Source organism: Carettochelys insculpta, chromosome 18 (genome assembly GCF_033958435.1).
Source record: "Carettochelys insculpta isolate YL-2023 chromosome 18, ASM3395843v1, whole genome shotgun sequence".
In the NCBI taxonomy this organism is placed as follows: Eukaryota; Metazoa; Chordata; order Testudines; family Carettochelyidae; genus Carettochelys; species Carettochelys insculpta.
Window position 1 is genome coordinate 19347922 of NC_134154.1, and position 144179 is coordinate 19492100.

Genomic DNA, 144179 nt, shown 5'->3' on the forward strand with positions numbered 1-144179 from the left:
CCACATTTGGAATATTCTGTCCACTTTTGGACCCCTGGTATAAAAAGAATGTGGATGTGCTGGAGCAGGTTCAGTGGAGGGCAACAAAAATGATTAAGGGGCTGGAGCACATGACCTATGAGGAGAGGCTGAGGGAGCTGGGCTTATGTAGTTTACAGAAGAGAAGACTGAGGGCCGAAGGGGTGCTTTAAAGATGGAGAGAAACTGTTCTCAGTGGTGACAGATGGCAGAACAAGGAGCAATGGTCTGAAGTTACAGAAGGAGAGGAGCAGGTTGGATATTAGGCAAAACTACTTCACCAGGCACGTGGTGAAGCACTGGAATGCACTGCCTGGAGAAGTGGTGGATTTTCCACCTCTAGAAGTTTTTAAGTCCTGGCTTGACAAGGTTCTGGCTGGGATGACTCAGTTGAGGTTGATCCTGCTAGAAGCAGAGGGCTGGACTAGATGACCTCCTGAGGTCCCTTCCAGCCCTAGGATTCTATGATTGTGGTTCAACCACTTCTTGTCCATGCTGCCCTTACCTGCTGATGTCACCCTATGGGCTGGAAAGCTCATATTTGCATGGCCACCTCCCTCGCGGGTGGTCGTGGCTCGTCCCCTTCAGAGCCGTGATTGAGTGAGCAGCGCGGAGCATGCGCAGAGCGCGTTCGGGCTGGGGTGGTTGCCTTGGCATCAGGCGAAGGGGGAGGCGGAGGGGGAGGGGGGGTTAGGGCTGCGGACGGTGTGAGGGGAGGTGCAGCGGCTCGTCAGCTGAGCCCCGCCGAGGAGGGAGGCGGCGGCGGCGGCGGCGGCGGCGAGCGAGTAACGGGGGAGAAAGTTAGCGTGGCGCCGAGCTGCTGCAGGGATGAGGGACCGGCTGGCGGAGTTGACAGCGGTGAGGGGCTGTATGGGGGAGGGGAGCGGGACGCGGGGGCAGGCCGGCCGCTCAGGAGGTGACAGGGTACGGGGCAGGCCGGAAGGGAGGGGCCCAAAGCCGCCAGTCGGGGTTGCGGGGCTGAGCGGGGAGGGCTGGCCGCTGCTTATTTATCTCGTCAGCTAACGGTCAGGGATTGGGACCGACAGGGCTCTTCCTGCCGGGATCTGATCAGGCAACGCCTCAGGCAAGTCCCTGAAGGCAGCGAGCGAGATCTCCGAGCCTTTCCAGGGCCGATCTCGGGGAGGAGGGGCGGAATAAGCGCTCCGGGGAGACAGGAGAGCCGTTTCCATAGCTCGTAGGAACTCCCAACGCCTGATTTTTGTGCTGAATCAAGATCCCATCCTCACCCCAACTATTACTGTTTGAATGAGAGGAAATGGTCTCAGAGGGTAGTACCCCTGTTCGTCGGCACCTCGCAAAAACAAGCAGTTCTGTAGCACCTTAGCGAGTAATAATTGTACTTATTAGGTCATGAGTTTTCGTGGGTCAGAACGAATTTGGATTAGCATAAATAATAAGAATAGGTAAAAAGAGGAAATGTGTGATAGATTTTTGTGTGTTTAACTTAGCTCAGTGAAATAGTTCATGCAAGAGTGAAATGAAAGGTGTTGTCTTTTTTAAACTTATCTTCACTGATTTAGTTATAATACAGTGTTCCTTAATATTTTTGAGACCACGAAACACCAAACAATCATTTTTTTTGCAGAACACCTATGCAAATTTTCTTCAAAAATTGTTGTTGAACAAAACCAAAAAAAAGAAAAAACAAACAGCAAGGACAAAAGTAATCCGGTGTCATAGCAATGAAGAATATACAGTGTATTACATTTTAATAAAAGAAAATATATACCATCAATGTAAGGTATCACAACACTGGCTGACACTTGCAACACATCTGCCAGTTGTTCTTCCTCGAAGCGGGTCTTTGCCCATGAAAGCTTATGCTCCAAAATATCTGTTAGTCGATAAGGTGCCATAGGACTTCTTGTTGTTTTTGCTATAACATGTAAATCAATTCTATGTTTTGTGTATGTAAAAAGTGGTGGTTAAATATGTTTGTGTTCTTTTCCTTCCTCTTATTCCGGAGAAAGGGTGGAGTTTGGGGAGAATGCCATTTGTTTGACTTCAGCAGGATAAGGTTTGAACAAAATAAAGGAATGTTTTTATTATATTCCAATGGGGAAAAAATGGGGAGTGCACATTGGATGGCATCTCTGTAATCAGTTAGGACTCCAGGTGTGTACAGGAGTCTAATCTTTGCAAGCAGCTTCGCAAAAGTGGTGACCAGTTGTCTTAAAAATAATATATTGTGGAATGGAAAACAATGAAGTATGGAAGTTGTGCTCGTATGTAGACTGAGCAAGCTCTTTGCTTTAAATGGTGCCAGGCCATTTAGAATGATTACAATGTCCTTAACCAGAAAAGACCTATGTCACGATTATTAGGACCGTTTTCTTCCTCTTCCAGCCTCTCTCTCTTAAGTCTAAGTCTCTGACCTCCCTTTATATGGGTGACTGTCAAATTTAATGTAGTGCACAGGTTTTAAAAGCTTGTGTACTTTGACTTAAGAGTAAATACATACTATATGTAGTACTTGTTTTAGTATTAATAAAGTACAGTCTCTAAATTAAATTTAAAATCCCAAGTTGATTTTTATGGATTGACTGCTTAACATTTTTCAGTGGTCCACCATGTATTTCAATCAGAAGAGCACATATCATTGAAACTCCAACTTTATCACTTAAAAATACATAGCTTTACTTTCTGGGACACATGTAAAACAGAACATGTGCTGGATGAGATTGTGTAGACTAAATTAACTTCCAGAGACAACAGCCAAATCATCACCCTCACTTCTCTAACTACACTTTATTAATATTAGCAAAGCTTTCCATCACTATAGCAGCATTTTTGCCAGAGTGAATTTCCGTTTTTGGTATTCTTTTGTTTTTCAAGCACAGAAATGATGGTTGCTTGGTTTGTATTAAATCTCCCTCTTTAGAAGTCATGTGGGCTATGTGAATTTTGTTACCTGTGTTTTAAAGCCTGTCTTTGTTTTAAGCTCTGTTGCATTTTGATGTAATATCTTAATTCAGTTACGTTGTTTAGTTTGTAAACAGTAACCTGCCAAGCTCTTGGGAACCTTTAAGAGATACTTAGCATTCCTACATCAGGGCAAGGAGTTAGACTATTTTACACTACATTATAAATAAGCAAATTATCAAATTTGTCCACTCCCACTCCTCCTCAAAGCATTTGATATGCTTCATACACAATTTAAGATGTCACAATGTTCTGTCCAATGTACATTAATACATTTAGTGAAGTGCTTCAGCATCCTTGGAAAAACTTCTTGTCTAGATTCCCTCCAGGTGCTTTTAGGACTTACAATTTTGTGTTGCTTTCTAAATATTTAATGAGAGCAAATATTCTATTTTGTCAACTATAATAAGTTATTTTTGCAGGTTATGTTTTTTAAATTGATAGTACTTGTCAACTTTATCAAATTAAAATTTTTACTTATTTGTAAGTCTGATCTCTTGAGAAATAAAATTATACAATTTTTGGATAGGTTGTGATGACTCTCACTATAAAAGTCCCTAAACAGTAGGAAATCTGAAAAGAAGAATGGCAACATTTAGATAAGAATGTACATAGTTTTCCCTCACGGTATTAAGGAATATCTGTTAGTCACACATGTCCTTTCAGAAGAAAACTGTCTTGGGTGTGTTTGTTGTGTTTTGCGGGGTTTAGGTTTATTCTCTTATACAGATATTTCCAAATCATTCTTGGCAGTTTTAACCTTCCACAGAGCAGCATTATAAAACTGCAAATGATCAATCTTGCATCAAAGTGGACTGGAGCCCAAGTTCAAAGCTTGGTGTTAAATATCTTTAACCCTGGTCCAACTCAGGATTGGATTTTTCCTTCCTGCCCCATCAAAGAAAAAGTAATGTGTTGTGCTTTGTAATAGTCTGCATTCAAATAATAAGTTTAGCATACACATGTAATATAAAGGTTTAAAATCCAGCAAGGGTTTAATAATTGTTCGATAAAATGTTCAAACCTTTTTTTTTCCAACTTAAAGTCACTCTAAAAAGTCTAGATGTAGACCTCTTTGTTAAGGAAGCTAAACATTTAGTGCACTTTTTCTCCATTTGGTGTAAAGCTTATCATCCTACCATCTGTCATATTTGCTTCAAGCTTTGATTGCATCATGTTGAATGCACCCTGCTATTTCCATAAACATATCCTGTGTCTTTTTTCTTTAGCAATGTAACTGATGCCTTTGGGAAATAAATATATCTATTGTGCTTTATTTTCAAAATATAAAGGAATTGGAGCTTGGTGAACAGAATGGAAGATATTGATAGTTTCTTACTCTGGTGCTGTTTAACATTAATTACTTCTTGTGTATTTATCTAATGACTGGAAAAATCTGTGTGGGAGTGTCTGGGGGAGATGAGTTTTAAAAACAGTAACTGTTAGATAAAATCAAAACATAAAGCTCAGCAGTTCTCAACCTGTGGGTCAGTTAGGACCCCAAAGTGGTTTGTGACCCTGTTTTAATGGGGTTGCCATGGGCTGATGGTAGACTTGCTGGGGCCTGGGATAACAGCTGAAGCCTAGGCCCCGCTGCCAGGGGTCAAAGCCATAGGGGTTCAGCCTTGGAGGCAAGACTCAGGTTTCATTGACAGCCCAGGGCTGCAGACCTTGTTTTATTGGCTTCCTACCTGGTACTGAAGCCTCTGGGTTCCATTTATGCTGTCACTCCCCCAGGTTGTGAAGTAATTTTTGTTGTCACAGGAGAGTCATGGTGAAAAGAAATCTTACAAATAAGTCTTTTATTCAAGAGAGTCATTTTAAATAGGTGTATACTTTAGCATCATGTATTTTGCAGTTTGTGCATGTTGATTGAGTTTTGATCAGTGCCCTTTGGAGAATCTGATTCACAAAGTGCTTCATGTGGACTGATTGGAGAAAAGCTTAAATTATCATTTACAGTTTTATGCAGAAATGAATACAAATAAAAATGTATGAGAAATAAAAAATAAATATTAAATGCATATTTTACTGTCTTGCATTAAGCTGCCCCACTGCATATAATATATGCGTAATTACGGATACAGATTTTTACATGTTGATAGGAAGTTTATTTATATGGCAAAGTCAGGTACTTGCAAGATCGGAAATGCCAGATTTATAGTTGCCTGTGTCACCTCTCTTCCATCTTCTCGTGTGCTCATCCTACTTACTGACCTAGATGAGGATGTTATGATAAAAATAGAGTGCGTTCATGTAATGACTCCTGCATCATTATGGGCAACCACAAATGTAGCACTTTCTTTCAAATACTTGGTTTTTGCAACCTAAATGTCATTCTTTTTGATGTAGGTTTTTATGCCACTTTCGTTCCCTCTTTAAAGGGATATTTTTTTTAAATTGGCATACATAATAGAAATTATATTGTAGCTCCTAGCCCCTATGGTTAAGGAAAATGGGACATTACCTTATGCCTGACAGTGAGGAAACCTAATTTCTCTCACTTCTCTTTCTTCTCCCTTCCCCAGCTCATAGTTGTTCCATAAGCTCCAAATTAATTCTGTGCTGTTGCAGTGTTTCTTTGTCAGTTGTGTAGGCCTAGTTCTCTGGACTGATCATATTCCGTTATTATCTTGGCGTAGTGCCAAAATTTTCCCGAAGACTACAAGTAAAAGGAAGGAAATTTAATAGTATTTTTAAAAACAGCTTAGTTTGGCCAATCTTGAATGGAATTCCATGGGAAAAGTGAAAGACATGTTTATAGTCCAAAGGCTTTGTCCTTGCCAAATTTCAAAACTGTGCTGCAATGATGGAGATATAACAGCTTTTAAATAAAGAACTTTCAGAAAACTTCTATAAGCAATGGTTATTTATCCTTGATATAGGGGTTTGTTACTAGTTCCTGCAATTATAGTTGCATGGGGTTTTTTTTGTTTGTTTGTTTTTTTTCAGTCTTAATGAAATCTGTCAAATAAGTTAAGTTTTAAGGAAAATGTCAAGTCTTATTTAAGTTATAAATGCTTCATAAAGTTGAAAGTCCCAATATGATTCTAGCTTTTACCTGCCACAGGCAACCCAGAAATTGTATTGTCTCAGTGGTCTAAACTAGATCAACTAGAACAAATTTTAAAACAAAATATTGAAAGTTTTAGCTTGCTGATGTTAAACATTTATTATTGCTTGTGGCTGGCTTTAGAAATTACCTTTGGACTTGGGGCCTTTAAAGCGGCTTTGTTCCCATGACACATAAAGCAGTGGGACATTAAGTGTCATTGGAACCAAACTGGAATATGGTGACCAGTCACTGAAAGTGAGGACAGTATGAATGGCAAGTAAGATTTCAGTTTAAGAAGGAACTTCTAATATTTTAGCTTATTTTTAGTGTGATAAAACAGGACCTTCTTGGCATTTTTTTTCAAGTGCTCTATAGCAAGCTTTTTACCAGGTATTTCTTGATACAGCTCTGCCAGAGAGAATCAGATTTTGAAAGTAAGAGTCTAATGAACTCTCACATTATTTTTACCCATTCACACTACATATTGAGGAAAATTTGCAAGCTAGCAAAGCAGCTGTTCCCTAGCTGCCTAGTTATGAAAGCACAGGCACCACAGAATTTGGAGTAGCAATACCTTAGCCCCTTTACAGTGGCCTTGCAACCTGCACAACCCCCGTTTGGGTTGGGGACCCCACGGTCCCAACACCTTGAAATTTCATGTTTAAGTACAAGTTGAACTCTTTCACGTGGCACGCTGGGGACCTGACCATTGCCAGGTGAGAGAATTTGCCGAATGACAGGAGATCAGTATTTTCTAGCACGTTACTAACACTTCCACATCCGCAGGTCTGACCACTCGCAGCACCTGTTGGCCACGGATTATATTATATTCAGTAAATTTGAGATTATATTGCATTTTTTTTCATATATTACTGATTAAGCCCTTGTACCCAGGGAAAAGTGGAACTCAGCCTTAACTATAGAGTTAGCAGCAGTGTCTTCATAATATGATCTCTCTGTTGACAGAGTCAGACAGGCCTCTTTTGTGGAGGGAGGATAAGAAAAACTCTAAGTTTCTACTCATTTTAATTTAGAATTTATAGCTCCATTTGAACATGGAAATAGGATTGCTTATGATAGTAGCATAGGCACTGGGCTCAGGTGGCTTCTCAGAATTTGTGGGGAGAAAGAACCATAGTTCAAATATTAATTTGCATTTGTAATATGTTACACTTGATATTTTAGACCTTCATATATTAAATAAGATAGTTATCATCTGTCATAACATGGATGATAGCAATGTTGGAAAGTAGATTTTGTCATCGGTGGGGTTTAGGCCTCATTGAACACTGTTGTAATTTGAAATTGTTTTTATAGAAAATGTTATACAGGTTGAACCTCTCTAGTTTGGCACTCTCTTATCTGGCAACATCCATAATCCAGCATGATTTTATTTTCGGCCACCAGCCTCTCAGTGTTCTGTACTGTTGTTTAGCTGTAATTTACCCCCAAATATCTTCTAAGAGCCCTGTAAGCAGTGGAAGTGTTGATAATGCTGCCAGACAATACTGACCTCCTGGAGTCCAGCAAATTCTCTCGTTCAGCACTGTTTAGGTCCCAAGAGTGCCACACTAGAGAGGTTCAACCAGTAATACGCTAATAGCCTTGGGTGGGCATAACAAACACATCTGAATCAATGTAAAATGTCAGTTCTTAATGAAGTAGCCAAGAACTAAAGGTAATAAGCAGAGTTTGACATTATTTTCTTCGTTTGGCTAAGATGTTCTTGGTTTGGGCAGAGGTTTAGTCGATCAGTTATGGAGGGGGCACTTCCATCATTTTTGGTGCATGCTTTTGTGAGAACGGCGCACACTTTAAATCTGGAACTTAGTGAAGTAGGATGATAACCCTATGGCCTTTTTAGGTGAAAATATTTTCAATCCTTATAAAGTCATAGAACACTAAAACTGGAAGGGACCTTGAGAGGTTATCGAATCCAGTTTCCTGCCCTCTCGGCAGGACCAAGCACCGTCTAGACCATCCCTGATAGGTGTCTATCTAACCCGCTCTTAAATATCTCCAGTGATGGAGATTCCACAGCCTCCCTAGGTAATTTATTCCAGTGTTTAACCACCCTGATTTATGTTTAAGTCAGTTAATGTCTTTGGAAACTATGGGTTATGGTACAGAAACTAACTCTTGGGGTGTGGCTTTAGTTGTTGTTTTGGGATTGTAAGATCTTTAAAATCACATCAGGAATAGTTTTTCTTTTTTGGTTAGAGATACTTTATGTAAAGAAGAAAACATGCTCTAGCCTATGAAATTCTGTCGTGATCAGATGTGGTTTTTCCCAACTTCTCCACTTGTTTATCTTGTAGATTAGGAGCCCCTTTGTACCAGAAATTATCCTTGTAAGTGTTTGAAAAGCACTTAGCACATAGTGGATGATACTCCAATACAAATAAATAAGAACATGGAGGAAGTCCATTAGATTCCCAAATTTATTGTCCCATAAGACATACTGGAAGCTTAGGATATATTTTCTAGTGCTTTGTCTATATATAAATATCTCAAGCAATTGGTATTTTGCTAATTCCTGTGGGAAGCTCATCCGTGGTTTTATAATTATCATTAGGATTTTTTCTTGCTAAGCTTTTTCTTGATTCCATCCTACTACTCTTAAGTTGTACAACAGATTAAAACTATCTCAGGAGTTGTAATTTTCCCCCATATAATTGAGCCAGCTAATGTCATAAATATTTAAGGTGTAATATCGTAAGTCAAATGGCACAAATCCTGCATGCATATGCTAAATTACTTCTGTGAATAGTCTCACTGAAAGCAGCAGACATAAGTATGTATGTAAATATTAGTAGGATTGGGACTATTGTAACATTTCCCTGTTGCCATCTAACTTTTTTACAGCGTTTTCTGTTGGGAAAAGGAGAAGAAAGAATATATTACCAGAAAAAAAAATTAATTATTATATTATGATATTAATCTGTATGCTAAAAATTGTTTAATTGTGAAGATATATTTAACTGTACTTCTTGTGACTATATGGCCGCGTCTACACGTGCACACTACTTCGAAGTAGCAGCGCCAACTTCGAAATAGCGCCCGTCACGGCTACACATGTTGGCCGCTATTTCGAAGTTGAAATCGACGTTAGGCGGCAAGACGTCGAAGTCGCTAACCCCATGAGGGGATGGGAATAGCACCCTACTTCGAAGTTGAATGTCGAAGTAGGGCACGTGTAGACAATCCACGTCCCACAACATCGAAATAGCGGGGTCGGCCATGGCGGCCATCAGCTGAGGGGTTGAGAGATGCTCTCTCTCCAGCCCCTGCGGGGCTCTATGGTCACCGTGGGCAGCAGCCCGTAGCCCAGGGCTTCTGGCTGCTGCTGCTGCTGCAGCTGGGGATCCATGCTGCAGGCACAGGGTCTGCAACCAGTTGTCGGCTCTGTGAATCTTGTGTTGTTTAGTGCAAGTGTGTCTGGGAGGGGCCCTTTAAGGGAGCGGCTTGCTGTTGAGTCCGCCCTGTGACCCTGTCTGCAGCTGTTCCTGGCACCCTTATTTTGATGTGTGCTACTTTGGCGTGTAGATGTTCCCTCGCAGCACCTATTTCGATGTGGTACTGCCCAATGTCGAAGTTGAACGTCAACATTGCCAGCCCTGGAGGACGTGTAGACGTTATTCATCAAAATAGACTATTTCGATGTCGCTACATCGAAATAAGCTATTTCGATGTAGCGTGCACGTGTAGACGTAGCCTATGAGAGAGCTTTTGATGTGTAACATTTCCCCAATGTGTCTGTAACAGTGCAGCAAAAGCTGTTGTATTACTCCTTTCCCATGAATAATGAATATGGCAAGAAATTATTGGCTTCTATTGCTGAATTTGTGGCTGGGGTGGAAAAACTATTTTGTAAGCATTCATAGATGTTAACTATTATGGTGAAGATTTAAAATGGAAAGAGGGTAAAGCAGGAGTATTTAATCATAGCTTTTGTCACTGTGCTTATTGAAATAGAAGTAATCAGTTGGTTAATACTGTTTCAAATGGCATACCTGTGCTTCATTTTGTAGGCGTGCTCAAATTTAAATAATTTTTTTATGATTTTACAGTGTAAAAAAAATGAAGATGGAGAGACAGCTGTTGTTGTTGAGAGAGATCATTTTATGGATGACTTCTTCCAGCAGGTAAAATGCACCAAGGAAAAGACAATTTCCTAAAATACTTATCAGTTTAAAATATGTAACAGTATTGTTTTTCTCACATAACTCTTGATTTCTGTGTTCTTTCACTTTTTAAAGAATTTTTTAATACCATATTCTGTAAATTATTTCTGTTTCTGGATGATCCTAAGTAAACTAAGTCTTACTTTGTTATATAAAGCAGCTTTTGCCAGTGCAAGTATGTCTGGAAAAATATATTGAAACACAAACAGAAGTAATGGGGTTAGGTAATAGGTTGAAATTGCCGACTTATTTAACATTTTTGCCATTGATGACACATAATAGAAACCTAGTGGTTTCTACAGAGGCAACTCCACGGGCCACATGACACACCCTCTCCCCTCAGCCAGGGGAAGGACTGGGACAACCACACCCCGGTCTGCCCTCTCCACTGCCTCCTCCACCCAGGCCTTGCTCTGCCCTCTCCCATCCTTTATTCTGCTCTGCTCCTCCTCTTCCCCCAGCTAAGGTAGCCAAGGGAACTATCAGGGCTGGCACCAGAAGAAGGGGTTCATTGCCCTCCCCCTCCCCACCCTCACTGGCAGCAGCAGGGCAAGTAGAACAAGGCAGCTCCACTTTTATTGTTGTTTGTTTGAGTTGGTGCATGTCCCTCCTCTTAAGATGTCTTAGTAGGTTGTATGTCATACTTTTAATTTTTTAAGTATGTTTATATTGTTTTTACATTTTTTGCATGCTGCCTCAAATATTTTAAATAGAGAAGCAGGATAAAGATATTTTCCATAAACAAATGTCTCTCCTCTGGGTAAATTTAAATAGTTTTGGTCCTCCTGTTAGAATTGGCCAGTCCAAGAAGTGGTAGGAAAGAGACGGCCAGAGGCCTTTGTTCTCCCTTTACATACGTATGTTGACCCTTTTTGCTGGAAACATCCTTGCTGTTTCATGGGGTCAAACAGTACCATGGCATATGTAGTTTTCCATCATTTCTTGATGTCCTTCCTGACTTCCTCGGGTCAGAAGAGGAACAAAATATCACCAACTTGCTCCTTGCCTGTACTGTCCACAGACAGGACGAGTGAGGCCCAGGCCCAGGGCACGCTTGCTGCTAAAGGAGCCGAGAGACCCGGAGAGCAAAAGACAGTGCCGGGATCTCAGTCTGTCAAGGATGCGGCACTGAAGTCCCTGCAGGCACCTAAGCATCCGGTGCCAGAGACAACGGCACTGAGGTCCCGGCATCAAGAGCAACAGAACTGGGACCATCGGAATGGAAACTCCCGGTGCTGACTACCCACACGGCACGGGCACTGAGTGCGGAACAACCGGCTCCGATATCAGCACCGAAACCAGCGGCACCAGAAATAACACAAGCCACATCAGCACCGATCCACCCATTCCAAGAACAGAGAAAAGCATGCTCCAAGACTCGGCACCGAAGCCCATCACTGGACCTGCTCGTCTCACCACTCTCTCCCAGCTCTCCTTCTGAAACACATTCTGAAGCGGCCAGCAACACCGCCATCACCTTTTCTGAGAATACCATCTCTGCTCCCGTGGCCCCCCTCCCCTTGGCTCAGGCATTCTTCACCTGAACCCTGACACTCGTATGAGCTACATGCATACCTTTACAGAGCATCTCCGCTTATGTCCACGTTGTCTAGGAGATCTCACTCCTCCTCTCATCATGGATACAGGCGACGCTCATGCTCCAGGTCCTCATCACCGGGGCAGTGCCCTTGCCACTATGCACCCTCATACCACCGTGAAGACTACCATCAACATTGGCACTACTCAAGGTCCAAGAACAGATCTCCACATCAATGTCCCTCATACAGACACTCCTCATCTCCCCCAGCCAGGAAGGATCATTTCTCCCCCATGAGAGAAGGCACGGAGCTGGTTATAGACCCTCCTGTAGAACGCCCAGGGGAACAGGAACAAGGGGTATCAGAGGAACAAACAGAGGCATATCAAACAGATGCTTCTCCGTACTCCCCATATGAGGCGGTTGTCCCAGGAGATATCACCCCCAGACAACTTCAGACAGTTCCAAGATCTGTTCAGAAGAGCAGCCCAGTCTCAGGACATACAAGTGGCAGAGGTGCAACAGAAGCAATATAGGCTTCTTAAAAATCTGAGACCTCCCACATTGTTAAAGATTGCCATCCCACTGGATGAGGCTATCACAGAGGCTGCCCCCAACACCTGGCAAACCCCAGCCTCTATTCTGCCAACCAATAAAAGGGCAGACAAAAAGTATTTCGTTCCATCAAAGGGAATGGAATTTCTCTTCAGTTACCCCCAACCAAATTGCCTTGTCATAGAGTCCTCTCAACAAAGGTCAGAGACACCAGAGTACTAATCCACAGTGTTTGACAAGGATGCAAAGAGACTGGACTTATTTGGACGGAAGCTATATTCATCATTCACTCTCCTACTATGCATGGCCAACTACGCCACACACCTTTCCAACCATAACTTTGACAATTATACTAGACTTATATCACTCATGGACTATCTCGCAGGTGACAAGAAGCCGATCCTGAAAGCAATAGTTCAGGAAGGATACGTGGCTTCACGCACAGGAGTCCAAATCGCGTTAGACATGGCAGACACAGCAGCATGCTCCACAGCCACTGCAGTGGTGATGTGGCGAGTGTCCTGGCTGCAAACATCCGGCATTCCCAAGGAACTGCAAACAAAAGTCAAAGACCTTCCCTTCGGTAGGGCAACACTGTTCGCGGAAACCACAGACTCGGTCCTCCATTCCAGCAAGGACTCAAGAACAACGCTCCAAACGCTGGGCATGTACACTCCCCCTTAGAGAAGGAAAAGATATTACCCGTATCAATGATGCTACACTATCAACCTCAGTGCCCGCAGTACCAACGAGGCTATGACCAAGGGCATCAGCAACATCAAAGGCAGCCTGTACAGCATCCCTAGCAAGGCCGCAATCCTGCACTGCAGACAGCCAGGCAGCAAATTTGACTGCTGTGTCAAGGACTGCAAAAAACACATCCATCATTCAGTGCCAGCAACCACCTCAGCCTCTGTTTCACCATTGGCTCAGGCCATTCTACTACCAGGGGAGGAGTATCACTATGGACAAATGTGCATTAAAATCATTGCTACAGGATATACCATCCCATTCTGCTCCCTGCCACCACCAAAACCCCCTATCCAGTCCCTCTTCAGGGACCCCTCTCACAGGATTCTACTGATACAAGAGGTTGATCATCTCATTTCTATAGGAGCAGTAGAGAGAGTCCTAAATGAGTTCCAGGGGAAAGGGTTTTATTCCCGATACTTCCCCACAGAAAAGAAATCAGGAGGCTGGAGACTGATCCTAGACCTAAGGGCCCTCAACCGACATCTCCGCAAGCAACGCTTCAAAATGACCGCTATTTCCTCCATAGTTACAGCACTGGACGATGGAGACTGGTTTGCAGCCCTCGACTTACAGGATGCATACTTCCACATACCATTCACCCAATTCACAGATGCTTCCTGTGCTTTACCGTGACTACACAACACTTTCAGTACAAAGTTATGCCTTTTGGCTTCTCTTCAGTGCCCAGGGTCTTCACGAAGATACTCGCAGTAGCATCAGCCTACATACACCATCAAGATGTTTTCATCTTCCCATACCTGTACGACTGCCTTCTGAAAGGCACTTTGCAGGCAGATGTGTTGCACATGATAGACATTACTACAAAAACGTTCCACTCTCTGGGCCTTATCATCAATTTGCAAAAATCAACGACGGAACCCATGCAGGACGTAGAGTTCATAGGAGCACGTCTCGATTCCATCACAGTAAGACTGTATCTGCCTACCATATGCTTTCATGCTATCCAGTCCCTGATACAGGTGTTGCTATGCAGCCCCACGGTACAAGTATTAACTTGCCTGCAACTCTTGGGACACATGGCTGCCACCACATCTATGGTGCAGAACACCAGACTACGCTTCTGCAGCCTCCAGCACTGGCTGGCAACCGTGTACATACCAACGATACGTGCCACTCACAAAAGAGTATCACCTCCAGCAGAGGTGTACAGGTCCCTAAAATGGTGGACGAACACCAAGAATTTGTTGTCGGGGATTCCCTTTCACCAGCCACAAACTATGTTTTTTCTCACAACAGATGCCTCCCACGTAGGCTGGGGGGCACACTTAGGGAACAAGTCAATGCAAGGGCGATGATCCCCTATAGAGATGGCGATGCACATAAACATACTGGAACTGCAGGCAGGGTTCAATGCATGCAAGCACTTCCTCCAATACACATGACACAAAGTAGTTGGGGTCAACACAGACATCATTTCCATGATGTACTATATCAACCAACAGGGCAGGGCCAGATCCCGCGCACTATGTATAGAGGCTGTACATTTGTGGAATTGGTGCATTGCAAACAACATAACCTTGAGAGCCTCATACTTACTGGGCGCCAGCAGTGTAAAGGCAGACCAGCTGAGCACATGCTTCGCTCCCAACCACGAATGGGAGATCCGACCCGATTTGCTTCACCACATATTCAATACATGGGGGTTCCCGCAGAGGGACTTGTTTGCGACCTACAACAACAAGAAATGCACTCAGTAGTGCTCCAGAGTGGGCATCAGCTGGGGCTCATTAGGGTATGCCTTCCTTCTATCATGGAAGGACCCCTTACTGTACACATTGCCCCTTACAGTGCTTATTCACAAGGTCCTGGAAAAGGCAAGGAGGGATGGGGCACGCCTAATACTCCTAGCCCCTGAATGGGAATGTCAACACTGGTTTTCTCTGCTACAACACATCATGTTGCCAACCACTCCCTCTCCTGATAGTACCGGATCTCCTCACACAGAGCCGGGGACTCTTGAGGCACCCTCAGCCTTGGATGCTATGCCTCAAGGCATGGCTAATCCCTGGCTCAACACTCTAGAGGACGTATGCTCACAGAGGGTTAAAGAGGTCTTAGAAAGTAACTGGGGGGCCTCTACCCACGAGACTTACATATACAATTGGAAATGTTTTACGTCTGGTGTTTATCCAAACAGTTGAACCCTCGGGAGGTAACACTTCCCATGGTCTTAGACTACTTACTGGACCTAAAGCAAGGGGGCTCTCCTTACCATCTTTAAAGGTCCACCTAGCAGCTGTATCAGCCTTCCACCACACTGTGGAGGGGTCAACTGTCTTCGCCCATCCCATCACAATGCGGTTCCTGAAAGGCCTCATGAACTTGTACCCTCCCTGGACACCGATAGCACCACCGTGGAGTTTAGATCTGGTCTTGGACACATTGTCTAGGCCTCTCTTCGAACCGTTAGCCACCGTCTCTCTTCGCCTGCTGACCTTAAAAATGACTTTCCTTCTCGCGATCACATCTGCCCGCAGAGTGAGCGAGCTGGCTGTGGTAATGGCGATTCCACCCCACACAGTTTTCTCCAAAGAGGCAGTAATACTACGCCTACACTCCACTTTTCTCCCAAAAATCTCTTCAGCGTTCCACATCAATGAACCAATAACTCTACCATCTTCTACCCCAAACTGCACAACTTGAATAAGGAGGTGCGGCTTCATGCACTTGATGTAAGAAGGGCAATGGCTTTCTGTATAGACAGAACCAAACCCTTCCGAAAGACGAATAGACTGCTGGTGTCCCTTGCCCCCAGATCAAAAGGGGAAGGACTATCCTCGCAAAGAATTTCAAATAACATCACATCCTGTATAAAGATGTGCTACGCCCTACATGAGACCCCTCTGCTAACCCAGCCCAAGGTTCACTCTACCAGAGCAATGGCAGCCTCCACAGCCTTCCTCAGAGGAATTTCCCTGAGGGACATTTGCAGAGCAGCAACATGGTCGTCCTACAACACGTTCGCCAAACACTATGCAATTCATCAGTTCCTGGAGGAGGATGCACATCTACCAGCAGCAGTTCTCTCGGGGCAAGCTACACATAATCCATTACCCACCTCTGTGTTTTGGGGCCACTGCTGGGTAGTCACCTAAGGTGGAGCACCCACAGGGACCACTCGAAGAAGAAAGAGAAGTTACTCACTTGTGCAGTAATAATGGTTCTTTGAGATGTGTCCCTGTGGGTGCTCCACTACCCACCCATTTCTCCCCGCTTTGGAATTCTGCTTTATATCTTCACAGGGGTCCGAGGCGGTTGTCGAGGAACTGGCATGGACCGGATTGCAAAAATGATCGAAAACGCACGAAGGGCCAGCATGCATCTGAGCATGCGCAATCGAAGGAGACACGTCTTGGAAATCTCTGATCTGTGGTGCCAGGGCAAGCCCGAAACCTGAGGTGGAGCACCTATGGGGACACATCTCAAAACACCATCGTTATTACACAAGTGGGTAACTTCTCTTTTTTATTGCACACGATAGGTAATCACAGTATTGCATCTTATCGCTGTATGTTCAGTTCAGTCTTGATCCATACTTTCAAGATTGTGCACCACTGGGATCCTCCCTGTATTTCCCACCTTGTTTCCTTATGCATTTTCATCTGTCTTTTCTGCCACTGATGCTGTCTTTGACCCACCTTTACCTGCAAGTATTTTTATTCTGCCTCTGGTGGATCCCACTCAGATCTCAAATCACCATTCACCTTATTCAGATTCTTCAGAACTTCTATTGCCAGGCCTATAAGAAGTGGACCAATTTAAAGAAGAACAAACCATCAGACCGCATACTATGACCCAACTGACTGCTTGATCTTATTCGTATAACCTCGTCCAACAATGCCCAGATGCTTTATATATTGGACAGACTTCTAACTCCCTTAGACAAAGGGTCAATGGGCACAAAACAGACATCAAAACACTCCAGATCCACAAACCGGTTAGTCAACATTTTAATGGAATGGGGCATTCTGTCAATGACCTAAAGGTATGTGTGTTACTGAAAAGGAATTATCGCACCGTTTTGGAAAGAGAAACAGCCGAGCTGGCTTTTATATTCAAATTTGGCACATTAACACATGGTTTAAATTGTGATGGGAACTTTCTGAGTCACTAGGGCTACATCTACACGTGAAGCCAACATCGAAATAGCTTATTTCGATGTAGCAACATCGAATAACATCTACACGTCCTCCAGGGCTGGCAACGTCGATGTTCAACTTCGACGTTGCGTGGCGCCACATCGAAATAGGCGCTGCGAGGGTACGTCTACACGCCAAAGTAGCACACATCGAAATAAGGGTGCCAGGAACAGCTGCAGACAGGGTCACAGGGCGGACTCAACAGCAAGCCGCTCCCTTAAAGGGCCCCTCCCAGACACACTTGCACTAAACAACACAAGATCCACAGAGCCGACAACTGGTTGCAGACCCTGTGCCTGCAGCATGGATCCCCAGCTGCCGCAGCAGCAGCCAGAAGCCCTGGGCTAAGGGCTGCTGCCCACGGTGACCATAGAGCCCCACAGGGGCTGGAGAGAGAGCATCTCTCAACCCCCCCAGCTGATGGCCGCCATGGAGGACCCAGCAATTTCGACGTTGCGGGACGCGGATCGTCTACACGGTCCCTACTTCGACGTTGAACGTCGAAGTAGGGCGCTATTCCGATCCCCTCATGATGTTAGCGACTTCGACGTCTCGCCGCCTAACGTCGAAGTTAACTTCGAAATAGCGCCCGACACGTGTAGCCGCGACGGGCGCTATTTCAGAGTTAGTGCCGCTACTTCGAAGTAGCGTGCACGTGTAGACACAGCTTATAGGGGCTTGTCTGCATACTTGGCTCAGTCTAATTCTTGACCTTCCCCCCGACCCCTGCACTCTCTGATTTGCTCACCTTGATTATCTTTTTCTGATTTGTCCTCCTTGCTTACTGTTTTTGGTTCTCTGTGCCTTATATATTGAGTCTGTTCTGGTCTGGCTATGGTCTGAAGAAGTGGGTCTGTCCCACAAAAGCTCACCTAATAAACCATTTTGCTAGTCTTTTAAAGTGCTACTTGACTGCTTTTTGTTTTGATAGTGTATAGACTAGCATGGCTTCCTCTTTGTTACTTTTAACCTTGTTTTTCTCTCCCCCCCATCAAAAAAAAAAAGGCAGTAGCTCTCTTTTTTTCTCTCTCTTTTCACAATGCTGGGCTTTCCGGCAACAAAGAACTGCAATTCATGTTGCGGTTCTATGCCCATATCTGATGGGCACACCTCCTTCTTTGAATGCCTTGGGAAGCCCATAATGCCAAAAAAGTACTCCCATTGCCTGGGTATGCCGGTAAGGGCACAGAAAGAATGGGAAGCACGACTAAAGGCACTACTCTGGGAAGAGTCTCTGTCGTTCAGGGACAAGTCAGACGACAGCTGGTGCAGCAAAAGCCCTCAGATAGGACAGCTATTTCACCCTGCAAAGGCCCCCAAGCTATAAGAGCTTCACTGGCATGCTCTCTGTTGGCGTTGCCCGGAGCCTTGCATTCCCCAGTGCTGCATGTATCAGGTGCCATGTAGAAACGCAAGTCCTCCTCAGCTAGAAGATGTGAGGTGGAGACCAGGCGAGCTGTGTCAGTTGGATCTGCTGTGGCATCAGCTCCCCTGAGGTAACACCTACCGCCTCTGCCTCTGTGCTAGAACAACCTGCACAACGACATAGGAAACTGCTGCAAAACATGTGGCATCTCCAGAGACAAACCAGAGGAGATGTGGGCAGCTGATGGGGCAGCTCTATCACCCTGTAAAGGCTCTTAAGCCACAAGAGTTTCATCGGCACACTCTCCATCAGCCCTGCCCAGAGCCTCACATTCCCTGATGCCATCAGTATCTGGCACCGCAAGGAAATGCAGATCCACCTCAGCCAGAAGAATTGAGGTGGAGACCAAGCAAGCCATGTCAGTTGGCGCTATTGAGGCATCAGCTTTGGAAAAGCTACATATGCCTACACTGACAGCTCCTACCAGCTCTGCCTCTGTGCCGTAACAACTGGCACACAACACAATAAAGTGCTGTGTAAATCACGGCATCTACAGAAATCCCCCGTTCCTTTTAGCCCCCCCCCCTTTTTTTTGTCTCCTTTTTACTACAGGGGAATGTTTCACACCGGACCCCTCAACCTCTTCCCCTCCCCCGCTCTTTCTGTTTTATCTCAGACTTATAGCAGCTCTTGCTGCTCATATTTTACAGCTCTTGCCTGACTGTTTTACCAAGGTAGGGCCTTTTTATTCACCTGAAGGAAGGGTCACTGAGCCCAAGGGCTAATTTTAAGTAAGCCCTATTTTGTCTCAGCATTTTTCACAGTGCAGCAGTTTTTTCCCTCATTTTCTTCAAGACTGCCAACTGCGCTTTAGACAAGCCTTCTCTCTGTGCTTCTATTGCCTGCCAAGCGCAGTGAAGTTTACTGACACTTGCAACTGACAGTTGGGCTAGGAGAGCCTGGGTTTTTTCCATCAAACTGTTTGCCCTCAAGTGCTCCCTCAGATCAGCATCGGATCCTGGTCTCACACATCCCAGTCACCAATGTTGCTATCACCAGTGGCAGTGTAGGGCAGGGCACTGCCCACTGTGTCAGCTGCATGCTCTGTCTTTTTCAAATAGAGGAGAGCACATTCAGCAGCTAACAGGGAATCCCCTTTGAATAGATAAAGGGCCATTCCTGAAGTGTAAGCCAGCTCCAATTCCCTGCTGGGGCTCTGGACAAACCCTTACCAGAGCAGTACAGTCATACGCCGAGATACGCCCATTCAAGTTATGAGAATTCAACTTTACAAGGAGTTTCATTTAATACCGCTGTTTCAGCTTATGAGGCGTTTCTTTGCATTTACGAGGACTGATTTGAAGGCTGGCGGCTCTGGTAGGCAAGCACCGAGGGGATGGAGTCGGCTGTGTTGGTCTTGGCAAAGAGGCCGCGCAGTGGGGCGGTGGCGCCCTGCGAGAGGGCGGCAGTCTGGTGCAGGGAGGTAGACTCGTCCAAGTCCCAGCAGTAGATCACACCGCTCTGCGAGACGTGGATGCTGGAGGCGCAGCCCATCCCAGCCCTGCTGCTGCCGCTCACCCCCCGGGTGGCTAGGGGGCTGCCGCCACCTGCCCTGCGCAGCTGTGCCTCGGGCACCGCTCACCATCTGTGGCACTCCCTCCCATTTAGCGCCTGCTGCTGCTGCCTCAGCTGCCGCCGGCAGGGCCTCTCTGCCGCACAGCCCCACATGAGAGAGTCATCACCCCTTGCCAGCCAGGGGCCCCCTGTGCCTGCCTAGCTCCCCACTTGGCCAGCCCCTTGCAGTGCCCACTCCCCACTTAACCTACGCTGTGCTCACGCCAGGCTGCCTCCCCACGCCCTGCTCTGCCCTGTCCCACTTCCCCCTTGCACCAGACTTAATGGGATTTGGTGTTGTTTTAGCATAAATGGGTATACGTTTTGGGGCTCAGGAACGCATAAAATTTTTTCCCATTGAAATTAATGGTAATTACATTTTCGACTTACAAAACTTCGCCCTAAGAGGGGTTTTTCAGGAATGAATTACCCTCGTAAGGCGGGGGAAGACTGTATTTGCCTCCTCCCTGAGGGTCTAAGGACTTGGCCAAGATGCTTAAGCATTCTGAAAAGCCCAAGCCTACAACAGCTGACCACAGGGCTGTTACACCACTCTGCTATTACAACACTGAGCAGTGCTGTACACAAGTTTTTCATTTATTTTTTCAGTTTCTTTCTTTTACCTGAAGAAACCACCTCAGACTGATCCCCTCAATCCCCACTCCCCTGTTTACTTCAGGTGTATTGCAGCTGATGCTGCATATACTTTACTGCTCTTGCCTGCCTATCTTTACCAAGCTAGAGTCTTTTATTTGCCTAGAGTGGGTTGTGGGGGAGGGATCACTGAGCATATAGGGTGCTCTTGAGTACAGTAAGAACACCAGCTCTTTGGCATTCAGAAGACTTCCTGCAAGCTGTTTCCTGTTAAGTTGTGTCCAATTTATAAATATTTAATGTACATATTCTAGGCTATAAGGATTTTAGACTATATGAAATACTGGATTGCTGTCATGAATACTTCCTAGAAAATGTACAACTGAGTTCATTTTTCTGGCTGTGGGATTGTCTACCCCCAGATCTCATAATACTAATATAATGAACATCTGAAAACTTTCCAGGAATAGGAATTTTTGATACTGAAGCAGATGAAGTAGCAAATTCTTTTAGATGAAGAAAAGGAATTAGCATCACTTTTACTATCACTGAGATCACTATCTTTGTCAGAAGACTCTGTGCTTCACAATGCTGCTGAAGATGAAATAGAATGCTCACAAGAAAAGAAATTTGATGCAGACCAGTTTTCCATTTCTTTTCGACTGCAGTAATCACTGCAGTAATCTGTCTTTGTCAGTACTTGAACACATCATAAGAATTGATTTTAAAAATAGTGTTTCTAGAGGTCTAACATGCTAATAAGAATGGAATATGAACTTAGCTTAACAGTTTTTCCATGTTCGTGGACAATAAAAGAATTACATACAGATGATTATTTTGACTTTTCCTGAACAGGGCAGTTTTAGCTGGGGCCTATAGGTAGTAGCCAATGATGCCCTGTTGCTTTCTTTGTTGTGTTTGTCCTGTAGTAAGTGACTTCTACGTACCTGCCTGTCTCTGTCAGCGTGAGTATTGTAGTTTTAACACGTGATAGAGCTCCTGTAGGTGTGTATCTCTGTCTGAGGGATTGGAACAAATTAGGTTGTATCTTTGGGCTTGGTTGTAGACAGTGGATTGTGTGATGTGTTCTTGATGAAAGCTGGAGGCATGTAGGTAAGTGTAGCAGTTAGTAGGTTTCTGGTATAGGGTGGTGTTTGTGACCATCACTTGTTTTCACTGTAGTTTGCAGGAAGTGAATTTCTGGGTGTAGGCTGAGTTTTGTGGTTGGTGGAAATTATGGGAAAACTTGGTGGAATCTTCAAAGGCCTCCTTCCTGTGGGTCTAGATGATACCATCAATGAAGCACAAATAAAGGAGTGGCACCTGAGGGGTGAGAGCTGAAGAGGCAGGGTTCTAAGTTAGTCATAAAAATGTTGGCATAATGCGGGGCAATGCAGTTACCCATGGCAGTGCTGCTGACTTGAAATGGTTGTGGGTGGGGACCAAGGGGCAAAGTCACAAAGCTCAGCAGCCAGCTGTGCCATGAAATCATTGGGGATACAGTTTCTGACTACTTGTAGTCCACCTCTATGTGGATTGGTAGCATAGAGAGGTTCTACAGCCATAGTTGCCTGGATGGTATTTTCGAGATGACGACTCCTCAGGAAGTCAGTGGTGTCTCTAAGATAGTTAGGCATACTGGTAGCGTAGAGCCTGAGGAGAGAGTCTATATAGCCAGACAATTCTGCTGTAAGAGTGCTAATGCCAGAGCTGATGAGGCATACGTGATTTCTAGGTTTATAGATTTTGAGTAGCAGATAGAATACCCCTGGCTGGGACCCTAGCTGTGTGTGTTTGTAGCTTTGTTCCTGTGCTTCTTCAGGGAGTTTCTTGATTAGAGGGTATAGTGTTCTTTGTAGTTTCTCTTTTTACAATACTGGTATTTTTCTTTTTGAACTTTTCATGGTTTAGGGTATTATGTTTCACAGAGCTAGAAAGGACCTCATGAGGTCATTTCCTTACTTTTCATAATCAACTTTTTTAGCCTCTTCCTTGCTACATTTTTCTTTCCCTATAGGTTGAAGAACTCAGAAACAGCATAGCTAAAATAGCACAAAATGTGGAGGAAGTGAAGAAGAAACACAGCATTATCTTGTCTGCACCAAACCCTGAAGGCAGTAAGTTTTTTACTTTTTTAGATATTTAATATGTATGGGTAGTTATCCTGAATGAATACTCTTAATGGGCATATAGTTATATTTGTTGAGAATAGAACTTTATAGGTAGCAGGCGAATTATATGTTTATGGAACATGGTATATTTTTACCGTCATGTATAAAATGCACTGAAATCATCCATTTCAGCATTAAGATTCCATTTAAAGGAGGGAATGTCTTCAAAGCATTATTTCCGTAATACACTAGGAAGTCAGTCTGAAATTTAACCTAATCAGTTTCTAAAAGCAGTAACTCAAAGACATCTCTGTTCCGTCTAAAGGTGCCTCACATCTCAAGTTGAGACTATATAGGGGGAACTGCGACTGATACTCCTTCCTCCTTTTTCCAACAATTGGAACCTAGTATCCCACCCTCCACCCCCATGCTGCTTTACTGGCTTGCAGTAATGGAGTATTCCAGATCATCAACTTGGGAAATAGTAGTTGTCATGTTAGAGACACAGGCTGCGTCTACACTATGAGATAAATTTGAATTTAATTCACTTATCTCAATTTTACCATGTGACTGTCTTCATAAACTCAGTTTTGGATGGACTAATCTTGAGATTACAAAATTGCAGTTACCTGACGGGTATAGCACCAAGCTCCAATTCAGAAGTTCAATTAAAGGTGAGCGTGGAAACACCGCGTCTTCAAAGTAAATTTATTAGCTTCCAGAGGTGTCCCCTATATAACCCATAATGCCCCTTTCAGTGCTCCACTCTGGCCAGTGCTCTCCAGTAACAGAAAGCCTGTGAATTTCCAGGCGGATGATCCAACCCTTTACTTGTGGACTCATTGTTAGTACGAGAGCCTGATAAATGTCTTTCTTTCTTCCTATGCTATTAGCACCGTGAGTGCATCTACCCATTCAAATAGCCCCTTACAGGGAGTTTGCAGCTCTGTCTGTACACTTGCTATTTTTTTCTGCACTGCCTGGTGCCAGTACCGTGTGTCAATGAGGCTGTGCTGGGGTTTGTGCTTGCATAACACGCTGAGAAACTTCTTCTCAGCCATTTACATTTGTGTGCGAACCCCCTTCCCTCCCCCAGAGGTGCCAGACAGTCTGGGTGCATCTACACTAGCAAGTACATTCGAAATTAGGATCGGAAGACCGAGTTCTTTCGAAAGAAGCCATGGAGCATCTACACTGACACGGCACTCTTTTGAAATTAACTTTGAAAGAACTCCCCCATTTTTTCGAAGTTGGTCCTCCGCTCCCGGGATGGGAAAAGCGCCCTCTTTCAAAAGACAGTTTTGAAAGACAGCAAGTGTAGATGCTCCGTGGCCTGCTGTTTCGAAAGAGCAGGACCTCCATCGCCATGATCAGCTGGCAGGAGGCGGTGTCGCTCACAACACAAGCGGAGCTCTATGTCTCCAGCCTCCAGCTGCCTTTCAGCACACAGGCTCCCAGAAGCCCTCAGGCAGGAAGCTGAGAACGTGCAGGCATCAGGGAGCCCACACTGCTGCCCAGCAATCCAACAAGGGCAACGCTCCAGCCCATCTCTTGCCGTGCTCGGCAGCATGGCCAGCGCCCGGACTCCCACCCACCCCAGGGGCCATCCAGGGACCAGGGGAAGTCCTCCCAGCAGGGGAGCCAGCCCTCCCAAACATCAGGCCCCCTCCTGGACAGAGGCCGAGCTGCAGGACCTCCTCACCCTGTGGGAAGACAAGGAGGTCCTGCAGCAGATGGGGGTCCAGCGCCGGAATGCTGTGGCATTCGAGTGCCTGGCCAAGGGCCTCACTGGCTGGGGTCACCCCACATGGACCCTGGACCAGGTGAGGTCCAAGGTCAAGGAGATCCAGCAGGTGTACTGCCGGGCTCAGGACATGGCCGGGTGGTCAGGGGCAGCGCTCAACTGCTGCCCCTACTTGCAAGAACTTGACCACCTCCTTGGGCCCAAGGAGGCAGGACTCCTGGTCATGTACCTGGACACCCCCCACCCCCATCTGAGCTGGAGGAAACAGGGATCGGGACTGAGGGGGAGGACCAGCCTAGACCACCGGCCACCCAGAGGCACCCCGAACAGATCCTGGACAGCAGTGATAACAAGGGCTCGAGCGAGAGGGCCCTCGTCATGGATGTCCCCTCAGACCCATCCAGCCTGGAGCCCTCCGACTGCACCTCGCACAAGTTCCTGGAGGGACCCACAGGTATGTACCATGCACACGGGAGGCCGCGGGTCCAGAAGAGGGAGTCCGCAGTCCCGCCCAGGGTGGCCGCAGCCCACCCGCAGGGACATCAGCTCCAGGGCATGGGCGGGCCAGACGGCCCCACAACCCCGGCCTCACAGGGCTGACTTGTGGCACCCAGTACTATGTGAGCCAGACAGTACCATGGGCTGTCAGGCTGCGGAGGGACCGAGGGAGGCAGAGGAGAGTCAGCGCTCCCACAACCCAGATGGGGAACCCTGCATGTGGTTCCTGCAGGACCGTTGGGATGGGATGGGGGAGGGTTCAGGGGGTCCCTCACCAGAACTAATGGCCCGTTCCTCTCTCCTTTTGTCTCCACAGCTCCAGCAGCGAGACCAGCCCCGCGATGGGCCTGGAGAGCCCCACCACTGAGGATGAGGGGGAGCGGCCCAGGCCTCAGACAGGGACAGTGCAGGGCCACCGCTGGTGCCACCAGGCTGGGGAGGAGGAGGCAGGGGACACAGCCCAGACAGCTGCCCTGAGGGAGCTGATAGGTGTTGTGCGGCAGTGGCTTGTCATGGAGCGGCAGGCATGGGAACAGCTGGGGTCCAACTTGGACGTCCTCACCCAGGCCATGGTCGGCCACCTAGTCCATGCCACCACTCCATCGTGGGTCACTCCCACACCCACTGTCATCCTACCCGCCCCCCTTGCCTATTCACCCCCCGCCCCCTCCCAGCAGTTCCCCCTGGCCCCAATCCCACAGCCTCCTGCCCCCCCACAACCCCCCGCAAGGAGTCCAACCTCAAGGCCCTGCTCCCTCCCCACCTCCCCCCAGGGTCAGCCTCATCCACCTGGCCTACACCCTGCTGGCCAGGTGGAGGCCGAGCCCCTGCACCCCTACCTCCCTGTGCTACTGGCCCTGGCTCAGCCCCAGTGGGGCCCCTGGACATGTGGAGGAAGGGGTGGGTGTGGGCAATGGGGCTCCTGGCCATTGAGCCCCCCCACCCCAGCCCCTGTCCACGCTCCCCATTCCCATGTAAATAATTCTTCCTTTTCACCCTCCCCTCTCAAGTAAATAGTTCTTCCCACTTATCCTCCCCCGACATGTATGTAGTTCCCCCTAGAAAATGAGGGGCACAGTTCTTGAAGTAAATAGTTTATTTTTATGGTTTAACCTGTGTCCCCCTTGCATGGGTGCTGGTGTGTGTGTGTGTGTGTGTGTGCAGGGTGTGGGTGGGGGGGTTACCATGGCCCCCGCTCAAAGGCCTGGCGCAGGGCTTCCCTTACATGCACCCCATCCTACTGGACCTGTGGCACGGGGCTGTTCGTACCTGCACCCTGCCTCGGCAGTCCACCTCTGCATATAGGGCTCGTGTTTCACCTCCACCAGGTTATGGAGGGTGCAGCAGGCCCCAACCACCACCAGGACATTGGGGGGCCCCACCTCCAGCCTGGTGTAGTGGCATCTAAAATGCCCCTTGAGGCGGCCAAACGCCTGCTCAATGGTGTTCCGGGCACAGTTCAGCCACTCGTTAAAAAGGTCCTGGCTCGGCTGGGTGTGCCTGGTATATGGCTGCATGAGCCAGGCCTGCAGTGGGTAGGCTGCGTCCACCACGATGCAGCGTGGCATTGTTGTGTCCCTGATGGGGAGCTCCCGCCAGGGGACGATGGTCCCCTCAGCTATACGACGTCTTAGCCCTGAGTTCCTGAAGACCCTTGCGTCGCGGGCGTGGCCCAACCAGCCCATGTAGATGTCCTGGAACCAGCTGCTGGCATCAACCAGGGCCTGCAGGACCACCGAGTGGTAGCCTTTGTGATTCACGTAGGCACCACGGCTGTGCTTCGGGACCCAGTGGGCAATGTGGGTGCCATGCAGGGCCCCAAAGCAGTTGGGGAAGCCCAGCTTCTGGAAGCCCCAGATGGTGTCGTCCAGGTCCCCGACATGAACCAGTTGCCTCAGGAGCACCTTGTTGATCGCCTGGACGACCTGCAGGACATAGAGGGGCATGCTCGTGAGCCTGGGGTGGGGGGCAGCTTGCCTGCCCGTGCCCATCCCCATCATTGCCCCTGGCTCCAGGGTGCCCGCTCTTCTGCTGACGGTGCCTGTCACCAGGCTGCCTACCACATGCAGTCTAGGTGTGAGCTAGGCACGGCTTACCTTGATGAGGATGGCCCCAACAGTGGTTTTGCCCACCCTGAACTGGTGGCCAATGGATCGGTAACTGTCGGGGTGGCCAGGTTCCATAGGACGATGGCCACCCTTTTGTGCAGGGGAACTGCCAGCCTCAGGTGTGTGTCCTGGTGCTGGAGGACTGGGGCGAGCCAATGGCACAGCTCCAGGAATGTTCACTTGGTTATCCTGAAGTTCTGTAGCCACCGGTCGTCGCCCCAGTCCTCCAGCACCAGCCAGTCCTGCCAGTCACTGCTTGTGGGAAAGCTCCACAGATGGCAGATGACCCAGGGGACCAGCTGGGGATGTTGCACCCTGAGGATGGTGTCCAGGAGCGTGGCTGTTGTGGTGGCCACCCGGAGCTGCTGCAGCACAGCAGCCAGGACTGCGACCAGGGCGCTGGCCATGCCTGCGATGGAGAGGGGGGTGCTGCTCGGGCTCCATGGGGGCCCAGGATGCCACCTCCACAGTCTCTCTCACTCTCACGCTGCCTGGGGACAGGGTTGCTAGCCCTCAGAATGTGCAGACTGATGTATGGGGGGCAGGGCCCTTTAAGGGGATGGCGGGCAGCGGCTCGTGCCCCATGCGACCCTGCCCGTGGTGCTTGCTATCCCTGCTCTTTCAAAAGAGCGCCCTGGCGTGTGTGGACACTCTCTTTCGAAATTGTGCTGGGGGCCTTTCAAAAGAACGGACCGAACCTTCGGTCCCCACTGGTGTATGTGGGCGCTCCATTTCAGAAGAGCATCTTTCGATGTTCTCTTTCGAAACAGAACTGTAGTGTCGATGCAGCCTATGAGTCTTTCCTGCATTCAGCCACATCACATGGATAGCCCCCAACCCAACCCAATAAAAGAATGTGCCTGTGCTTTGGTGCTAATAATGCTGACAGTTACGCATTAAAGGCTCCAAGGGTGGGAAAGATATTATGGGCTTTACTGCTACCATGGGAAAGTCTCCCCTGGCGGTAAAGATACGGGGGGCTTTGCTGTCTCTGTGGGGAAGGACCACCTCAACTGTCCCCTCCACTTAACCGCCCACTAGTCCCATACCGGGGCTTGCTGCCACCGGGGATTAGGTCTCCCTGGTGGCCAAAGGGCTTGCTGCCGCCAGGGAAGGACCACCTCAGCTGGCCCCCCGCTGAACTTCCCCCCTTGGCCCATACTGGAGTTTGCAGCTGCTGGGGAAAAGGTCTCCCCCAGCAGCTAAAGGTCTTTCTGCCACCGGGGAAAAGTCTCCCCCAGTGGCTAAGAAATTTGGAGTTTGGCTGCTGCAGTGGACCATTTCAACTGACCTCCCGCTGCACTCCCCGCACTTCGTCCATACCAGGGCTTGCTGCCTCCGGGGGAAACCGAAAATTCTTTTTTCCTGCACTTTTCTGTTTCTCTTTTTTCTCATGTTAAAAACTAGTCTGGGACCCTGCATTATTTTTTAGGGATCACATGGATGCAATGATAGGAGGTGGAACACTCAGTAGGTGGCCAGTTGAGAACACAGTCATTGCACGGAAGCCTTATAGTGCACTGGAATGCCAAATACCCTTTCCCATACCAGTATAATGAATGGGGAAACCAAAAATTCTTTCTCCGTACACTCTTATATCCTCTTTCTTCTCACTTTCAAATACGGTCCTGGCCCCTGTATTACTTTGAGGGATCACATGCAAGCAGTGATAGGAGGTGGGACACTCAGTGGATGGCCAGTTGAAAACAGTCATTGCATGGAAGCCTTATAATGCACAGGAAAGCCAGTCACTCTCCTGAACACCAATATAATGAATGGGGAAACCAAAAATTCTTCTTTCCTACACTTTCCTATCTTTCTTGTCACTTTAAAAAACAGTCTGGGCCCCTGCATTCATTTGAGAGATCACATGCATGCAATGATGGGAAGTGGCACAAGTGGATGGCCAGTTGAGAATACAGTTGCTGCATCTGTGTTGACAATGTAGTGTGGGGGGAAACTAAACATTCTTTTTTTCCTAGATTTTTCTATCCTCTTTATTCTAACTTTGAGGGTCTCTGCATTATTTCCAGGGATCAGCATATTTTCAGGGATGAGGAGGAGAATGAGGAAAATGCAATGGGGGAAGATGACATCAAGACCAGTGAGCAGACCCAGAATGCTATGGGAATGAGGGAACTGTGGGATAGCTTCCCACAATACACTATGGGAACAGTCGATGTTAGCCAATTTGTGTGTGGGAGCATAAGAACATAAGAACATAAGAACATAAGAATGGCCATACTGGGTCAGACCAAAGGTCCATCAAGCCCAGCATCCCATCTGCCGACGGTGGCCAATGCCAGGCGCCCCAGAGAAGGAGAACAGAAGACAAGTGATTTATCTCCTGCCATCCATCTCCTGCCCTTGTTATGAAGGCTAGGGCACCATACTTTATCCCTGGCTAATAGCCATTTATGGACCTGACCTGCAAAAATTTATCAAGCTCTTTTTTAAACCCTAATAGAGTCCTGGCCTTCACAGCCGCCTCGGGCAAGGAGTTCCACAGGTTGACTGTGCGCTGTGTGAAGAAAAATTTCCTTTTATTAGTTTTGAACCCACTACCCATCAATTTCATTTGGTGTCCCCTAGTTCTTGTATTATGGGAAAAGGTAAATAATTTTTCTATATTCACTTTCTCCACACCATTCATGATTTTATATACCTCTATCATATCGCCCCTCAATCGCCTCTTTTCCAAACTGAAAAGTCCCAGTCTCTCTAGCCTCTCCCCATATGGGACCCTTTCCAAGCCCCTAATCATCTTAGTCGCCCTTTTCTGAACCTTTTCTAATGCCAATATATCTTTTTTGAGGTGAGGAGACCACATCTGCACGCAGTACTCGAGATGTGGGCGTACCATAGTTTTATATAGGGGAAGTATGATATCTTTTGTCTTATTATCGATCCCTTTTTTAATAATTCCTAACATCCTATTTGCCTTACTAACTGCCGCTGCACACTGCGTGGATGTCTTCAGAGAACTATCCACTATAACTCCAAGATCCCTTTCCTGATCTGTCGTAGCTAAATTTGACCCCATCATGTAGTACGTGTAATTTGGGTTATTTTTTCCAACATGCATTACCTTACACTTACCCACATTAAATTTCATTTGCCATTTTGCTGCCCAATCACTCAGTTTGCTGAGATCTTTTTGTAGTTCTTCACAATCCCTTTTGGTTTTGACTGTCCTGAACAACTTGGTGTCATCTGCAAACTTTGCCACCTCACTGCTTACCTCATTTTCCAGATCATTGATGAACAAGTTGAACAGGATCGGTCCCAGGACTGAGCCCTGGGGAACACCACTAGTTACCCCCCTCCATTGTGAAAATTTACCATTTATTCCCACCCTTTGTTTTCTGTCTTTTAACCAATTCCCGATCCATGAAAGGACCTTTCCTCCTATCCCATGACCACCTAATTTACATAAAAGCCTTTGGTGTGGGACCGTGTCAAAGGCTTTCTGGAAATCTAGGTATATTATGTCCACTGGGTGCCCCTTGTCTGCATGTTTATTAACCCCTTCAAAGAATTCTAATAGATTAGACAGACACGACTTCCCTCTGCAGAAACCATGCTGACTTTTGCCCAACAATTCGTGCTCTTCTATGTGCCTTGCAATTTTACTCTTTACTAGTGTTTCTACTAATTTGCCTGGTACTGATGTTAAACTTATCGGTCTATAATTGCCAGGATCTCCTCTAGAGCCTTTTTTAAATATTGGTGTTATATTGGCCGTCTTCCAGTCATTTGGTACCAAAGTGGATTTAAAGGATAGGTTACAAACCACTGTTAATAACTCCGCAATTTCAGCAATGAGCATGGTGAAAGTGGGGAGGTTCAAAATCAAACTTAAAAATTCCAGAATTAGAAAATTGGTATAAATAAATAAATTCAAATTTATCTCATAGTGTAGACGCAGCCAAAGGTGCACTTTCTGGATAAAGAACTTTGCAGTGAAAGTTGTCTACCATCTTGACCTCATCTGTCAAAGGAACACACTTATCGTATGTATTGAAAAGGGGCCCTAGGGAAAGAGATCAAAATAAACCACAGAATAAAATGTAAACAATATTGTAAATGTTAGTTTTCATTATATAGTAAATAGGAAGATTACTAAAAAGAAATACTTTTGGATGTGACTAGAAGATATTTTTAAGCTGATTTTTCCATTTGCTACTAGGCTTTTTCTGTATTCTGTTCTAAGTTTTCTTGTGCTCATAGTTCTGTTTTCCTACTGTATTTGTTTTAAATGAATGAATTCATAATAGGGATAGGCAAGAAGGGTTTTATTTAAACATTACATGATTTTATTTATATTTTGAAAATTTAAACCCAGTGGGGAAAGGTATGATTCATAGCATGTAATGAATTTTCAGAACCGGTTCTATTAAATAGCTGTTTAAACCTCAGAGGGGTAGCTAAGTTAGTCTGTATATTCATGAATCTGATGAATCAGGTCTTTGCCCATGAAAGCTTATGCTCCAAAATAATCGGGTAGCCTATAAGGTGCCACAGGGCTCTTCTTGTGTTTGAACGGCATCATATTTGTTTTCTAAGAAGCCACTAGTCCAAGTGATGGTTACTGGTTTGTTCTGTAGTGCAGAACGAGTGCAAATACATAGCTTAGAGGCAGTCTGTACTTCAAAGAGTATGACTCTAATTTAAGACAAGAGTCATCAAATGGTTTTGAAGAGACTGTTAGAGTGTTTGCAGGCAGGAGGATGAGGGTAACAGCGGTAGGTGCACATAGTTACATACACTGGCCAATTATTTATTTGGTAGGCTTCAAGAGAAAAGAGACTTTTTAGAAGATACATAAACAAGATGAGCACACTGAGTTGTTCTTGACATAAAAATCTAGGTTGGGGTGGGCGCAGATCTACTATTAAGAGTTATCAGGGGGCCTAAATTAATTCAAAATCCATGGAAGATGCTGACATAGAGAAAGCATTGAGAAACTACTTAAAAGTATAATTCTCTGCTTTTTAAAAAAATAAGTAGTTAATTAGAACGCAGTTGTCTAAAACCTCATTTGTAACCATTCTAGATTTCAAAATGCTTTCACTTTTCACATCTTTTGCAAGTTCACCATTATTGAGCAGAATTTCCTAAGTGCCTAAGTGACTTAGCATAAGTCCTGCTAACTTTCTTCAGGATTTGTGCTGTCAGGTAATTTAAGCTCCTTTAAAATCTCACCTTTTAAGGTTTCTAATAGTGTTATTCATAATCTAGTGTCTAGAGTCACTATAGAGGCTTCGTTAAATTTCTCTTTATTAGGCTGTATACAGTATTCTCCCAAGAAAAATGGGCAATGCCTGGTACAGCAGTGTGATCAGGGGGAAAACAATGAATCAGTAATTGATAGAAGCAAAGAATGCACTATTTACGAGGAAAAAAACCTATTTGAAATTTTTCCTTCGCTACAAATGCAGTGTACATTATTATCACTTTTATTTTGTTTTTGTTTGAAAGACAGTTTAAATTTCAAATGTGAGATGGATTGAGGAGGAGGAAAGGAAGAATAAAAAATCAATTTTGTGTGGACTTAGTACAGGGTGATCTCCAACTTAAAGAGCTCTAAATAGCTGTGTTTTTTCTTAAAATCAAAGTTTTCCTGATCAATTTTGATAGTGCTGCATGTGTATCATTGTTAACATATGATAACAAGGTTGTGGTTTTATGTTACTTGACATTTCCAGCAATTTCTTCCAAGGGCTACTTGGGACCTAAAACATCATTAACTCTAGTTCTGTAGAAGAGAAATATGTTTATGGACAACTTTATAAGCTTTTGATTGCAGAAATTACAGTACTCAGTAATACAACTATAATTTATTAAATTAAATTATACAGTAAAAGACAAGTAGCTAACTTAATTATTGAAAATGGTAAACATTACACTAAATCTGATAACTTGCATGTTTATTTTATGTCATTGTGTGGTTAAATTTGTCTTAGAATTATGCAAGAAATATTTGCTTCTTAACATCTTTAACATGAATTAAAATGAAGGTTCACATGTGATACTATAATATTACAAATACATTCTATCTTTTGTTATGAGAATATACGTATAACTATTATCCCTTTACTGACAGTTGACCCAGAGAAAATTAATTTGCATGTTAATCAGCTATAAACTTCATGAGGTTGGAAATTCCTTGTATTTGCTTCTGGTTTTTCACAATGCTTTCTCCAAGCACTCTTTTTTTCTTACATTCTTTTTTTTTTCTTTAAAGCTTTTATACAACATAACTTTCTAGTATCTTTTCTCTCCCTGCCTGGCCCACCTGGATGCCTCTCAGGGACATCCCCTAAGGAAATATACATGTTGTACAACAATAGCAGATATGCAGAGTCAGCTATAGTTTTGTAAAGACTTTTTGTTTTGTAAGATTCCTTTATCTTCTAGTTCCTCATTTTCTACATCATCTACATCTGGACTTGGGTAAAATGTTTGTAACAAATAATATAATCAGGCAGGCCAAAAATAACAGTAACAAAATTTTAAATACATTTAAAGTAGGAATCTTCCAAATAATCAGTGGGCCCACTGTATGACTAAGTGCTAAAGGAGCGCACAAGGAAGATAAGGTCTTTGCAGAGAAGCTAGATGAGTTCTTTGCATTGGCCATCGCTGCATAGATGGTAAAGGAGTTTCTCACACCTGAACCATTCTTTTTAGGAGACAGATCTGAGGATCTCTCCCAGATTGAGGTGTCATTAGAGGAGGTTTTGGTACAAGTTAATAACTTAAACAGTAATAAGTAGATTAATCACACTTAACTCGTGATTAACTCAAAAATTAACCACAATTAATCATACTGATAGTGGAATACTAGCGGAAATGTATTCAATATTTTGGATGTTTTGTGAAATTTTCAATTGTATGAATTTTGATTATGCCACAGAATACAAAGTGTACAGTGGTCCCTTTAATTTTATTATAAATGCTTGCATTGTAAAAATTATAAAAAATAATTATTTTTCAGTTCACCCACTACAAGTACTGTAGTACAATCTCTTTATCATGAAAGTGTACTTAAAAATGTAGATTTCTTTCTGCTACATAAGTATCGTCAAAACAATGTAAAACTTTAGGTTCTACAAGTCCACTCAGTCCTACTTCTTCAGCCAATCCATAGGACAAATTTATTTGTTTGTTCACATTTGCAGGAGATAATGATGCCTGTTTCTTATTAAGTGTCACCTGAAAGTGAAAACAAGTGTTGTCATGGCACTTTTGTAGCCAGTATCACAAGTTGTTTCCTTACCAGATATGCTAAACATTCACATGCCCCTTCATACTTCGACCACCATTTCAGAGGACATGGTTCCATCCAGATGGTGCATGTTAGTTAAAAAAGGTGTTAGTTAAATTTGTGACTCAACTCTTTTTGCAGAAAATTGAATGTCTCCTGTTTTATCCATATTCTTCAATATATTTCATGCTAAGGGAGTCTCAGATGATGATCCAGAATATACAATTTTTAAAAATACTACAGCATTCAACTCAAGGTCTAAAAATCTGAAGTGCCTTCCAAAGAAGAACACTGTGTGGAGAATGCTTTCAGGAATCTTAAAATATCAGCACCTCAGTGTTGAAATGTCAGAACCTGTGCCACCAAAAAAAAAAAAAAAGACTGACTTGGATGATGAAAATTAACAAGCATCAGTCCACTCTGCTGTGGATCATTATCAAGAAACGCCCCCCAGCAGCATGACTGCATATCCTGTGGAATGGTGGTTGAAATATGAAGGGATATGTGCACCTTTGCTACATCTGTCACATAAATATTTTGTGACACTGGCCACAAAAGTGCCAGGCAAATGCCTGTTCTCAAGAAACAAGAAGCTGGCAGCAAATTGTAACCAAACTTGTTTGTCTGAATATATAGCTAAATAAGTAGTGGTCTTATAGGCTTTACATTTTATAATTTTATTTTTGAACATAGCGGGTTTTTTGTATGTAAATCTACATTTGTTGCACTTAGAGAAGTAGAACTAACAGAATCTTATTTGGGGGCCAAGTTTATTCATTTATTGCCCCAGCTACTAAAATTATGCCCCACATATACATGCATTCATACACACAGTTCTCCAGATGGGATATAGTTACCAGTCTCAGCTACTCATGCTAGTCCACTGGCCAGGTGGTCTAGACATCAGGAGGGGAGCCATGTCGGTGTGCATCAGTGCTCTTTGAGGATGATAGTAGAACCAATTTTATAGTTTTGCACCCATATTTTTATATGTTTTAGTTCATAGATCTCGTCCCACTGCCCCAGGGCGCTGTATGACCATAAGTCAACAGTTGACAGCAGATGTGACTTTGATCTTCTTTTCTTGATGGGGCTTTTGCATGTGTCTCTCTCTCTCGGGGTGGGGCTCACATTATTCTTCAGCCATCAGTGCGGCACTGGCATCTCGTCACTGAAGTTGAGGACTGATCCCACCCACATTTAGACTTTAAATAAGGTTACATACACACAGAGTTAAGGTAGTACAAAGATTAAAATGGAGTTTCAAACAGTTGAAAATGGTGTTTTAGTTATAATTTTATATATTATATATATAATTGCCTTTGAAGAATTTGTTGTAACTTTTTTGTAATTCTTACACAGTTATAAAAAAGTTTCAATAACTGATTCTTCAAAGGCAGTTCTTAACAGGTTACTAAAAGTTGTTAACATTGTTTCATTTTAAAAATTCCATTAAAAATCAGACCACAGTTCATGAGATTATGTAACATTTATGTTGGCAGTTACAGGTTAAATCTGTGCTCCAGCAGCATCCACGGTCCAGCAGAGCCCCATTCACAGAGGTTGCCAGTGTGTGGGCACTCATTCGGTTTGGTGGCAGGTAGCCCTGCCTGCTGGGAGCAAAGCCTTGCCAGCCCAAGACAGGAAGATCCCACAGCTGGGGGTGCAGAGCCGCTGGCGTTCAGCGGTATGTGACCCCTGTGGCAGGGGCATAGAGGCACTGCTAGCCTGGGAAAGGCAGCCCCAGCAACTGGCAGCAGAACCACTGCTGTCTGGGAGCAGGGAGTCCCTGCAGCCAAGAGCATGGATCCAGCTGGGGTGTGAACCACTGACTGCCAGTGATAGGGAACCCTGCTGGATGGAGCAGGGCTGTCCAGAGTGGCCTGACTTTCTCTCGTCCAGCAAACTCTCTCCTTCAGGATGGCTCAGATCCCAAGAGTGTTGGACCAGGGAGGTCAAACATGTATAATTCATTAAAAAAGTAATTTTATTCTTCAGCCATACAGTCAGTTCAACTTTCATGGTGATAGAGATTGCACTACAGTACTACTGATAGGTGACTTGAAAAATATTATGTTTTTTACAGTGTCGATATTTGTGATAAAAATAGTAACCACTGTACACTTTGTATTGTATTTTAATTGAAATTAATATCTTTGAAAATGTAGAAAACGTCCAAAATATTTAAGTAAATGATATTCTATTATTATTTAATAGTGTGATTAATCATGATTAATTTTGTTAATCGCTTGACATCCATAGTCACCAACACTAGATCATATTCACCCAAGAGTACTGAAGGAACTCAAATAAGAAATTGCAGAAGTACTAACTGGTATGTAACCCATCACTTAAATCAGCCTTTGAACCAAATGACTGCAAGATAGTTAACGTGACAATCAATTTTTCAAAAAGGTTCCAGAGGCAATCAGAGCATTACCATCAGGTGAGTCTAATTTGAGTGGCAGGAAAATTAGTTGAAACGATAGTAAAGAACAGATTTATCAGATACATAGATGAACATGATTTAATAGGGAAGAATCTACACACTTTTTATAAAGGAAAGTCATGCCACACCTATCTGTTCGTCGTCTTTGAGGAGGTCAACAAACGTGGACAGGGTGGTCTAGTAGATATAGGCTGTGTCTACACTAGCCCCCTTCTTTGAAGGGGGCATGGAAATGACACAGACCTGGGAATATCAATAAGGTGCTGCCAGGCATATGCAACACCTCATTAGCAAATGGCAGCCTTGCAAATTTCAAAACGGCTAACTTCAAAGTGCTGACAGGCATTTAGATGTGAGCTTTTCAAAATACATGCCCAAATTTGAAATTCCCTTACTCCCAATTTGTTTTGAGAGTAAGGGAATTTTGAAGCTGAGTGCGTATTTTGAAGCGCCCATGTCTCAACTACCTGTCAGCACGTCAAAGTTAACAGCTTCGAAATTTGTGCGGCTGCCATTATGTTAATGAGGTGCTGCATATGTATATTGTAATACATCATCTCAACCATAATAGAAAATGGTGGGATCTAAATTAGCTGTTACAACTGAAGAAAGAGAATGTTAAAAGCCATTGGGAATCGTATAGGTAGTAACACATGGTAGGCTCACACCCTGAATGCTGTATGCAGTTCCAGTTGCCCCATCTTGAAAAAGATGTATTAGTAATGGAAAAAGTGTAGAAAAGGTCAACAAATATTAGGGGTGCAGAACAGTTTGCATATGAGACAGGTGGGAATGTAGAGAGCTATTAAATCATGAATGATGTAGAGAAAGTGAAAAAGGGAGTGTTGTTTATCCTCTCATGTAACAAAAGAACCAGGGGTCTCCCAATGGAATTAAAGTCAGTGTGCTTAAAGCAAACATAAAGTACTTCTTCACACAATGCACAGTCAGCCTGTAAAACTCATTGCCAAGAAATGTTGTGAAGTATAACTGAGTTAACAAAAGAACTAAATTGGTTCATGGCGGGTATGTCCATCTATGGCTGTTGGCCAAAATGATAAGGGATGCAATGCCATGCTCCAGATGTATCTAGTATTAGACTTCCCAAAGCTGGGTGTGAATGGTAGTAGATTGGTGGCCAAAAGATTACCTGTTCTGCTTATTCCCTCTGTAGCACCAGGCACTGGTCGGTCTCAAAATACAGGATTCAAAGCTAGATGGACCATTTGTCTGACGCAGTATAGATGTTCTTATGGTCCCCAGCCCAGCCCACACCACCCCACCCCCACCCCACCCCACCCAAAAAAATTGAATGTTTCAGGTCCTGAAACCAGTGCTTTTTTGTAACGGGACTTGCCAGTACTATGTACTGGCAGCTCGGCAACCCTAGCTGCAGGACTGACTGGTGAGGTGGGGCAGGGAGCTGCTGAGTATCGGCTCCTCTTTTTAACCAAAAAAAAGAAAAAAAAGGCACTGCTGAAACCTATTTGTTGAATTCATCAACTTTGACTGAATTTTTCATCATGAAACAAAACATCCAAAGCATTCAAAGTGGCTAATTTGAATCAAAAACCTGAAAGAAAACTTTTATGAACTGTGGGTTTTTGGTTCAAAAACTTTCAGGGTTAGGTTAGGAGGGTATCAATTTAGATTCAATGGGAATTTTCCTGATTTTTTTTCTTTAGTGCCCTGAGGCAAAAAAAAATTCGTTACTCACTGATCCCTGTCCACAACATGATCATATCAGCAATTTAAGATTAGGGCTCAAACATTTGCTGGCAAATCATTGTTTTTGTAAATTTCTTAACTTTCTCTCATATAATTATAGTACCATTCAGAAAGAAGTATGGCAGAGAGCCATCTATGGTTTAGTTTAATCTTTTGTTTCCGATTGATTTTATGTAAAATCTTGTCTTAATACATAATCATGATACATTAGTTATATAATCTTCTCTCTTATAGCCCTTACTAGTTGAGCATCTCAAAGAACACAATTAAGGAAAAAAGTATTCTCCCCTATTTTACGGATAGGAAAGCACAGCTACGGGGATAAGGGGAGTGAATTGCCCATGTTGATGGCACAGAGTGGCAAAATCAAGCATAGAACCCAGATGTCTTGTCTGTTGGTCCATTGCTGTATGCACAGGACTAGGTAGCTGACATGAGGGGCAGATGACTGAGGTTTCATGCTCTTTTAAAATAATAGAATCTTTAGTAAATTCACTCACCACACTTTCTCGTTAACCTAATTTTACCTGGGTAATTGGAGAGTTAATCAACTTATTGCACGCATGGACATGCTGAAAAAGTCCATGTATATTTTGGGTGTCCTCAGTATAACTTGAAATACGTCACAAATACCTAGCGTATAGAATAAAGTTCTTCTGCAGGCCAGGTAACTTAAGGAGTGAGGCCATCCATCCCATACAACAATCTTTCACCTATACAGTTTCCATGCTTTAGAATGCTCATAGTCAGTTTTAGATTGTAAGGTTCTAGAGAAGAGCATTTGGAGACCCTCCAAAAAGTATACTTGCTTGCCAGTATAGCTTAGAACCAATTACTAATTATTCTGAAAGCTATATTTCATCTTTAAAAAAGGAACTAAGGAAGAACTGGAGGATCTGAACAAAGAAATCAAGAAAATTGCTAATAAAATTCGAGCTAAGTTAAAGGGTAAGTGTAAAGTTTTATGGCATGTATTATAGTGGGATGTTCCAAACTTTAAGAAAATGTAATGTATTATTGCAGAAATTGCTGTAACTCAGAACATAAAAATACTTTTCGTTTATTGTATAAAAAATATCAAGACATGCCAGATGAAAGGAAAGAATTGTAAACTAAACTCATTAGATACCAAGCAAACATTTTTAATCACTAATTTTAAAATTAGGGTCCAAATGCTCAGATGATAAAAATTGACATGGCACTATATTGAATTATCCCAGCTGAGAATCTGACCCAAAATTCATATATCTGACCCAAAGTTCATGTATATCATATAAATGTTTGGTGTTAAAACTTTTATTATTTGTTTCCTTCTTAACACTTCATAGTATGAATTCTTATATTCTCCCTAGCTATTGAACAAAGTTTTGCTCAAGATGGAAATGTTAATCGAACATCAGTTGACCTCAGGATACGAAAAACACAGGTATGATCATCACTTATTCAGGAGGAAAATGTTAACAAAATCAGCTAAGCTCCAGAAGACATAATTCCTTTCCCCATTCCACAATATTTTATGTTATATTACGTTGCACATAATATAAATAGGTGGTACTTTTTATTTTGCAATTGCATTTTGTTGAATAACGTACTGTGTTTTTTATTCCTCAAAACTAGCACTCAGTATTGTCCCGTAAGTTTGTGGAGGTCATGACAGAATACAATGAGACCCAGAACCTGTTTAGAGAGCGCAGCAAAGGACGCATACAGCGACAGTTAGAAATAAGTAAGAAACCTGAGATTTCTTCTGATATAGATGGCTGAATTAATGATGAAAGAGCTTTTGATTTATATCTTTGTCATTTTGGTTTATACCGAATTGAAATAATATCACCAGCCCTCTATTTTATTTTTCTTTATTTTAGTTTGCATTTTGTACTAGCAGGTAAGTTATTTTTCTATAAAATGTTAATGTAGTTCTGCATACTTCTCTATAGCTGGTCCTGTGGAACTTAACTCTTTAGGTAATGAACACAAATGAGGTTCTACTTGTTTTGTTTTATGTTATACATACTATAGATAGATGTTTAAATTGTAACTTGTAGATTCTGATATAGAAGGACTTACTTTGAGCTGCAGAACGATCAGTTTAAATGTTGTTTTTGTTCTCAGAAGATAGTTCTAGATATGCACTTCTACTAAAAGTAATCTTTATGGTTTCTGAATATACAGTGAAATCAATGGTAAAAATCCAGTTGACTTCAATGGTCCAGGATTTCATCCACTTCTACCTGCTGCTCTACTTTTCCATCCAGATAACCAGCCAACCCATTTCAGGGAGCTTTACAATTCCCTCCCCCCACCACCACTCAAGTGAGAGTTAAGGTGACTTATAAGAAAAGTTGGTTGAGTCTTCGCCATACCTGTCCATAGGTCCCCTGAGCTCCTCCATTCTATTCTATTCCTTTAACTGACACCTCCTTTTTAAGTTGTTTGCCAGGCCATTTTTGGTATGTATTCCCTCTGGAATACCTGCACTGGCTATCTGCCCCACTTACATAAGGAATTGCAATGTACTAGCCTAAGATTCTTCCCTATTCATTGTAACAAAGGCTTCCCTGAACCAACTCTGGGGAAGGTGACAAAAACTCCACTCTACCTAGGCCAATCTTGTGGCAAAGGAAAAATTCCTTCCCACTCCCTGAAAGGAGCAGCTAGGAGGTCGTGACCAAACCTGGTATTTTGCCACATCAAGTGGGAAGGAAGTTGAATGCTATTCTGCCTGGTCTGGGGGAAAAGAGACTTCCTCCTTTAGGCCTGCCTCTTTTGAAAGTGCCAGCCTTTATAGTCTCAGGGGATGACTCAGTGTTGTCAAGCTCCCCATTGTACCTCCCTGGCCTGTAAATCACTAGCAAGTTCCACCCTCCCTGACCCCCAACCACTGACAATTGCAGTGTGGTCATTTTTGTAAAATAAAAGATTTTTAGTATGTTGTTGCTGCAGTTTTTAAAACTTGATTTGACTTCTCTTTTTAATGTTTTTGTGATTTAACATTTAATGTAATTCATAAAATCATTCATGAATATCTCTGGAGGAAGAAGAAGCCTATTTTGGTAACATTGGGAGTTTCCCTACTAACTTCCTCTTTCTCACTAGTTAGGTACAGCATCTCTTACAGTTTAACACTGAGAAGCTGAAGGGAATCAGATGCCATTTCTCACTGAAAGCGTTTTTTGGACATCCACTTAGGCATTAAATAATTCACCAGCACAGAACATAGCTATGTTGGTATGGTTGCTGGCCAAGTCATGTGTTTTATCTAAACGAGTACGAACTGGATAAATTAATCTTCACTATGTTGTATTCAAACTTATGAATTGAGATGACTACTGTGGGCAGTGTAAATAAATCACAACCGATGTGTTGTTTGTTCAACTTTGTTTATCATTTCTTGGCTCTCTGGTCAGTTGTTGTAAATGCCCTTGTGTTACCCAATCACCCACTTTTCCAATGTTTATCTCTTTTTCAAGATCATTGATGAATATATTGAACAGCAATGGTCCAAATGCAGCTCCTTGGAGCACATCATCACTATTTATTCTACTCTTCTTTTTTTTTTTTCATATATTTTAAGTGGAATATCTGGCAAGGTTCTCATGATCATCTAGCCATCCTTTAATTACTTGAATGACAAGCTTTTTGTTATCTTATTCACCCTTCCTCCCTCTGTTTATAAATAAATTCTCTGCCCCAAAGGCAAAGCTAGAAGCAGCACAAGCTCTGTTTGTAATTAAGAGCTGCCTCTGGGGCTAGACTCTCTGCTGGCTACTTCGATGTAGTGCGTAACTTCAAAGTTAGTTCCTGGTGTAACAGCAACAAAGGGTCCTGTGGCACCTTATAGACTAACAGAAAAGTTTTGAGCATGAGCTTTCGTGAGCACAGATGCACTGATGAAGTGAGTCTGTGCTCATGAAAGCTCATGCTCAAAACTTTTCTGTTAGTCTATAAGGTGCCACAGGACCCTTAATTGCTGTTACAGAACCAGACTAACACGGCTACCCCTCTGATTCCTAGTGTAGACTCACCCAGAGAAAAGATCTCATGATGCAGTGGAGATTTAAAACTCTTGGTTATTTCTTTTGTTGTTGCAGTAACTGAGTCTTCAGAAACTGTTGGCTTCTAAATAAGCTTGATATCTAGAAGCCTCTGCTGATTGGCTGAGCCTCAGGAAGTGGAGGGACTTTGAGGCAGTTCAGGGATTTATAAAGCAGTGTCCAAGTGAACAGGTGAGCTTGCAAACAGGGAGTTTAGAAAGGGAATTTGGAAGGGAGTGGAAGGGGCCAGGGACTCTTGCCTTTCTTTTAAATCCCTGTTCTAGGATGGCAGGCATGGATACTGACAGGTCTGCTGTTGTTACTTGCTCGGGATGCGCCATGTTTGTCTTCCTCCCCGAGGAAAGAAGGGGTTTTGTCTGCACTAAGTGCAAGCTGGTTTCCATTTTAGAAGAAAAAATTAGAGGACTGGAGGCTTAACTTCAACCCTACACTCAATCAGGGAGGATGAAGATCTCCTTGACAGAAGGGAGCGTTTAATCTTGCAAGCACGGCAGGCGGAAGAATCGGGGAGGGCGGTAAGGGACGAAGCAGAGAACTGGCAGCATTTAACTTCTAGAAGAAAAAGAAGGACGGTACACGAGTCCTCCATTGATATAGAGATAAGTAATTGCTTTCAGGCTCGCTCCACCGGTTCTGTGATGGTAAATGCTTTGGAAGGAGCCTCACAGGAAAAAAATCAGAAGGGAACTGCTTGTACTGCAAGACATGGGATGTGTAGTCCTAGGGGTGGGGGTTCAATGACCACCACCCCCATAAGAAAAAGATGGGTGGTGGTGGCTGGGGACTCCTTCCTAAGAGGGACTGAACCACCCATCTACCAACCAGACCTGGAATCTCATGAGGTGTGCTGTTTACGGGGAGCTCGAATTCAGGATGTGACTGAGAGCCTTACAAAACTGCTCAAGCCTTCAGAATACTACCCCTTCCTACTTCTGCATGTGGGAACTAACAATACGGCCAAGAATGACCTTGAGCGGGTTATTGCGGATTATGTGGTGCCAGGAAGAAGGGTCAAAGAATTTGGAGCGCAAGTGGTATTCTCATCCCTCTTTCCTGTTGAAGGGAAAGGGCTAGGTAGGGACCGTCAAATTGAGGAAGTAAATGCATGGTTACGCAGGTGGTGTCGGAGAGAGGGCTTTGGATTCTTCAATCATGGGATGCTGTTCTGGGCACAAGGATTATTGGGAAGAGATGGGGTCCACCTAACCAAGAGAGGAAGGAGTATTTTCGCAAGTAGGCTTGCAAACTTAGTGGAGAGAGCTTTAAACTAGGTTCACTTGGGGACAGTGACCAAAACCCTGAGGGGAGAAAGGAACTTGAAGGCCGGGAAGAAATGCAGAGAGGAATGTACAACAAAAGTGGACCCCTGGTTCGAGTAAAGAGGGTGGGGAGATCGACTGGTTATCTCAGGTGTTTGTACACCAATGCCAGAAGCCTGGATAACAAGCAGGACGAATTAGAAGCCCTGGCCTAGTTCAAGAACTGTGACTTGATTGGGATAACAGAGACTTGGTGGGATGACTCGCATGACTGGAGCGCTGTCATGAAAGGGCATAAACTGTTCAGGAAGAACAGGCACGGGAGAAAAGGAGGAGGAGTTGCACAGTATGTAAGAGAGCACTGTGGTTGCTTGGAACTCCGGTACATAGAGGAAGAAAAGCCTGTTGAGAATCTATGGGTCAAGCTTAGTGGTGTAGGCAGCACTGGAGATGTGGTGGTTGATGTCTGCTACAGGCCACCAAATCAGGATGATGAGGTAGATGAGGCTCTTCTTGGACAACTGAGAGAAGTTTCCGGATTGCAGGCTCTTGTTATCGTGGAGGACTTTAATTACCTTGACATCAGTTGGGAGACCAATACAGCAGTACACAAGCAGTCCAGGAAATTTCTGGACAATGTTGGGGATCATTTCTTGGTACAAGTGCTGAAGGACCCGACCAGAGGTCGTGCACGGCTTGACCAGCTGCTTACAAACAGGGAGGAACTAATAGGGAAAGTAGAGGTGGGTGACAACCTGGGAAGCAGTGATCATGAGCTGGTAGACTTCAGGATCCTGACCAAAGGAAGAAAAGAGAGCAGTAAATTACCTTGGACTTCAGAAAAGCAGACTTTGACTCCTTCAGAAATCTGATGGGCAGAATCCCCTGGGATGCTACCATGAAGGGAAAAGGAGTCCAGGAAAACTGGCAGTATTTTAAGAAAGCCCTATTGAAGGCACAGAAAGAAACCAACCCGATGCATAGCAAGAAAAGTAAATATGGTAAGAGACCAGACTGGCTTACCGGGGAAATCCTTGAAAACTTAGGCACAAAAAGGGAGCTTACAAAAAGTGGAAACTTGGACAGATGTCTAGGGAAGGATATAAATGTATAGCTTGAGAATGTAGGGCAGTTATCAGGAAGGTGAAAGTGCAACTGGAATTGCAACTTGCAAGGAATGTGAAGGATAACAAGAAAAGTTTCTACAGGCATGTTAGCAAGAAGAAGGTGATCAGAGAGGGCATGGGGCCCCTGCTGGATGAGGGAGGTAACCCAGTGACAGATGATGTAGGGAAAGCTGAAGTACTTAATGCTTTCTTTGCCTCTGTCTTCACGTACAAGCACAGCTCCCAGACTAATGCGATAAGTGATGCACTTTGGGATGAAGGTGGACAGCCTTTAGTGGGGAAAGAACAGGTCAGGAGCGATCTAAAAAAGCTAAACATACATAAATCCATGGGCCTGGACCTAATTCATCCGAGGGTTCTGAGAGAGTTGGCATATATCGTTGACGAGCCCTTGGCCGTTATCTTTGAAAAGTCGTGGAGACTGGCAGAGAACCTGGATGACTGGAAAAAGGCAAATGTAGTTAGTGCCCATCTTTAAAAAAGGGAAGAGGGATGATCCAGGGAACTATAGGCTGGTCAGTCTTACATCAGTTCCTGGAAAAGTCGTGGAGGGGCTCCTCAAGGTAGTCATTTTGAGGCACTTGGAGAAGGGGAAAGTGATCAGGAATAATCAGCATAGATTCATGAAGGGCAAGTCATGCCTGACCAATCTGATTAGTTTCTATGATGCGATAACTGGCTCTGTGGATAGGGGAAAATTGATGGATGTGATTTATCTTGACTTTAGCAAAGCTTTTGATACGGTCTCCCACAATATTCTTGTCAGCATGTTAAAGGAGTATGGATTGGATAAATGGACGGTAAAATAAATAGAAAGCTGACTAGAAGGTTGGGCCCAGCCGGTAGTGATCAACAGCTCAATGTCGGGATGGCGGTCGGTTTGTAGTGGAGTGCCCCAGTGTTCGGTTCTGGGTCCTGTTCTGTTCAACATATTTATCAATGACCTGGATGAGGGGTTGGATTGCACCCTCAGCAAGTTTGCGGATGACACTAAGCTAGGGGGAGAGGTAGATATGCTGGAGGGTAGGGATAGGGTCCAAAGTGACTTAGACCAATTGGAAGACTGGGCTGCAAGAAATCTAATGAGGTTTAATGAGGACAAGTGCAGAGTCCTGCACTTGGGCTGGAAGAATCCCAAGCATTGTTACAGGCTGGGGTCCGACTGGCTCGGTGGTAGTTCTGCAGAAAAGGACCTGGGAGTTGTAGTGGACGAGAAGCTGGACATGAGTCAACAGTGTGCCACTATAGCCAAGAAGGCTAATGGCATATTAGGTTGCATCAAGATGAGCATTGCCAGTAGATCCAAAGAAGTGATTGTTCCTCTTTATTTGGCTTTGGTGAGGCCACATCTGAAGTACTGTGTCCAGTTCTGCGCCCCTAATTATAGGGAGGATGAGGAGAGGGTCCAGCGGAGGATGACCAAAATAATTAAGGGACTGGAGCATATGACCTAGGAAGAAAGGTTGAGGGAATTGGGACTGTTTAGTCTGCAGAAGAGAAGACTGAGGAGGGACTTGATAACAGCCTTCAATTTACTGAAGGGAGGTTGCAAAGAGGCTGGAGAGAGACTGTTCACAGTGGTCACGGATGGCAGAACACAGAACAATGGTCTCAAGTTGCAGTTGGGAAAGTCCAGGTTGAACATTAGGAAAAACATTTTCACTAGGAGGGTGGTAAAGCATTGGAATGGTCTACCCAGGGAAGTAGTGGAGTCTCCATCCCTGGAGGTGTTTAAGTCTCGCCTCGACAAAGCCCTGGCAGGGCTGATCTGATGGGTTTGGTCCCCCTTAGAGCAGGGGGCTGGACTTGATGGCTTGTTGAGGTCTCTTCCAGCTCTATTGTTCTATGATTTTGTAGCTAAGTTACTGCTTTCTATTGGCTTCTTCTGCCAAATTAATGGCATTACTTGATTAATTGTGTTTGGCAATTTACTATCCTCTCCACTCACCCACAAGGAAAAAAACCCAAAATATCACAAGTTATGGCTATTTTTATTTAAATTATGGTATCTAACTAAAGTTGAAGCTTTAGCATTTTGTGTTCACTGAAGATTTAAATGAGAGGAGGCAGCTCCTAAAGAGTATATGTGTGTAAGTGACAGTAAGGGACTGCTTAGATATTTTGATTTTTTTTGATGGCTTGCACATGTCCCTTCCACATAAGGGGTGTGTGCTTGTCTCATGCACTGGTATGGGAAGTTTTTTCACTCAGCAGTATCCATAGGGAACTGCTCTGGTACAGTCTGGATTGACTTCTACATAGTACAGACTCTGGTTCCTCCCACTCTTAGTTCTTTCTTGCCACCAGTGACAATGCATACAGTATTCACTGCTTTGGCTAGCCTTGTCTGGTCTCTGTTCTTACAAATTTATCATTTGTATATAGTTCATTATTAAATTAGTTACTCTTAGCGGTAGTTTAGAGTTTTTGTTGGTCCCAGCTGGAACTCAGTCAGGGAGTTAAGCCTTGTGATCATTTCAAATGGCCTACATCCATCAGTGTTGCTGTTTTAGCTGCTTAGCCAAAGGGTACATAAACAATAAATGTCATATCTGCAAGTCCTTCAAGCCCAAGACTAAAAAGAGCTTGACATTTGACCTGATGTCAAAGCAATTCTTGATGGAGTTGGCATTCACTCTGGCTCCACAGCAAAGGCCCAGTTTGTCAGCTAGCACCACAAGATCAGTGTGGAGTGCCCCACAGGTGCCATCCATGAGCTGGCACCAGTCCTCCAGCTCTAAGAAACTGAGGAGGACTGCTACTGGACAGTCTTTTCCTACCTGTATAGGGAAGGACAGGACGGGGGTAGTCATGACCTGCGCTAAGCAGCTCAACTTCCCCTTCGGAAAGTCAGGCCTGAGCTCAAGTTGAATGTGAATTCTCTGTTCATTGTTTAACAAAATTACATAATGTGAACTGCTTGAAAAGTGCTAAGAGGTAATTTTGGTACGCTTGAGTTAAACTATTTAACACTGATGTTTGTACTCATTTTTATAAGAAGTTTTTTCCTATCATGGTTACCAAAAACATGAAAAGTGAATTCTCTAATTTTATTTTTTCATTCTATTGAATGTAAATTGTGTTCCTGCAGAAGTATTTTATTCTCCCTATATTGCCTGCCATCAGAAACAGCTTCAGGAATAACAGTTTGATTGCACAAGGGTAAATTTCTACAGAAAATGGTCTTTATACACCTTGGCTACGGTTATACTGGCGAGTTTTGCCAGCAAAACCTCGGTTTTGTCAACAAAGCTGGGGAAACAGCCACACACAGGCTATGTCTACACTAGCCCCAAACTTCGAAATGGCCATGGGAGTAAGGGGACTTCGAAGTAGGCGGGGTCCTTTCGAAAAGGAGCCCCGTCGGGACAAGCCGCGCGGTGGCGAGGTGCATCAATTTCGAAGTGCCGCAACCGCCTGCATGCTAATGAAGCGCTGAATATGTATTTCAGCGTTTCATTAGTAAACTTCGAAATGGCCATTTGCATGGCCATTTCGAAGTTTGGAGCTAGTGTAGACACGGCCATGCTGTGCTTCATGGCTACTCCTACTGGTATGGGGTTGGGATGCTAATCTTTATTTAAAATTGTTACTTTCTGTGGAACAGAAAAACTTTCAGAGGTCCGAGTACAAGATTGCAAGCCATCAACTGCTGAATCCTAATCCTGGATTTAGCACATGTCTTCTGAGACCGTAACATCACTTCATTGCTACCTCTTTCCCATAAACATGAATACTTGGGTTTGAGAGAGTCAACTAGTTAATGTTTAGTTGACAGATTATAAATTGTTTTTATGTTACATTTGATTATTGTTCATGGTGAATTGTTAGGCTTCTAGATGTCCATATATGTTAAATGAATAAAGTATTATTACTTTATAATCTTAAATATACTTTCTTCCTAGCTGGAAAAACAACCACTGACGAGGAATTGGAAGAAATGTTAGAAAGTGGTAATCCTTCTATTTTCACTTCTGATGTATGTATTCACAGCACACTTTGTGACTTTCACATATTCTATTTTTCTATTCAGGAATATTTCAGTCACATACTTATGAGTATATTTCCTATTTTCTTTCTCCAAAGATTATATCAGACTCTCAAATTACTAGACAAGCTCTGAATGAAATAGAATCACGGCACAAGGATATTATGAAACTGGAGTCCAGCATACGGGAACTACATGACATGTTTATGGATATGGCTATGTTTGTTGAGACTCAGGTAACTGAACCAATTCATATTTTGTCTTTGTGAAGTGCTTTGCATGGTATGTATTTTTTCTGTGAAAACAATATAGGACCAGTGACATACCCTCAAGTATCAAGCGGTCTTGATAATTGCACCATTTTATAGATATAATCTTTTGTTTAAGCACTGTAAGCACAACTCTGTAAAACCAAAAGCAAATTACTGAAGATTATACATAAAAAAATATTTAATGGCCAAAAGACATCATCTAGTCTGAGTTCCATGTCTGATCACATCTGCTAAGGAAAATTAATAACTGCCACTGTGATAAATAAGATGTACAAAAATGTATCATTGTAAAGAATGACCTTTTTGCAATGTATATTTAAGTGCAAGCATAAAACTGTTTTTAGTGCTATAGTGTAATTTCCTGATAAGGGTTAGATAATATAGTGAGAGAATACAATAACCTAAATTCAAGTCTAGGTTTAGTGTATATAGTAGGAGTAAATTTGGTCTAGCTAGGGCATAAAGGCATGCTGAAAACCAACAAACAGAATTTGGCAGCTATTGTGGGAAACTAAAATGGTGATAGGTTAAATGTTGGTATGCTATATGCTTAAGAAGATGTAATTTCCCTTAACGTAAATGAGAAACATTCACAAGTGGAAAGGCGAAAGCCAGTGTCCCAATTTCATAAATGTTATCATAGTATGGGGGTGGGGAGAAATGGTCGTTTAAGGTTAAAAGCAATTAATTCTATTTGCAGTATTTTAAAAATATGCAAAATTGTTAACTTGGTCGTGGGATTCAGTGACTTTTTTTGAAATAGTGGAAGTAAACTGTTAAACATACTGTGAAAGAATTCAGTAGATACTATTATTAATAATGAACATAGCATAGTAGCTTATCCTTTTTGGGGGGATAACATAACATAGCATAATATTAGCATATCCTTTTTTGGTGGATTTCATATTCCATAACTCTAATGTGTTGCCTTGATACAAAATGAACAAGTATGAAAATTACTGGCATATTCCAAACTTATAAAGAAATGAACAAGTCATTGTACATCATTTTAACGCTTTGCTGTTCACTGCTGCTGATTATGTCTTCTGATGGACAGAAACACAGGTAACAGATCTGCTGTAATATTTTCCTGATCTTGCATTCCATTCCCAAAGTTCATTCATCATAATTGAGCTAAAAGTCATTATGTACTGGCATTCTAAGTAGTTAGTTTGGAGGCCTCTTCCTCCTTAAAACCTCAGAATAATTTTGAGTGAGTGTTTCTGTATTTAATCTCATAGTTTTAATATGCTTCTTCAGATACTTCTGAACTCTTTAGTATGCCAGTTATAGATTACCTATTAAAGCATACTTTATCTTAGGATATGCTTTAAATTATCAGTATTTTGTCGCTACCTTCCCTTACCAGTGTTTCTTTTTAGGTTAACATATTTTTCCTGTATGACCTTACTTCCCATTCCTTTTCTTTTCCATCATATGTGGATGCAAAAATAAAACATTTCAGCCATTAATACATAATACTTTTCCATGTTTAAAATCATTTTGGTATGCTGTTTAATCAGGTTCATTTTTCAGGGCTCCGGAAAATTCCTGTCGTGGTAAAAAAAATTCTAAATTTTATTTTAAGGGTGAAATGATCAACAACATAGAAAAAAATGTGATGAATGCATCAGATTATATAGAACATGCAAAAGAGGAGACCAAAAAGGCAGTTAAATATCAAAGTAAAGCACGCAGGGTGAGTTTTTTTTTCTCCTAAATTTTTGTTAATAACTTAATTAATATGGTATGAAGGTAGTTTTATTGTGGTTAATTTCACCGGCTGTAACCTGATGTTCTTTGAGTGGTTGCAGTTGTACGTTCCACTGTGGGTGTGCATGCATCCCATGCATCAGTGGTAGAGAGTTTTCCCTAGGAGTCCCCATGGGGCAGACTGAACATTCCCATCCTGCTTGTGCTCTGAAGAAAGAGACTTAACGGATGGAGTGGACCCACCCTGCTGAGTTCCTTCTTACCATCCATGTCAGTGGTGTGTTTGTGTTGACAGTTCTGTATTGCCAAACAGTATACACTGTTGGTGAGGTACAGCTGTTCTAACTGGAAGGCAATCTGTTTGCCAATCTCAGCAGGTTTCAGAGAAAGGGTTCTTTAGTCCTTTGTTCATTAGGGCTATCTTATGTCATTGTTTTTTGGGGGGTGTCATTTCTTCAGGCTTCCTTAGATGTGGCAGTTCTGTAGTGAAGGCTTTGCTGCCATTCATTATGCATCATTTCTCCTGGCTGCAGTCCTTACCCTGCAGAGGTGCAACAGGCAATTGAGGGCATTCTGTTCAAGGAACGTGCCCTTGTTTTTTGCTATAAGAAATATAGCACACACTGAAGACTTGAGTGGTTTTAACAGCCTTATGTCTCTGCAGTTTGGCTGCAAAGAGGACAAAATATCATCCTCAGTTCTAGGGTAGACCTTCCATCGGACTGACTGATCTAAGAGTTTATGCTTATAAGAAGCATGTGGGATCTTTTTCATGGGTAAGGCAATGCACTGTATCTGTTGAGAATACAGCATGAAAATCAGCATATGCATTAATGCAAAAACAGACGCGTGCGCCAGTCCAGCTTTGTATAGTCACTGTTCTGCAGCTCAGACCAGTAGAACAGCCAGTTAGATGGGGCCAGTTTGGAGGAGCTGGGTTCTGTCAGTCAAGGTCTAATGATATAAAGTATTACCAGGGAACCATGGTAATAATTTCTATTTTAATATTTGTAAGTTCCCATCCAAGACCAGCATCTGATGAAGTGAGTCTGTGCTCACGAAAGCTCATGCTCAGAACTTTTCTGTTAGTCTATAAGGTGTCACAGGACCCTTCATTGCTGTTACAGATCCTGACTAACACGACTACCCCTCTGACATTTGAGTCTGTAAGTTTTGCAATATCTAGCTGTGATCATTAATCCTGAAGTGATGTTTTATCCCATCATCATCATCACTGGAGGTTTCCCATTGTTATCGTTCATCAGCATTTCAGTGGTTGTCACTAGGTCTGTGTCGACACTACGAGATAAAATCGATATACAATAAATTCAAATACTTAATCTCGACATTATGAATTCAAATAGTGTCCACAAAGCTTCTTGAAATTCGACCCACCTTTTTTCTGTGTCGAATCTCTGCATCCCCATAGCCCTGTGCAAGTTTGACAGCATGAGCACTGCATTGTGGGTACCTATCCCACATTGCCTTAGCCCCAGTTGCTTGGGGGTGTTTCATGTTGGAAGTCCAGAATTCACTGCATCACTAACTGTGTGAAAAAAGACCTGGAGATTGCGCCATTTCCTGCTGCAACACTGCAGCACAAGCATGGATCCATGAACGCTCCCACTCATAGCACAGATCATTTCGGTGGCTACAGCAGCTGTCACACAATTTGTCCTTAAATTCTAAAGCTCAGTGATACTTATCTATCCTACTGATGGTGGTGGTGGTGCTGCTGCTGCTGATAATGATAATGATGACGACGGCAAGGGTGGTGTTTTTGAACAGCAATTGTGCCACCTGCGGTCCAAGAACACAGAGCTGATGGCTGCCGTGAATGCATTGATGACAGTGGAGTGGCATTTTTGGACTCGAGTGACCAGCACATGCTGATGGGGTCCTTTTGGAGTCCTGGGACGACCAGCAATGGATGCAGAAATTTTGCATGCGCAAGTCCACCTTGATGGAACTTTGTAATGTGCTGGCACCCACACAGCAACACCAAAATGAGGCAGGCTTTAACAGTACAAAAGCAAGTGGCAATTGCACTGTGGAAGCTTGTAGCCCCCGACAGTTGCCAGTCAGTGGCAAATCAGTTCAGGGTGGGCTGATCTGCAGTGTGGTCCAGGGTAATGGAGGTGGCCCATGCTATCCGTTGGCATCTCCTCAGGGAGACTGTGACCCTGGGAGTTGTACAGGCCATAGCGGATGGCTTTGCTGTTCGGGGGTTTCCTAACTGCGGTGGGGCAATAGATGGCAATGCACATCCCCATCATGGCTCCAGCTCACATGGCCTCAGAGTACATTAATCGAAATGGGTACTTCTCCATGGTGATGCAGGGGTTAGTAGATCACTACTACTACTACTACCGATGTTGTTTTACTGACATCAGGGTTGGCTGGCCAGGAAGGGTTCACGACTCGCATATTCTGAAATTGAGGACTTTACTGCAAACTCCTTGATGGGACTTTTTTCTTGATTGTAAAATCAAGGTTGGTGCCCAGTGTTATGTTGGGCAATCCTGCTTATCCTCTGCTTCCCTGCCTGATGAAACCCTACACAGGAGCTCTAGACCCCAGCAAGAAAAACTTCAATCACAGACTGAGCAGGTGCAGAATGGTAGTAGAATTCACCTTTGGACATTTGAAAGCAAGGTTCAAACGTTTATAGACCCATTTGGACATTTTTGAAACTAATGTCCCCACTGCTATTACAGCGTGTGCTATTTTGCACAACGTATGTGAATCAAGGCAGGAGACTTTCCCGTCTATCTGGAAGTCTGAAGTGGAGGCCATAGGCAGGGCTTACTCGCAGACATCTACACTGCCATCCACCAGTACTCATGCACAGGCTGCAGCAACAAGGGACGCTTCAAAAAACAGCTTCATGACTCATTTGTAATGCACATGGTACCTGTGTATGTCTCTGCCATAATGCCAATAAATCAACTGTGCTGTATTGAGTGAATGCTCTTTTTTGGTAGGAGGGGGTTAAGTTGCTGTAAATAGAGCGTGCTGTGTCTTCAGCACGCCCCCCAACTCCTGCCCAGTTCGCTCAGCTGCACGTCTGCTGCGGACAAGGGAGTATCACTGCCCACTTGTGCCTTCACCAGCACTCCTCACACCCCCAACCACCCAGTCCCTTCAGCCGTGTGCTTACTGTGGACAAGGGAGTTTCACTGCCCACCTGTGCCTTTAGTGGCACTCCACCCCCCACCCCCGCCCTGTTCCCTCAGCCACATGTCTGCTGTGGACAAGGGGAGTATCGCTGGGCAGCTGTGCCTTCAGTGGCAATCCCATCTCCACCCTCCCCGCACCCCCCGGTTCTCTCAGCAGCACGTCTGCTGTGGACAAGGGAGTTTCACTGCACAGCTCTGCCTTCAGCAGTACTCACCCTCCCACAACCCACGTGTCTGTTGTGGACAAGGGAATATCTGTGGGCAGCTGTGCCTTCGGCGCTACTAAATCTCTCCCCCCACACGCACTCGTGCAGGACAAGAAATCACACTAAGCTCAAAGGAATGATTTTATTTTGGAGGGAGGAGAGGTTTAAGTGGCTGGAAAGGTAAGCCTTCTTGAGGGCGCTTCAGTAGCCTTTTGCAGTGGCCCTTTGGGCTGGAGTGGCAGGGTAGCCTTGCCCTCCCTCCCTGCGTATGGGGACGCCAAAGACAGGAGGTGGGCAACTTCCCTTCAGGGGACTCATTGCAGGGACCGCGATGATGGGGTGTGGACACCCTCTCCTCAGAGGACTTTGGCCAATGAGTATCAGCAGATGCCCTGCTAGGTTGGGAGTCTCTCTGCAACTGAAACAGGGAGTGCAGGATCTTGGTCTGCTCAGTAATGGCTGTTATGAGCTTTGCCATGACCTTGGTCTACTTTGCTGCAGCCTCATTTGTCTTTGACAATTCCTGCTGCTGTAGGTCAAGCGCTCTGTCGTTAAAGTTTACTTGACTCTGACGCCACTCAGCTGTACTGTGACTCCACTGAACAGTGTCCTTTGTCAAGTTCTTGTGCTCTGCCTGAGTGTCTTGCATGTGCTTCAGGATCATATCTTGTTTGCATTTCCTGCATCTCCTGGTTTTCTCTGCAACAGTGGACACTGGGTCTGGAAAATGAAGGTCAAAAATAAGATACAATTCACATAATGTGCTTTGAAGTGCAATAAATGGGCCTTTCTGTGTACTATCCGTGAAAGTATACTTTTGAAGGACACATGGGTTATTAAGGATGGGACGGTAAGTGTGCATTTCACAATACCTCACTTGCCATCACTTATCCACCACATTGCTTTGTGGACATGGTGGCTACGTCTACACGTGAAGCCTACATCGAAGTAGCCTATTTCGATGTCGCCACATCGAAATAGGCTATTTCGATGAATAACGTCTACACGTCCTCCAGGGCTGGCAACGTCGATGTTCAACATCGACGTTGCGCAGCACCACATCGAAATAGGCGCTGCGAGGGAACATCTACACGCCACAGTAGCACACATCGAAATAAGGGTGCCAGGCACAGCTGCAGACAGGGTCAGAGGGCGGACTCAACAGCCAGCCGCTCCCTTAAAGGGCCCCTCCCAGACACACTTGCACTAAACAGCACAAGATCCACAGAGCCGACAACGAGTTGCAGACCCTGTGCATGCAGCATGAATCCCCCGCTGCAGCAGCAGCAGCCAGAAGCCGTGGGCTAAAGGCTGCTGCCCACGGTGACCATAGAGCCCCGCAGGGGCTGGAGAGACAGCGTCTCTCAACCCCCCAGCTGATGGCTGCCATGGAGGACCCCACAATTTCGATGTTGCGGGACGCGGATTGTCTACACAGTCCCTACTTCGACGTTCAACGTCGAAGTAGGGCGCTATTCCGATCCCCTCATGAGGTTAGCGACTTCGACGTCTCGCCGCCTAACGTCGAAGTAACTTCGAAATAGCGCCCGACGCGTGTAGCCGTGACGGGTGCTATTTCGAAGTTAGTGCCGCTACTTCGAAGTAGCGTGCACGTGTAGACACAGCCGGTAAGTTACAAGCAGCTGTCCTCTTTTGATTGGAATGGGAAAGTCTACAAAGCAGGGGCAGCCGCCAGGTGTCCTGTGGCAGTGACAAATGGACGGCTGTGTGCGGGGCTTCAATGCACAGCAAAAATCATGTAGAGGAAAAAATATCCGAAGAAAGGCTGGATGTGAAGAGACATGGGAGAGGAAAAGAACAGCACAGGAATCTCCCACATGGTGCAGGGGGATTCCTGAGAACTGAAAACAAATGGTGCTTCGTTAGGGATATAGGAGGGGAAATGTCCAGCAGAGCCCAGCATCCGCATGGTGCCTGGGAGTCCTGCACATCAAAAGAAATGCTAGAGGAAGGGGTGTTGGGAGGGGAAACACTGCAGAGTTCAGCAGCAGTGTGGCGTGGCAGGGGTCATGAAAAATTAAAAGATGTGCTGGTTGGAAAGGGACTTGCGGGGGGAACCCCCCCAGAGCTTGCAAACCACATTGTGGGGTAGGGAATGTAGTGCTCACTGGCTGCTGCAGGCCAATGTAAAGGGGCAGGAAGCACGTTTAAAAATATATATATATGCGAATTCCTGTGCTTCCGCAGGTTGCCAAAGAAGACATCACCCTCCGAAAACTTACAGATATGGAGAAAGAGCAACTACTCCTACTGTTTGACCAAAAGCCTGGAAAATTGGCTAAAATGCTGTGTGGTGCCATGACACCAGGTCCTGTCTGGTTGGTTGGCATGGCAAAGTGTGCTACCGTGGAAGCCACAACAAATCAGGCCTGCCCAAGAATCTCATGGAAAAAAATACAAGAGTGCCTGGAAGAGGCGTTCAGGGAGAACTCCAAAAAGGAGACGGTCTCCATCCCAAGAAACATTAACACGCTGTTTTGAGGGGCACAGAAGCACAGCTAGCAAACCTGTACCTATGCAAAACCCTATAGCTATACCCACCCCCAACCCGCTTCTAGCATGCAGAATAAAGACTTACCTGAACCACTTGCTCCAGAAGGCTTGGTGACTGGTGTGGAGGGGGCAGGTTCCAGGTCTATGGTGAAGAGCTCCAGCCTGTCTGGAACAACTTCCTCTGTCCCCTGCTCATTGTCCCTTCCTTCTCTCCATTGCTCTCTTCCTCTGGGCCATGCTGCTCCTCTGTGCTCACCTTGGAATTCATATCAGGGCCTCCACAACTATCGTAATTCAGTCCAGGCTCCGTGGTGGGGTCGCTCCCCATAAGCATGTGGAGCTGTTGATAATAGCAGCAGATCCATGGACCCGTCCCTAACCACTGGTTGGCTTCCCAGACTTTTTGAAAGGCCTGACGTAGTTCTTTCATCTTCACCCAGCACTGCATAGATTCCTGGGAGTAACCTCGGGCTGTCATCTCATGCACCATCTGATCATAGATGGCCACACTTCCCTTGGCCATCCGAAGGCTCTTCGCCACTGATTGGTCTCCCCAAATGGTGATGAGATCCAGAATCTCCTGCCAGGTCCAAGCTGGGGCTCTCTTGCGAGCCTGAGAAGTGCTAGTCAGATCACTGCCCTGAGTACTCGTGATTGCAGTACAGGGCTACCGATGCCCTGCAATGGCTAACGATGTGGCGCAATGCATTGGGCAGAAGGATTTTTTCATAATGGACACCCTTTTTATTTTCAGGGGTGGGCTGCTAAATTCCCATTCAAATTTAAATTCAATCCAGACTTCATGGGTTTACTTTGACCTTCCTGCACACCTGACAGCAGTGCATAATGAAGCAGCCATACTTGGAGGGTCACCACGTAGCTTTGCAGGTTACATACAGGACACTTCTGGAGGCTAACAAATTCGAATTAAGGACATGGTGCTTCCACACTAGCCTTGATTTTGATATTTTATGATCAAGATAAATACTATATCTGTCCCATAGTATCGATACTCTGTAATTGGCATTATGGCTCAATAAATCAAGTTAACAGTATTACGTGTGAAGACAGTCATGTTTTAATATCTAGCTAAAGCCTTGAAATTCTAATTTATCTTGTAGTGTAGACACAGCTTGGGAGAGTTTTTGTACATTTGGTTTTGCCTTTATCTGTTACCTTGCCTTCAGGGGTGTGTACCTGTGCTTTAGAGTCATCAGTCAGCCACTATCAACAAAGACTGTGAATGTCTGGCTAAATACAAAAGCAGCTTCCCCTCTCTTGGAGTTCACACCTCCAGATCTACTGATGACAGTACAACTCAGCCTGCCTGACTGAGCTAACCTCGTTATCCCCAGCCTTGCTCTGGCCTATTTATACCTGGCCTTGCAGATTTCCAGGACCAGCATCTGAAGAAGTGAGTTAACTCACGAAAGCTCATGCTCTAAACTTTTCTGTTAGTCTATAAGGTGCCACAGGACCCTTCGTTGCTCTATCAACGTACTGTGATAGTCTGACTGGTATCTCTTGATGTTTTCCTTTTACTCTGCCATCTGAACCTTTTGGTACTGTCATCTTCTGTTTGTTAGCATAACATGCACTCCACATTCATTTGTAGAACAGTAAATGACTAAAGAGCAAAGCTTGTGAAGCAAATTTTTTTGTAGAGCAAGTAGAACTTAAACATAAGCTAAACAAATTGTACTGAAACAGTCCTTTTTACTATTACTAAAAACTATTTTGTAAGGATTAAGCAGTTATTCGAGAGTACCAAGAATGAAGTATTAAGTTGGAAGAAGAGTGACCATAGTAAGTCAGAGACATTTTTTCTGGCCTCAGCATCATGGTAGGCACTGACAGCTTACCCAACACATATCTACCAATAGCACCAGGCTGTTCCTTCCTGCTAGGCAGCATGGTTGGTAAGGTAAAGCATATAAAGCTGAACACTACATTATCATAAAACATTCTACTTCTACATTACACATATAATACTGTATAAATGATACAAGCATCCTATTTTGGCTACATAAGGGATGGCAAAGAAGTTCAGAGAGGAGAACGCTGTTGTCCTCTGCTTCCCTGGTCTCTTCATGTGGCCATTCACAGGCCTCAAAACAATTGGTTTGACTCTTATGTCCAGGATAGCATACTACCAGACATTGAACTCATTAATTCTTCCCCACACTGTACACAGTGTCAAATTTCCTAGGTGCTTGGCAGTCAATCCATCAAATTGGACAAGTGTGTGTGCAAAGCATGATAGACACAAGATTATATTCTCATTTTTTGTCTACCCCGTCTCCACCTCAGGTCCCTCTTTGGTGATACCCTCTTATGTGTCTGTATTTAGGCAAGAAGTGCATACGCTATGGTTGCATTACACTAGAGGGGTTTTTTTTTCGACAAAACAGACTTCATGGTCTTGTACTCACCTTCTGCTTGAGCATTTGTCTCTCTTCAGATTTCTGACTCTGCAGACACCTGTGTCTCCCTCAAATATCCCCCACAAACCACTGTGATAAATTAAGACTCTTGGTCATGTGACCACAAGGACTTATGTTACTCTTAACACGTGGCAGCATCTTAGAGCAATGTGAGCATAGCTCTGAAAAGTCTGTCATCCTTACAGTTATCTTGACAAGCTAGCATGTATTGTGGACATATTATCATCAACTCTTATCTGGTAGATGAGCCAAACATGCAGGGGAGTACCCCCTCCTGCCGCATGACTTTCCTTCCATGAATTTGGTGATGAAGTGGGGAGTACATCTGGGTGATCTTCATGCTCAGATTTATGGACTGCCCAGATTACATATCATTCTCAAATTGCAATCAATATTCCATATGTATCAACATTTCCTGCCTCACATTTAGGGCAGTTCTGTCCAGGTGCTTACCAACAGTACCACAGTGGTGTTTTATTTGAACAATTGGGAGCACCTGAAGTACCTGAAGTACCTGAAGGCAGAGCCCCATTACTCTAAGGCCATGTTGCCTGAGAGAGGTTCAGAATAGGCTGGTAGATTACTTCCGAAGGATAGGAATGTGTGAAAGGTATAGATCACAATTCACATACAGTAAAAAATGACTTTTTCAATTATAGTAAATTATTTCTGATTGCATAGAAAATGTGCACCCAAAAGAAGTATTTAAATTGTGTCACTGGTAAGAAATATATATGGAACAAAGATATTCAGGAGATAAATATGTTTCTAAAGTTCTAAAGATATTCAGGAGATAAATATGTTTCTAAAAGTTTGTGATGTCTGTAATTGAAAGATGTGTCTGGTCATCTAATTGTAATAACATATTTTAAATTAATTTGATTTTTCTGCTAACATGGTAAATCTGCTTCAGCAAAACTGGTAATTCCATTCATACCATATCATTTTCAAAGATTCACTGACCAAAGTTTTTCATTGATATACGCTTCTGTAAATGCTTGAATCACCTCAATTTGATGGGTATCATATATGGTTCAAAGGAAGAAAATATAATGTCACTGGAACATTTTATATTAAAAATGTTTCAATGTTTGAATGTGTCTTTTCCTGTCAGCCCCAAAAATGAGTTATTATGAAGTGCTTTTTGAACTCTGAACGCTAATGGTTTTACAGTCTAATATCTGCGTTACCTTAGTGTTAGTTTAAAACTGCAGTAGAATTTTGTGAATTATGTAATACATTTGTGGGGTGGAGGGAAGTAAGATTATGGTAAGATTTCTCTTTATGTTCCTGGCATGTTAAGTAGCTTCAGAGCATGCAGGTCATGTGGAAAGACCTGACTCTGGAGACCACAGAATTGTACTTATTGATAGATAGACAAACTTCTGTTCCAAGAGCAGATTATACAGTCTGTTTGAGGTATATATGTATTCACTGTCCCAGTATCCTCTACATAAACTTTTTTTTTTCCAGTATTGGGAACTGGTAATAGTTTCAAAGTCAGTTAGAGATCAGATAAAGGAGCCCAAATGTTTCTTTGTAAATGTTAGTCAAATAAAACTTGATAATTTGGATATCTTCAGTCAATTCCAGCCCCACTAGATTAGAAATTCTTTTAAGAAACCAAGTGGAAGTCAAAGATGGTGGTCGACCATTTCAGACCTCAAAAAGTAAGGTGGTACGTTAAATGATTGGATTTAATTTCTGAAGCTCAAAAATAAATTCAGATCCTATTTAGCAGTGTGTTCTGAAACTAATCAGCTTGCTTTTCTTTAACAGAAAAAGTGGATAATTGTCATTATATCGTTGGTGTTGGTTGCCATAATTGCTGTAATTGTTGGTTTGTCAGTTGGTATTCGATGATGCTTGGATAACTTCAGCATGCATGTCTCTGCCAGTGCGGCAGTAAGTAACTAATCAACTAATTTGCTTCACTGTTATTCTTTAGTTTTGACAAGTCCCTAAGCAAACAAACTGTCTTGTACCAACCCTTAACAAATACATAGTGTAATATTGTAATGACCAACAAGTGGGGGATGGACTTGATGAAGTAGTAAATCTGGTCAGTCTCTAGGTTCTGCAAAAGCTCAAACATACAGTTATAAGTACAGTAAAATTCCTTTAATCCTGCCTCTGGTGATTAGGAAGTCCCAATGATCTGGCCTCTGGCAAAAAATTGACCCCTTTATGGAGATAATCTGGCAAAATTTGATGGTCCGGGATACAGTGGTCCCCCGTTATTTGTGCAGGGCTTGGATGGTGGGTTGGGGCCACAGGAAAGGGCAAGGGGGTTAAGCCTGGGGTGGGTTAGGGCTGCAGGGGGGCCAGAGTGTGGAGTTAGCTGGGGCATGCAAGGGTGGTGAACCGCAGCTGGGCACAGAGGTGTTGAGCTGCGACAGGGGTGGGGGTGGGGTTAGACTAGGGTGCGTGAGTTATGGTGATGTCCAGTAGTCCAGAATCCAGCACCTGTCCAGTCCCAGACATGCTGGATTACAGGAATTGTACTGTAGGTATTTTTTTAATTACGAAAACTCAGATCTAGTAGTAATTTATGTAATTTACAGGTTTCAACCCACTTATGTAAGATTTTTGAACATTTGAAAGTGAGTGGAACAGGTTCTGATCTGATGTAAATTTTCGTAAGCCTGTTAACTCTTACATATACAGTGTACACCAGCTGAGGATCTGCCCAAGATGAGAGATCATTTTCTGTTAGTAGTTTTACTTTTCATCCCATGTTGTGTTCACAGCTATAAAGAACTTTCAAGACAAACCCATATTACATGTGCCACTCTGAAGCCACCATGTGTTTCACAACCACAATTGTGTTAAGATTTCCTGGTTCTTTGAGGAGCATCCAAGTAGGTGTTTCACTTAGGTGTTCTTGGCACCTTGCACTTTTACTACTCTGTCTGGCAGAACATCACTTTGGCAAGTGCATGCTGGAAATAGTGCCCCAAACTACTCTGCCCCCTTTATCTCTAGCCCCGCAAATATCCCATCCCTCTTTAGAGTCACTTCCCATGAGATCCTGTTGCAAGAGATAGATCATCCACTGCACCTAGGGACCGTAGAAATTCCATCTCAGCACATGGGAACAGGGTTCTATTCTCACTATTTTCTTGCTCCGAAAAAGAGTAGGGAATGGAGGGCTATCCTGGACTTACACAGGCTCAACAAGTTTGTAAGGAAACAACACTTTAAAATGGTAATATTGGCAGTGGTAATTCTGGCACTACAAAAGAGAGATTGGCAACTGCCTCTTAATCATCAGGATACTTACTTCCACATCACAGTCTACTTTTCACACAGGAGATTCCTACCCTTCACCCTGTGAAACCAACACTGTGAATACTGGGTGCTACCTTTTGTCTAAGCCATGGCCCCAAGAGCTTTCTCAAACATTTTGTCAATAACTATGGCTCACCACCACAAATCAGGGGTTATAATATACTGCTACCTAAATGATTGCCCATAACAGTCTTCAGAAGGCATTACAAGACCCCAAACACGTAGCGAAGGTAGTGACCTCATCATGCTTCCAAATAAACAACCAAAAATCACACCTTACCCGTAAACAACAACTGGATTTTATGGGAGCCCATCTTGACTTCCTGCATGCCCAAGACAAACTACCTTATCAACACTTTGCCACCTTGACCACTCTTATAACAACCATTATTGACCATGCCCAGGTGTCAGCCAGATAATGTCTGCAACTTCTTGGACACATGGTAGCTACCATATTTGTAGTCTAGTGCACCAGGTTACATATGTGATGTCTCCAAGGTTGACTTCATGCTTTCTGTGTACCCCGTAGGCACATTTTACAAAGGTCTGTACTCACTTCAGTGATGGCTTCAACCTCAAAACATATGTACACAGGTTCTGTTCCAGCAAAATGACTCTACAATCATGCTTACCGCAGATGCTTCTCTTGGAAGAAGGGAGCCACATATTGCCACACTGTTGGTCATCAGAGGAAACCTCATTACATATCAATATTCTCAAGCTCCAAGATGTCAAGTGGGATTGTAAACACTTCCTTCCCACTGTCCGCAACAAAGGCATCAAGGTTATTGGACAGCACAGCATGCATGTTTTGCGTGAACCACAAAGGCCATGGTCATACCTTCTTTGTGTGGAAGCTATCTGATTATACCAATGGTACATAGCTCATCACACTAACATTTCAGTAACTTATCTCCCTAGCTAACAGCTGACTACTGTGGACCACCTACGCAGGAGATTTTTCCCACAATCATGAATGGGTAATGGACCCCGTGTGGATCCCCATATTCCAATGCTGAGGATACCTAACAGTAAACCTGTTTGCCACAGCATCCAGTTCAAAGTGTTCCAGGGCTGGCCTGGGGACTCACTGGGAGACACTCTCCTTATGAAATGGTTCTCATCTCTCATGTGCTTTCCTTCTGATTCCACTCATCAGTCATATACTACAGAAAATCAAATGAGATAGTGCCCAGGTTACACTGATTGCACCTGTATGGCTGCAGGCATGGTTTTCTTACTTCAGTCAAATGGTGGTGACACCTCCTTTTCCTCCTCCACAAATTCTTCACCCCCTGAATCAAGATGCAGGAAGAATTCTCCATCTGGACATCTTTCTTCTCCAACTCAAAGCATAGCTCTTTCTTGGATAACCACCTGTATTAACGCTGTTCAGAGGAAGTCAAAAACATACCTATGAACACTCACAGACCTTGCATGTGTAAGACCATTCTTCTGTCATCACATTCTACATCCCTGCCCAGATTCCTAGATTACATGTTGGGCCTCAAGAAACAGGGCCTGTGCCTGCCCTGAGAGTGCACCTGACTGCAATCTCTGTGAGACTCAAGAAGGTGGACAGACACACACTTTGTACATCCTACTACTAAATGCTTTTTAAATGGGGCTAAATAACATTTCCCCACATCCCCTGCTAGGCAACCCATTCTACTCTGGGACCTTATCATGATCCTCCACGCTTACAGGCAGGTCTATTTAACCTCTAGCAACCTATTCTATTTTGCACCTCCCAATTAATGTCTCCTTCCTCATTGCAATTACTACTGCCAAGAGTGGGCTTAAAATAGCCACTCTAATGGCTGAACCACCATATACAATTTTCCAGAAAGATAGTAATCCTCAGACACATATGAAACTTCTCCCAAATGTTGAATTATTTTCTCATTTAAATCAGTCTATGTATTTACTTGGCTTTTACCCGAAACCACATGTGTACACCAATGCTGCTTCCCTCCATACTCTTGACCTTCATTGAATCCTCGCTTTTAGTTTGAAAGGACAAAACCATTCAGAAAAATCACCTCACCTTTTTCTCTCAATCACTGAACACTCCAAGGGAGATGCCATCTCAAATCATAATATCTATCTGTCTGTGCTTTGACCAGAACTGCATTCCAGCTCCTCCCATTGTGTGCACTCGTGCCACCAGAGCAGTAGCTACCTGTCTTGCATTACTCCATAATGTTCCAGTTACATAGATTTGCAGGGCAGCTACATGGGCTTCAGCACACACATTTGCCAGATGCTATGCAACAGAACAACACTTCTTAGCAGATAAACAGTTTGGTCATTCCATACTCTACTATTTAACAAGAAGTTCCAAAGCCCATCCTTCCATATAGAGGTACTGCTCCATAATCACTTAAAGCAGAGCACCCACAGAGACACTCCTTGAAAAAGAAGACGGGATAAATTATCTCTTGCAGTAACTGAGGTTTTTTGATATAGGTGTCCTTGTGGGGCAATTCCACTATGCTCTATCCCCTCTGCTTTGGAGCTCTACACTGTTTCTCATGGGTAGAGAAGGAAAAGGGGGATGACTGGTGGCGTGTGCTCTTTTACCGCTCACAGTGGTATGAGATGATAGTCATTCATGTGCCACCACAAAGGGCACTGCTGCTACAAATCTCCAACCATAAGTGCAAGGCAGGACATCTAAAGTGGAGCACCTACAAGAATAACCATCTCAAAGAACCTCAGTTACTGCACAAAATGAGTAACCCTCTCATCAAAACCAAACTTTTAAAATAAGATTAGGCTTTATAATCATCTGTTCTGTGAAATGTACAATATGCTAACTCTGAAATAACAATGTGAATTTTGTGGTTTTGAGACTTTTCAGCCTATTTCCATATTGGCAGAACAAGTTTTTGCCATCTGCATAGCCACATTGTCTGCAGTCGCTGGCTATAGTGATTAATCTGCAAGGATGAAAAGTTCAATGATTCAGAACTTGAAAGGGATGTTCTCTTGTACTTATGTTCCTTGATATTCTGTATACTAAAAGAATGGTTATATTGGGTCCGTCTGACCAGGTATTCTGTCTTCTGAAAGAATAAGCAAGGTAGTTGGGTGATCCATCCCTGCTGTCCAATCCAAGCTTCCAGAGATTGGAGTTTGAGATACCCACAGTACAGGGTTGCACCCCGACCTCTTTAGCTAATAGCCATTGATCAGCCTTCCCTTTATGAACTTAGCTATTCTTTTGTGAACCCAATTATACTTTTGGCTTTCACAATTTCCCATGGCTACTTCTATATTTTTAAACCCTGGAAATACTGAAATAATTAGGAGTGGCAATCTCTTTCAAACTACTCATAAGGAATAATTATTTAAACTAGTACTTTTTTAACATGGAGTACAGTACTTTCTCAAGTTGTAGCTTAGTAAATCCAATCATCTGCATGTTAAACTGTAGACTCAGGAGCACTTAACCTTACATTAGCCTATGTGACATGTCTAGTCCAATGAACACATTTTCTCCTCCAGTAATCATTGGTGAGCTATCAAATATGTAATAGCTGTTTATTGACTTTTTATTACATTCTATTCAGCTCAGTATGTTTTAATAAAAATGAACAAGTATCTAAATAAAGGAGAATATAAGCAGCTTTATAAGTCTCCAGTTACAACGGTAGACATAAACTCTCATATCAACTATCATATTCCACATGTAACAAACAGTATTTTATCAAAACAAGATGTTTACTGATTTTAATATGGGTACTAGACTTCAGTAGACATGGTATACCTAGACTTTAATAAAGCATTTGACATAGTGTCGTGTGACTTTCTTATCAACAAACTAAGGAAATACAATGTAGATGGGACGAGTATAAGGTAGAAGCATGACTGGTTGGATAGTCATTCTCAGAATATAGTCATGCTGAAAGGGGGTTCCACAGGGATCAGTTTTGGAACTGGTTCTGTTCAATATCTTCGTAAACAGTTTAGATAATGTTGTAAAGAGTAAGTGTATAAAGTTTGTCAATGATACCACACTAGGGCTACGTCTACACGTGAAGCCTCCATCGAAGTAGCCTATTTCGATGAATAACATCTACACATCCTCCAGGGCTGGCAACGTCGACGTTCAACATCGACGTTGCGTAGCACCACATCGAAATAGGCGCTGCGAGGGAACGTGTACACGCCAAAGTAGCACAGATCGAAATAAGGGTGCCAGGCACAGCTGCAGACAGGGTCACAGGGCGAACTCAACAGCAAGCCGCTCTCTTAAAGGGCCCCTCCCAGACACAGTTGCACTAAACGACACAAGATCCACAGAGCCGACAACTGGTTGCAGATCCTGTGCATGCAGCATGGATCCCCAGCTGCAGCAGCAGCAGCCAGAAGCCCTGGGCTAAGGGCTGCTGCACACAGTGACCATAGAGCCCCGCAGGGGCTGGAGAGAGAGCGTCTCTCAACCCCTCAGCTGATGGCCGCCATGGCGGACCCCGCAATTTCGAAGTTGCGGGACGCGCAACAACTACACGGTCCCTACTTTGACGTTGAACGTCGAAGTAGGGCGGTATTCCCATCCCCTCATGGGGTTAGCGGCTTCGATGTCTCGCCGCCTAACGTTGATGTTAACATCGAAATAGTGCCCAACACGTGTAGCCGTGACGGGCGCTATTTCGAAGTTAGTGCCGCTACTTCGAAGTAGTGTGCACGTGTAGACACGGCTTAGGAGGGGTTGCAAGTGCTTTGGACGATAGGGTTATAATTCAAAATGATGTGGACGAATGATCTGATAATAGGATGAAGTTCAGTGAGGACAAATGCAAAGTACTCCGCTTAGGAAGGAACAATCAGTTTTATACATACAAAATGGGAAATTACTGTCTAGGAAGGAATACCGCAGAAAGGCCTTGGGGTCATAATGGACTACGAGCTAAATAAGAGTCAACCGTGGAGCACTGTTCCAAAAAAAGCAAACATCATTCTGGGAGGCATTACCAGAAATGTCAACATAAGCAAGACATGAGAATAGTTCTTCTGTTCTACTCTGTGATGATTAGGCATGAACTGGAGTATTGTATCCAGTTCTGAGCACCACATTTCAAGAAGAATATGGAGAAATTGGAGAGGATCCAGAGAAGACCAACAAAAATTATTAAAGGTCGAAAAAAACTGACCTGTGAGGGACAATGGAAGGAACTGGATTTGTTAGTTTGGAAAGGAGGGGACCTAACAGTTTTCAAGTACCTAAAAGGTTGTTGCAAGGAGACAGGAGGAAATATTATTCTACTTAATCTCTTAGGGTAGGACAAGAAGCAATGGGCTTAAATTGCAGCAAAGGAAATCTAGGTTGCACATTAGGAAAAACTTCCTAACTCTCATGGTGGTTAAGTGCTGGAATAAATTGCCTAGGGTGGTTGTAAAATCTCCATAATTGGATATATTTAAGAGCAGATTAGATAAACATCTGTCAAGGATGATCTAGATCAGGGGTATGCAACCTGTGGCTCCAGAGCCATATGTGGCTCTTAAAGGATTTCTTTGTGGCTCTTGACACTATAATTGCAAAGTTTAAAAAAAATAAAAACAAAAACCCTCCTGATTATTTTTGATAAAAGCTGAACATCTAAAAGCCCAAAAATGAACACAACTCATATCTAAATAGCAAATAATGTGATCTCAAAATGTTGGATAATTCACCCTACAGTCCTCCAGAGAGAGAGAGAAGGTTGGGAGTGAAAGGTCGGGAAGAAATGGTACAAACATACACACAGAGTGTGAGGAAATAGAATATGTAAAAAGTTTGTGAATGTCCTGCAGTAAATGTGATTCCATTACAAATCATTGTGTGTGCACTATTCTTAAAATAGAGGTTACAAGAAGTATGGTGTGATGTTATTTATTAAGGATCATCTCCTATTCACATGCATTGCAGCTCTTGAGTTACTGAGTACTTTGCCAAATTGAAAAAATGGCTCTTCTTGCTATTTTGGTTGTCAGTCCCTGATCTAGACTGTAGTTGGCCCTGCTGTGAGTTCAAGAGACTAGACTTGATGACCTCTCGAGGTCCCTTCCAGTTCTAAGATTATATGAAATAAAACACATAAGTATGTTAGGCAAATATTCAAAAGTTAATTAAAGACTTCTGGGACTGACTGCAGTTAAGTGTACAATTTTAAGAGAAACACAGGCATAAGCATGTCATTGTATTGGGTCGCTCTTTATAACATTTTAACAGCATGTCAGCATTATATATATAGACACACACACACACACATATGTGTGTTTTCTTTATATGTTCATTTTATACATACTACTTGTTATAGAATATGCATGTACTACTTAAAGCAGATTTAAAATCTAATATAATACATTAATCTAGATTTTTCTCTTTTTTGCAGAAAATGGCATTCATAATTATTTGTGTAACTGTCTTGCTTGTGATCCTTGGAATTATCCTAGCAGCTACATTATCATAGCAAGCACATTGGAAGAGTTTACGAATTTTCAGTCTCCAAATCACTTGTCTAGTGGAACCACATACTCTTAACGTTTTTTGTAAAAGATGCCTTACATCATGTTGCGCAAGGTGTACAGTGCTGACCTGTGTTTAGTGATTTAAAGATGAAAACAATGACACCTAATGTTTAATTGTATCTGCAAATCAAAGTGCATATGGGAAATCAATTCGATTTTCATCAGAAACCAGTGGATGTCAGTATGAAGCCTGCTTTTAATGGTTTTGAACTAAAGTGATTTGGGAATTCTATTTTTTGACATTTCAGTGTTATAAACACAGAATTTAATTAGGGAATTGTGGAGCTATTGAGTTTTGGCCATTTGACATAACTCTTCTACTTTTAATACAATTATAATTGAGAATTTTAGGACCACATTTTGTGTTCTCTTCTTGTTAGCAAAATAATTGATTCTCTGAACACATTTTTGTAGGAATTGAAGCTGTAACTTTACATAAAACATTAGCTGATTAGTCATCTTGCTCTATCCAGTTTTTATAAGGAAAAATTTCCTTCTTCAGCTAGTGCTGCCTCGTTTTATTTTAAAAATCAGTTTGTGCTTAAAGGTATTATATAATTGTGCTTTTAATTTGAGGGGAAAATCCTGCTTCCAGGAAACTAATGGAGCAACCAAATAGCATACTGTTAATAGTGACTATAATTGAATGGTTTTTAAAACCCTCTAGTAAAGATTGTTCAGAAGATTGCACTTAAGTCCATTTCTGCTTGTTGCATTATGTTAGAATTCATAGACGTTAAAAAAAATAAAACCCTAAGTATTCTACCATGAAATTTATCGTTCTGTTTGCTTTATCAAATTTAACATGCTTAATTGCTTAAAATGTGTTTCTAATCTATATAATCCTGCCAGTTGCTGCAATATTTCCCTGGTGTAAAAATGCAACAATGAAGCACAGATATAGTATTTGAACTTTTTAGGAAGGTATTCCAGAATGAAATTTGTTGTGAATATGAAACTAAAACAGACCAAGCAATTTGACCAGATTGGCACATTTCATCTTAGTCCTTCAAGAGCAAAAATCAAGATTTAATTTTCAAATGTTTGCAAGTGGTTGTGAGAAAACATAGGAATGAACAGGCTTCTTTAGTTTCTTTATGTTTGGATTTGCTAATAATGCACTGATTTGTTATAAAATTTACTTTTGTGAATTTGTGTAACAAATAGGAGGTGTAAATAATGTGTGTATTACTGCTTGAAAGTTCTAAACATTTCAAACTTAACCAAAACAGATTAATTTAATATTAATGGTTACTTTTGTTCCTGTGTCATTTCTATATGAAAATAGTTATGATTTGTATCTTGATTTCTCATCTGTGTATGTTCATGTAGATATGTAGGTTTTTTTTTTTTTCACTTAAAGTGAAGTAGAAAAAGAAGTGCCTTCTCAAAACATGGCCTACATCTCTTCATTTTTCTATTTTAAGATGGCTACAATATCGTTTTACTTTAGATAATATTAAACGTTACAACTTTTTAGTTCTGCAGCTTACTCATTATGTATTAAAATGTTCTTCTTTAAAATGTTTATGAAGCAGGCTATACACTAAAAATGTAACTAAAAATATCATTGAAATGTTTCTTAATGTTTAGCAAGATTTACAATGTGTACCATCTGTTGAAAGATATTTCTGCTTTGATGCTGTCCAAATATACTGTGAAATTCTCTTAGGATTGTATTTTGCAAGTGGTGGTCCATGGTGAAAGCATATAGAAACAAATAGACATTTTAGTTGCACTGTGGTGGGCTTACTAAATAAGACCCTGATTCAGTAGTTTATCCTAAAAACATTGTAAATGAATCAGCTATCAAGAAATTTGTTGACATTTTCTTCTTCATGAATGAACAAATTTCTTTACCTTATTTTAAGTGTGGACAGCCATCAGTTACTATGGAAGTTTTTTGTACAAAGTACTGAAACGGTTGACTTGAAATGGTGAGTTCTTCAGTAAAATGTATTTTTATTTGATAGCTTTGTTTTCTAATATTTAGTAATAAAAGTTATTTATAAAAATGTACAGATTATTCTGTTTCAGGAAAATATCAGATAGCGCTGTTAAAGTGGTTTATCTACATCAACCCAAAAAAGTGTGTAACTTTTTTGTTTGTTCATTTGCAAAAGATTCTCCATTCAGAATATAAATTGAAAGGGTCAATGACTATTTTATATTTTTCGTTCATATACTTACCTCACAACTATGTTTTTTTAAAAAGAAAATACAAATATAATTAAAATTTGACAAAGGTGCATGTGCTTACTTGCTTGTCACTTCAGGGGTAAAGAACTGGTTTCTAATAAAAAATGGAAAAAAACTCTAATTTCCCATTTACTAATAAATCTATCTATGCAAGCATTTCACTTGTGACTGTTTTTATGGCGAATTTATTGTAAATGTTTACACAGACTACTGGAAATACTTAAATGTGGATGGCATGTTTATCAAGTAATTCTAAAGTTCTTAGAACAGGTATCTAGAAATGAGTAAGAATAAACACTTCCTTTCAAAAATTCGCTAATAAGTTCCTGAAGTAATACTGCACACATTTACACATATGAGTAACTGCAAAAGAGAAATAATCCCATTAACATTTTAGGAAAATCTGGAAAACAATTATTTTTAATAAAAAAGTGAGACAGGAGCTTGAAGTGAGAAAGCTGTTCGTTTTAGCAGTTGTATTCCTGTGTTTGCAGGCTTTGTTTTTTCAAAGTCCTCCGTAATATGTACTGTAAACTGAAGTTAGAAACTCATGCTTAAGGCTCAGTCTACAAAGCGAAGGCTGCCTGTGGTGGGCTAGAAATGTTTTCTTGGCAAAAGTGCCAACAACCAGCATTCACGCACATTTTTAGTGTCAGCGCTGTGCAAACGCAGCATTGTCACTAAAAGCTGCATAATAAAGACATACCCTAACTCTCAGGAAAGAAGGGAGTTTCTGAATGGGTCTGCAGCATGGTATCGGCTTTTTATACATAGAGTGTTTCATCTCTACACTGCAGATTTAACTTCAGATTATATGTCTGCGTCAAAGTCTCTATTTGGGTTGAAACAGTAGAAGTATGGTGGAACAGGAAGATTTTTGTAGCTGATTTTGTCTTTTAGAAATTAGGTTGTACATACTTGGAGAGGGACAATTATGCAAATTGAATTTAGCAGTGATGGGATGGTATTCCAAGCTGAGGGCTGTTCAGTGACCTACATGAAAGTGATTGTTCCTGTCTCCCAGTTCTTAATGGGCAAGTATCCACAAACACTAACTGGTGCATTTTTTGATCAGTCTGAGTCACATGGCTTGACGGGACACAAACACTGTATTAAAACAGTGGTGAACCTTTTTCGGGGCCTTAATCTCTGAGGATAGGACAAGAAGCAATGGGCTTAAATTGAAGCAAGGGAGGCTTGGGTTAGGCATTAGGAAAAATCTCCTAACTGTCAGGGTGGTTGAGTGCTGGAATAAATTGCCTAGGGTGGTTGTAGAATCTCCATTATAGGTAGGTATTTAAGAACAGATGGGACAAATATCTAGTAGGAATGTTACAGATATCCTGCAGTGAGGACTGAGGACTGGAGTTGACAACCTCTTGACATCCCTACCAGTTCTAGTATTCTGTGATTTTAGTTAGCCAGATGACCACTTATCATGGGTGTGGCTAAGTTTCCTGTGGTCCTATCAAGTTTGTTTACAGCCACCCGCCCCAATTCTGTGTTCTGTGCTGTTGTTTAGCTGTAATTTACTCCTAATGTCTTCTAAGAGCCCAGTAAACAATGGAAGTGTTGATAATGCCACTAGACAATATTGACCTCCCATGGTCCAGCAAATTCTCTTGTTTGGCATTGGTCAGGTCCCAAAGTTTCTGGACTAGAATGGTTCAACCTGTACCTACAGTTTGAATAGTAAACAGTAAATGAGGCCAAGGCCAGCCATTGCACAAAGAGGAGAAAACAATATTGAATCCCTTTACATTGTGAACACTAGCCATGCCGACTAAGGCAGGGCCCTAAGGAAATTGGGGTGTGTCTCCTGGTAGTCCATTGTGTCTGATGAGCTTGAGCTCGCACAGGCTCATTGGTTGTGGACTCGCATGTGGCTGAGGAGTCCAAGCATTGAATGGCATAGGCGTTCACAGTAGGGACAGGGAATTGTCCTGGCTCTGTCAGTGTGCCTGCTGCTGTTGCTTTTCTCCTCTCACAAGCATCAGTCAGGCATATATATTGCTGCTCTCTGAAATTGTCATACACATCATATGGGAGCATGCCAGCCTGTTCAGTCTTCTGCATGCTGATGTAACTGCTTTGGCTTTAATCCAGCATGAGCGATGTTGGCCTTCATGCATTCTTTAAACCTCTTGTGAGGCATACCTTTATTCCTTTTGCCCTGGGAGAGTTCACCATGGAGGAGTTGCTTAGGAATTCTTGACTCTTCCATTCATATGATGTGCCCTGTCCAGCGAAGCTGGGCTTTCAGAATCATGGCTTCGGTGCTTGTGGTTCCTGCTCTGTCAAGGACTTCCAGGTTCATGACTGTTCTGCCATTGAATGTGCAGTATTGACCTTAGGGTGCGTGTGTGGAAGTGCTCCAGCAGTTTCACATGTTTTCTGTACAAGGTCCAGGTTTCACATCCATACAGGAGACTAGTCAGGATTAGGGGTATGTGAACATGTAATTAAAGACTGTGTGCATGATCATGCATGTGTACAAAGAAGTTGAATTAAAGTTGCACGTTGAATTAATTCTGGCTTTTCCTAGCTCCTGCCTGCTTCACTTTGCAATTTTTAATCATGTTCTTTTAATCTGGTTAGTATGTAGTACAATTAATGGAACTAAATCACAGTAAGAATTTATTACTGCATGAATGGAGAAAGTGAGTGGCACCAGAATAGAATGAAGGTAGCTAGAAGTAGAGTATTTTCTGCCTGAGAGCAGTGACTTTTAAACCAGACATTAACAGTGTTACACACAAGTTTTTCCTTAATGGTAGGAGAGAGAAAGCTGTTTCATTTAAAAAACAACAACAAAACAAAACCCCTCTCTTCTCTCAGCCAAAATGTCTAAATTTCTCCTTAACCAGGTTTCATGCCAGCTACTGAACACAATCAAAGCTACTGTATGCACTGTGCTTTTAAGCGCCAATGTACTCTATTGTGATTCTCTCCTTTCATCTGAGCACTTCAAAGAGACTGCTGCCTGGATTGACACTTTGCATTTCTGATGTGCATTGAAATACACTTGTCCATTAAAACACTCTTAGAATGAAAATATAAGAGAACAGCATGTTCTTCTTTGAGTAGTGTCCCAGTGGATGCTCCCCTCTGGGTGTTGGTGTGTCCATGTGCCGGCACTCAGAGATTCTTCTATAGCCGTGGAGTCCCATGCCACACATGCGCAGTGGGCTCCTCAGTTCTTTCTCTGCTGTCCTTGGCTGTACATGGAGCTTCGTCCTGTCTGCAAAACAAAAGTTAGATAGTAAGCTGTTGTTGCTGCTCACTGCATCATGCTGGGCTCCCCAGGCTTCAAGGGGTGTGAGGCTTGCAGGGAAGCTATGCGAGTTTATGATCGCCATGTTACCTGTATCAAGTGCCTGGGTAAGGAGCATCAGACTCAGTCCGCTGTGCACTACTCCAGCTTGACTGCCAGGGCTCGAGAGGATTGAGCCAACAGGCTTAAAACCTACCTGTATGAAAAGTCTCTCCAGCCGGTGGCCCCTGAGCAACCCCCTGCTAAGGACTCTGTGCCAAAGCCTAAAGGTACGGACTGTAAGTGTACCTCTGCCTTGGCTAGCACCTCTTCTGTACCAGATCCGTCCCCCGCATACTCCTGGCCTCCAGCACCATTATGACGGGCCGTGCCAGTGGAAAAGTCCACAACGGCTTAACCAGCACCGTCCACGACAGCACTGCCTAAGAGGGTGCTTTCCAAATGGAACCTCAAGCATTCAGCACCTCTGATGCTATTGGCACCACCAGCTCCTCAGCTTCCAACTGAACCAACATCTGGGCACAATTGTCATTAGTCACAGCAACCCCACCCTCAGCAGTGTGCTCTGAATGTAGGCAGCATCACACAAAGTCACCACACCACCCTTAGAACAAGCAAACATCAGCTGCATGGAGAACCAAGGCCATGACTCCATCTCCCTCCCATGAGGAGTCCTCATTGGCACCAAAACAGTACCACACCGATGCGTCGTCAGAACTGTCCATACCCAGGCACTCTGCTGGGTCCAAAATAAGACACACTAGCTCATCAGGCAAAGCAACTTTGATGCTGTACCCAATGCCACTGACCCCTTGGCACCACTCTCCCACGGCACTGCCTGCCTCACCGCACCTGTCACAGTGCTCAGGTTCATCACTAGGATCGAATGCCCAACCTCTTACTCCAGGGAGGAGGCAGCTCCAACTGCCCTAACATCATTCCCTCCCAGCACTCAAGCCCAATGCACTCTGCATGGAGGGATATCCTGCCTACTCCACCTCCATGGGTCGCACCACTATTCTGACCACCCAGCACTGGAGTGGTCCTCATGGAAGGCACAGTCTCCCCCTTCTTACACCCAGATGACGCCATCCAAGGTGTCGGGGCACTGTTCTCCATCACCACGCCCCTCCTCCTTGGCACCGTACCAACCATCTCAGCACTCCAGTGCCAAGGACTCCCCTCAGAAGGTGGACAGGAGTCCCCACTTCACCCCTCCTCATTCTCACCCAATGATGCAGTGATCTCAGTGTCACCCCCTCCCACAGGTAATGTCAGGGCCTTTCAAGACCTCTTTGTAGAGTGGCCCAGGCCCAAGACATTGAGTTATAGGAGGTGCCAGTTAAACAGTAGCACCTCCTGCGCATACTGCAATCTTCTTCATCCAAAGTGCCACTCCCTATGTATGAAGCCATAGTGGACCCCACCAATGGCATATGGCAAACACCTGCCTCCATCCCTCTGACAAACAAAAGGGTGGACAAAGAGTACTTTGCTGCCTCCAAGGATGCAGAGTTTTATTTACGCACCCACTCCCTAACTCTCTGGTGGTGGACGCAGTTCATAATAAAACCAAGTAGTTCCACTCTACTCCCCAGAACAAAGCCAGCAAAAAGTGGGATAAAATGAGGTGTAAGATGTACAGTAAACCCTTGATTTAACGGACCCCAATATAATGGACTTTGGAAATAATGGACACTGTCTGCCAGCCCTCCTGCTCCCCCATTTCCCCCCAAATAAATGCTGGAGACTCACCAGAGCCATTGCTGGGGCTGGAGGGGCAACAGCAGTGGCTGGGGCCACCTGGGCCAGAGGATCTGGGGGGGGCATGGTGGGGTACAGGAGCTCTCCACCCCCACCCCCATGTGAGTGGAATATGTCGGCACCTGCCAGCCACTGCCTGCAAAGGTGCTGAGCAGCATCTATGATGGCAGAGGCTGCTGCCTGGTGGCAGGATGCAGGGGTGGCCATGCTCTATCTTTGCATGGGTGGTTTGGAGCCAGGGTCTGGAGGAACTGCAGCACTGAGATCTGCAGTGGGTGGAAAGAGCCAGGCCAGCATTCAGCTCCTCTCCTGGCAATAAGGAGAGGGAGATGGAGGTGTGGGGGGAAGAATGGGGCAGAAGTGGGAGAAGGAAGGTGGGGCAGAGGATAGGAGTGCATAAGTGGCCTGGGAAAGTCAGTGCATCATCATACGGATATAACAGACTTTCAGCATTAACAGACACGCCTTCCCCCCATTAGTCCATTCAATCAAGGGTTTTCTGTATTCATCCGGTACTGGTCCTCCTACACGTGGCCAGCTATGCAGCTATGTTGGCCAACTATGACTATCAGAACTACTCCAAACACCAGGAGCTGGTTCTGATGCTGCCAGAACACCAGTGCCAGGTGCTTGTCGGTATCATTTGGGAGAAGCACACAATTGCCAGTAGGGCAGTACAGTCCACAATGGAGATCATGGATGCAGCAGCTCAGATCATGGCAGCTGCTGTGATCATGAGTCGCATGTCCTGGCTACAGTACTCAGCAGTCTCCAAAGAGCTGCAACAAAAGGTGGAGGACCTCTCCTTTGATAGACAACATCTGTACACTAAGAAAACTGACAATGTCCTCCACTCTGTGAAGGACTCCATAACCACACTGCATCTGCTGGGCATGTATATTCCTCCAGTGTAGAGGGCCCGCTTCTCTCCTTAACAATGATCACATGAACTCTTCCTGCAGCATCAGCAAAAGCCCTGCATTGAGCACCACCAATGGCACAGACCTCAACAATGATGATTTGGAAAGCAGCAATTTTGAAGGCGTGGTCAAGAGTCTGGGAGATTGTCTAGTTCAGGCCAGTGCTTCTGCAAATCAACCTTTCCATCATTGCCTCTGCCCCTTTTTTACATTGCTGGCAGGCCATCACCACAGACAAGTGGGTCCTGGAATTGGTATTCCAGGGATATTCATCCCTTTCACCTCCAAACTCACCCCTTCCCCCCTACCCTCTCTCTCTTCAAGGACACCTGTCATGATCATTTGCTCGAGCAGAAGGTTCAGCACCTTCTCTGCTTGGAGGCCATCAAACCAGTTCTCATGGAGTTTCAGGGCAGGGGTTCTACTTCACCTACTTTCTCACTCAGAAAAAAAACAGGATGGAAACTAATCCTGGATCTAAGGAGGCGCAACAAATACATCCCTTACTGCCACTTCAAGATGGTGACTCTTGCTACCATTACCCCAGCCTTGGACAAAAACGACTGGCTTGCAGCTCTTGACCTTTCATATCACCATCCATCCAGCACACCAATTCTTCCTTCACTTCACAGTGGGACCCAACCATTGCCAATATTGGGTCCTCCTGTTTGGTCTCTCCACTGTGCCCAGGGTATTCTCCAAGACTCTGGGGGTGGTAGCTGCATACTTGTGTCGATGGGAGACCATCCTCTTCCCCTACCTGGACAACTACCTCCTCATGGGCAGTTTCATTCCCGAAAGTGCAACACATAGTGCGTGCCACCATGGAACTTTTGCTCAGTCTCGGCTTCCACATGAATTACGACAAGTCTGTGCTCCAAACCACACAGTCTGTGGAGTTTATAGGAGTGCACATAAATACTATCGCTGCCAAGGCCACACTACCTGCCCAACAGTTCCAGACCTTGTGAGACTTGATTCAGGTGGCACATTTGTCACCCATGGTCATGGTTCATGCCTGCCTCACATTGCAGGCATGCATGGCTGCTGCTACCTATGTGCTCAAGTTGGCCAGACTCCACATGCACTGTCTCTAGGCATAGCTGGCCTCTTGCTACACACTGGCCAGTGACCCTCTCTCCAAGTCTGTGGCTATTCCGCTGCATGTCCTTGCATCAGTCCAGTGATGGATGTGCCTGGGCAGCGCCCTCACCAGCATGTCTTTTCTCCAATGGCCACTATCCATTACCCTGACTATGGATGCTTATCTTCTGGGCTGGGGGGACCCAGCTGGGCTCCTGCATGGTGCAAGGCAAATGGTCATTCAATGAACAGCCACTCCATATCAACCTTGTGGTGCTCCGGGTGGTTCATTATGTATGCAAGCATTTCCTAGAGCACAGGTTGGTCACCATTCTTACTGACAACACCACCTGCGTGTATTACATCAATCGCCCGGGGGGAGTCCAGTCACAGTCCCTAAATGCAAAAGCCACAAAGCTGTGGATGTGGTGCATCCGGCATCAGGTTACTCCCATTTCAGCCTATCTCCCTGGAGTACTGAACGTGATGGCGGATGCCCTCAGTCAATCATTCAGTGACCATCATGAGTTAGAAATCATCACAGAGATCCTCAGCCAAGTGTTTCGCCCCTGGGGCCAGCTCTGTGTGGACCTGTTCACGACGCACTTCAACAGGAAATGTCACCAGTGCTGTTCCAGGGTAGGCCTCGGGAAACGCTCTCTAGGGAACGCCTTTGCCATCAAATGGGATGCACCTGTCCTTTATTCATACCTTCCCCATTCCCCTAATTCACAAGGTCATGCAAGATTACCTCATCCTGGTAGCCCCAAAATGGACCAGACAAACTTGATACCCTTACCTGTTTTCGATGTCAGTAGTGGCTCCTTACCCCTGTCCTCCTCCCCACAACCTTCTGTCTCAGGACTTCAGCCACACTCTGACCTTCACAAGCTACACCTTCATACGTGGCTCCTTCATGGCTCCAAAATGCTGAAACCGTATGCTCTGAGGCAATAAAGAAAGTTCTTGTCAACAGTAGAGGAGAGCTGATGCGCAAATCCTACCTGTACATGCATCAGCAGTTCTCTCATTGGATGGATGCTCATCATTCCATGCCTCCTCATGCTGCATCCCTTCCTGTCCGCCTGCATTATCTACTCCACCTATGTGAGTCGGGTCTAAGCCTTACCATTGTCTGCATGCATGCTGCGGTGCTGGCTGTGTTCCACCAGAAGGAGGACAGATACTCATTATTCGCCCATCCCATTACCAAACATTTTCTGACAGGTCTCCAAAACGCCTTTCTGTCAGTTCGCTCCCTGGTCCTTGTTTGGGACCTTAACCATGAACTTCATTGCCTCATGAAACCACCTTTTGAACCCCTGGCAACATGCTCCTGGCTGCACCTGTCTATCAAGGTCTCATTTCTCATGGCCTTCACGTTGGCAAGGAGGGCTGGGGAGCTTGCTGCCCTTATGGCTGAGCCTCTGTACGCTGGCTTTACCAAAGACAGTCACCCTTCGCCCTCATCCCAGGTTTCTCCCAAAGGTCTGTTCTTCATTCCACCTCAGTGAACCTATTCATTTAGCAACATTTTCCCAAAAACCACACTCTGACCCTACACGCAAGGCACAGCATATGCTGGACATTCGCCTTCTAGATTGGCTTCGTACTGTCTTGGTGCAAATCTCAGAGATTCTTTCTGTCCTTTGCGGAGTGACCTAAGGGCTTGCTTGGTTCCTCCCAATGACTCTCCAGATGGATTTCTGCCTGTATTCACACTTGTTACACAATCCCCCACAGGGAGCTTCCAGGCGCTGTCACCACCCACTCAACCTGGGTGGTGTCCTCTACTACTGCCTCTCTCAGAAACATGCCCTTTACAGACATTTGCAAGGTGGCCACACAGTCTTCCAGTAACACTTTGCTAATTTCTTCTAGCAATATATTTGCTTATGTATTACTGTAAGACTGTGTGGCTACCTTGGAAATGTCTGTAAAGAGCATGTTTTTGAGAAAGGAAGTAGTAGAGGATACCGCACAGGTCGAGTGGGTGGTGACAGGTCCTGAGAGCTTCCGGTGGTGGATTGTGTAACAAGTGTGAATACAGGAGGAAATCCACCTGGAGAGTCATTGAGAGGAAACAGGCAAGCCCTTAGATTGTTCCGAAAAAGACAGAAAGGATCTCGGAGAGCTGCACCAAAACATTATACTATTTCATCTTCCATCGCTTCCTCTATCCAAGTGGGCCAAGCAGTGTTGTCTACTGTGGTAGCTAATGAACTCCAAACCCACCTCCATTCTGCGACTACTGCTTTATAGTCTCCCAAAGTGGTGCACCCATGGGGACACTACCTGAAGAAGAAGAAGAAGTTGCTCACCTTGTGCAATAACAATGATTCTTCAAGATGTGTGTCCTCATGGGTGCTCCACTTCCCTCCCTCTTTCCCCTGCTTTGGAGCACCCTGCTCTAATTGTCAGGTAGAGGGAAACTGAGGAGCCTGTGCCACATGTGCCTGATAGCAAGAGGAGGCCCTACTGCCCATGCGTGGCATGGGAAACCACAACTATAGAAGAATCTCCAAGCACCAGTGCAAGGACACACCAACACCCAGAGTGGAGCACCCACAGGGACACACATCTCAAAGAACCATCATTACTGCACACAATGAGTACATTCCTCTTCTTGTGTCTAAATTAAAACTATCTTTCTTTGGTGTCAAAAGTAGTGTTTTTCAACTTTCTGTTCAGTTTAGCTAAACTGTCCTCCCATCGAAAAGGGTAGAGTGACTGGCAGAAATGTCAGTGCTTGGGAGCAGCGTTTGTTTTTCATCAAAAGGGCTGCGTTGTTAAATATGACTCTTTGTTGTACAGCCATTTCTGTGGCGCTGCTTATTACAATGGCTCTGTGGAAATCTACAAGAAATTAATGGCATTAGAGAAAATACTTGAACTATTGGTACTTGAAAAAAATGAACATTAATAGTCTTTCTTTTGCTTCACTTTATGCCTTATATTAGAACATTTCAACAGCCCAATGTTTATGCATTAATGTTAAGTTTCCAATGAGCAACTTTATTTTTCCACATTCACTTTTTTGCTCTGTGAGAGTAACAAATGCATAGCCACTTTGATACTCAAAATATTTAAAGACACAAGCCTGTAAACACACACCTTAGGAACTTTTCGAAATAAGTCAATAGAATACTCTGTGAAGTTATTGAGGGAAGTATGTATTTAGAAGTATAAGATTGTACTTGAATCTTGGTTGTTGCAACATCTGTACTGATAGCTGCAGTAGTGATGTGCTCTACTTCAAATGGCAAGAGAGGTGAATAGCAACATTAAGATAACCAAGTCCAGATAAGTGAGTCAGTGGTAACTATAGGAGTGGCTTGATGTGAATCTAAAATGTCACTGGCAAAAGTTTGAAGCTGGCACCAATTTACAATATGGTTTAAAATTCGTAAATGGCATCTGGTCACATTGTGCACTGTCTTATACTTTGGGAAGATGAAAGAGGTGCTAATACCTGCCATGCAATGTTCTAAAATGCTTCAGTGCAAATCATTATTTTCAGAGTAGGCCAAAGCTTGGAATTTCTTTTATAGGGTTTGCAATCAGAGAATTGTTTGGCACATTTCCATTATCCCAGAAGTAATTCTTTCTAGTGTTCCTGAGGATTGAATAAGAATGCTTTTACAGCTTTAGCCCAATCCCAAAAGGCTCATCGCATGGAATGTTTGAATATGGTTAATTCATGAGCTAGAACATTAGCTAGGACACAAGTCTTATGTTATAGCTTTTATTTGCAAAAATAGATTAGGTACCTGAATTTTCCTATATAATTTCAGTCATAAAATGGACAGGGAAATCTTTGATAGTAACCACCTGGGAGCTAGTGTCCTTTAGAAAAACAAAATCCAACAGAAACACATTTGCGGTCAGATTTAAGACTTCTTCCTGGACTGATATCAGTTACCATTATGTGTTCCATCTAAGATCAAACATGTTTTCAAATACAATATTCCATTAGTACAAAACTCCATTGTTTTCAGGGATATAAGCAAAATAAAGGGGAAATCCAGAAAGTGGTAGAGGTATAATGGCTGAATCGAGGTGAGTGGAGGGAGCAGATCTGTTTTCCACTTGAGATTTATTTTTCATAGACTGCCACAACTAATATTGTTCCCTTGACAAACAAGCATAAAATGGGAATTGAAGCACATTAACTTTGGAAGTTCTTTAGACTACAGCTAACTAATATTAAATGTTCTCTGATGTGTTCCTGTGACTTATATGCCTTTCTAAAAATAATCATGGCACTCTTCCTCATACACAGGTCAGTGGGGCAGTCTTTGCACCTGTGAAACAACTCAAGCTTTTTTTGTCATGTAGTGGGATTGGCTCTTCAGTTACATAGTATCAGCCAGAGACTATTTTGGTTAACGCTATCAAACATGAAGCATCTGAATCTGCAAATAGCAAACTCTTTGCAATCTGGGGCAAAGACCAGATAACTTAAGGAATATACAATAAAATCTCAGGTGTGTCAGAACAAAAGTGCTACTTGGATAGATATACTCTTCCCAAAAGAATAAAGCATGGAAGTAGTAAGTATTGTCAAACTATTGAGAGAGGGTACTTACTATATTTATTGTGTTTCAGGCTGCTTTTAGATGCCACGCAGATTCATTTAATTTACTGAGAATAAGACGAATTATGTTTGCAGTAATGAAGTATGTGCTGAATGGGTAACAGTTATTGGCAGTTACAAATAGCTAAATGTATTTCAGACTATTTTCATTATGGGTTATGGAGAAAAAAAAGCCTTACATCACTTATGAATTGTATAGTTGATTTTTCCTATATAATTTCAGTCATAAAATGGACAGGGAAATCTTTGATAGTAACCTCCTGGGAGCTAGTGTCCTTTAGAAAAACAAATCTAAACAGCGAGATCTGCCAGACTTCTAACCAGTACAAGGAGTGCAGTGTAGTTAATAAGTGGGATTGTCTATCAGTCTGAATATTTACTCAACAGCACATGTGCAGTCCTTTAATGCAACCTTACAATAAATGTGAAGTCGGTATAAACAGATCCTGGTCAAGGCTACTTCAGCTTGTATGTGGTACTGCCATAGAGTATATACAAACTGATGGCTTTTTGTAGTTCTAAGGAAAACTATAAAAGTCCTCACGTGGTGTTTGGTATCTTGTTATAAAATCAATTTCCAGCTCAAATAAAGGGAAAGTTTCTCATGAGCTTGTTTGGAATATGTTTGCAAGTCTATAGGATTCTATTATGGGATCAAGTCTTGGAGAAGCACGCTGAAGGAGTAGATGGCAGAACCTAGGAAAATTGATAAGTATAGAAAAATAAGGTCAACTTACATGCCTGATGTATGTAATTTAATATGTATTTAATATTGTATTTAATTTAATATGTATTCATTTATGTATTTATGTATTATATTTATATGTATTATTTAATTTAATATGTATTTAATATTTTTCTGAATTAACATGAGCCATTGTAAATATCAGTCCATGAGCTAAAAGCTTTAGTGATGAAAGTATGTAATCCATTGAGATGATGGTGGGGTATGTGAACTCTTGACTATCTCTGTAACTCTCAAAACTAAGTGTTAGGCTGATTAGTTCAAAGGCCTTATTCTGATTTCTCTTGATTTTTATTCTATAATCACTTCATGCAATATTGATGACCACACCAACAGAGTTACGCTGGCGGGACATCAGAATGTCCATTGAATTCAGTGATGAGATACTTGGCTAAAACTTCTGAGAATCAAATCTGACCCAAGGAGTATCTGTTGCCTTGTCTTCTCATAGGCCAGATTTTTGAGCACTAGAAAATTAAGGTAGTTATTCTGATAGACAAATGCTAAGAAATTTAAGCTGCTATGAAAAGTGAACCTACAACTAGCTTTTAAAAACTGAATTTTGATGATTTTTAACAAGACAGAGAAGTGTAATTCTGCAGAGTATTAAACAAACCCTGTTTTTAAGCTCTAGATCACTTTCTTGGGCTTGTTGGTGATATCCTTACTCATGCTGAATAATACCTTACTCCATGAAATCACTGGGGGTTTTGAAATAACAGATTGAAAAAATGATTAAAGTTAGTGTTTGAAATCAAGTTACTGTTGCATAAGTTTAAAAGGAAGGCACCATACATCTGGGGTCAAGCTTTGGTTACAAGAAATTACACATATCAGTTTACAAGTTTCACAGGATATCTAGCATACATAAGGTCACAAAGGAAAACTATGGAAAACCACAGAACTGAATCCAGTTCTGCCAAGGCTCAGCCTATTGCTCTAAGTATAGAACCATCCATGTCTCCATTGCTAATTAGGGAAGAAATGGTTTTCTTCCAAATTTGGCCTGGAAGAAAGAAGTGATGTAATTTTATAAGGGATCATCTTAATCAAGTAATTAATGTTCATACCGCACGTTAACAGGTATCACCAAGGACTAACAAACCTGTAAGAATGTGATTTTTATTTTGCCAGCTCAACTAGTGGTAGTATTTTGTCAAGTAAAGTCTTTCTTAAAATGTTTTAAAAAATAATCACTTATATGTTGTTGGTTATTTCAAATGGAGGAAGCAAATAGGCAATACATGTATAAACCCAGGAGCCTAATTCTGTCAACAAATGGAATCTTGCAACCCCATTGAATAATGCTAATTACTGAGACTGAGGGGTCCAAATTACTTAGGAAGCTTTTGAAATATCTCGAGCTTCATCCTCAAAGAGTCTTACTTATAAATCATAATCCCCACAATGCCATTGTGATTTAAACATTATCCATATTTTGCAGAGGTAGAGATGTAAAGAGACTTGCTGAGGGCCACAGAGGGGATTCATGTCAACCTCTGGGAAACTGCTCCTGTCCGGGGTGGCAGCCTGACACTTGGCTGCCACCCTGAAAGGAGCAGGGAAACTAACCAGCACAGCAGTGCTGGTCAGTTTCCCCTCTCTTGTGAGCAGAAGGCAGCCCAGAGCCAGGCTCTTGGCTGCCCCGCCCCCACAGGAGACAGGAAACTGACCAGAGCTGCTGCACAGGTCAGTTTTCTGTTCCCTGGTAGTGGTGGGGAGCTGGGAACCAGGCAGCAGCCTGGCTCTTGATGCACCTTCACTGGCGGGAGCCAGGAAGCTGCCCGGCAATGTGCTGGTCAGTTTCCTTCTTCCCACCAGCAGAGGGGAGCCAGGAGCCAGGCTGCCACCTGGTTTCCAGCTCCCCACACACTAGGGGCTAGTGCTGGTCAGTTTCCTGGCTTCTGCCAGCACAAGGGAGCTGGGAGCCAGGCTGCTGCCTGGGTCGCTGCTCCTCCCGGCTTGGACGAAATTTGAGGTACGTGAGGTTGTCTGAGAACACAACCTTCACATGACTCAGGAGTCTGCTGTGTCTCTTACCAGCCATCATCTGGTTACATGAGCGTAGCTGGGACCTAGTCAGTACCTAAAACATAGGTTGACTTAGCTACGTTGCTTAGAATGGTGAAAATTTTTGCATCATGTCTGGCTAAAGTTGACCTAAGTCCACTGTAAATGCAGTGAGGTCAGGAACAACCTGCAGCTCTTTGGGGATCTTCCGAGTCAATCATGCTCTCCTTGCCTGCCCCATCCCCACACGACTGCTAGAAGTGGTCAGTATTTCCCCAAAGCCCTGTGAGGGAGAAGGGGTCTTGGTGTCCTGGTCCTGCCTGCAAGCAGTACCCCTGCAGCTCCCATTGGCCAGGAATAGGGAACTGTAGCCAATAGGAGATGAGGGCACAATGCTGCAATAGCAGAAGCTGGGCACCCTAGGATCCTTAGAACGGCCAGGCCCTGAGGCAACTGCCCCCTTTGCCCCTCCCCCTATCATTGGGCATGAGCATAGCTGCAGCTGTGCTGCTGTAGTCCTTATTGTGTAGCCATACCCCTGGGGCTGAACTGATCCCCTGTGGAAAGTTAGATAGGTTTGTTCTGAATAACCTATGGGAAAAACTCACATCCAAGCTATGATAAAAGTTGGATTTCTACTGGCTGTGTAAGTGCCTAGTCCTCAGGCAGAAAGTATCATTTTAGTCCCACACAGTAGTTCTAACCCTCCATCAATGACCCACTCAGAAGTGGCACAGCCCTTCCCTCTTGCACTACTTCCATTTGTTTGCTGATTGGCAGAATTATTTCGCTCCAGAGTTCCTGGACAGGACAGTTTTATGGGATTGCTTCCATCACTTAAATCAGCATTTTACAAGGTAGAACTTTTGTGATCAGGGTATTGCAATATCATTTTTATCCCTCTACCCCTGAGAACTTCTGCAGAAAGGTGCCAGAGATAGCTGATGTGCATGGGGAAGGAATACTGTCACATGTGGCAGTTTGCCCTGCCATTGTCATGGCTCCTTCTCCCAATCCCTCTCTTCTCATAAAGGGTATGTAAGTATTTGAGGAGCTTTTTATTTTAATTTAATCTCAAGTTTTTAAAAGTAGACAGCTTCATTTAAATGCCTGGTCCTGACTAGATCAATGAGACCTCTCAGATGAGTCTGTCTATTTACTTCATTTCTGTGCTGGCCTATAGTTACAATATGGCATAAGATATGGTTAAGAGTTGCTTTCACACTAAAGGTGGATTGTTATCCCATGTATCTCACAAGCCCGTATAGCATGTGATGACAGGTCTTTGTACTGCATTCTAAAGGAATTTAGTGTAGAATCATGGATACGTCTATGTAAAGATAGATTAAAGCTGGTTTTCGTAGCGGTTCACAAGAGTGTAAATGGTGCTAGGCTGGGTTAGACCCCTCATCCATCTAGCCTTGTTCCCACCAGTGACCAGTACCAAAACCATCAGAAAGAAAATTAAGAACAACACTGGAGCTTTGGAAACTGGTCCCTGGGATAAATTTCTTTGGCCCAGAAGCATGAGAATTTTTATGTCTTGACTGTAAACCACAGATTGATACATGGCAGAGTATGTTCAATTTGTTCTGTCCTATTCTTTGTGCACGTTGACAGTTTGTTCATGGTGTTTGATTTGCCATGGCATGTGGATCCATCCATGAGGATGTCCAGTTGTTTTCCTGAGTGGCAACAGTTAATTAAGGACCCAGCAATGTGTATGTATAGTTCAAATTATTCTCTCCGATCTGCCACCTCTTCTATATTTTAGAGTGTTTGTCTGTCGGTTTATTCAAGAACTCCTAAATAGTAAGAGCTAGGACCACCACGTTTAGTAGACAGTATCCTCTTACCATTACTTAAAGCAGCATTTGGGTTTGGGAAAATGGGATGTGCCGGGAATGGGATTCCATAAAACCATACAGAAGAGAGACCAAATCACCAAGAAGGTGAAAGGGGCTGGGTGAGATAGTGCCCCTCTCTGTCCAGGACTGCCCCAGCCCCAAGTCTCCCACTCCACCAGTGTCCTTTAGGGAGAGTGGGAGGGCTGAATGTCCTCCCACTACCACCACCCATCTTAGTACAGGGAGTTGCTCACTGCTCTCCTTTTCACTGTTAGGGAGTGAGGAGAAAGTGCGCAAACTTAACAGAGTGAAAAACCCAGGCATTGCCAAGTAACTGTGCTAGTACCTTATACTTATCAGCAATGTAATTCATTTCCCATTCTGTTGTCCATTCAGTTAATTTTATTAGATCCCTGTCCTCACAGCCTTCTCTTTATATCAGCAGCAGATATTGTCCCCTCATCACTCTCCCTTTTCAGCTGTCCATTCATTCATATAATAAAATGCTTTCTAACACAAACATTGTAATTCTTCACAGTTAAACTTTTACTAGGTAGAAAATTGATTGTTTTTTTCTGTTTCTGTCTTGGGCCCATTTCTAATTCATGATGAAATCTTACCTTTTCCCTGTGATTACTTAGTTTCCTTAATGGCCACTTGTGAGAAACTTTATCAATATCTTTGTGTAAGTTCACAGCAAGGACAAAGAGCACCAGAAAGTGTCTTAAGTTAATTTCTCTTTTGACTGGGAAAATCACTTCATGAAATAGCATGAAAGGTCACTGACGTCTACTTTTTGTGTAAAGATCATGGGCTGTGGTTTCATGATACATTCTGCCATCCTTTCAAAAGTGGTAGGCGTTTCTCAATAACTATAAACTGCAGTGAAGAATTCTGGGAGAGTCAGATACAGCTGACCTAGTAAATAGGAAGTGTACCTGTCTGTTAGGCACAGTATCTGTTCCACTAGCCAATTTACCCAGCGTTGTTCTGGTCCTTAACTCTGTTTGTTTGTTTGTTTGTTTGTTTGCAGATTTTTGGGGGGGCGTTTGGAAAATAAAAGAAAAATGTGCCTGCTTTATTTAAATGATTCTATTTTTAAAAACTACAGCGTTATTTAGTGAAGTTAATTGTATTTCAGATTTCTTTAAAAGGGGATTGTTAAAATTTTTTTAATATTTTTTAAAATGGGAATTCCATCAGGTGTATTTTTTTTCTGCATCCCTATAAACTCCTATTTACCATGTTTTAACAAAAAGGGCTGTAGTCAATTTGGTTTTCAATAACATTTTTTTTCTAGTTTTCAGACCTTAAGAGATGATTTAGATGTGCCAAAACAGAGAACTGCTCCAGATTTCTGCATTTTTATCTCTTTGTTGTAAGGTTTATTGAGAAGAAATCCTATTCCAGATTCATCCTATTTTCTGGTTCATTTTTCAATATTCACTCAGTTATGTCAGTTTTGAGCCTCTCTTCCGTTTGTTCCTATGAGAAGCAATCCCATTCCAAGCACATCCTGTTTCCTGACACAACCAAACCTTTACACTACTTTAACTTATCATAAGAGGAAGCTGTATGCTGAATTTGGTGGTCCTAGCTCTAACCCATTAGGAGGAGTTGCAAATTTGCCCAGAGTTGCTCCACCCCAGCCAGAACTCAGAGGAGGAGGGTGCTGGGGCTGCAGCTGTGGTACCTTTCCCCAGCCCCAGCGAGAGGTACAGGGGGCACACCAGGGTCACACTGCTTTTCCCTAGCCCTGACAACAGGTGCAGGGCACGGGGTGTGGGGGCAGACATGGAGAGCCATGACTGCAGTGAGTTTTCTCTGCCCTGCAGAGGTGGGGCTGAGGCTGGGCAGCTGTTCCTGGACCCATCCTGAGCTTGAGGGCAGGGGGTACTGGGACTGGGTTCCTGGCCCCAGCATGTCTAGGGGAGGCTAATTGTGGTGGGGAAGGATCATTGAAGTGTGGCACCAGGGCTCCCCCTGGTGCAGGGAGAGGGGCAGAGGGGCACTTATCTATCCAGCAGCTGGCAGGCATGAAAGCCCTGTCTCAACATAGCCACTATTTTTCTGCTGTGGCAGTTCCCAGTGGTCAATCTGCCATATCGCTGTTCCCTGCGTGCTCTGCTCAGCCCTGTCCCCAGTGGTGGGTCTGAAGTATGTTGTCCCTCCTCTTCGTTCCCTCCTGCCTTTCCATGTTATAGAAAACTATTGGGATTTCAGGCACTTCCCACTTTCCCTGACCTTAGTAAGAGGAAGTTGCATACCAAATTTTGTGGTCATAGCTCTTATAGTTAGAGGCATTATTAAACAAACGGAATGACAGAAAGACACACTCTAAAATATATCAATAGATAAGTGGATGCTGCTAGTTTGAACAGTTATGTTCAATAATAAAAAGTTGCTTCTTACCATGTGACAACACACAATTTGTCGTACACTTTTAAAAATGTATCTAGCAGCTTCCTGAGCTATTTAGAAGTTTACAGAATTTTGAGGCTTCATCATTTGCAGATGAATTTCAGATTTCAAGAGCGTCAGTCTGGAAATGTTTTGTAAATATTGTATTCAGTTATAGAGGTGTAAATTACAGTGGCAGGGAAAGCCTGAGCATGGCGTTTTAGCAACAAAGCTTTAAGAAAAAAATTGTTTTGCGATTTACGTGTTGCAGTAATCGTACATTTAAAAATATCTTTGCAAAATCCATTGCAGTAGGGCACCTTGAACAACTTATTACTCACTGCAGTGACATCTGTTGAACTGTAAACCTGGTCCTTGCAACCGCACAGTGGAATAAATTGCTCTGATTTAGACTGCATGCAGATTAAATATGTTCTTTTAATTGTTTTTTAAAATCTGGATCTGAGAAGTGGTGATGCTCTTTCTATATCTCTGTGACCAGAATTGCATTTGCCTTTCTCTATCTCATCTCTGTGAGATAAATTTTTTTGTCAGTTTCTTGACAGGATTTGAGAAATGGTTGAGGTACCATACCATTGTTTTGTGTTGTTTTTTTCTAATAGCAGCTTTATCATGAAAATGAAAGACTGGAAATGTTGTATGTTTTCTGGTTAATAAAACCTATTATATCTCGGTCATTAAATTATCTTGTAGCCACCATGGTGGATGAGAATTTGATTACTCATGAAGGGAAATTTTGACCTGACAAAGTGATAGAAACACTTGCCGCTTGTTTCTGTTACATTTTCCACTGTTGGCCACACTGATGGAAAAGCACTGTTGCGTTGTTTTAGCATGTGTGCACAAGGCTTCTTAGTTTAACACTTTGCTTCAGACATGGTGATTTTTTGCTTGGTCTGATGCTGTCCCTCTAGTCTGGCCAGTGTATTCAAGGGTCTCTTATGCTTTCCCTATCTTGTTATGTATGTACAGAACGCATACCGAAGTATGTGAAGTAGCAACACCGAAGGGTATCGGGGGTCTTAAGAGCTGCCTTTGTCTAGACAGGATGGACTGTACACAGGGCCATTTCTAAAGGGGGGAAACCCAATCCCTTCCCCAACCCCTGCCCCTGCTTCAATCCTGCCCCATCTCTCTTTCTACCCTGCTGCAGGACCTCCTGCCCCTATTGCACCATTTCCCCAAGACCTCTTTCCTGAGCTATGCAACCAGGAAATTAGCAGTGGCATGGTATGGGGCAATAGCAAGTATCCCCACACATACATACTCACCCCGTCAGCGGGAGCTGGAGCAAACCAGCAGCCTGCTCTGCTCCACCCTGCTACCCATCTCTCAGCCCTCTGTGCTCTGCTTCACCATGGTGAGAAACAGAGCACCCCAGCCCCAGCCTGCTCCCCTGTGCCCTGGCATCACTTGGGGGAGTGGCAGGGACCAGCAGGACCATCCTGAGGCAGAGGCAGGTCCTGTGGCAACCCCCCCACTAATGCCCACGTGTGGGACCCAGGGCATCCCACATGCCCCAAGCCCCTCTCCTGCTTCACCCCCAACCCCTTTATCTCCTCCTCCAGGAAGAGGGCAGGGGGAATACCTGGGGCTGGAGTTGCATGTGGAGGCTGGGAGTTTCATGCACAGAGTCACCTCCCCCTCTCATCTCAGGACGCTCATGCGGTGAAGGGTGGGGAAGGTGATGCCCTGAAGCTGCTGTGTACAGCCCCCAGCCCCATAAGCTCGGCCCCTGCCCCAGCCCCAGGTAATCCTCTCCCCAACTCCCATTCATAAGATGGCTGGGACAGCTGCTGTGGATTCAGGAGTGCCTGCCCCACCTCGTCCTCTAGATGAGAAGGTTCTGGGGGCCAGAGCTGGGGCCTTCTGCTTGCAACCGCTGCAGTAAATGGACAGCAGGCAGCAGCAGATGGTTGTGGAGTGGTGCATGCAGCAGGTCCCTCTGGCTTCCACTGCCACAGTGAGTGCCAGCAGGATTGGACCCAACCCCTGCTACCACCTTGTGCCAGGGCCCTCGAGATAATCCCCAAGGCTGCCCTGGGTCCTGTAGGTCCCATCCAAAGAATGGTTGAGGTGGCAGCCACAGGGTCCGTGTAGCAAGGTGCAATGGCTTCCCTTGGACTCAGAGGCCAAGGAAGCCTCTTGGAGACCTTGGTGGGTGCGCCCAGAACACCTGTGCCCTGCCCCCCCAGAGAGCAACACCTGGGGCCAGAAGTACCAGGGGTGGGGCCTGAGGCTCATTAGAAGTCTGATCTCTGAGTGGAGTAGAGGCCTCTGACGGGGCTCCTGGGAGCCAGAGGACCCAGGCAAGACCACCAGGCCAGTGTGAGCCACCAGCCAGCCACCCTCCCTGACCAACGAGGAGGGCCACAGCCAAGCCTGCTGCTAGCCAGGTCCTCAGACTTTCCTGCCCTACCGAGACCCTGAGATCTGTGGCAAGCCCCAAGCCCAGAGGATCTGCCATAGCTAGGGAGCCTGCCTGTGACCAGCTACCCCAGGGACCCAGATGGACACAAGCCTGAGTCCTGCCTGCCACCTGCAATGTCAAGGCCTTGGACCTGCAAGAGTCCACGATCCTGCCCTCCTGTACACTACCCAAATGACGTGGAGATGCACAGCTGGCCAGACCTGCCAGCTGCCACTTACCTGGAGGAGACTCGCCTTCCTGAGTTCACCAAGCACTCCAAGTGGGACCAGATGCTGATGAAGGTGGAGGTAGAAAGTGGACTTGGGAATGCTTCACCTGAGTCCCTGGTAGTGTGTTGCAGCCTGGATCCCCAGTACCCAGCTCACAGTAAGAGCTGTTCCTAAGGCCCTGGGCCAGGACTCAGTGAAGTGGGAGGGCCTGAGTCCCCCTACCCCACCCTGGAGAAGCAGCACCCTCACCTCTCCCAACCCACACCGCTGTTGCTGACTGTTTGTTCTCCACCTTCCCTGAACCAGGGCCAGGCTCACTGACTGATTGCCTGCCACCCACTCTGAACCAGGGCTGGGCCCATTAACTGCCACCTTCCCTAATGCAGAGCCAGGCCCCTCTGGTGAACTGTGGTTGCTACCCCACCCTGAGCTAGGGCCTGAGAGTGTACTTTACTGGCTGGCACCCCTGTTAAAGGGGACATGCGTGCAGGTAGACGACTGTCGGCTGTGCCCAGGCTGGGGAAAGGTGCGGTGGCCCGCACCGCCCAGACGGGGCGCACTCCGCTGGCTGAGACCATTACAGTCCCCCCAAAGCATGGGCCTGGGGTGGCCGCCCTGAATCATCCTATGGCCAGAATGGCTCTGACTGTGCGATTCAGTGTTACCTTGGGGTAGACTAAAGTTCTTTTCATTGTCCTTCAGTGTCTCAAAATCTACCAATTCCCATAGAAAGGTGGCTGGAGACTCAAGTTTCAGGCTCTAAGGACTTTCAGCAAGGATTGCACAGGGTCAACTGCCCCACATTCAAGCATGAAATGGAACTAAAGAAATTAACTTAATTAAATAACTTCATATCTTACAATAAAGAAATAAATCATAGAATCATAGAAGAGTAGGACTAGAAGGGACCTCGAGAGGCCGTTGAGTCCAGCCCCCTGCCCTCATGGCAGGACCAAGCACTTTCTAGACCACCCCTGAAAGCCATCTATCTAACCTCTTCTTAAATATCTCCAGTGATGGAGATTCTATCGCCTCCCTTGGCAATTCATTCCAGTGTTTGATCACCCTGACAGTTAGGAACTTTTTCCTAATGTCCAACCTGAACCTCCCCTGCTGCAATTTAAGTCCATTACCTCTTGTTCTATGCTCAGAGGCAAGGAAGAACAAGTTCCCTCCCTCTGCCTTATGACACCCTTTTAGATACCTGAAAACTGCTATCATGTCCCCCCTCAATCTTCTCTTTTCCAAACTAAACAAGCCCAGTTCTTTCAGCCTTTCTTCATAGGTCATGTTCTCTAGACATTTGATCATTCTCGTTGCTCTCCTCTGGACCCTCTCCAATTTCTCCACATCCTTCCTGAACTGCGGTGCCCAGAACTGGACACAATACTCCAGCTGAGGCCTAACCAGTGCAGAGCAGAGCGGCAGAATGACTTCTCGTGTCTTGTTCACAACTCACCTGTTAATGCCTCCTAGAATCATGTTTGCTTTTTTTGCAACAGCATCATACTGTTGACTCATATTTAGCTTGTGGTCCACTATAACCCTCAGATCCCTTTCTGCTGTACTCATTCCTAGGCAGTCCTTTCCCATTCTGTATGTGTGACACTGATTGTTCCTTCCTAAGTGGAGCACTTTGCATTTGTCCTTATTAAACTTCATCCTGTTTACCTCAGCCCATTTCTCCAGTTTATCTAGATCCTTTTGAATTGTGACCCTATCCTCCAAAGCAGTTGCAACCCCTCCCAGCTTGGTATCATCTGTAAACTTAATAAGTGTACTTTCTATGTCAGTATCTAAATCATTAATGAAGATATTGAACAGAACCGGTCCTAAAACAGACCCCTGCGGAACCCCACTAGTTATACTTTTCCAGCAGGATTGAAAATCATTAATAACTACTCTCTGGGTACGGTTATCCAGCCAGTTATTCACCTACCTTATAGTAGCCCCATCTAAGTTGTATTTGCGTAGTTTATTGATAAGTATATTATGTGAGACCATGTCAAATGCTTTACTGAAGTCTAAGTATACCACATCCACTGCTTCTCCCTTATCCACAAGGCTCGTCATTCTATCAAAGAAAGCTGTTAGATTGGTTTGACATGATCTGTTTTTAACAAAACCATGCTGGCTGTTCCCTATCACCTTCCAATTGCTTGCAGATGATTTCTTTAATTACTTGCTCCATTATCTTTCCTGGCACAGAAGTTAACCTGACTGGCCTGTAGTTTCCTGGGTTACTTTTGTTCCCCTTTTTATAAATGGGTACTATATTTGCCCTTTTCCAGTCTTCTGGAATCTTTCCCGTCTCCCACGATTTTCCAAAAATGATTGCTAAAGGCTCAGATACCTCTTCTATCAGCTCCTTGAGGATTAATTTTTACACCATAGCATGATGAGTTTATAATTCACAGACCTTATCTTCACAATTATACACAAACATACAAGCTGGGTCTACACATAAGCATCCCTTTGAAAGTGCAAAAATCAAAAGAGGGCAGTTGGAAGCATATTAAAAGTGGATTGACAGGTCAACCCACCCTTTTGAAAGGCTGCTTCATTCTTTTGAAAGGAAGTGTTCACATGGCTTCAGGCATTCTTTCGAAAGAAGGGGGCAGGAAACACTGTGGATAGGGTCCTATGGCCGACAAACCCTTCCAGGGCCGCAGCCAACTGCTCCCTTAAAGGGCCCCACCCTCTACCCTGCATGAACTGAGTGCTGCCCAGCTGTCCCCAGCCCAGAGGAACCCACTCATGCACCAGGATGGAGTCCCAGCGCAGATCCTGGATGAGGACACCATCACTATGGAGACCCTCCTGACCATGTTCTGCATTGTTGCCGCAGCTGCCCCCAAGATAAGTGGGTGGATGAGCAGTCCCCTTTGGGCTGTGGGCCCCCCCCCCGTTTCCCAGAATTCATTTTTAGTGTGGCCACTCCGTGAGTTTTGTCTCTAGTGAAGATGTAGCCAGTGAGAAAAAACAGAGAGTTCCTAAGAGCTTAGGTTGAGTTCACCAAAGTCTCAGAGTTTTTGATCCCCAAATTTGTACAAGTTAGGCTGCGTCTACACGTGCACGCTACTTCGAAGTAGCGGCAGTAACTTCGAAATAGCGCCCGTCACGTCTACACGTGTTGGGCGCTATTTCGAAGTTGAAATCGACGTTAGGCGGTGAGACGTCGAAGTCGCTAACCCCATGAGCGGATGGGAATAGCGCCCTACTTCGACGTTCAACATCGAAGTAGGGACGTGTAGACGATCCGCATCCCGCAACATCGAAATAGCGGGGTCCTCCATGGCGGCCATCAGCTGGGGGGTTGAGAGATACTCTCTCTCCAGCCCTTGCGGGGCTCTGTGGTCACCGTGGGCAGCAGCCCTTAGCCCAGGGCTTCTGGCTGCTGCTGCTGCAGCTGGGGGTCCGTGCTGCATATACAGGGTCTGCAACTAGTTGGCTCTGTGTATCTTGCACTGTTTAATGAAAGTGTGTCTGGGAGGGGCCCTTTAAGGGAGCGACTTGCTGTTGAGTCCGCCCCATGACCCTGTCTGCAGCTGTGCCTGGCTCCCTTATTTCGATGTGTGCTACTTTGGCGTGTAGACGTTCCCTCGCTGCGCCTATTTCGATGTTGGGCTGAGCAACGTCGAAGTTGAACATCGACGTTGCCAGCCCTGGAGGACGTGTAGACGTTATTCATCGAAATAGCCTATTTCGATGTCGCAACATCGAAATAAGCTATTTCGAAGTTGGGTGCACGTGTAGACGTAGCCTTACTGAGTCTAAAACAGCATCTTCCCTCTCCTTGCTTGTAGGGATTTTCATTTGGAATCCAGACAGATTCATCCTTTGCTGAAATCACTGCTCACTTGTCAGCTGATTAACCAACCAACCATGCAGTTAAATGCACAAATTAAAAAAAAGAGGGTTACAAGGAAATACAAAACTGAGAATAGCAAAATATAAACAACTCTTCCCGTATTACTACCTTTAAAGAAAATTTGGTGAATCAAACTAGTTGACCCAATTCAGCTAGAATAGTTTCAGCAAAAAGCAAACATTCAGAGCATACACTTAAAACAGAAGAAATTATTTTTCCATCCCCGTTTTCCCTTGCTATAATTCCCCATACTTCCTTGCCAGTAAATTAAGCCCAGCTCTGCAGTACCATGGATGATTGGCTCTCTCAGAGTCAATCTGCCAGGGTTTTGTTTCACACGTGCACGAAAGGGCACTTTCTGGGTTCAAAGTCAACCCTGGAACTCTTTGTGAGTGGTGAGGATTAAGGAAGATTGATGGTAGAAACACTCCTATCGACCTTCTTCCACGTAAACAGACATTAAAGGCAACCTCTGATAAGTCGATTATAGCTACACAATTGTCATAGCTAAAATTACATATCACCAGTTGACTGCTATGTCTAGTATAGACATAGCCCCAGCTGCTGCAAAATGCTTCAGAATTAGTGAAGACAGACTTTTCCTGTTTCTTCTGACTCACACAGGGCACATGGCCATTTGTTAACCAGCTGCCCCAGCTTTTGTCCTCATGGAGTGTGACCTCAGCAACAGTTAACCTATTGAAGCAGACCTAAAACTTCAACACCCAGTTCCAGAACCTTTGACCCAAGCTCAACTCACTCCTACTGCCCCCTAGTACAGCTCATAAAGCGATAGAATACCTCCCTATTGGGCAAGAATGTTGTTCTATGGTGACCCCAGGTTGTTAAAAATGGGCTAGGTAATTGAAGCCATAATGTTTAGAACGAAATTTTGCCTTCAGATATGTCTGGTTCTCAGTGAAATCTTTTTTTGCTGAAGATGACGGGAAATCAAGGAGCAGAATTTTGGCTTGAGTATCTTTTTCTTTTTTTAATGACATTCCAGTGTGATAAAAGGACTCTACCTTGTTGTACTATGGACAACTCTTCTGAAGACATTTAAAATTCAGTTGTGGATAGTTTTCAAGATGAATTATTTGCCACTATCTTGTAAGCTCTCTAAGAAATGTAACCAGCAGGTGTTTACTTTGTTGCTCAGCTTGGCTAATATAAGTTGACATTTCTTCCCACTATCAAAACATTGCTTCTGCAGATGAGACTCATAGGTTGTTATAGTGTTTCATTTTTTATCAATTCTTAATGAGTTCCCTGCAAGAGTCCCCCTGAAGTGTCGTGCCTCCATTCCACTGCACGCGCACCCGCTTTTAGAGCCACTTGTCCCAAAGGAATAGTATACATCAACTTGTAAGCTCAGAAAACAGGTGTACATTTCTATCAAGGAGCAGAGATTCAAGTGAGAATGCTGGAAACAAAAGTGATATAGTTGACAAAATTGTCAAATGCTTTCTAGAGACAAAACTTAACCAACAAGACTTTACCCTGTCTCCACAAGGCAGCTTACCCCAAGTTATTATGTTGTGTGTGGTTTTTGTTTTTGTTTTAAAGTATTTTTCAACCTGTTAGGCTAAGAGCAAGGGACAACTTGTTGGGGAGCATCGGAGAGCACATACCCCCTCTAATGCAAGGGACTGGCCCTCAGCTGGTGGGGCCAGAGTCCCTGGGCATCAGGGCTGTGGGGTGAGGGCAGGCACCAGCAGCTGGGGTTGTCCCTCCACACACTCACCAGTAGCAATGGGGAAAGCAGAGGAACACAGCCCCAGCTCACTCTGCTCTCCCAGCGCACGGCTTAGGGAACAGGGCAGGACTCTGCCACACTCACGGGAGGGAAGGGGAGTGATGTGGCCAGGGGAACAAAGCAAGCTGGGGCCATGTTGCTCCACTTTCCCCACCATCGATGGTGAGTGCCAGGGGCTGGACCCAGGGCCCTGGTAGCTCCCAGGGCTTCATCATTTGGGGGAAGAGGCAAGGTGGGGATACAGCAAGGTAGGTAACAGGCAGGGAGAGGATGGAGCAGGGGCAGCTATAGGGGCAGAGCAGGAGTGGGTAGAGGCAGAGCCTGAGGTGAGGGAGGGGGTTGTCTTGGCCCCAGAGGGGCTGGCAGCCACCAAGAGCCCTTGTGCCATGCCAGAAGAAGGGGCGGGACTAAGGGCAGAAGGGGTAGGGCCTAGGGCAGAGATCCTTTAGTGCCACACAGACACACAGAGTGGCAGAGCAGCACGGCCATGGCACTTCAAAGGGGCCTGGAGCTCCAACAGCCACTGAGGCTGAAGTAGTAGTGGCAGCAGCCAGCTTAGGGAGGTAGGAGGGGAAATAGCATCATGGCTTGAGTATTGCCCTGCTAAAACCAGGGTAGTGAGTTCAATCCTTGAGCATACCAGGTAAGAATTGAGGTAAATAAACATCAGGTATGGTGCCTGGTCCTCCCAGGAGGGCAGAGGACTAGATGACCCCCCACTGGCTCTAGTAAACACATATCTCCAATTACACAAAGCTTTCTTCTATGTAATCTCCAGGCCCCTTTGGAATGCCAGGCATGAGCAGCTTTTCCCTCCCTCTGTGGATGGGTCTGCTTGACCCTTCACCAGGCTGAGGGAGGTGTCTCATGACTGGTGCTGCCCCCTGCACCCAGGCTCTCCCTCAAGAGTTGCTCCTGACCAGAGGCACAGCCATGGGTGGATGTGGGTGGGCTGCACTCCCCTACCCCACTTAAGCCATCATTTTATAGGTGTTTTATTGCAGTCAGGATAAAACCAAGACTGACCTGTCCCTTGGTGTTGGGCCATGCCTGCCTTTTAAAATTCCAACCACAAGCATTAAACTAACCCAACTGATGACCAAATGCCATTTGGAAATATAAGAAACATTCATAGAATATTCAGAAATAGTTTTAACCCTCCCAAAATCTGGGGCAAAACATTTCACAGCATTAGTTCAAAGTTAGGTTTCAGAAAGAAAGTGGAATTGTATTTCCTGCATCTATTTATCCTGTGTTACTGCCTTTTCCTTTTTGCAAGTCATTCATATTAGATACAGTAGGTGGAATCTCAGAGAAAAATAAAGGTCCTACGATGCAAACTAATGAAGTAATTATCTGAAGCATTATTTACAGAGTATTTAGAAGATAATTATGCTCTCTAATTATGTTTGGTTGACAGGCTGGCTGTTCCAATAAACACTCAAGCAAAAAAGCATATGAGATTGTGACACACCTTAACACTGCCTTCTTTGGCCAGTATGCACAATAAAAAATATTTACTGATTTTTTTTGGGTGTGCTATTGCCAAGGTTGCACTTTTTTTTGGCTGTGCTTTGGCAGCTGTTAAAGTCTTGGATCGCTGAATGAAGTTCAGACAGGACTATAGTGCAATGTGGCTCCCCTCAGTATGCACGCTCATGAGGGCAAGAAGTCTCTTTGACTTTTAGCGCTTTGTGGGTCTGATGGGCAGCAGGTCCACTGATGGAGGATCAGGGGACAGGAGAGAAACTGCTCGGGGCTCGGTGATCCAAAGGAGACCAGAGCTCCTGACCACTGTTGTTGCTACGGTGGCAGTGGTGCTGGATCTTTTAAATTGCTCACCTGCCTGGGAGCAGTCAGCACCCTTGGGAAGTCTTACAGGTCCCTACAGGGGGGCCAGGCACCCCAACTTTGCAGTCAGCAGTGACTCTCAGCCATCACTAACTCAGAAGGGCATATTAGCCATCAGGAACACTGCAGATAACATAACAGATCTTGTGAGCACAGAAATCAGGAACATTCAGTAACCTCTGTTTTGGGGAGAGGGGGAGTCCAAGGCCCTGTGTCTTCCCCTGAGATGGAGTTCCTTTCTGCAGACCAGACTCAGACACCCCTGTTGCCCCTCCTCTATCCATCATCTTTCTTGGGCAAACAGATCATGTGGTTATATATATTGTTCTCCAATGCCTTTGGCAAATATCAAAGGGGTAGCCAAGTTATTCTATATCTTCAAAAACAGCAAGTCCTGTGGCACTTTAGACTAACAGACATTTTGGAGCATAAGCTTTCATAGGCAAAGACCCACTTCATCAGAACCATAAGTCTTTCGGTTGATCATTGCAGGGGATGGACAGGAGCCATCAGTTACCTGGATGTGAAGTGTCGACCATTTTCTGTGCTCACTCATCAATCACACCTGCCTGCTTGGTGTCTCTTCGACAGTCACACACCCTTATCTCATCACCTAGAAAATTTTATTAACACACCGGAAAGGGAAACACACAGTGTCCAGAGAAAACATTACGAACTTTGCCACGGCACTTGAAACATCTATGGAAAGAAGAAATTCAGAAGGGGTGCCTCAGTTTTGTCTTCTTTGGGGACAGAGAAAGCCTTTCCTCTGGGTCACTGGTTTCAGTCAGACCAGGACTCATGAAAAGTGCTCTTACCACAGGGTGGTTGTTAGGTGGCTGAAATGAAATATACTGGGCTGGTGTTGGTCTGGTTACTAATAGACCCGTTATGTACATCTAGCCATTGTATCTGGTGTGGAATCCATGTTGGAAGAGAGCAAAAAGACTGAATGGGCATTGAGATTCAATTATCTTCTCTCCTCACAGGCACACACTGTGTGTGTGTTGTATGCGGTTTCCACTGCTTCAGCTGTGAATTTTCTGTGGATAACTAATGAGTGGCATTCCTAGAGCATGTAATCTGGCAATTATTATCTGTACTAAAATTAGTAAATCTCATGGTCTGATTTAATTCACATGTGAGGATTAAAAAATTAGTCTAATACCCTAAAAGTGCTAGGAGAAACAATCTGAGCAAAACAGCATAGCCTGGAGAGAAGGTCTGAGAGCTGCTAAGGACACAGACCCCAGCCAGCAGTTGTCTTCCTACCTCCAGCTGGTTGACCCTGTACCACCTTTAATGGGAGATGGGCCTCAGCATCATCAAGATCATTTCCCCTCCCGGGTATGAAGAAATTTTCCCTATGAGAAGATGACCACATGGATAACTATGTCAAGCCAGGTGGGAGGGAGAACAAGATGTGTGAGAGGGACCAAGGCCTTGGAAGGCTATTGCTGGCCTGAGGAAACATCAATAGGCAGTGAAGGAATTGTTTGGATTCTGACCTAGCTCTGGGAAGGAGGGCTGGGGCTCTTGATTCAAGGTGAGAACTATGTGAATTGTGGAACCAGCTGGGTGAAAGCAGCTCAAAGTATTATATGGCTCCTGGAAGGAGGACTGTGGGCTGCATGAATAAGGCCTTGTCTATACTACCACAGGCCATTGACCCCTAAGTTACACAGCTTCACCAGTGTGAATAATGTAGCTGAAGTCACCGTGCTTAGGTCTGCTTTCCATGGTGACATTACAGCTGTAAGTTGAGAGCTGGCATTCTCCTGTTGACTCTGCTTACTCTTTTCACTTTGGTGGAGTACTGGAGTCAACAAGAGAGTACTCATTGGTTAATTTATCAGGTCTAGTATAGGTGCTATAAATCAACCCTCACTGGATTGATCACTGCCCATCGATTCAATCTGTAGTAAAGACATGGCCTAAGGATCCTAAGGTCTGGATCCTGAAGAGGGACCAAAGTGAGACTGAACTAAATAAGCGGATCCCTTTCCAGAAGGGGAGCACTTTAAATGTTATAGACAAGGGGGAATTTTTGAAGAGCTGCAGAGCCACGCAGGCAATTAGGAGGAACCTAGGAGGTGGTGACTCATTTTTACAGAGTCTTTGAGCTTCTATGGGCCAAGACCACCTTCCTTCCCCTCTCCATTCCCTCATTCCATGATGCATAATGAAATAGTATTTCATAGATGGAGTTCCTCTTCTCCACATGGTTCCTCCTCAGCATAGGCCCCTAATCTGTCTGAGCTTGTATAAACCTAGCTCATGCTCCCCACCCTAAAAGTTGCACTGGGAACATTACCCCATAAGTGAAGTGCTTAACTGTCCTAGGCCTGAAAGTGGGGCTTTGCAGTTTGAGGTGTGCCTGGGTGAACAAGGGTGTGCAGATGAGTCGAGACAGGAGAGGTAGCCTATGAGGACTGTGGAGTGGGCTGTGTTTCTCTCTGGGAACTTGTGCTAAATGCAGCAGGGGATTTGCACACCTTGTAGTTTTGCCTAAAGAGACTGCTCCTTTGCCTAGCATCCTTCCCTCCATCTGAGGCCAGTTGTGGAAAATGTCCTTGTTACTTGTCCCTTCCCCTCCTTTAGGTTTTTACTGTACAGAATGACCAGAAGGCTGGAGGTTATACCAGTGTAGCAGGGAGGGCTTGTGTGGATGGGGGTGAAATATATGCACGGGCTTGTGTTTAATCTGAGATTGTGGGATGGATTCTGCAAGTTTTTCCAATGACCAGACTTGTACAGCATGGATTGAAGTTAAGGGCTGCTGTCTTCTGATACATCATCCGTCTATGGAAAGCCAGACTTTGAAGGTTACAAAGTGTCACTTCTTTAGTGCAAGCAGTTAAGTGCTCCTCACTCCTGTCTCATTCTCCTTAAAGCAACTCTTCTTGGAGGGACTTCTCTTGTTTGCTGACATTTTTAGACCAAAGGTGTTCTGGGAGAGCTGATTGAAGCAGAAACCATCAATAACCTGCTTCTGTGTAGCATCATGGTGTCAAGGTTGGCCTGGAAAGCCACCAGCAGGGTGCAGGTGCCACTTCTTAGGCCGTCAGTCACTCTGACGGTTGGGGTATTTTAAATATTGTTTGGTGTCAGAATGAAGTCAGCAGCCTGTCAGTATGCAAAGAGCCAACACGCTGTGCAAGACTGATCAGCTGGGAACTCCACTGAAACCAGCTAACCTGGCACATGCCCTGCAGCACAAAGTGTGAAACCTGTCCTGTGCAGCTACGTGTCTTCTTCCACAAGGCGCTTCGGGGAAGGAAGTATGCTCCAGTGATTCACACCTGAGCACAGGAGATCTCGCTTTGGTTCCCTGCTCTGTCACTGGGTAACATCGGGCAAGTCATTTACTCTTTCTGCCCCGTGCTCATCATAGGCCCTGCCCTACTTCACAATTAAACCAGGAGACAGTGTAGATCAGCAGATGGGGCATTGGAACTGGGGCATAAGAGACCGGGATGCTAGTTCTGCTTCTGCCACTAGCCTGCTATATAATCCTAGGGCTGAAAAAGACCTCAGGAGGTCATGGAGTCTGGCCCCCTGCCTAAAGCAGGATCAACCCCAACTAAATCATCCCAGCCAGGACTTTGTCAAGTCAGGACTTAAAAACCTCTAGGGTTGGAGATTCCAACCCCTCTCTAGGCAACGGGAGAGCTCTGACAATATGTTCTCTGCTGCCCAAAGCAGAAGGGGAGGCACCGTGCTGTTCCCAAGGGATCATCTGACTGTAGTCATCTGCCATTCTACCATTATCTGCCACCACTTATCAAATAATTGGGGTGGTCTCTTTCAATGGGATGTGGCTTAAAAGCTTCCTGACCTGGTTTTCCAGTGGATGTGAGACTGAATAAACTCTACAGAAGGGAGATCTCCACTGAGCAGACTGGTCAGGCTGTCCATACACCTTCATCTCCAGTAGACTGGCTCAAAAGGAAAGGGTAACACAGATCCTAGTGGATTGCTTGTGACTCCATAGCAAGGACACCCAGCTGTCACCAGCCCTGCCCAATTCTATTATGTGAAGAAGTACAGCTTACTTGAAGGGAAGGTCCGTGAGATCCAGTTATCTCCTCTGGGGTAAAGTCCTCCCTGAGAGGGAGGGCAAACCATGCTACTTTCTGGAGGGCACATTAACAGAGAAATAACAACATAATAACATAATAATAACATCACAATAATGTGCTTTAAGGTGTATTTGGAAAGAAGGGAGACTGAAACACCAGTAGTTTGGAGGGTTCAAAGCTGTTTGTGTGGGGCAGTATTTCTACTGGTGCTGGAACAATTTTTAGGAAGAGGGTTGTGAACTTAACCCAGATGCTCCCCTCACTGCTCCAGGTGGAGGACAACTGCAGATACAATACTCCAGATGTGGCCTCACCAGTGCCGAATAGAGGGTAATAATAACTTCTCTAAATCTGCTGTAAATGCTTCTCCTAATATACCCCAACTTGCCATTAGCCTTCTTGGCTACAAGGGCACACTGTTAACTCAAATCCAGCCTCTCATCCACTGTAATCCCCGGGTCCTTTTCTGCTATACTGCTATTTAACCAGTTGGTCCCCAGCCTGTAACGATGCTTGAAATTCTTCCATCTTGAGTGCAGGACTCTGAACTTGTCCTTGTTGAACCTAATCAGGTTACTTTTGGCCCCATCCTCCAGTTTATCTAGGTCACCCTGGTCCCCTATCCCTACCCTCCAACTTGTCCCCCTAGCTTAGCATCATCTGCAAATTTTCTGAGGGTGCAATCCATCCAAGGGGGCACTGCAGGTAGCATGGTAGCTTTAATCATAGCCCCAAAGGCCGTCTGTGCCATAAAGCATGAAGTCCTAGATCAGAGGTCTGCAACTGAAATCATGAGAAGAGCCATTTTTTTCAAATTCGGTTACAAAATGAATCCATCAAGATCTGCAATGCACTTCAATACAAGACAGTCTTTAATAAAGAGCATCAAACTGTGCTTTTTTATCACCCTTAGTTTAATAACAGAGCACACCAGTTAGAAAGTTGTTACCCCATCTCCAGGCTTTGTCCCTCCCCCCACAACCCACCCCCTCGAGGATTAACTCACCTTAGCGCATAGTTCAGCAGAGGCCAGGGGCTCTCCCCACCGCGGCTGCTGCCTCCTCCCTCCTCCTTGGCAGACTGCGAGGCTGTGCGGTTTCAGCAGGGCTGGGCTTGGCCGCCCTCCCCTCAGCTCTCCTGCCAGCTGACTTCTGCCCTCATGGGATGGCTTTCTGCCTGGCCAGCTTTCACTTCCAGGCTCCCTGCCCTGCGGCCCTGGCTGCTCAGTGGCTCCATAGCTGGCTGCTGCTTAAATGGAATTTTTTTTTATTTCTTCCATTTAACCAGCAGCCACTTCTGGAGCCACAAGAAGAGTCGGCAGCAGCAGCTCTCGGAGCTGCAACTAGCTCACTGGAGCCACGTGCAGCTCTGGACCCACAGGTTGCTGACCCCTGCCCTAGACCTTGGGAGACCTGCTAGCTTCAGATAAGGTCAGTGGATCTATAATCCCTGGCTAGTGCATCTGGTCAGGTAATATTGTTGCATCTGCAGTGCTGTTAATGGTTGCTCCAAGCCATATTGCCTGCACTAATAAGAGGCACTAACTAGAGAGCTGTCCAAATGCTCCTGAGGTTCCAAAGGTTTGTCTTTGCATGTCATAAATCAGTATTCTACTTACCATCACAAAGGCTTTTATCCTCCGCCAGGCTTCCTGCCCTCCCAGTAGCTCTCCCTCCCTTATGGGTGCTCAGACTGAGGTTTTAAAGAATGGGACCCGATGGTTAGGTTCCTTGGACTGGATTTGGGTGCCAGAATGAGTGGCCTGATTTTAACAAAAGCTCTGAAAATAACCCATGGAAGCTGCTTTGTGAGTAGTGGTCTGAAAATCAGGCCTCTTCCTGGGGAGTTAGTCACTCTGGTTTGAAAATATTGCTTTCAGTCAGAGTCCCTGACTTATCTCTACATTGGAGATCCACCTAGTTCGTCTACCTGAGTAAGGCACGAGAATGGCTCCACTAGTGTTAACAAGTCCTGAAGTCTGACAGCTGATCAGATGTATTCACCTAACCCTGATTCTACGTGTCATGTTCTGCAGAATGTCTTCAGAGATTCCCCTAGTGCTTTGTGGCAAATACATCCATTAGCCATAAATTAATCACACCATGGCTACGTCTACACGTGCACCCAACTTCGAAATAGCTTATTTCGATGTTGCGACAGCGAAATAGGCTATTTCGATGAATAACGTCTACACGTCCTCCAGGGCTGGCAACGTCGATGTTCAACTTCGACGTTGCTCAGCCCAACATCGAAATAGGCACAGCGAGGGAACGTCTACACGCCAAAGTAGCACACATCGAAATAAGGGAGCCAGGCACAGCTGCAGACAGGGTCACGGGGCGGACTCAACAGCAAGTCGCTCCCTTAAAGGGCCCCTCCCAGACACACTTTCATTAAACAGTGCAAGATCCACAGAGCCAACAACTAGTTGCAGACCCTGTATATGCAGCACGGACCCCCAGCTGCAGCAGCAGCAGCCAGAAGCCCTGGGCTAAGGGCTGCTGCCCACGGTGACCACAGAGCCCCGCAAGGGCTGGAGAGAGAGTATCTCTCAACCCCCCAGCTGATGGCCGCCATGGAGGACCCCGCTATTTCGATGTTGCGGGACGCGGATCGTCTACACGTCCCTACTTCGATGTTGAACGTCGAAGTAGGGTGCTATTCCCATCCGCTCATGGGGTTAGCGACTTCGACGTCTCGCCGCCTAACGTCGATTTCAACTTCGAAATAGCGCCCAACACGTGTAGACGTGACGGGCGCTATTTCGAAGTTACTGCCGCTACTTCGAAGTAGCGTGCACGTGTAGACACAGCCCATAGCTTCAAGGAAATAGATAAAAAGCTAGGAAACCACTGACTGAGTTGCAAGGCTTTGAATTTACACTCAATATTTTTTTTCTTGGTAATAATGGAAATTACTGTAATCACAAACAGGCTTGGAAGGTAGGGTCCAGAAAAGTACCTTTTCAGTGGCTGTTTAGGTATTCCTGTAGGTCAAATAAGGACCACGCAGATTTACATATAAAAGAGTAGGTTTTTATGTTTGCTGTCCGCATTTGTCCTTTAGCCAGGTAAATAAAGCTGGTTGCGAAGCTTTAGGCAGGCTGTTGCCATTTGGAATGACTCATGTAACCTTGTTAACCAGAGTGCTGCTGTAGGTTTTTCCGTTAGAGATCTCAGAAAGCTTCCTTTTCTCCACAGAAACAAGTGAGTGCTCTCTTTGAACTCTCTAGACTTTTGCTCTAGGGAAGGGGAAAAAATCCAAAATGACTAATTACATTTGTAAAAATTCTCAAAGGGATGAAAAACGAACCAGACACTTATGTCTGTTGTATTTAAACTGCAATTACTGTGCTGCATATTGCTTTTCATAATGTTACAACACAGTTCAATTGAACACATTAACCTTTTCAAGCAACGTAAACAGGAAGCTAAGATGAGCCATTGTAGAATAGCGGCTCAGAATTAATACAGGTTCACATAGATTACACTGACGTTCTTGTTCTTGCTAAAAGCAACATGAATGAGGGGAGCTTTGGAAGTTGGCCAAAAGTTCTGAGTTAGATAACTCAAAATACGTAAAATGCTTTTTATCTTGGGATCTTGAAATTCTTTCCTGGGAAGAGTATATATAATTATCTCCCTCTTACAGACTAGGAAACGGAGGCAGGGAGAGATTCACTCATGATTTGTCCAACCTGTTCAGCAAGAAGAGGTAGGAATAGGAGTCAGATATTCCTATTTTCAGCCTGTTGCTCTGGCCATGTTAATTCAGTCTGTAGTTCAACATTAAAGGATGCTGACACTGATAGGATCAAAGAGATGGGGAAGAGCATGTTAGTTACAGCTGGATAGCTGCAGGCAGTGAGCCTTTGACAGCAGAGCAGATCCTTCCTTTCATAAGGTGCACATTAAAAGCTGAAATGAGGCTCATTTTCAGCATCTCAGTGATAACCTGTATAAATACCACTGATATTTTGGAAAGCATTGATTATTAACAATCTATTTTAAGGTTGTTTAAAACTGTTACAGTAAGTACAGGTTGGCCCAAGATACGTATTTGAATCTGGGACTAATCTTTTCTTTACCAAGTTGAAAGGTGTTCTGGATCAGATGATTTAGAGCAGGTGTGGGCAATAACTTTTGATGGGGGGGGGTACTCCAAGAATTTGGAAAGTTGCCAAGGGTTGCAATCTTTCATGAGATTAATGGGGTGGGGTCTGGGAGGGAGTTTGGGTGCAGGAGGGAGTTGTGACCTGTGGCAGGGGACGTGTGCAGGAAGGAGTGCTGGGTTTGGGCTGTGAGCTGGGGCAGGGAATGGGGATGCAGGGTTTGAGAGGGGTGGGGATGCAGGAGGAGAGCAGAAGACATAGGTATTGGAGTGGGAGGACAGAGGGTTTGGGTTAGGTGGGGTAGGGGGGCAGGAGCAGAGGACGGGGGGGAGGAAGGGGCTGGAGTTCCAGGAGGCTTACTTGGGTGACTCCTACCCAGCAGCCCAGCAAGTTTCTTAGGCAGGGGCCACAAGCCTAAGGGGTGGAGAAGGTGTGCTTCAGGTGCTGCCTGTGCTTCAGACAGGACGTTCCCATTGGCTACTTTCTGGCTACAAATCAGCCAGTGGTATTGTATATGGAGCAGGGGCAGCCCATGAACCTTCTTCTCCATTCCCCTGGGCTCGCAAGTGCTGCCAAACAAATAGGGCCCTACAACTGCTTTTTGGAGCAGTGTATGGAAGGAAGAGGACAGGCAGGGAGTATGCCTGGGATTCCCCATAGCATCGGCTGGATCCAGAGGCTTGCTGGGCTGGATCCAGCCTGCAAACTGTAATTTTCTCAGCCCTGGCTTAGATTACGCCAAACCTTGCCTGTAAAATATAACAATGCATCTTCTTTGCTCCCTTATGCGGGGCATGCTATATGAGTGTATAACATACTAATATTTACAACTAAACAAAATATTCAGCGCTTTTATTTTTTATTTTGCATAAAATACTAAGATTTCTAGCTAAGACTAGTGTGACCATGGGCAGGTAGTAGCATCCATTGTTCATTAGACAGTAGTAGGCATCCTTCAGTCTGCATAGACTATGGATCGCACCCTTTAAAGTTTCAGTTGAGGACTTCATTTACAGCGTCTATTGTGACTATAAAGACCCACACGAGAGTGACAGTCCTTGCTGCATCTCTTGCAGATGTAGTGGGTGTCTGGCAAGTCCTTATTGTGCTTTCTGTGTGCTCGCTTCTCCTCTGCTAGCTGTCTGATCTTCAACTCGCCCTTCTGAAGGCCCTTGTGTAACCCCTGCCTCCATCTGCTGCGGTCGTCTGCTAGATCTTCCCAGTTGTCCAGCTCGATGTCTACCTCTCTGAGGTCTCTCTTGCAGACATCTTTGTAACGCAACTGGGGGCGTCCGGGAGGTCTTTTGCCGGAGGCTAGCTCACCATACAGGATGTCTTTTGGAATCCTTCCATCGTTCATCCTGTGGACGTGGCCAAGCCAGCGGAGTCGACGCTGCCTGAGGAGGGTGTGCATGGTTGGGATTCCAGCTTGCTTGAGGACGGCAGTGTTGGTCACTCTGTCCTTCCACGATATTCCAAGGATGTGCCTGACGCAGCGCAAGTGGAAGACGTTCAGCCTCTTTTCCTGGAGGGCATACAGGGTCCAAGTCTCGCTGCCATAAAGGAGGGTGCTGAGGATGCAGGCTCTGTAGACTTGCATTTTGGCGTGAGTGTACATCTTGTTGTTATTCCACACTCTCTTGCTGAGTCTGGACAGAGTTGTGGCTGCTTTTCCGATCATCCTATTTAGCTCAGTGTCCAATGACAGGGTGTCAGTGATGGTGGACCCGAGGTAAATGAACTCGTGGACAACCTCTAACGTATAGTTGTCAGTGCTGATTGATGGGGATTCAGCAACATCCTGACCGAGTACGTTCGTCTTCTTTAGGCCGATGGTAAGCCCAAAGTCCTTGCACGTTTTGGAGAACCGATCCAGCAGTTTTCGAAGCTGGTCTTCTGTGTGAGGCACTACAGCAGCATCGTCTGTGAACAGCATGTCTCTGATGAGGACTTCTCGCACCTTAGACTTTGCTTTCAGCCTTGCAGGGTTAAACAGTTTCCCATCAGATATTGTGTGCAGCAAGATGCCCTCTGTTGAAGATCCAAAGGCATGCTTCAGAAGGAGTGCAAAGAAGATCCCAAACAATGTCGGAGCAAGCACGCATCCTTGTTTGATGCCGCTCCTGATTCTGAAAGCATCCGATAATGCGCCATCATATTGGATGGTTCCTCTCATGTTTTCATGGAACGACTGGATCATCTTCAGTAACCGTGGAGGACAGCCTATCTTGTGGAGCAGTTTGAACAGACCATCCCTGATGACCAAGTCAAAAGCCTTGGTCAAGTCGATGAAGGCTATGTAGATTGGCTTTCTCTGCTCCCTGCACTTCTCCTGCAGCTGCCTTAGAGAGAAGACCATATCAACGGTAGACCTCTCTGCACAGAATCCGCACTGCGATTCGGGGTACACCCTCTCAGCAATCTTCTGGAGTCTGCCAAGGATGATGCGAGCAAACAGTTTACCAGTGACGCTTAGGAGGGAGATTCCACGGTAGTTGTTGCAGTCACTTCTGTCTCCTTTGTTCTTATACAACGTTACAACGTTGTCATTAGACAGGTAGATAAAATATTGTAAAGTGGTAAGATAGGGATGGGATCGTGCTGAACCACCTAGGAGTGGGCTGCATAGCCCAGCACACATTTTTGAGGAAAATCAGAATGGAAGTGTGTCAAGGTCACCTACAAGTAGTAACCAAGGTTGGTGGAAGCTAGTGTGTGACTGGAGTGTTGCTGGATCAGAGTGACGCAGAGACCACCTGGGTGTGACCTGCATGCTCTTAGGCTGTGTGTGAACAGCCCTAGTTGGGAGCTACGACCACAAGGCATTGTGGGTCAGATGGCTACAGCCCCTCATGGGGAGCAATCCAGACCACAGTGTGATGCCCTCAGTAAACCATTCCATGGGAAATTCAAATTGGAAGAAGGTGGTTCTAGTGGATGAGATCTGGGTGGGGATGCTGGGCATCTGGATGTCCTTTGTAGCTCTGCCAAAGACTTCCAGGGAGACCCTCAGCAAGTTTGCAGATGACACTAAGCTAGTGGGAGAGGTAGATACTCTGGAGGGTAGGGACAGGGCCCAGACTGACTTAGGCAAATTGGAAGACTGGGCTGCAAGAAATCTGATGAGGTTCAATAAGGGCAAGTGCAGAGTCCTGCACTTGGGCCAGAAGAATCCCAAGCATTGTTACAGGCTGGGGTCCTACTGGCTCTGTAGTAGCTTTGCAGAAAAGGATCTAGGAGTTGTAGTGGACGAGAAGCTGGACATGAGTCAGCAGTGTGCTGCTGTAGCAAAGAAGGCTAATGGCATATTAGGTTGCATCGAGAGGAGCATTCCCAGTAGATCCAGAGAAGTGATTATTCCTCTTTATTTGGCTTTGGTGAGGCCGCATCTGGAGTACTGTGTCCAGTTCTGGGCCCCCATTTATAGGAAGGATGTGGATATACTGGACAGGGTCCAGCAGAGGGCGACCAAAATAATTAGGGGGCTGGAGCACATGACTTATGAAGAAAGGCTGAGGGAATTAGGACTGTTTAGTCTGCAGAAGAGAAGACTGAGGGGGCACTTATAACAGCCTTCAACTTACTGAAGGGAGGCTGCAAAGAGGCTGGAGAGAGGCTGTTCGCAGTGGTCACGGATGGCAGAACACAGAACAATGGTCTCAAATTGTGGCTAGGAAGGTCCAGGTTGAACATTAGGAAAAACTTTTTCACTAGGAGGGTGGTGAAGCATTGGGATGGTCTACCCAGGGAAGTAGTGGAGTCTCCATCCCTGGAGGTGTTTAAGTCTCGCCTCGACAAAGGCCTGGCAGGGCTGACCTGATGGGTTTGGTCCTTCTTAGAGCAGGGGTCTGGACTTGATGGCTTGTTGAGATCTCTTCCAGCTCTATTGTTCTATGATTCTAAGTCGCTGAAGCTCAGTTCTCTGCCTGCCAAATGAAGCTAATATTTCTTCTCTTCCATCTTTTGTCTGTCTTGTCTATTTACATGGTAAGCTCTTCAGACCAGAGATTGTCCCTTCCTATGAGTCTGCACAGGAGCTGACACAATGAGACCCTAATCTTGGTTGGGCCATGTGGGGATACCATAATAAATACTCTTAATTGTTATAAGTAGCCATATTTATTGCAGGTGAGGCGACAGTGGTTGGGCCCTTAGCCAAGGGACAGAAGGGTCCGCTCAATGCTCCTGGAAAGGGTGGGGTCTCAGGCAGAAGGGACAGAGCTGGAATAGTCCCCTCAACACCACCTGAACCATGCCACCACCACGCCTGTCCCACATGTACCACACAGGTCTCCAGCTGTGATTTTAAAGAGCCCCAAGAAGTTGCCCCCTTTGTTCGCTCCCCATCAGTGGGCCTGATCTATAGTACAACACCATCCAAATGTGGAAGACAGCATGTCCTAGAATATAGACCACTGAGCTGGGACAAAGGAGTTCTCTGCCCTTGCTGGGCTGGGTGACCTTGAGTAAGGTATGCCAGCTCTGTCTCAGCTTCCCATACATAAAACAGAGCTATCTATTCTATTTCCTGTGTCGAGTCACTTATGAAAAGTGCTGCACAAGAGTGATGTGATATTAAAACAGTCCCAACTCAGAGAGCTTACATGTCTAAATAGCAAAAAGAGAAAGCAGGGCTAGGACCAGCAGGCAAGCAAGACATTGCTCGCAAGAGGAGGCACTTGGCCATTTGCACGTAACACTGTTTGCTGGCCCCACTCTTCTCTGTCCATTCCTTTTAGGAAAGTCAGTCCCTCCTCATCTCCCTTTTATTCTGGTGTAGAAGACGACAGGCAGCTCCGGGCCAAAAGGCAGCACTCTATGAAATGACCCAGAAGCCCTGAAATGGATGAGCACAGAGAGTTCCTTTTCCCATGGGCTGAGAACAGCCTGCTCCCATATAAACACTTTTGCTGCCTGTGGATTCCCAATAGAACAGCAGCCTCAGGGTATTACGACTTACTCTGCAACCTCCACTCTCTTGTCCTGCTGGCCTTTTCTTGAAGCAGAAGGGAAGCTGGTGCTTATCCCTTTTAAAGCAGGTTCAAATAGACACTTTGTATAAGGGACTTCCCAGTTCTCTCTCTCTTGCATGCGCCTGACATTTCCAGCAAGCAGCTGTGCCCATCTTCACATAACACTTAATCTTGGCAAACCAAGAATGCTGTGAGAAAGTAAACAGAAGGGATTGACAGCATGGTGTTCCCAGCCCCCTGATGCCAGCTCTGCTCAGGTACCTCAGTGATACATGCAGAGGCTGTTTGGTCATATGGCCCAGTACTTGAAACAATTCAAATAAGATGTTGACTGAATATTGCAGAGGAAATTATCTTTGTTCTTTGAATTCAGCAATAAGAAATGAGAAGGCTCATTCGAAAAAGGGATTGTGTAGGGCTATTTGAGCCTTTGTTTACCCCATAAAGACAAAAAAATAACCAATTAGAATATGATCACAGCAGGAAAAAAGCAACAAAGCAAACTGAAGCTGAAGGGAGACAATGTTAGGGTGTGTGTGTGAAATAAATGAACTAGTTTGAATTAATTAAAAATGCCCCCAAATCTGAGCAAAACCCTTCCAAGCAGATATTCTCCAACTGTTTGTGGAGTCCTCCTGTCCCTTGGAGTTTCTTCTGCAACAAAGCCCAGCTATCCGCCAGTCTTCTAGCAGTGGTGCTTCCTGCTAGTAGTTGTCTAATCCAGAATGCTTTTGGGGGGGGGATGTCCCACAGGCTTTTATCATCAGTTAAACTTGGTGGGAGAAATGCACATCCTGTGCACCTGCTTCAGGTTTTATGTTACTAAGGCTACGTCTACACTAGAATGTGATGTCAAAGTAGCTTATTTTGAATTAGCGCTATCAAAATAAGCTACTTTGATGCATAGTTTCCACACATTCTCCAGGGCTGGCACCATCAAGGTTCAACATCAATGTAGTGATGCGCAACATCAAAAGGGGCCTCTCAGGAGCGTGTCTACACACAAAAGTGGCCCCTTTCGAAATAAGGGGCCAGGAAAGCCTGCGGATGGGGTCACAGGGTGGACTAGCCCTTCTGCAGCACCAGCAAACTGCTCCCTTAAAGGGCCTCTCCCAGCCACCCTCGGCCTGCACAACATGAGTCCTGCGGAGCTGACACAGAGTCGCAGACCCTGTGCACACAGCTATGGACCCACAGCAGCAGCAGCCAGAGGCCCTCAGGGCCGTCCCTGAGGCCGCCCTGCTCGGTGCTGTGCCGGAGGCCACCCAGCACCTCCTGAAAGGTGAGCCCTCCCTGGGAGATGAAGGGGCTGTCCCAGACCATGGGGTCCCTCTGGTTGCCCCTGCCAGGAGCTCTGCCACCTTTGGAACTACCCTACCACCTCAGAGCTGTGGGAGTGCCTGGTCCTGGAGGAGTGGGACAACTACCACTGGCTCCAGAACTTCCGGATGCACCAGCAGACCTTCATGGAGTTCTGCCAGTGGCTCACCCCCACCCTGAGGCACCACCACACCCATGTGTGATGCTCCCTCACCATTAAGAAACAGGTCAGCATCTCTGTCTGGAAGCTGGCCACTCCAGACAGCTACTGATACGTAGGACACCGGTTTAGTGTTGGAGCTGTCATCATGGAGGTACAGAAGCCCAGGCAGGGACCCATTTGGGGGTGGGAGGGATGGGGAAAGGGGCCAGGGGAGGTGGAGCCCTGGGGGGCCTGGCACACCCTGTACACCCCCACAGGTGCCCATGTCCTCCTCCCGGAGGTGGTCTGTGTGCTGAATGCCCTGCTGCTCCACAGGCGCATGCTGCTCGGGGACCTGGATGTGGCCATCGCGGGGTTTGCTGCATGGGGTTCCCCGACTGCTTTTCAGCCATGGACAGGATCCACATCCCCATCTGTGCCCCAGACCACAATGGAAGATGGTTTATAAACAGGAAGGGCTACTGCTTAGTGGTTCTTCACGCCATGGTGGACAGCCAGGGCCACTCCCAGGATGTATATGTTGGCTGGCCTGGCAACACCCATGACACCTGTGTTTTTAGGAACTTGGGCCTGAACCGCCGTCTGGAGGCGGGGACCTACACTCCCCAGAGGGAGATCCCTCTGGGGGACCCCACCATGCCCCTCTGCATCGTGGCAGATGCTGCCTACACCCTCCAGCCCTGGCTTATACAGCCATACACAGGCCACCTTAATGCCAACCAGGAGGGTTCAACGGCTGCCTGGACCATGCCCGCCAGGTGGTCGAGCGGGCATTCGGCCACCTCAAGGGCTGCTGGCACTGCCTCCTTGGCTGCCTGAACATGGGCCTCCCCAACATTCCCCAGGTTGTGGGTGTATGCTGCATGCTCCACAACCTGGTGGAGAGCAAGGGGGAGGCCTTCGTGCAGGGGTGGGCTGTGGTGGCCAGCACAGCCTACCCCCAGCCAGCCACTGCCCTGAGCCGCCAGGCCTGCCACGAAGGGGTCCAGGTCCTGGAGGCCCTGCAGGCCTATTTTGTCCAGAGTGCAGGGTGAGTAGTGCCCTGGCCATCCCTGGCAGGCCTCCCTCACACTGCCCCCACCACCCCCCAAAGACCACATGGAACATGTTTTGAAAAATAAACCAATATTCGAGAACCCAAATGTGTTAAACAATTATTTAGAGGAACGTATGTCTGGGGGAACTATGTACAGAGGGGTTGGACACAACTATTTACAACAGAGCCTGGGGGAGAACTATGTACAGTTGAGGAGGGCCTGTGTGGCCCAGTCCTTGGCCCCTCTCAGCCCCTTATCCAGCGTGACCCCGCCAGATCCGCAGTCCCTGTCGAAGCCAGGTGGCGGCTGGGAGGACCAGCAAATATGGCTGGGCTGGTTCCAGAGCCCTGCGGTCCTCTTCAGCGGGCTCCAGTGCAGGGGGGCCGCTGGGAGAGACAGCAGCTGGAGCAGCGGGGGAAAGGTAGCCAGCCCACGATTCTCTCCAGGGTCCTGGAGATGCGGTCAAAAGTCCACATAAAGGACCCCCAGGCCTCCTGGCCCCAGACCAGCGCCTGCTCCTCCAATTGGAGGCAGCGTTCCTCCACCTGGTGCCAGAGAGTGGCAAGGAACCCGTGGCTGGCTCCGCCAGTGGCAGGCTGGGCCTGGTGCTGGCCCCAGCTCTGGCTGGCTGCCGCAGTGTGATGTCCCTGGTGGGCTGTCCAGCACCATGGACATCACAGCGCTGTCATGGCCCTCGGATGGTGCAGCTGCAGAAAGAGCAGGGAAGAGAGAGGACAGCCATTAGTACTGGGCCCTGGCCCATGGCCCACGTCCCACCCCCCCAGTGCTGGGTCCCCATCCCCTGTCCCCAGGCCATGGGTGTGGTGTCCCTGTGGGCAGCCCCCTTTGGGGGTTCACCCCCTCCACCCTCCCAGGGATGGGGTGTGGTGCTGTCCATGGGGGAGGGTGCTTATGGGCCCTGGGTGCTGTGCCACTGGGTTGTGGTGGGCTGGGGTTGGCTGGGTGTGTGTGGGGGCCCTGGTCCTGTCCCTTGCCCCCACCCCGTAACCTGGAGATGTGCACCCTGGTGGGTATAAAGCCAATGGTCCATTCCTGCAGCTGGGGGACACCCGTCAGGCAGATGCGCTGCTGGAGCTGTGGGAGGGGAGGTTGATCAGGTGCTCCCCATCCCAGGACCCCTCCTCCGCTGTCCCAGGGGCGGGCTCCTCTGTGGGTCCCTGGGGTGTAGGGCTGGCCTCTGAGTTGGACTCCAGCACCTCGGCCTGCTGGGACTCCTCAGCCAGGGTGTCAAGGGTGGCTGGGGTGGGGGAGAAGGCATACCGGGGGCCATTCCCTGGGCCTGGGCATAACCCTGCTGCTGCTCCTTGACTTTATTCCTGACATGGTCAGGCAGGGTGACCCCAGGCGGCCAGGCCCTCGGACAGCCGGGTGACTGCTTCTGCATTCTGCTGCTTGCTCCCCATTACCTGTAGCACATCCTCCTTGGCCCAGAGCCCCAGCAGGTCTCAGAGCTCGGCATCCATCCAGGAGTGGCCCCGATGCCTCTTCCCCACCCACTCCACCTGGATGACTCAGAGCCCTGGGTCCCTTGGGGGGTGTGCCCTCAGGGCGGTCAGGGGACTGGCTGGCTGCCATGGGTGCTGGGTGGTGGATCGGGGCCTCTGGAGGGCGTGCAGGGTGAGCACGTGTGTGTGCTGCTGCCTGCACGCTCTCAGCTTCCTGCCACAAGATATCTGGGTTCATGGTGCTTTAAGGGATGCTGTGCACGGCAACCATAGTGCCCTGCAGGGGCTGCACAGCACGTCTCAACTCCTCCGCTGATTGCCGCCAGGGAGGACCCCGCTATTTTGAAGCAGCGGGATGCGGATTGTCTACACACGCCCTACTTCGACGTTGAACGTCGAAGTAGGGCGCTATTCCCATCTTCTGATGGGGATAGTGATTTTGACATCTCGCCGCCAACGTCAATTTCAACTTCGAAGTAGCGCACGGCATGTGTAGATGTGACACACGCTATTTCGAAATTGGGCCGGCTACTTCGAAATAGTCAGCTAGTGTTGGTGCGGCTTTAGTGTACTTCCACCAAATTTGCGGAGAGCTCTGAAACTGGAAGTGTAGCAACCACACAGGAAGACAGAACTAAAGAGACAACTGACCTGAAGAGATTACAACAAGGGAGCTGCAGGCAGTGAGAAAACATTCAATATTAATAAATGTAAAAAATGCATGCAAAGCATTTTGATGTGTATTAGTCAGCAGCATTTTTCTATCGGTGTGTTAGCTAGTAATTTGCTTTCCCATAGGCAGACTAGCCCTCAGTTTACTTATCTTGTTTTAAGCATGAAAGTCCATTGTTTGACAGCACATAATTAAATCAGTATAATAAAATCAGATACAAAACAGAAATAGGTAAGGGTGGTCTCTTGCAAAAGTGCATATAAATGAGGGGTGGGCAATAGGGTTACCTCTGGCAGGCTGCTGGACACATTTACCCATGTGCCTGCAGGTATGGCTTCTTGAAGTTCTTGTCAGCCACAGATCCATATTCCTAGCCACTGGCAGCTGCGGCATGGGCCAGGGGACTTCTTCCTGCAGCTCCCTTTGGCTGAGAACAGCAATCCACAGCCAATGGCAGGTGTGAGTAGCCATACCTGTAGGCATACAGGTGAATAAGGCATCAGGTAGCTCACCAGAGCTAACGCTGGCAAACCGTAATCAGTTTGTGGGGTGCTTATCGCCCACCCCTGATATAAATGCAAGTATATTATTTTCATTGACCTGTAAAGGGTCAATATTCAACAGTTTGCTATTGACTGGAGCTCCCAAATAATTCAGTCTAAACCAATCCAGTGCAGTGTTTAAATAAAACAAGCTTATTACGAAAAGAAGATAGTATTTTAAGTGAATTAAGGGACAGGGTATTGAAGTCAGAAATGGTTATGAGAAAAGTAAATATGAAATGTTTTCGAGGAACTGAAACTTAAGCCAACTGTGCTCAGCAGGATAGTCGTGTCAGTCTGTAGTTTCACAAAAAAGCTCATTACCTAAGAAGTAAAACTGCTGCAGGACTGCTTGGTTGGTTTGTTTGCTTTGAAGCTAAACTTGGTTCAAGATAAAATCCTTACCATATGTTCCCAGCAACATGGCTGGCTAAATGATCAGGTCCGGATCTGCCCCCAGAGTCAAAGGGCTGGTTCCTTTGTTATCTTAGGGCACAGCGGGCAATGTTTTTCACAGAGGGGACACGCCATGAATTTTGGTACTGATCCTGTGCTCTCAGAAGCTGTGTCTACACGTGCACGCTACTTCGAAGTAGCGGCACCAACTTCGACGTTAGGCGGCGAGACGTCGAAGTCGCTAACCCCATGAGGGGATGGGAATAGCGCCCTACTTCGACGTTCAACATCGAAGTAGGGACGTGTAGACGATCCGCGTCCCGCAACATCGAAATAGCGGGGTCCTCCATGGCGGCCATCAGCTGGGGGGTTGAGAGATACTCTCTCTCCAGCCCTTGCGGGGCTCTGTGGTCACCGTGGGCAGCAGCCCTTAGCCCAGGGCTTCTGGCTGCTGCTGCTGCAGCTGGGGGTCCGTGCTGCATATACAGGGTCTGCAACTAGTTGTTGGCTCTGTGTATCTTGCACTGTTTAATGAAAGTGTGTCTGGGAGGGGCCCTTTAAGGGAGCGACTTGCTGTTGAGTCCGCCCCGTGACCCTGTCTGCAGCTGTGCCTGGCTCCCTTATTTCGATGTGTGCTACTTTGGCGTGTAGACGTTCCCTCACTGTGCCTATTTCGATGTTGGGCTGAGCAACGTCGAAGTTGAACATCGACGTTGCCAGCCCTGGAGGACGTGTAGACGTTATTCATCGAAATAGCCTATTTCGATGTCGCAACATCGAAATAAGCTATTTCGAAGTTGGGTGCACGTGTAGACGTAGCCATGAGGAGATAGGAATAGCGCCCTACTTCGACGTTCAACGTCGAAGTAGGGACCGTGTAGACGATCCGCGTCCCGCAACGTCGAAATTGCTGGGTCCTCCATGGCGGCCATCAGCTGGGGGGTTGAGAGATGCTCTCTCTCCAGCCCCTGTGGGGCTCTATGGTCACCGTGGGCAGCAGCCCTTAGCCCAGGGCTTCTGGCTGCTTCTGCGGCAGCTGGGGATCCATGCTGCAGGCACAGGGTCTGCAACCAGTTGTCAGCTCTGTGTATCTTGTGTTGTTTAGTGCAACTGTGTCTGGGAGGGGCCCTTTAAGGGAGCGGCTGGCTGTTGAGTCCGCCCTGTGACCCTGTCTGCAGCTGTGCCTGGCATCCCTATTTCGATGTGTGCTACTTTGACGTGTAGACGTTCCCTCGCTGCGCCTATTTCGATGTTGGGCTGAGCAACGTCGAAGTTGAACATCGACGTTGCCGGCCCTGGAGGACGTGTAGACGTTATTCATCGAAATAGATTATTTCGATGTTGGCTGCACGTGTAGACGTAGCCAGAAAGGACCTGGGCCTCAGGCAGAAGGGGTGCGTCTGGGGGCTATAGAGAAGGCCACAGAGACAGTCTTTGTGACACAGATTGTGTGCTGCAGTGTATATGTGACAATGACTTTGTGTGTGGCACAGACTGGGTATGTCTGATAGTGACATGGTGTGTGCTGGTTGCTTCTGGGTAAGTTTCTGTGAGAAGCTACCCTCTGTCTCTTTAAGGGAACTTTGTCCTGCTCTGCCTGCGCCCCTGAACAGCACTCCTGAGTCACTTACCATCCATACTTCAGACTGGAGCAGCTCCATTGTGTTTCTCCCTGTGCCCAATCCCTGCTGTGCAGAGAAGGTACAAGGACAGGGAAACACGCTGACTTCAGCCCTCAGTGCCGCTAGCAGCACACTGCACAGTGTTCCAGTGGGGATTTAAAGGGCCTGGGGCTTGAGCCACCACTGCTCCTATTGTAGCAATGGTAATGGTCAGAGCTCTGTGCCCTTTTGAATAGACTGGTCCTGTGGCAACAGTCCCCTCTGTCCTCCACTGTCAGCACACCTATCTATACCTGATAGAAAGTCAAGTAGAGCCCCAACTTGAGTAGCTCTCCAGTAAGTGACCCAACACACACCTGAGGTAGAATTATTATTCTTTAGTGATACAGCTACTCTTTATTGTAATTTTAAAAATTAATGGTGAGTGCTCAGGGCATTAGGTAGGTGCTCTTTTATTGAACCCTGTATAAGCCTAAATATAAAGAAAACATGGGGATGGCCTTCTACTTAAAGCTGAGGTTTGAAAGTCAGAACCCTGGGTTCTATTTTCAATTTTGCCACAGACTTCCTGTGTGACCTTGGGCAAGTCCCCTAGCCTTTCTATGTTTCCGTCTCCTCCACTGTAAATGGGGCTACATTTATGGTTTGTGAAGCACATGGAGAGAACTGAGGGAAAGATGTTATAGAAGTGTAAATCATGTGGTCAAAACAGTAGTGCCTGTTAAAGTTTTCTGTGCTCGAGGTTTTCCTCATGAATATTTAGTTCACAACAAGCTGGTGTATGCTGCGCACGAACAGTTCCCTACCTGGCTTTGATCTATTCCATTTTTGAAATAAGAGTAGATCAAAGCATGCTGGGGAACTGTTAGTCCATGGCAGTTGGCTAGTATGGGATAGATTTATCTCCCAGATTGCAGTGTGTCAAATGCTCATGTAGACAAGTCTTTGGGGAGCAGAGGGCATGATGGGAAAGAGAGAGGAGAGTTTTCAGGGCATAGCTGCTCTCACTCTGCTGCATAGCTACCATTTATCACAGGGGCTAAGCAATGACCTAGGGAAGTGTGTTGGTTTTCAGGGTACTTGTATGGCACATGGGAAAGAATTTGATTATCTTTCCTGAGGTGAACATGACCCAACACAACATGTTGTCACAAATGACAGTGCAATCCAGAATGACTGGAAGTTCCAACCATCCACCCCAGCTTAACTTAGGAGGGATTCTTTCAGGATGCAGGCACACGGCAAAGCTTTGCGTGCTCATGAGTTGTCCAACAGCTTCCAGTGGAACATCCTACTCAAACCAACGATTTGTCTTTTTTCTTCATGAGCATAGCATGCAGCAAAATTAAAGGAAATAAATGTTCTTCTAGGGAAAAGCAAGTCCAAATGTTGAACTTTAAGAGTAAACCACCTCTTAAATAATATATACCCAGTCCTCCAGTACACTTGAAACAGTGTCATATGCCGAGTGCCAGATGCTGTGTGCTCTATCAGCCCTTTTTGTCTTTGAGGTAATATTTGGCATTTTCACGAAGGGGCAAATTACATTCATGCTGGCCGCATAACTGGGTGTGCCTAACTGCAAACATACTCTAGTTTTATACCCTAACTGTAGATCAATGATTTATTCTTCACAGTCCAAAAGAGAAAACAGGGACATGAAAGAAACCACAGTGAAGCCTCGAAACCACAGACCTGAGGACAGGACCTCAGAGAAGATGAGTGCCTCTATGTCTGTGCAGAGAATCAAGGTAAAGTGTATACCTAAGTCACGTGCCTTAAATTCTCACAGCTGGTTCACAACACTTCTTTAAGGAATTGCCTGGGTACTAGAGACAGAACTTGACTTTTATCCATAGACATTTGGCTCTTTTAAAACAGTGGTTCTTACCCTTTACTGCAGCCTGCACCCCTTTGGTTCTCAAAATATGTTCTTGACACCCCTTATAAAAATGGAAAATGGGGGGGCTATACACTTTTAAATGCATATTAAATATATGTAAACTAGTTTTGTTATTACCACAAATAATAGTAGAGTAGGCATACAACAATACACAAGTGGTACCCAGAGAAGTTGCAGAGTTTTGCTGAGGAAGCAAACTGTAACCAGCGCGCTAGCAGTTAGCGGCTAACTGAATTCAAACGAAGTCGCTGTGCTGCCACATCCTCATCTGTGCGTGCATCAAGATATACCCTGCAGCATGGTGACACACTGTATTTTGTAGTGAGATAATTTCACTAAAATTAGACTAATTTGAAAATAAAGCTTTTGTATATTACAGTAATCATTAGCAAAGTAGAGTGTTAATAAATACCTAGGTCTGATAAAACAAAGTAGTGGTACTTATGTGCCTGTACTTAATTTGTGTTTTCAATGATACACCTTCTAAAAAAAAATCTGGCATGTCTCACATGCCCAGAAAGGGCATCATGCACCCCCCAGGGGTTGTGTGCACCCCAGGTTAAGAATCACTGTTCTAAAATAACACTGAGGCACATTGCCAAGGCACTAGAGGAGGAAGCTTGCTGTTACTACCAAGGTTGTATCTCTTCTGTGGACAGAGGTTTGCATTACTTGTCAATCTAACACCTTTCACAAACATTAAAAAAAAGACTTAAAAATCCATACATATTTAAGTGTTTGGCAACACTTACCCTTTTTTACTCTTCTATTTACTCAGCATTTTAATACTTCATAAGAACTCGCCTGTTAAATATTCATGTACAGATTTAGTAGATAGAACAGTTTAATTCAATTTTCCTAATTCTGTTCATTCATGACAAAATGAGCTGTTTCAGAGAATGGAAATTGCATTTGCCATACAGTAACAACTGACTTAGTCATCCAAGGTCAATGTCAGGGTCCATTTGTAAGAATCAGTTATATTCCAACATCAAGCGCTAGCGTCATGAGTAGCCCAATGGGTAGGGCAACCATATCTCCCTGTCCCAAATACGGGAAAGGGAGATATGTGGAGGAGGGGCAGCTCCTCCTGGCTGCAGCAAGCCCCAGGGAATGGTCATACTCCCCCCTCCCCATCTCAGCCCCAGGGAAGCAACAGCTGTGGATGCTCCCAGCCCCAGAGCCCTGGGGAAGTGGCGGACACTGGTGCTCCCAGTCCCAGAGTCCTGGGGAAGCAGCAAGTGCTTCTGCCCCACCCCCAGCCCTTGAAGGCCTAAATATCGGTAAACTAGTCCCTTTTAAAAAATAAGTTGGGGCGCCTTTTTGACATTCCAAATATGAGACCGTCCCGCCCAATACAGGACAGCTGGTCACCCTCCCAGTGGGAGACCTTTTTGGCTTAAGTAACAGGCCCTTCTAGTACCATATCATCACAATCATATTCAGTTCACAGAACCCTTATTTATCTCGCTGGCTTATTACTTCCAGTTAGCAACCAAGGAAGAGGTTGCTGTGCCAAGTTTCTCATCCAACCATTTAAATGGATGGGAAGGAAGGATGCTAATATTAGGAGAGGATCATGCATCCTGGGGTACTTAGAGGCTGGTTTGGCAATCTATCTGGGCTTGAAAGAGCTGATATGGTAAATATGGCTGAATAACCCAACTCTGGAATTTAGCATCTGATTTCAACAACAGTGCTGCATGCAAAGGATGGGTAGAACATTTTTGATAAAGCATTTTTTCTGGAAAATGCTGCTTTGTCAAAACCAAGCTTTTACAGACTGGAAAGTTTCTCAAGTCTAGGATGGAATTTGAGAGAGAGCATGATCCCAGAATAACCAATCACCCAGTGGTTATGGTACTCAGCTGTGAAAAGACATGCAAGTCCCTGCTCTACCTGATTTAGACCATGACCTTGAACCTCCATCTTGCATCTTTCAGATGATTGCATGCCCACATCCCAGGTGAGCACCCTAACTAGTGGGCTGTAGAGTGAATGTCTCTTGTGCTCTCTGATCCAATCAATATTTAATCTACACTATATTTGAGAAAGTTCATGGGTTTGTCTGCTCATCTGTGTGTCTTTTTTGGGGGGGCAGGGGGTGTTAAGAACTCCTCCTAATGTTAAGAGCTAGGGTCACCAAATTTGGTATTCAGCTTCCTCTTACCGTAACAATGGGATGTGCTTGGAAAGAAAACGTTTCTCACAATATGGAAAGGGAGAGTTCTGTTGTTAAACTCTGTAAACCCAGCTCTCTGGTTAGGAAATTCTAATTTTTTTACTGCAACATTAACTCTACCTGTTGTGTTTTTCTGTCTGGTTTTTCCTTATTAGATGGAATGTTCTCACATTAATGCTTTCTATTTAATCTATAAACTAAAATATGCTTTTTATCACCATACTGTAACTCCTGGGACTTTATAAGTGCCTGATTTCTCAATGTTTAATGCTGCATTACAACAGTGTGTGCTTTTAATGTAATAACATTGTATCAGTGATGCTCTTGATTGCTCTCTCTAGATATAAGCATAATGGATAAAACCTGTTGAATGAAGCCACAGGGGATTTTGCAGGATTAACTGAAAACAAAATTCATCCTCTGTATGTGTAATATTTTAGATGGTGTAACAGTAATATGAATCCTACTATGATTGTGACTAGTCTTAAGTGTAAGTTCTCTTGTCCTCTGAGACCTCCTTGAAAACTAAATGGATCCTGTCAAAGGATTCATCCTAGATAGAAACTATAACTGAAGAAACAGTCTCCTGGGACATACTTCCTGCCATGCGTTGGTGGGCATTGGAATTTTTACAGGCCAGCCACCTGATGCATCCACATTAAAATGACAGCCAACTTTTGGCAAGGGAAGAATTAGTATAGACTGACTCCTGGCTTTCGGTTGAGAGCTCCTTTGCATCTTGGAGGGGGAAGTTATGTGCTAATAAAGGATAGTTAAGAAGCAGTGTGTGTGGCTTATTTATACATGTTCTCCAGTCTCTCAGTTATACCATGTGTGAGGCTTGGGCTTGTTCAGCAGGTCTAACTAGGGGATGTACCCTCTCCATCTCTACATTAATTTTGGAAATAAGGATTTTGTCTTAGGCTGCTGCTACACTACCATTGTCCTGTTGGAGGGGGCATGGTAATGAGGCAATTGGAAGCAGGCTAATGAGGCACTGACATGCATATTCAGCACCTCAATTGCATAATGGCAGCCATGTGAACAAACTTTGAATTTCAGATTGAAAGTAAAGATGGGGGCAGCTTTGAAATAAGTGCCTCGCTTTGATATTTCCTTATTCCCAGAGAACTAGATTGGAGTAAGGGAATGTCGAAGCGGGACACTTATTTTGAAGCTGACCCCATCTACACTGAAATTCGAAGTTTGTTCGTGTGCTGCCATTATGCTAATGAGGTTCTGAATATGCATGTCAGTGCCGCCTTAGCCTGCTTCAAATTGCCTCATTACCATGCCCCCTCTGACAGGACAATGGTAGTGTCGCAGCAGCCTTACTCTAAATGCGTTTCTGTAGTATTGCAGGTAGTATTCTTCCTACTTTTGGATCTTTGCTTGCCAGCTGGGAAAATTTCATATGTTGTGATTGCAGATAGCAAGTTGGCAGCCAGCACCAGAGGGACGGGCAAACTCACAGGCAGAATTCTAGCTCTGAATTCCAGAGCTGAGGCTGCCTTTGTGTGTGACCACTGTCCATGGTTTGCCTAAGGGAAAGCTCTGGTCTGATGAACTACAAAAAGTTTTGAAATGGGGAACTCCTAGGGAATGGGAGAGGGAGAAGGAGCTTGTATCCAAGGAGAAGTAAAGGTTGCTAATGGCAGAACTACACACTTGCTTCAAGGGGATCTCTGGTCCACAGTTTCCAAGCAGAGCAGCAAAAAGAAAACTAAGTGGGAAAGAAATAATTGTATGCATGTTACCCCAGCTTCGTATTCATCTGCTAGTACTGCTGCAGAATCATCTTCCAAAGATGCTGGACTAGCGTTCTCAGAAAATGAGTCAAATCGAAGATATAAATATTGACTTTTGCAGGGGAGCCAACAGCTTCTGAGAGCCCCTGGATATGGTGGGAAGGGGGATGTGACTCCACGGTTCCCTAAGGGGCAGGAGTTTAGATGGAAGGAGAGCAGCCAGAGGCAGCCAGCCCTCAGTGCTGCCAGGACTGTGGCACTATTTCCCCCCACTCAGCCCCCAGTGCTCAGAGCTATGCAGAGTGTGCTCAGTAGTAGCAGAAGTGGCTGGGAGCCCTGGATCACTTAGAATCACCAAGCCTCAGGGCAACTGCCCCTCTCCCATAAGCAAGCCTGGGTTTATGCCCTTAGGAGAATGCAGAAGAAATGCAAGGATTCCTGAAATGTAAGACGAAACAGATGATGAAAAGGATGACCCACTTTCCTACCACCTGGCTGTACCCAACCTGCACAGAATAGCAGTGATACAGAGGATACTGTTGCCATTAGCAGCAAACCAGCTCCAGATAAATGTCCTTTAGTGATGGAGGAGTTTGGCAACCAGGGTTTCAGGAAGGGTCCACTATATTTCCAGAAGCACAATGATAAATCCATAACTTTCCAGCAGCAGTACAAACATCAGAAATTGTATCTCTCAGCTCTACTTCACTCACAAAAATTTCCAAATGGAGATCGTTATCAGAGGCATTGGTTGATGCATTCTAAATCTACACAAGCAATAATCTGTTTCATCTGCACAATCTTCTTCACCTAATACTCTTAGCACTTTTGTGACCGCAGACTATTCTGACTGGAGAAAAACAAAGCAAAAGACTCGTTCTCTCAAAAACCATGTGGAACATCACAATGCTGCAGTTGCATGGCTAGTGCATCTGAAAGGTAAGAATTGCTGTGACACTGGTAGACCATGTTTCAGTTCTTGCCATGACTATGGCTGTCAGCTGAGCACTGACAATCATACATGGAAACCAGACCAGCTCACCTGCATCATAGTAATCACCAAGATAGGTGGCAGACTTATATTTAGTGTCCATATAAGGTAATATGTAAGTTTTTGCAATATAACTGTAACATGCCTGCTCTGAGCTTGTGAACTCAATGAAGGAGGAGTGGTTCTCCCCCACCCATCAAAGGGGACTGCCAGACTTAAGTGGGTCATTTTGAAACATCACGATACAAAGACTGCTGTATGAAGAAGGGTTTGTCCCATCAATGTGGATTCTGCAAGATGGAAATAATGATAGCTGACATGCAATGTTTTCATCTCCTTTTCTGTTTGGACTTCCATGGGGCTGCAGGTAAGAAACAGAAGTAGGTATCCACGGGGTCAACCCAGGTTAGCTCTAAAAGACAATCAGTACTGACAGATTTATAAATTGTATTCAAGTTATGTTAGAATTATATAACAGACAGGTTAAGGGAAAGAGTCTCTGTACAGCAGGTTGTAATGCTTAGACTACGCAGAATTGCAAAGTTTGAGTTAAAGTCTCAGAGGAGTAGCTGAGCTAGTCTGTATCTTCAAAAAACTAGGAGTCCTGAGGCAACTTAAAGACGGAAGCTATGTTTACACATGAGAATTTATGGTAGGTTGTTCCTTAAAAAATATAGTCCATCAGGAAAGAATTTCAGTTACCTTCCTGACTTTGCTTGTCTCATCAACACTCCAGCTCATCTCTAACGCTGTTGTGGATGTCTGGTGATGTATTCTAGATAGATGTCTCTCAGCTACCTGATGGCACCCAAAACCATGAGGTGCCACATCAGCCATGCACAGCACATTCCTGCAGCATTTACTGGGGATCAATGCAACCAGGACTCGGACTATCAGTGCTTGCGTTTGAACCAGCTAACCTCTAGCTTTGAAGGTATCTGGCAGAGGCAATGAAAGCTCCCCAAAATATGAAATGGTCTGCAAAACAAAATTTGAAACAAAATTTAATTTTGGCTTGGCAGAAATATTTTATTTTGATAAAACTGACCATACTAAATTTTTTGATTTTATATTATAATAAAACCAAAAGTTTAATTCTCAAGATATCAGAAGAGGACTTTTGATACTGTCAAAACGTTTTGGGTTTTCTCCTAAATTTATATTTTGGCAAAATTTCACAAAACATTTGACTTCAAAATGGTTGATTGACTTTCTGGACAGGCTAATTCTGATTAAAGGGGATGACTTGTCAAACGCTTTCTTTGAATAGGTTGGATGTTGCCTGTGCCTGAACTATTCTCAGAGTGAGGGTGAGAGCAGGGAAAGAGAAATTTGGTGTGTTGGCATGTGAGTGTGGAGAAAAGGTTGGGGCTTCAGTTGTTGCAGTTAGAGCAACAGCTGGGTAAAAATGTAGAAGATGGGGCAAACTTTCAAAAGCAAGGACTTTAAAAACAATTGTACTTGAAAAGTCTGAAAATTTTTGACAATAAAAAATTCACTTTTTCTGTAGAGTGTGTGTTAAAGCTGGAGACAAAATTCAACTGTTAAATTGAGAAACAAAGGAATTTTAAATACTTTAAGTGTAAATTTCAGTGAAGCTTTAACTATAGAAGTTAAGAGCAGCAGCACTGTAATTTCCAGACATTTCAGTTGTATTCACTGATAATGACACCATTTGCAGCCAGCTATTTTATTGGTATTAAGGCTAGGTCAAGTTAAATACTATGGCTGTACACTCAGACTTTGCCAGTGCTAGGAAAATTCATCCCTTTTCCCAGCAACTGCCAGCAATGCACTGGTGCTGGCAGACCAGAACTCAGGCAAGCCTACTGATCAGGGGACAAAAGGGGCAACTGCCCTGGGGCCTGGCAATACTAAAGGGGCCGGAGCTCTGATGCCACTGCCATAGTAGCAAAAGCAGCCAGATACTTTGGGATCTTTAAATCACTGCTGGAGCACTGTGCACCAGGCAGTGGTGAGGGCTGATGTGGGAGGTGCACCACAGTCTTGGTGGTGCTGATGGCCACCTAGCCCCACCCCTTCTGGCCAAGGTCACACCCCTTTTGGGGGCACAAAGCAGCCCTTTATGCCACCTTGCCTATGGACACGGCAAGGTTGTCATCTCCACTGAACTCAGGTGTTTCTGTCAAAATTCCTGAAAACCTCAGTGAGCAGGTAAAATAGTGCTTATGCGCTGGCTACCACTGGAGCAGCTGCACCCTTACTGGCAGGTGTGGGAAAATAGGTACTAACTTTAGTTTGTGTTTACACACAAATTATGTTGCTGCTTGTTTTTGTACTCACATCCCCTTCATGGATTCACATTGTGCTTTATTTCATTGAACGTTCACAGCTACTCACAGAAATGCTTAGATCTGGTTAGGGGTATGGTGCTGCTGCGTAAGGAACAAGTAAGATCCATAAGAGCAAGTAAAACTCCAAGTACTCAGGCCTGCACCTGCAATGGTAGGATGTGAAGTGGGAACAGGAACAAGGATCTCAACAGGACATGTAAATTATTTTGTAAAATTAAAACCCATGAATTTTGCCCAGCTGTACAATCATATACAAATGGACCCAACAGTCAGAACTCTCCTCTTGCCAACCATGACCTATCGGTCCCTTTTCTCTAGAGGTGAAGCAGAGCTCTCAGTCCTGAGCAGCTCGTTAGCATATTGTCTTTTCTTTTTTTTTAAACTTTTCTGTTCCACTACTTCTGATTTATTCCTTTATTTTATTTTTTGTGTGCTTGTGGACTTTGCCTTTCTCAATGCCATACAGTTTTACTGGGAAATGATCTTGGGGGGCGGGTGTGGGGGCAGTAGCCAAGTTAGCCTGTAGCTTCATAGAAAGCAAGCAGTCCTGTAGCACTTTTACTTACTAGGTAGTGAGCTTTCTTGGATAACCCCAGTTCATCAGATTTTGGACACAGTTGCTGAGTGCATACACTTGAACTGAGCACTAGAGAGCGCTGCTGCAGTTGCTTTCAGTGGAGGGTTCTTGGGGGAAATGAAATGTTTTGTTCATACCAATAGTAAAGCACCCTATTTTGATGAAATATGCACAAAGGTGGCCAAGGAAATCCCTTTTATGCTACAATGGCTACGTCTACACGTGCACGCTACATCGAAATAGCTTATTTCAATGTAGCGACATCGAAATAAGCTATTTCGATGAATAGCGTCTACACGTCCTCCAGGGCTGGCAATGTCGACATTCAGTGTCGACATTGGGCAGCACCACATCGAAATAGGCGCTGCGAGGGAACGTCTACACGCCAAAGTAGCACACATCGAAATAAGGGTGCCAGGAACAGCTGCAGACAGGGTCACAGGGTGGACTCAACAGCAAGCCACTCCCTTAAAGGGCCCCTCCCAGACACACTTGCACTAAACAGCACAAGATCCACAGAGCCAACAACTAGTTGCAGACCCTGTGCATGCAGCATGAATCCCCGGCTGCAGCAGCAGCAGCCAGAAGCCCTGGGCTAAGGGCTGCTGCACATGGTGACCATAGAGCCCCGCAGGGGCTGGAGAGAGAGCATCTCTCAACCCCTCAGCTGATGGCCGCCATGGAGGACCCCGCTATTTCGATGTTGTGGGACGCGGATCGTCTACACGTTCCGATGTTCAACGTCGAAGTAGGGCGCTATTCCCATCCCCTCATGGGGTTAGCGACTTTGACGTCTCGCCGCCTAACGTTGAAGTTAACTTCGAAATAGCGCCCAACACGTGTAGCCGTGACGGGCGCTATTTCGAAGTTGGCGCCGCTACTTTGAAGTAGCGTGCACATGTAGACGTGGCTAATGAGTGACAGGGAGGAGATCAGGTAATTGAATTGGTAATTGTTTGACATGTCCTATGCCCAGCTTGAGGGAAGAATTGTAGGTATGTTCAAATAACCGTACCTCCTTCCAGACTTGGGCTATGTCTAGACTACAGGGATTTGTTGGCAGAAGTTTGTGTCAGAAGATATCTTGCAACAAAACTTCTGACAACAGGTCACGTCCAGACAGCAAGGCAGATTGCAAGAGCAATCCACTCTGTCGACAGAGAGGAGCCGGACCACCTGCCCAGCGTATCAGCAAAGTGGCCATCGGGAACCACATTGGAAAGGGTTGCAGGTCACCAGTTTCTTCCAGGAGCCCTGGTGAGGTGCGTCTTAAAGGAATGACCCAGACACCCATTTCCTTCTTCTGCTGCCTACCTCCTAGAGGGACAGAACAGCTAGTGCAGGGCTTCACAGCTCTGTGGGTGATGCAGCTGGTCCAAAGGCCTCTTTACACAGCTCTAGCAAAGCTGTGTTAAAGGTGCATGATTGTAGTTAAGAGAATTTTCTGGCTGTCCAGAAAATTCCAGCACCTGGTTACATCACATATTTGTGATGTTTGTGTATGGTTTGGGGCATATACACAATGCCTAGTTACACTAGAGGGTTTTGTCAAGAAAACATGCTGTATGTTTACACACAAAGTGTCTTTTGTCAATAGTGTATCCACAAAACCCAGCTCTTTTCCTGACAGGGTTCTGCCTCTCTGCTAGGAGGCATAACACCTTCGTTGACAGATTGCTGTTGACAAAACAGCTTTGTAAATGCCCCCAGGGGGCCTCACAGCAAGGGGCAGCCCGGTCTGCTGTGCTTCCAGGCGCCCGTTGTGTGGAGAGAACAGCCAGGCAGTCCAGCTGCTCTGTCAACAGAGCAGAGTGTTCTCCCAATTTCCTTTTGTGCGGCTGCACTGTCAATAGGAGTTTTGTCAGGAAATCTCATCCAACAGTGATGTGTGTTGACAGAGCGCTGTAGTGTAAACGTAGCCCGTAAGTATCACTAGTCTTGCCAGAGGCATCGATCCATACCAGTCACCCTCACAGAAGATGTACTTTTATTTAAGGAGCAGCTCTCCTGTAACCCAACATGATCTTAACATCAGATCCTTCCAGTAACATGCTTATCTGCTCTTCTCTCTCCCCAACCAACAATAAATAAATGCCAAGCCTCTGAAGAGAAACTATTGTCCCTCAGAAGCATGCAGGAATGGTGTACAGATACCATGGTGAGAAGAATGGTAAGAGAATCTGCATCCAGACTGCAAAGCGTGTTCTGGCAACAGTAAGTGCTTTTGTCAACATGTAAATGACCCTGGCCCATGGCAGCGCCCCCTCTGGGCGGCATGGGCCAACACAGCTCGCCCTCCAGGTAACTGGCTGGCCCAGGACTTTGATCCCTTTAGGGGCCGGCTGGCAGCCTGTAAGCGGCTGGAGAGCCCCACCCTCCGTCACACAGGCTGTTTGGAAGCCCAGCCCTAGGCTCAGGGCAGGGCAGCCGTCCAACAGACAGTTGGGCCCCAGCCCTCCGCTTGGGGAGGGGCAGCAGTTTCACCGACAGTTTGGGTGCTCAGCCCTTGCTTCAGGGTGGGGCTGCAGGTAAGTGCTCAGTTCAGTGGCCCAGCCCTCAGTTCAGGGCAGGGCAGCAGTCAAGCAGCTGCTCGGTGGCCCAGCCCTCAGTTTGGGGCAGGGCAATAGTCAGACACACAGTTTGGGAAGCCCAGCTCTTAGTTCAGGGCGGGGCGGCAGTCACAATGCTTTCCCCTAACGGGGTTGGCTTTCGAGAGGCGAGGGGTTACCCTGCCAGGGAATCGCAGGCCCTCGCACTCCACTGTGACCCAGCCCGGGGCCCTACGAATGGGTCACACCTGAACGTGGCAGTGGGGATCCAGGCCACAACACACCGCCACTGGCTCAGGGGGAGCGTTCCCCAGGCCGCTTCCTACCTCTGCCTCCATAGGTGCAGTGTCCCAGTCGGCCTGGTCTGCCAGTCCTGGCTGGTACGTCTCGTCCAGGTAGTTTGCCCTCGGCGGCGCCCGCCAGTCCGACATCTCGATGTCGTTGGGGTAGTGCGGCAGTGGCAGGACTGTGGGCTCTAGGCGGTCGGAGGCCTCTGCACTGCAGGTGTCCGGCAGAACTCTGGGATCTTGTGCTTCTGGGGCCCCTGGGTAGCTAGCCCCAGGCAGTCTTTCTGGTCCTGGCTGGGCCTCAGGGGAGGGGGCCCTCCACCAGCAGTATGACCCCAGTAGGTCTGGGAAGTCCGGGTAGTAGCCCAGTGGCATCCTTATCTGTGGCTGCCCTGGCTGGTCTGGGCAGCTGGGGGTAACTCTTGCTGACAGGCTGGGCGGCAGCAGGTCCCCCTCCCCTGGCACCCAGGAGCCTGGTCAGCGGCCTCCCCCCTGCCTGGTGGCCCAGCCTTTCCTGGGCCTCGAGCCCCACCCCTGGCCCTTCTGGCTCTAGGCACTGCCCTCTGAGGGACAGGGCACCAGTGTTCCGGCTCAGGGCCCACCCACCAGGGCCTCTAAGCTGCTTCCTCCGGCTCTGAGTCTGGGGGAGGCCACAGCACCTCACCACACAACAGCAGTATCCACTCATCACGAGGAAGAATGCTACTGTTGACAGAGATCTGTTGACAAAATGCCAGTTTGGTTGTTCCAGGGGACCTTCTGTCCACAGAAAAAGCCTCCAGGGCACTGTGCAGGTGCCCAGGGGGACACCCTGTCCACAGCAAGCAGTGATCTATGGTTCCTGCGTCTGGCCTTTCTTAAAGCTGCAGGGAGCCCAGGAAACCCTGTGGCAGGAAGCTGAGTGTGTGGGCCTTCAAGGATGTGGGTCCTGGAACCCCTTAGGCTGGTCCCTTGAAGACCCAGTGGGGTCTTGGGAGGCCTCAGCCATTGCAGCTTGCTATACACATGCAGCTATGAGGGTGTTTAGGGAGTAGCATGTTGCTTTGCTGCTCATCCTCGGTCAGCTTCCTCGACTTGCACAACCATAGGGAGGAAGCTTAGCTTATTGCCCTTTTAGTCATTTATCCAGAGATATTTCTTTAACCAGCCATCTAGACCAGGATGGCTTGTCTTAAGTTACCTCCAGCATCTGGAGTCTGTTGATTAAACTGCAAGACTCCATTTGCAGAATGCACTTGCACAGTACAGGGCTGCAAGTTAAGAAGGCTTTGGAGTAAAGTATTTAATCCTCTCCATACTAGTGCTCTCCTCCTTATTGCTGTTTCAGTGACTCCAGCCTTGGTATGCAGGTGTAGAGCAGTTCATAACAGTTAGCCCTACAGTAATCTTGGCAGTAGATTTCAACTTTCTGAAGAGCATACCCTTTCCCCACCAGGAGAGTCTCATATATGAAGTAACATACAAATCCTGCAGACCTTGCTGGGTGAAAGTTCCTATTCATTTCAACAACAGGCTTGAGTAAATGTAGACTGTGGGATGCATATGGATTTCTGGCATTGTTTTGTTTAGTTTTAAACAAGTTTGCTCACAGCTGTGTTTGGGGGTTGGGTTCTAGCATATATCCATCAGTGGCAGGGAGAAAGGGCTCCCCTCAGCCACTGCCTCCTCCTTGGAACTGTGGCTGATGTAGCACTTTTTCCACGGGTGGTCAAAGACCGTCAGCATATAAACAAGTCTGAACTTCTGACGGGGCGGTGAAGAGGTCCATGTTTCCTCTCAGCTCTTCTACAATTTCTGAAGCACGCATTCTTGGAAAGAGATGGCCTCTTTTTGTGCAGCACTTGAACTTCCATGTTACACTCTGATTGGTAGAGGGTGGTAGCTGGAGCTCTTAGAGGGGTCACAGACCCACTTTTGGACAGGTCACTCTGCACCCCAGAACCTGCCTTATTTGGTCAAACCCACTCTCATGGAGGTCCTATGGAGGTGAAACCCCTCCCAATTGATAGTTGTGGGGGCTCTTAGAGGGGTCAAATGACCCACTTCAGAATGGGTCAACCCACCCTGGAACTGTCTCCTCATTGGACAAATCCACTTTCAGGGAAGTCCTACAGGGTCCAAACCCATTCTGATTGGTAGAAGGTGTTGGGAGGAGTTCTTAGAAGGGTCATTTTGCTTCCAGTCATGTGTCTGGCTGGACCATGGAAGTACTACCCCCAGAGGTGGGGCTTCTGGTGACAGTTGAGGGGCCTGGGGTGGGGTCAGTGGGAGTAGTTAATTGCTGATTGATGATAGACCCCACATGGAAATACTGCGCCTGGTGATGGGACTTTTGGTGATGTGTGTGGAGGCTAAGGAGTCAGTGGGAGGGGCCTAGGGGGTCAATGGGCATGGCTAATGTTTGATTGATGGTATTACCCTTATACTACCCCTGGAGCTTAGTGCAGGTGCTTCTGCAGTTTGAGCTAAAAGCCAGCTGGCTTTCAGCTCAGGCTGTAAGGGGTACTCATTCTTTCTCTGTGAAATGGTCTAGGTGCCACTATATGGGACAGTGAACCATACATGGGTGAGTGAGTTACACACATTTTTTTGCCTAGCATCACATAAGAATTTGCTGGCAGAAGGAAGGATAGTATCTGAGTCTCCAGGTCAATGTTCAGCTAACCTAACCATGGCTACGTCTACACGTGCAGCCAACATCGAAATAGCTTATTTCGATGTTGCGACATCGAAATAGTCTATTTCGATGAATAACGTCTACACGTCCTCCAGGGCCGGCAACGTCGATGTTCAACTTCGACGTTGCTCAGCCCAACATCGAAATAGGCGCAGCGAGGGAACATCTACACGTCAAAGTAGCACACATCGAAATAGGGATGCCAGGCACAGCTGCAGACAGGGTCACAGGGCGGACTCAACAGCCAGCCGCTCCCTTAAAGGGCCCCTCCCAGACACAGTTGCACTAAACAACACAAGATCCACAGAGCTGACAACTGGTTGCAGACCCTGTGCCTGCAGCATAGATCCCCAGCTGCCGCAGAAGCAGCCAGAAGCCCTGGGCTAAGGGCTGCTGCCCACGGTGACCATAGAGCCCCGCAGGGGCTGGAGAGAGAGCATCTCTCAACCCCCCAGCTGATGGCCGCCATGGAGGACCCAGCAATTTCGACGTTGCGGGACGTGGATCGTCTACACGGTCCCTACTTCGACGTTGAACGTCGAAGTAGGGCGCTATTCCTATCTCCTCATGAGGTTAGCGACTTCGACGTCTCGCCGCCTAATGTCAAAGTTAACTTCGAAATAGCGCCCGACGCGTGTAGACGCGATGGGCGCTATTTTGAAGTTGGTGCCGCTACTTCGAAGTAGCGTGCACGTGTAGACGCAGCTCATAAGGCCATCTTTTCTCTTCTTGCAATCACTACACACCATCCATCTTCTCAACCTATACAATATGGGCACATCTACCTGGAGCTGTTCTCCTGGAAGCGCCATGCTAATGAGCAGTCTCGCAATTGCAAATGGCTCCTCATTAGCATAATAATGTGGCTAGTTAGCATAGCTACGTGAGCTCTCTCTGCTGGAAGAAGCTGCTGTGGGCAGTAAACAGGCCATGCAGACAGCCCTCTGCTGGCTGAAACCCCCTTAAAAATGGTAAGGTAATGCTTATTTCTGGGATATAAAGGTTCTCTGTGTTTTAAAGCCAACTAATTCCAACAGCAGCATTATTTGTTAGTATCTATAGACTTTTTACAGTGATTACATGTCACTTACCTCTGGTCACCTTCCTCCATAGGGGAGGACAACGAGAGGCTGTCTCCCTTGTCAGGCTGCTTTGAGAGTCATTGGGTTTGCTTGCAGCCTACTGGAATCTCCAGAGAACAAGGTGGCCAGAAAAGAAGTCAAAAGGGTAAATGAACGATTAGCTAGTAGCAGTTGAGGTTGGGGTGTAATGAGGGACTAGGAACAGACCTGGTTTCACATGTGGTGGAGACTTATGCTCTTTGCTTTGTAATTGCGAGACTGCTCATTAGCATGGAGCTGCCAGGAGAACAGCTCTGGGTAGATGTGCCTATATTGTATAGGCTGAGAAGATGGATGGTGTGTAGTGATTGCAAGAAGAGAAAATATGGCCTTATGGTTAGGTTAGCTGAATATTGACCTGGAGACACAAATACTATCCTTTCTTCTGCCAGCAAATTCTTATCTGATGCTAGGCAAAAAACTTGTGTAACTCACACACCTATGTGTGGTTCATTGTCCCATATAGTGGCACCTATATCACTTCACAGAGAAAGTATGATTACCCTCTACAACCTGAGCTGAGAGGCAGCTGGCTTTTAGCTCAAACTTTAGAGGCATTTGCACTGAGCTCCAGAGGTTCCAGGTTGGAGTCTGCCTGTGGGCAGTTACAAGTTACCAACCTTTTTGCTTGTAATCACTTCTGAATGTAAAGGAAAAAGCAGTCAAGTAGCACTTTAAAGACTAGCAAAATAGTTTATTAGGTGAGCTTTCGTGGGACAGATCCACTTCTTCAGACCATAGCTGTACCAGAACAGACTGTCCCACAAAAGCTCACCTAATAAACTATTTTGCTAGTCTTTAAAGTGCTACTTGACTACTTTTTGTTTTGATAGTGTATAGACTAGCACGGCTCCCTCTCTGTTACGAATGTGAAAGACTGTGTCATTATATATGCACAATGCTCATGGTTTCACAAACGTTATTTCTGACCTTTTCTAACTTGAAGGCACTTGACCTTTAAACCGTTTTTAATCCTTATCTTTGTATGTCTGAATTTTATATGGTTTAGTTTATTGCTGAGAGTAACCTTAACAAATGTTAAGTGAAGGTGGGTTATTGTGGGGGATGGGAGAAAGAGGGACTGTGAATAATTTTAAAAAATAGGTGTTTGCTGAATGTGGTTTTGATCCAGACTCCTATGAAACTAATGGAAAGTTGCATTTTGATTTCAATGAGCTTTGGATCAGGCCCTAACACAAGGCTGGGCAAAATACAGCCCACGGACTCAATCCAGCCTGTCCAGTTTCTCAATCCAGCCTGAGGATACAGTAGAGAGCCTCAGGCAGGCTCCCTGCCTGCCCCTCTTTGCCACTTGGGAAAGCAGCCATGGTGCCCTTTTTGTCTTGCAGCAGTTGTGAGCGGGTGGGAGGGGGGCAAGGAAGAAGCAGGGAGATGATTCATGTGCTGCTCCCACCTCTAAAACAATCCCATTGGCTAGTTTCTGGCCAATGGGAATTTCCTGTTCGAAGCACAAGCAATTCGCAAAGCACCCTTCCACCTTCCCTCAGGCACTTGGCTATTCAGAAATCACATGGCCCCTGCCTAAGGAACCTGCTGGGCTGCAGGCAGGGAGTCACCCAGGTGAGTCTCCCAGCCAGAGTCTGCCTCTGGCACCCCAGTCCCTCCCACCTCCCAATCTTCTGCCCCTCCATCCCACAGAACACAAACCCCTGCACCCCAGACCACTGCCCTTGCTCACAACTCCCTCCCAGGCACCCCAGCGCCTTCTCAGAACTCCCAGAAAACCCAGCACCTCAATCCCTTACCCCAAGTGATCTTCTGTACCCAACCTTCACAGATCTCCTCCAGTAATATCATGAGAATGGCCCTTGACCACTTTCCAAATTCTTGGAGTGCCCCCCATTAAAAATTATTGCCCACCCCTGCCCTAGTGCCACCCACCCACCCACCATAGTTAAGATTAAAAGTGTTTCCATTTAATCTCTCTATTATTGCACACTTACACATGTCTGCAGAACTCATCTGCTAGGCTGAAATTGTCCACACTTATTTCTTGGTTAATAGTTCAAAATTTTTAAAAAGACACAGGTCTTTTTGAGTTATAGGAAAGGAATAATATACACTTTCCCCATTATTAACAAAATGAAACCACATTATCTCTCCAAAACCAGCTATAGCAAGAATGCAAACTGCCACAGTCATAACATGCAGTGTGTCTTTCTTTTAACCAGGACAGAAGTCCTTCAGCTTCTTCTTCATGCTCCACCACCTCAAGAACTACTACCAAAAAAAGTCCATTAAAGCACAAAACACACTCGGTGAATGTGAAGTCCCTGCAACCCCCAAACACTAACCATCAGTCTCCTGGTGTCAAAGATCTGGAGAGTCAACTGCTGCAAGTGGAATGTGAAGAGCTCAAAAACCGACTAGGGTGCTTGAGGGTAAATATAAATCTACATCTGTTGTGAACTGAAAAGGGTCTTGTTCACGGTGTATAATGTAATCTGTTAATTTTTGCTCAGGGTTAAATATATTTAGTTTTTATTTTGACACTTAAACAAGAAACAAGCCAAGTTACATGAGAGTGCATAGGCCTCATCTTATTAATAAGAGGCAGGAAGTTAGCTCTCTGCTTGTATAGTTTTTTTAAAATACAGTACAGGTTGACCCTCTGTAGTCCGTCACTCTCTCATACAGCAACATCCATAATTTGGCATGATTATACTTAGCTGGACAGCCGCATCATGGCTGTGGCCAAATTTCCAGTGGTCCCATAAAGTTTGTTTACACCACCAGTCCTGGCTCTCACTGTTCTATGCTGTTGTTTAACTGTAATTTACCCCTTAAATACCTTCTCAGAGTCCAGTAACCAGTGGAAATGGTAGTAACGCTGCTAGACAATATTGACCTCCCGTGGTCTGGCAAATTCTCTCGTTCCGCATCGGTCAGGTCCTGATAGTGCCACACAAAAGTAGTTCAACCTGTAGTGCATAGAGCAGTGTTCCCGCTAAGTTTTTCTATCCATTGGCTGAATAAATTTTGTAATGTGCACCAAGGCTTGCACAGATGTGCACCACCCACAAAAAACACAGGGTGGCAGCTGTGGGCTCTCTGCTAATCAGCTGGGCAGCACATGAATCTCTCTCGGATGGCTGCCCAACCACCCAGCTTACAGGGAACACTGGTGTAGAGGCTTCCTTGTCCTAACAGCTATACAAATGCATAGTAAGAGGCCAGCTCTGTCCAAGAGCTTACAGTATAAATAAACAGGGTGGATAAGTGGGAGGAGAAATGAGGCCATAGAAAAGTGAAGTGCTTTCTCCACAAAGCAGCTTTGTGGGAGAGCTGGTCTTCTGACTCAGCCAGGGAAACGTTTTCTTTTTACCCCAAAACTTTTTCATGTCTTATCAACAAGGCACCTTGCACAGCAGGAACGAAGCCTTTGGGAAGCAAAACATGCTAATTTAAAGATGGGATTTGGGATTCTTGCTGGAAAAGCTGCCTCACTCCACATCTTACGCAGACTGCCAGAATGCATAGTTTTATTACCAAGTATTACTTAGCACACTTGGGCTACGTCTACACGTGAAGCCTACATTGAAATAGCTTTAGTCTATTTCGATGAATAACGTCTACACGTCCTCCAGGGCTGGCAACGTCGACGTTCAACTTCGACGTTGCGCAGCACACCATCGAAATAGGCGCTGCGAGGGAACGTCTACACGTCAAAGTAGCACACATCGAAATAGGGATGCCAGGCACAGCTGCAGACAGGGTCACAGGGTGGACTAGCGCTTCCAGGGCAACAGCTAGCCGCTCCCTTAAAGGGCCCCTCCCAGACACACTCAGCCTGCACAGCACGTGGTCTGAGGAACCATAGGCACACACTCCCCGGGCGATGCAGGCATGGACCCCCAGCAGCAGCAGCAGCAGCAGCAGCCAGAGGTCCACCCAGCCCTCCCGGCAGGAGCAGGGCTCGCCCTGATCCATGCCATGCGGGAGGCAGCTGAGCACCTCCTTGCTACACCGGAGGAGGAGCTCCCCCTAGGGCAGCAGGGCTCAACCCCCAACCCTGCAGCACCCCGCCCCGCCCCTGCCTCACACGCCGGCGGCTGTGGAGCTACCCCACCAGCACCGACTGGTGGGAGCGGCTGGTGCTTGAGGAGTGGGACGACGACCGCTGGCTCAGGAACTTCAGGATGAGCCGGCAGACATTTATGGAGCTGTGCCAGTGGCTCACCCCCGCACTCAGGCACCAGGACACTGCCATGCGGCGTGCCCTCCCTGTGGAGAAATGGGTCGGCATCGCTGTCTGGAAGCCAGCCACTCCAGACAGCTACCGATCCGTGGGACAGGAGTTTGGTGTCGGCAAGGTCACCATCGGGGCTGTCCTCATGGAGGTAAGAGGACCCACAGGGGAAGGGCAGGGCAGGGGAGGGGGGCCTGGGCAGAGGAGGGCAGGGCAGAGGAGGGCAGGGCAGAGGAGGGCAGAGGAGGGGAGGGCAGGGCAGGGCCACGCACACCCTGCTCACCCCTCATTGGTGCTCTCCCATGTGCTTTCCCTGCAGGTTGTGCATGCCATCAATGCCATGCTCCTGCACAGGCTTGTGAGGCTGGGGGACCGAGATGCCACCATCGCAGGCTTTGCAACCCTGGGCTTCCCCAATTGCTTCGGGGCTCTGGATGGGACTCACATCCCCATCCGCGCCCTGCATCACAGTGGAGGACGCTACATCAATCGCAAGGGCTACCATTCTGTGGTCCTCCAGGCCTTGGTGGACAGCCGGGGCCATTTCCAGGACATTTATGTGGGCTGGCCTGGCAGCACCCACGACACCCGGGTTTTCCGGAACTCGGGCCTGTGCCGCCGGCTGGAGGCGGGGACCTACATCCCCCAGCGGGAGCTCCCTGTGGGGGACACCACCATGCCCCTCTGCGTCATCGCAGATGCGGCATACCCCCTCCGGCCCTGGCTCATGCACCCGTACACGGTCCATCTCTCCGCTAGCCAGGAGCGCTTCAACCAGCGCCTGAACCACGCGCGCCAGGTGGTGGAGCGCTCATTTGGCCGCCTGAAAGGACGCTGGAGATGTCTCCTGACCCGCCTGGATGCGGGCCCCAACAACATCCCCCTGATTGTGGGTGCCTGCTGCACCCTGCACAGTTTGGTGGAGAGCAAGGGGGAGGCCTTTTTTCAGGACTGGGCTGTGGAGGCCGGCAGGGCCGACGTGCAGCCACCCGCTGCCCCCAGTCGCCAGGTGGACCCCGAAGGGACCCGGGTCCGGGAGGCCCTGCAGGCCCACTTTGATGATGAGGCTGCGGGGTGAACTCTGCCAGGCCCCACACTGCCCTCCCCTTCCTCCACAACACTCCCTGCCCCAACGCCCACACCATGGAGCACCCAACCGCACCCCCCCCACACACTTTTCCTGGACAAATGACAGCACGCACTTGTGGCTGAACTTAAACTGGTTTTTCTTTGAGAACTTTGTGTTTTTGCAACTAGAATTAAAACAAGAACAAACTATATACAAGACGTGTGTCACAAAAGTAATGTGCACAAAGAAAACAATAGTAATAAAAAAGTTTGTTCACTAAAAAGAAAACCAGGGATGATAAAGGGGAGAACTATTTACATGGGGGGGACGGGGCAAAGGGGGGCACAAAAAAAGAGAACTACAACTGTCCATCGTCCTTTTTTAAAAATCAACTATATACAAGGGGGGGGGGCCACGTCCCGGGCCCCACGCCCCTAAAGTCCGGCACTGGGGGTGGGCGGTCGGGAGCCCCGCCGCGGCCGCAGCCCTGTCCGGGGCTGGCTGGGGGCGGGGCGGACCGGAAGATATGCCCGGAGAGTCTCAGGTGGCTCCAGGGGTCCCTCGGTGGTCCGGCCCTCACTGGTGGATGGCGGGGCGACGGCGGACAGGACGGTGACAAGCGGAGCAGCAGGTGGTGCGGCGGGTGGAGCAGTCAGGGCGGGTGCTGTGGCGGCCGGCGCGGCATGGGGGGCCAGGTAGTCCACAAGGCGGTTGAAAGTGTCCATGTAGGCCCCCCCATGCCTCTTGGCGCCAGGCCAGCACCCACTTCTGCAGGTCAAGGCGGCATTGCTCCACCCACAGGCGCTGCTCCGCCACCTCCAGCTGCCGACGGTGGATGGCCAGCAGCTGGAGGTCCGTCGCCGTCGGCTGGTGGTGGTGCGGGGTCCGCCGTCTAGCCCGCCATGGGGCCGGTCGGTCCTCAGCCGAGGGGCTTGCCTGGAGCGATGGCCCCGGAGGGGTCTCCAGGACCACTGATGCCTTGCGGCGCTCTCTTCCGGTCCTTCCGATGGTGCAGGTGCGGGACACAGGAGAGGAGCGGGGGAAGAAGAATGGAGACAGGCGTTAGTGTGGGCCCTGAGCCGTGGCCTTTGTCCCCGGAGCCCTGTGCTGCAGCTTCCCCATCCCCGTCCCTGGGAGATGCTGCTGTGATGGATGGGGTTCAGGGGTCCCCCTGCACTGCACCCCGTCCCCGGGTGGGAGCGACTCTCACTTCACTCCGCAGGGTCTGACAGGAAAGGTTTCTTAGGCCACAGATGCCCAGTTTCTCCCAGGAGTGACAGCACCAGCTGTCAGAAGAGACAGTCCTTCCAACCCGTCCTGGGGAGAAGACCCCAAGGGGTGCCCCTCTGGGGTGTAGCTTTCCCCCTCCTCAGGCTGGCTGCCTTCCAGCTCTCCCTTCCCCTAGCCTCTACCTGCAGCCCCCGCGCCCCCCCCCATTCAAAGCCAGCTCGGCTCCTCCCTCCTCTTTGTCCAGAGCAGAGGTGTCACCTGCCAGCTGTAGCCCCAGGATCATCCTTTGCCCCTGGGAGCTATTCGGCTCTTGTTGCTCATATCTAGCCTGAGTCTCCCTTTTGCACTCCCCCCACTCCATCACATGCTGCTGCTGCTGCTGCTGCTGCGGGGTGTCCCACCCCCTCCTCCCGGGGGCCCCTCGAGGTTCCACTCTCCCCTGCCGCGGGGATGGGGCATGGCACTGTCGTGCGGGGTCGGGGGGGCAGGGGCTGATGCACTGCTGTGAGGGACATGGCCCTGCTGTCCTTGGGGCCATGGCCATGTGAGCATGTGGGGGGCCCTGGACACATATCTATTACCCCCGCCCCTCAAGCCCAGGGGTGTACACCACAGGGGGGTACATACCTGTCGGTCCACTCCCATGGTCCAGAGATCCCCGGGGGGCGGAGGCCTGGCTGCTGCTCCGGGATGGCAGGAGGAG

The 144179-nt window shown here is 45.7% G+C and overlaps 2 protein-coding genes across 20 annotated transcripts in view; both read left to right on the top strand.

Annotated features, from left to right (window-relative positions):
* Window positions 1–730: 730 nt before the first annotated feature.
* On the top strand, window positions 731–71609 carry STX2 (syntaxin 2). Of its 4 annotated transcripts, XM_075012465.1 has the most exons (11): window positions 731–876; window positions 10087–10161; window positions 22797–22896; window positions 39561–39635; window positions 40040–40113; window positions 40305–40413; window positions 49034–49107; window positions 49215–49352; window positions 50977–51087; window positions 61224–61349; window positions 69119–71609. In XM_075012465.1, the coding sequence occupies exons 1-10, from the start codon at window positions 847–849 to the stop codon at window positions 61305–61307; spliced, it is 870 nt and encodes a 289-aa protein (XP_074868566.1). In that variant the 5' UTR covers window positions 731–846; the 3' UTR covers window positions 61308–61349; window positions 69119–71609. The 4 variants fall into 4 exon arrangements, with proteins under 4 accessions (XP_074868566.1, XP_074868568.1, XP_074868565.1 ...); XM_075012467.1 differs by lacking the exon at window positions 61224–61349; XM_075012464.1 differs by lacking the exons at window positions 61224–61349; window positions 69119–71609 and adding an exon at window positions 56695–60540.
* Window positions 71610–82908: 11299 nt separating this feature from the next.
* The window catches only part of RIMBP2 (RIMS binding protein 2), a 485649-nt gene continuing 424378 nt past the window's right edge, over window positions 82909–144179 (top strand). For 13 of the 16 annotated variants that reach the window (XM_075012504.1, XM_075012509.1, XM_075012514.1 and 10 more), the window contains exons 1-3: window positions 82909–83047; window positions 122255–122368; window positions 139160–139369. In XM_075012504.1, coding sequence (XP_074868605.1) covers window positions 83039–83047; window positions 122255–122368; window positions 139160–139369 — 333 coding nt within the window. In that variant the 5' untranslated portion in view covers window positions 82909–83038. Of the gene's footprint in view, window positions 83048–122254; window positions 122369–132097; window positions 132548–139159; window positions 139370–144179 lie in introns of those variants that run through there. The other 3 variants (XM_075012507.1, XM_075012510.1, XM_075012508.1) reach the window with 3 other exon arrangements.

Bases quoted from the DNA above. Each gene is read 5' to 3' on its own strand.
- STX2 (XM_075012464.1), top strand. From the start codon at position 847: ATGAGGGACCGGCTGGCGGAGTTGACAGCG. The intron at 877-10,086 runs GTGAGGGGCTGT...ATGATTTTACAG, and splicing joins GGCTGGCGGAGTTGACAGCG to TGTAAAAAAAATGAAGATGG. The intron at 22,897-39,560 runs GTAAGTTTTTTA...TCTTTAAAAAAG, and splicing joins TGCACCAAACCCTGAAGGCA to GAACTAAGGAAGAACTGGAG.